The sequence below is a fragment of the Phalacrocorax carbo genome, chromosome 12 (assembly GCF_963921805.1).
Source record: "Phalacrocorax carbo chromosome 12, bPhaCar2.1, whole genome shotgun sequence".
NCBI lineage: Eukaryota > Metazoa > Chordata > Aves > Suliformes > Phalacrocoracidae > Phalacrocorax > Phalacrocorax carbo.
The window spans coordinates 4,219,281-4,356,199 of record NC_087524.1 but is presented as its reverse complement, the minus strand read 5'-3'; the positions used below and the strand labels follow the sequence as shown (position 1 = coordinate 4,356,199).

At 42.1% G+C, this 136,919-nt stretch overlaps 3 protein-coding genes and 1 long non-coding RNA gene across 4 annotated transcripts; 2 read left to right on the top strand and 2 right to left on the bottom strand.

Annotated features, from left to right (window-relative positions):
- The first annotated feature begins 22,376 nt into the window (after window positions 1–22,376).
- ANKRD1 (ankyrin repeat domain 1) lies at window positions 22,377–31,124 on the top strand. Its single transcript, XM_064463780.1, has 9 exons — window positions 22,377–22,547; window positions 24,125–24,304; window positions 26,126–26,263; window positions 26,356–26,463; window positions 27,125–27,223; window positions 28,359–28,457; window positions 28,602–28,700; window positions 28,857–28,955; window positions 30,228–31,124. The coding sequence occupies exons 1-9, from the start codon at window positions 22,521–22,523 to the stop codon at window positions 30,336–30,338; spliced, it is 960 nt and encodes a 319-aa protein (XP_064319850.1). The 5' UTR covers window positions 22,377–22,520; the 3' UTR covers window positions 30,339–31,124.
- Window positions 31,125–32,531: 1,407 nt separating this feature from the next.
- Window positions 32,532–52,354, bottom strand: RPP30 (ribonuclease P/MRP subunit p30). The gene is made up of 11 exons (XM_064463782.1): window positions 52,256–52,354; window positions 51,245–51,300; window positions 50,868–50,924; window positions 49,625–49,699; window positions 49,018–49,089; window positions 43,244–43,333; window positions 41,043–41,159; window positions 37,454–37,483; window positions 37,014–37,051; window positions 35,822–35,901; window positions 32,532–34,012 (listed from the first exon to the last, which is right to left on the bottom strand). The coding sequence occupies exons 1-11, from the start codon at window positions 52,335–52,337 to the stop codon at window positions 33,903–33,905; spliced, it is 807 nt and encodes a 268-aa protein (XP_064319852.1). The 5' UTR covers window positions 52,338–52,354; the 3' UTR covers window positions 32,532–33,902.
- Window positions 52,355–59,211: 6,857 nt separating this feature from the next.
- On the top strand, window positions 59,212–86,897 carry HTR7 (5-hydroxytryptamine receptor 7). Its single transcript, XM_064463779.1, has 2 exons — window positions 59,212–60,137; window positions 85,754–86,897. Exons 1-2 carry the CDS (start codon window positions 59,608–59,610, stop codon window positions 86,502–86,504), a joined length of 1,281 nt encoding a protein of 426 aa, XP_064319849.1. The 5' UTR covers window positions 59,212–59,607; the 3' UTR covers window positions 86,505–86,897.
- Window positions 70,012–79,882, bottom strand: LOC135315473 (uncharacterized). The gene is made up of 3 exons (XR_010374944.1): window positions 79,779–79,882; window positions 75,540–75,600; window positions 70,012–70,160 (listed from the first exon to the last, which is right to left on the bottom strand). It is a non-coding gene; the product is annotated as an uncharacterized LOC135315473 (long non-coding RNA).
- Window positions 86,898–136,919: the final 50,022 nt, after the last annotated feature.

Genomic DNA, 136,919 nt, shown 5'->3' with positions numbered 1-136,919 from the left:
CTTGGCAGGGAAAGCACACTGCTGCAGAGATTTGTTACCTCTACATTATTCACAAGGATCCTGGCCTAAACCAGTTACATTATTATTTCTGCAGCTTGTCACATTCATTTCTCCCTCCCACCGCACTCTCAGGGGACACACACCCTCACCATCATGGAAACACAGGACTCTCTTGCCTATCTCATAAGTGCTTCCAGTTCAACCTGCTGCTCATATTTTGCTCCAACTACTCCAGTGCCCTGTAAATGGCTTCTTGCCTGCTTGTTTTAGGTAAGCACCTCCCTAGATCATTCTTATGGGATTCTACAGATACACAGTGTTTGGAGAAGGTGATAGAGCAGTAGCTGAATGAAAATGGAATGGGTGGGGGTGTGTGTGTGTGCATCTATTTCCTGACTTCGTTTATTGTAACAGAGTTCAACATCCCACTCTGCTACTGAGCTTTTCATTGCAAGACCTCAAATCAGTGATTTTGACTTAGAAGCAAGTGAGAGGTGAACACTTAGTTAAGTAAGAGCGCCTCATCTTCCCCTTTCTGCCACAGCCTCACCCTTCAGCCCCTGCTGAAGCTCTGACCTTCTTGTTTGCTTGTTCAGCTCCGCTTTACACATGCTTCCCCAGGAACATGCCAGAGAGAGGTAGTGGTAGCAGCAGAGGAGGATTTCTTTTCACAGTGCACATTTAGCATGAGCCTTGGAGCAGTAAAGGCAGATCTTCCTCCTCACACTTATTTCAGGAGCCAATACATGATCCGTCCAAGGCTGTATTTACTGTGTGTTTTTCCTTTAGCAAAAAAACTCTAAAGCTATCTACCACTTGTTACCAGTGCTGCCAAGCTGAGTCACTTTTATTACAATCTTAAAGGGTAGGTGGAAGATCATGTGGAACTTTACTGCTTCAATAAAAGGAATTTTATTACAAACTGCTGTTGCCTTTTTGTTCTCTGTTCAGATGGCATTGCCACATATGCTGACATATTCACAATTTATTAATTTCTGGAAAAGAGGTATTCTATAGCCTTGACACAGATACATTGCATTTCCATGAAGAAAACGGATGTGTGGGATAAAACAAAACAGCTTCCAGCACTGGTCTTCTGAAGTCATTGATTTTAATTGGAACTTGCTTCTGCAGAGCTGCCTTCAGAGGCACCAGTGAGAGGAGATATCCATCCCTGCAACTGCACACACTCTTCCTCCAGTGTTTGCTGAGCGGGCACTGAAATGTGGGTCCACATCCCCATATCTCAGGCCTGCCAGGAGAGCTGGCATGTGAGCAAAGCAGGTGCAACTGGTGGGACATCAGGGTAAATGAAAAGTTGTACTTTGCAGAGAAAGAGGCATGAGGAGAAAGCACTAGCATCTCACTTCATGAGACCCCCTTCTCCCAGCATGAAGCTTGCTCTTACACCAGTCTAGCCCTGGCTGTCATCCCACCCTGGTTCAAACTCTCAACCTCCTTTGCTCTGCAGCAGATCAGCCTGGAATAAGCAGCCCTCCAGGCAAAGACACCCTCAGATGGTCACGCTGTGTTAGACGTTACATGTCTGCATATGACAGAGTCATATACAGAAGAAAGACAGAAAATGGCAGAAGAAGGGAAAGACTCCTGCAGAGGGAGATGGCATTGAACTCCTAATGGTTCCCGCCCAATTCTCTTCAAAGTAATGCATCCCTCAGTACAACGCTTGCATCGGTGCGCACAGTATTCCAGCTCATCTTTTGCCTTTTTTAATTCAAGTTAACAGGTAAATACATGCTTACAGGACAATAACCCGATCCCAGACTAAGGCAGCCTGTGTTAGGGCTGGATTCAGCCACACCACACTTGCCAAGGTCTCCTCAGAGCCATGCTCCTCACATGCCAGCATCAAGGGGGCGAGGATGCCTGGGGCAGACAGTGAGTCGAGACTCTCCTGCCCTGGGGTATGCACAACCCTGCCAAGGCCATGCTGAGACTGCTTAATCCTATTAAAGAATAAACTGGGATTATGTGATACTCGTTAGAAGAAAACAGCTTGCTTTGTTCCCGAGATCTAAACCCCACAGCAGCAGATGCTGCGGGATAACCCACCATTATTGATCTCTGCAGGCAGGGCTTGCCATCCCATTTACTGCCTGGAGAAATCCCACAGCGCAGCTCTTTGCTCCCATCCGACACCACAGGTCTAGGATCCCTGTGCGGTACAAGTGCCAGAGCACATGTATTTCCAGAGGGGATTTGCAAATATAAGGGCCCAGCTACTCCTCCGGCTGCTGCTTTACAGGCAGGCCTCTGCACACAGAGCCCGCAGCTAGTTGTCACTGTCCCCACACTGGCCTCCTCACTACTGAGGTACCAAACAGACAAAAACGGGCATATCGTCTTATACTCCTCCCTGCTGGATGTTTCCAAATCTCTCACTCTTGCTGCTAGCTTGCATGCACACTTGGAAGTCACAGAATGCAACCTTCAGGCTGGGGTGTGGAGGAAGAAAAAGAAATTGGCTGTTGTGCAAGTCAACAAATAAATCTGGTCAGGAACAGTGATATTTTAGCAAAAGGTGGGGAAAAGGTCTAGGAAGATGGGCTGTGTGAACTCAGACTTAATTATGTGTGGAAGGTGCAAGAATTCCATAGCACATGAAGAGATCTCTTTTGCAGCATCCAGCTCAAATATGGGATTCAAGATTTCCAATGGTTTTAGCTGTCCTGAACGTGAATAAATTTAACAGATTAAATCAAATGTCTGAAACATCAAGTTTTCCCCTTCAAAAACTGCTTTTTTTAAAGATACTTGTGCTGCACTGCAGCACACAGGGTTGATTAGATATCACCTTACTAAGGAAGTGAAGCAATCAGCATTGTTACTTTTAGTCATTCCACCTATAATGAGTTGAAGCAATTCCTCCCACTCTCATGCCATTCAGAAAGACGCAGCCATGTGTATCCAGGTAACCACTGCTGGCACCGCAGAGCTCGCTGCGGATGTGTGCCCAGGGACGCATATCCCAGGAGCTCAGGAGAGGACCAAGAAGGAAGGGGCCAACCCTCCCACTTCAGGAAGCGGTAACGCACCTGAGCCTACAGAAGCCAACGCGCTTGCTTGCCCATCTCACCCAGAGAGGTCTGGCGAGCATGCCCTGATACTGGACTGTTTTGTGTCTATGTGGAGCTATGTAAAGCAGAACACCCCAACAGAACAGAAGGAGAAACAGGAGGACAACAGCAAAGGGAAGAGAGACATATGCATGCAACCAAGAATTAATGTTTTTCATTTCTTCGTGCTTATTTCCTGTCTTGTTTCTCTGCATCCCCAAGTACTAGAGCATTGCCTCCCCATCTTCTGATGGCCAAAAGCCTGCCCCCCAGTAATAACCATAAAACCTGTTATTTAAAGAAACTATCAGCTGATCCTGCTTCTCTCCCCCACCCCAATCACCTGAGCTGCCATCCTCCCCTCCCCCTTGATGCTTGCCTTTAGATCTTCTAAGAGTATTAATTCACAGTGCTGCTGAAGAATCACCACAGAACTTTCCATGCTCTCTGCATTCACTAACAGTTTACATAAAGCAGAAGTCCTCTATTCTCTACACCCAGGAATTTATTAAAGAACCGGTCTTGTCTACAACAAAACATGAATATTATATTTTTTGCCTCAAAACCAAACATTACGTAACACTTTCTCTGTATAGTGAATTGTGAGCATTGTTTCAGAGCCTGTGTAAGTCAGTTATTTCTTAAGAAGGTGCTTTATATGCTCTCTGAGGCAGTATTCATACTATCCCACATATCCTTGCTGTTGCTATGGAAATCATTCCTCCATAAGCCGATGTGCAAATGCAGGTCTTATTGCCAAGTACAGAGGCTAAAGGTGTGCATGAGTCAAATTATTTGCTGTGCATTATTCCCCTGCAGCCTCACTGCTGCTGGGGGACGGGGGAGGGACAATTAGCGTCTGCAAGAAGAGCACCTGTAACAGGGAGCTGTGGAGGGAGGTAGCAGCGATACTGGGTAGTCGCAGGGAGGCTCGGGCTGAGAACTGCAGCCAAGCATGATTTAGTCACCCAGCTCACCTGCTCCAGGTGCCACAGAAGGGGCAGGATTCAGGCATAGGAGGTACAAAACATCATTCACAGCATTTTTTAAGTATTTGAGAGGTAAGTAAATCACAAGGGCCCGAGAGGGATACAGAGCGGACAGTACCCTGCTCTGTCTGTAGACCTGTAGCCATTCAGAAAGGTCGATGATGAAATTAGGCTTTTGACAAGGACCTGCTGCTGGCTACAGAGAGCAGGAGACTACAAAGCTGCCTGGAGAGCCATCCAACAAGGGCAAAAGGAAAATACACCTACAAAAAAAATATCAAGCTTCTTTCCATCTGCTGTGTTTGGCAACTCTTCTAAACACGGTGTTTTCACCCTCCTTGAGACCTACAGGTAAGTACTAAGGTGGATATTGGAACATTCTCGGTCAAAACACAGCTTGATGTCAAGGAGGGACTTTCCAGTAGCAACAGAGGAACCTGCTGCCTCCAGGACTCAACAACCCTTTACCATCTGTGGAGATGAAGGCCTCCGAGGAGAGGCCACGTGCTGCAGGGCTCCTCCACGCCCACCCCAGCCGGACGCGAGCACCTCTCCGTGAGCAGGAGTCTGTAGGAACGTTTCAGCTTCTACAGCAGACAAGAACACCCCACGCACATTTCTTTCACCCTGTCCTGGAGTACTTTTCATAGAGGTACTGCAGTAAGTAGTATGTCCCAGGGTAGCTCCCAGGCGTTGGCCCTTTCCTAGTTCAGTGTCCTATACCCCTCCTGCAGCCAAGGTGGGGGAACGGAGCTGGGATCAGGGAAGGAACTAGGGGTATAAGGCACTCAGATTTATAGTAGGTTTAAGAGGAGTGAGAGTTTTTTTGACAAATAAGTGGCCATCTGAGGGTTGGTTGATTTTTTTTTTTTTTTTGGTTGGGTTTTTTTAAGTGAGGAACTAGAAGGTTGTAGCAGAGAAAGGCAGGTTTCACTAGAAAAGCAAACACAGGATTAATTTTTTCCTCCACCCTACTGAAAGAACTGCTGCAAAAGATCAGCGAGCGGTCCATCACACAAACCAAAGGTTTCTATTAGCATCTTATCCCCTTTCTTGCAGCTCTACAAGAAACATTAGTGTCACACCCTTCCTCTCTTCTTAATTATCTTCTATCCTTGACATCAGGGAACTCTTAAAAGCATAGCAAGTGGCTTAGAGTTACAGACTCACAGAAGTTAGTGAAGTTTTTACCTGACTTTTTTTTGGTTAGTCACCTTAGGGGAAGGCAGTTAGTTGAAGAACAGAACCAAACACCCAAACAAAACCTGAACATCCCCCCAATAGCTGAGATCACACAGACAGCAATCGCAAAGCACAACTCCTTCAAGGCACCGTTATATATGACAGTTAAACACAAACACAGTAAACAGGCTACAGCATATTACTGTAAACAAAGCAAGCAGATCTCCCTCAACCATAGGCCAAAATAAAAGGACCACTTACTTCAGGTCAGGGCTAGAAAGGAGACTGCTACCCACCACGCCTTCCCACATGGGGCTAGCCTGAACTCCTCTCCTCCCTTATTATACCTGCCAGGAGGCCAGCTCGCCAGTGGTCCTTAGTAGAAACACCTGCTAGCTCAGCACAGCTTGTTATTGGAGTGCAGGGGTGGCTGGGATTTAAAACAAAAGAATACAGTTAATGATTCTGTATAAGGTTTGTTGTAATTCTAGCTCTCCATGAGCTGTAATGGGCGTTTTAATGTTATCTTTCTGGTTAAAAACAGCTGCATTCAGACTTCACCCATACCATGCTAGTATTCTAATAAACTGTTACACCGTTTTATGAAAATACAGTAATATGGAAAGAGCAGTGTTTCTAATTGCTTTAAGAAGGTATGGTATGAATGTGAATAAATTACATTAAATTGTGCTGTCGTAGAGAAGTACCTTGTGATTTATAAGTACATCTCTTATGTAAATTAATACCACACAATTCTGCAGCCCTGTGGATAGATGTCTTTTGTGTCGTGGTATGAACACACATACTATGCCTCAAAATCTTCCAGATAGGTGGGTGGGAGCTGGAGAATACAAATGACATAAGAAACTAAAGGGTTTTATTTCAGGAACATTTTAGTATGGTAGAATATGGTATCAGAGATTAGAGGTTATGGATTAGAGATTCGCTTTCACTGTCTTTTAGAAAGGGTGTAAAAGAAACAGCAGAGGAATAGCAGCGAGCAATGTATATGTTTGCTTTTATTATCATTAATTACTATTCCTTTTATTTTGAGTATAATGGTATTCGTGATGAATCATGTTGGGAGTGTAAATTTAAGGAATGTAACTGTGAATGGATTTCGTACGATCTGTTTGTGACATTTATAAATGCAGACACGATGCCACCGTCAGAGGGACGAGGAAGGATTCTTCTCATGTACACAAAGGCCAAAACCTCGGATGCTCTATAAATTTAAACTCTGAACAAGTTCCTGAATTTGCTACGCCATAGGGGCTATTTCTTCCTTCCCAGATGCATCGTTTCATGTAAACAGCTTGTTTGTTGGCATCCAATTCAGAGGGTCAGTCTGAGCTAAAACACACCATAAAAATATTTAATACTCTTCTGTAAAAGGTATAAGGGAATTTAGAAATAGAGATTGATTAGGTTATAGATTGGCTTCAGTAGTTTTCTTAGATCATATCTTCAACAACAGAAACCCAAACCAAAACCCAAGTCAAATGCGGAGACAAAATTCTTGCAAATGTTAAGAAACCTTACCCTTTGCATTTATTGCTTCTTTATGAAATGAAAGATTAAATCAGAACACGAGGCGAGAATGCACATCTAAGAAGAGCATCGGAGACAGGGGAAGAGGTGTTACTGACTCAAAGTTGTGCTAACTTTTAGTTTTCCCTTGGGACAGACACTATGTCTCTGCTTTGCATCAGAAAAAGCTCATGGCAAAATTACTCAAAAAGGACTTTTACCTCTCACCTGTCAATAACAACTGCACCTTAATTCATGTGTGTGACGACGGGGGGACACAAAGTACACTTGTCAGTGCCGGATTCTAGAATTCAGCTGCAAGGAAGGAGGAGGGTTTGTCAGCATTGGAGAAGCAGGATCCTGTACACGACCCTCCATGTGGGGTGCACCCTAAGGTACCAAAAGCTCTCAGGTCCGATTAGCTCCCACAGGAGTCTGGTGGCTCAGCACCAGGCAAGTCATCTCCGTGCATTTCAGGACAAGGCCATTTCCCTACTTGATAAAACACATTGCAGTGCCTCTTTATACTGTTTCTATACACATAAATACACGCAGTAATCTCATCATCAACACATCGGACCAAAATCGGTGCTCTCGTGGCTGAGCATTATGCAACTTGGCTTCACTAGACCAGCAACACACCCTGAGATAGATATAGGAAGGATATTTTCACCCGACTAGACTGTTAGTGAAACCAAATGCTGTTCAGCTTTCCCTGCCGCTCCCCTTTGTTGCTGGATTTATTTTGTGAGAATGTTTGTCCTGTAAACAAAAAGGAAATCATGTGGTTGTTCTTGTCATTTAAAAAATAATCCCAGAAAGTTATAAAGGTTTATAGCTTATAATGCAACACGTCCTGTCCTTTCACAGGAGCAGAACTGGGGTCTAGTATTTTTTTCTGTTACAAAGCAGAGAAAGCAAGTGGTGTTTCCCTCTCTTCAGTACGAGCCTGTGGCCCTGAGTTCAAAACTCGACTGTCAAATCTATATATAGGGCTGGGGAAAGCCAGACAACCATATACGATTATCAGATGCACCAATTCTACTGATTTTGGATGGCGATATGCAGCCTACCACTTCAAGTGGAAACCTCCCAATTATTTGGCTGCTGAACATCAGGAAATCCCAGCCAAGTTGTTGCTGTGCACATAACATAGTTGTTCCAAATATTTTCACTAAGTCCAGCATATCCAGGATGCATCTGAACACGAAACATGATCAGGTCAACTGTGCCACCCACTCGTGTTTGGACTGAAGTGACCTGGTGCAGCGTGTGTCCCTAAGAGGTCTGATGCGTGGGACACCTTGCACTTTCTGGTCACTGGTGTGCACTGGCATCCCTACACATGGTAGTAGTTTCTCTGTGTGCTTTACAGCTCATCAGGCTGTTTGTGGCATCTAGCTGTATCTTAACAAAACTATTTCTAACAAAAATCAGATTTTTGTAAGATTTCCAAATTCTGGGATTTGGAAAATTGGTCGGTTCCTGGAAATACTTTTCAGATCAGTTCTAGGGTGTCAATCAGTAGAAAGGCATGTCTTTCCCAGAAGACCGATTCAGGATTACTTGAAGAAAGACATTTCAGAGCAATATGGCAGAAATTTCACTTTGGTCAGCAGCACCTCAGCTCCCTTCATTCACTGACAGACTAAATCCTCCTCGTGTTTTCTCTGGAGGATCCCAAACATCAGCACAAAAGGCATGCTGCCTTAGGAAGCAGGGACTTGCAGGGCCTCTGGAACAGGACATGCCTGTCCTTTGTCCTGCTGTAACCTGGAATCAAACCCAGTTTAAATGCAAGTCGTAGGCTGGGCTATTACAGTTACACTCCCTCTCTCGCAGTGAGACACCTGTGGCAGCTCCCTAGTTCTGGTATATCTACAACATTAGAAAACAGTAGCTTGGTAGAGAGCAGGCACCGGCAGGGTCAGAACTTACTGCTCGGTAACAGCAGCCGCTGGTCTAGGAGTACAGCTCCAGATGATGCTAGGACGAGAGCTCAGTATCCCACCGCAGTGGGGAATACACAGTTGTCCCCATGTGACATGAAAGACGACGCTGTCCACAACACACAATTTTAGCCCTTAGCCGTTTGTTATGAATACTTAGCAGCTGCGGCTGGGAATAGCTTCTAGTGTGAAGGGCTTGCATTCCCTGTATAGAGTAGAAGGGAGAGTCAGCAGGTGCCGAGGTTATTAGTCCTCAGCCAAAACTCTGCAAGCTCTTGACCCCACATGTTTTCCCTGGACTTAGAGGCTCCATGAACACGCAGCTGCAGAGGCTGCAGAGGCGGTGTTGCCCCGGCTCTGACAGGGAAGTGTGTTCAGCTCCTTGCAGTAGCTGAGTTTGTCCACTTCTGACTGATGCTTCTAACAGTTACTTCGCTCCTCTTTCTCACTTGGGACTGTTGCGACTAATAAATACCTCGTGTCATTTTTTTAGAAGATGCTATTAGCAGCTCTTCCCTTTCATCCCTCATGCTCAAGCTATCTTAATGAGGTAGGAGGTATGCTAAGCTCGGAGAGTTCACTACACTAGCTCAGCCTAGTGATAATCTCGCAGATAGCTGTCCCTGCAAGCTGGGAAAAGATGATTGTGGAAACTCATCCATGCTTAGAACGAGCAGCACTTGATGAATTTTTCAGAGCAGCTGTTTCCATTTCTCCCCTGTGAGCAGAACTGGTATTAATAACTTGTTCCTGTCAGCTGGGAAGTCTTGTGGTTCAGATTTTGTGTTTAGTTGACTTTGGACAAATATTGTCCTGAAAGAGAGGTGAACAGCCTTGACACAGAGGCAAGCTGTGCACTGCAACGTGGTGATGTTTGTGCTCATTTTACTGCATCTAGCAACGCCTTCCATAGGGATGCGCTGATTCGTGTGACAGCTCTTCGTGAGCCATCTCGCTGGCTGATAACACAGAGCCAGCAGGAAATAAGTGAGATCAATTTGCTGTGTGCCGGTCAAAGAGAGGGTAAAACGGTTGTTTGTCATCTTTGAGTGAACTGGGGCATCCAAGGTCAAGGCCAGTGTAACTATGGCACAACCTTCTGTGAGGATGCTGAAGGTAGCACCTACTTTGTGGTTAGCGGGTTTTCAAAAGGCACTGTAGACTAATTTATGATTTTGGGATTTCTGCTTTTAACTGATGGTGCTCTTAAGTAGCAATGGAACAGCTCAAGGGCTTCTTCTGTTAGCATCATCTCTGTTTTGGACATATTAGCTTCAGCCAGCTGTTTTTTAGCCCGTTTGAGGTAAGAGCTGATTACAGGGGAAGTTTCAAACTCGTCTATGGCATCTTAGGAGACTATGGCTTTTTAGGCCATAGCCTTCAGCTCATATAAATTATGAACTGAAAAGCTTACTACCTGGAAAGAGAAATAAAGGGAATATCCTGAAATACAGAAAATCCATGGGTAGAACATACTAGCTCATTCCAAAAACTTTGAATTATTTGCTTGAATGAAATGCTGGAAGTACAACCATTTAAAATGAGTTGAAAAGTCCAGTCAAATGTGTTTGTAAATTCTGGGTTTGAAGTAACTTTTAAACAATATGTTTTTTGACTACTCTGACAAGTACAGAATTATAACTCCTTCGAATAGGTCTAAAGCCATTAGACATTCAGTATCTATCGCATAATAATGCAAAATAAAACACAGGTTATGCCTGAGATAACAGTTCTCTCAGCAGTGAATAGTTCATTAGGTCTTGTTATGTTTCAATAACCTATATCCCATTAATTCACTTACATTTTATAGACTCCGTACCTAGATTGAATTTATGTAATTGGTGCCGTGGTTATTTCTGTCAAGACGAAATTGGCAGCTCCTTATGCTGTGATTAGCGTTCTGTATTTCAAATGTCTGTCAGCAGGCGGTCAAAACCATCAGCCCATAAAGGAACCGGTCTGGCTCTTACACAAGGACGGACTTGTGATTTGCAACACAAAACTCATGATAACCATAGAAACAAAGCAATTTCTATGTGCAGTGGGGGTTTTCCCCTACCTACGTCTCTCAGCTAGCGGCAAGAGCATATATCCTCCCTTACATGGTCTTGAGCCTCTCTGGGTACGGACACACTGCCCACTGGGGCAGCAAGCACAGGGAAGAGCTGGGGTACAGCTTGCTGCAACGTGTTATGGCTCCGGGGCTGTATGACCACGTCACGCCGTTATCGGTAATGAGGCTCCCTGACTTAATCTCACAGCGTGTGTGGCTAGTGGGGTGACTGCTGGAGGACCCTGCGCCCACAGGGGCAGTGAGCCTGTCTCCAGGGCACCCCGGGGCGTGACTGGGCTCTGATCCCACCAAGGGAGGGACTGCAGAACTCCGCGCGTAGGTGCAGGGGAAATTTGCCAAAAAGAACCCCTCCGGCACAATAAATAACGCATGTAAATAAACCCTAAGAGGGCGGTATGTCTGAAAGCGTGCTTGCAAAGGAAGACTACAAAAGAATTAGGAACTGGCATCTGACAGAACAACAAACCCACAGCAGGAATTGTTAAAAAACCAAGCATCTCTCAAAACAGATGTTATTCCTTAGCAATATTCTGAAGAAAATGAGTCCAGATTTGAGTTCAGCCTGGAAGTAAACATGTGATTATTTGATGGTGAATAGTGCATGTTTTCACGCGATGATCTTAAGGGTCTTTTCCAACCTTAGTGATTCTATGATTCCAAGCTTGTGTTAGTCCCCAGTCTGGTGTCAAGAAATGCTGTGATCACTGAAGTAAGCGCTTTAAAGAAAATGCATGCCTAAGAGAAAGTAGTCATTAAGCTATTCATTGGTTTTGTTGGTTTTTTTTGTGTTTGTTTGGGGTTTTTTTTCAAGAAAATATTAATTTTGCTGAGGTCAGATCTTATATCCACTACCTCAACCTATTTTCTTGTCAGGCATGTCCCGTATTGCCTCCTTTCATACATATGGAAAAGTCAACTGGTCATGATCTCTTCCTCAGAGAAGTGCCTGTGCTGAAACAAAGGATGAGGTTGATAATCCAGAATATGTGGAGCGGCACTTGGCCTTTAAACCCGAAAAGGCAGTCTGCAACACAAAGCAAAGAAGCACCACCGTTCCTGTGGCTCTTAAACTGCCAACGTGGTCGGAAGCCACATGTAAGTGCCTTCTATGGAGGAGGCACCTGAGTGAAAAGCAGGCGAATAAGGTGATCACCTGTTGTCACATATCCCAGTCTAGACTAAGCCTCCTCTCTAGCACTAATAAGAAACAGGAACAAACGTGTGAGATAAAAGTGCCAAATATTAAACAGAAGTCTGAATGCTACTTTTTTACAACATCTGGACACCACCGCCTATTTTTTGAAGTTTTTATCAATTCACTTGCAATGATGCGATAACAGTTTTAAACAACTTCTGAAGGGTAAACACTGACTTGTCGCTAGGGTAGCGAGGAGACTTCACTGGATTTCAAAACCTACTGTGTGTACTTTGTTGGTCACCTGTATGTTGTATCTCTGGAAAGAATCTATGTTACCATAGAGAGGGTGAAATAAGGAAAACTGCAAAGCAATGCTGCTTTAAGCGAAGCCGACGTGCACATCTTTGTATGGTGATTCACGGTGGGGACCTGGGAAGTAAGGAGGGGGTCACAGTCCAAAACAACACATCGGTCTGCCTAATGCCAGTGTCCTAGGGATAGCTATGCCTGTCGTGACTAGATTAACATGGCGCAGTAATTTAGCCCACTCATAAAATTGCTTGAATATTCATCTATTCGGTTCTATATCTGCAGGTTTACGCTTTTAAAAAAAAATCTGTAGACACCACACGGCCTGACCCCACCCAAATGTAACTTTGTTATGAACACGGAGGTGCGCTCAGGGCAAGAACCTGCAAGTGACCTGATTCTGTTTCCAAGCTGACACCTAAGTCCCTCATGGTTTCTGATTGCATTGGCATTCACAGGTGGCAGAGGTTACGTCATTTTCCAGCTCTTAGTCTGAGGCTCAGAACTTCCCCTTTTAATCTTTTTTCTTCTTTTTTAATGAAAGTGTTATATAGATGTCAATGAAATACTACCACTTTGTGAAAGCTGCTACCACAGGCCCCTGCCATTCTTCTTAGGCAAGCGCTAAAATGTTTATCTTTTCCCCACATTCTGAAGGCTCCATTAATATAAACAACTGAGATCTTCCTCGGTGGCAAATAATCCTATTAATTAATGAATATGTGAAACAAAATAGAAAGAAAGTGTACACTTGAAGGGACTATTCATGTGTATGTGAACGCCTGTAACTACAACAGACAAATGGGAGATGTACACACAAACAAAAGGGAGAATACATTCACCACACTGGGTGGAAAAAGGCCAGCCTGGAACAAAGTGGAATGCATAGAGGGATTTAAAGCAGGATTTCAGATGCCTGTGGCAACTGCTTTCAATCAAAAATAGTTAGATCAAAGAAAAATAGAATGCTTTGATAAGAGATTAACAAGTGCCATTCTCAAATGTACAGCTGTAATTAAAAAAACCCCACAACCTACATTTTAATCCCTTCCTCAAGGTATTATGGTTTCTTTCTAGTTTTATTTACGAATAACTTCTGACACCCAGGGATAAAGACGTCTTTTTCAATGTCTTCATTCTGTTGCAACCAGCCACCAAATAAATATGTGCTCATTATTTTTATGCACGAACCAAGAGTTCTGATATGGGACATGGGCTTGGTGGTGGGAAGGTGGTGTCAATGTTAGAAAGACTAGGTGACACGCTGCAGCAAAATGGCAACGAGATAATCAGGCAGCAAGGCTCGGCTTTCCTTGACTTGCTAGTTACCAACTTGTAATAAAGAAGAGAAAAGCAATATTGGGTTTACTTTCATCTATTTTCTAGAACCATTTCTTTGCCCTAGAACATAACGAACACATGCACGCCACCGCTTATGCAGCTCGGTAAAGTAGTTCTTTTAAAGGTCATTGGAAAATTAGGCAGTAAAGTCATAAGTTGCTACAAATGTGAATATCCTTCCATCATCTTATACGAAATGTGAAGGTTGCTTCTTTTTTTTGTTAACTTACAGCTAGCGTGGGAAGATGCATTCTGACTGTTCCCTTTCCGCATCGGAAAAGCGGGCAACCTAACACATGTTCTTCAGTGGCTCTGGGACTGCAGAAGGATTTGTAGGTGCTTGATGCTGTTTCAGAGCAGAAAGGATAGCACTTCTCCAAATCTGAGCATTTTAATGCTGCAGTTCTCTAGAGAATCTTTCTTTGGAAAAAAATCACCTTCACATGACTATTCCTCATGTCTGAAAAAAATTGTTCAGACAGTAAAAGTCAAATCTGGCACTATGGCGTTACGATTTCATACCTGGGAACTGCCTCATCAATACATTTTTTCACCTGAAGGTAAAAACCTACCATTTTCTCCCTCTAGTTCCTGGCTGTGCAAACCATAAGTAGAAAGCCCTCTGCACCTGCAAGGTGCATGTGGTAGTTGGCTTGACTTTCTCAGTCAAGTGGCACTGACAATTCTAATGTTTTCCTTGGAATTAACTCATGTGGTTCAAGAGGCTGGAGGTCTGCTTCATAGCTACATGTGTTCCTGCGAACGATATTGTAAAGCCTTGAGAGCTCATTCTACCAAATACTCATTTCCGATGAGAAGATGCTTTCATCCTCTCATCAACAATTTATGGTTGGTATAGAATGTGCTGCTCTTCCTCCCTTAAAAATCCCTAGCGAAAGAGTGAAAGCACCATCATTTCCAACCTCATCAGCACTAACTTACACAATTTTCCATGAAATCTGAGGCATTAAGCTGAGGGAAGCATGGATGCATACTCTTGGGCTTAATTTCTTCAAATTTTACTAGAGGCGGTATCACAAATTCAGTGTTTGAAGTCCCTGTGTTTGTGCTTCTGGGGTAGATGCTGCACATGGCAGTAGCCCTCAAAAAATAAATTATCATTGCAGGCCATAGAATACACCAACAGTGTTCTTACTGCTGGGTAGATGTTCAAAGCACGTGGCAGCGCTTTATTTTGGCTCTTTTCAGCATATATTTTTACTCTTGTTGCCGATTGATTGATTGACTGACTTTTGATCAAAGCAACAATTCTTGTATCTTCCATCTGTGCAGATCTCTAGGTTACGTAGCAGGGATTTCTGATAGGAGGTGACAAACATCATCTAACTTTCAAGTGAATCTTTTTTTTCCACTCAAAAGAGGGGGAAAAAAAAATATCTTGATTTCTATGATCAAACACTAAAAGAGGAAACCCCAATGGGAAATTTCAAGGATAACCACAAATTCGCCCGTACCTGGCTACAAACTCAGCAGTCTGGCATGCCGAGCAAGCATGTGCAAATGTAGAAGTTTGACTGTGACTGTGAGTTTGACCTCTGACAAACAAGGCTCAAGAACATTGAAAAGGAAAGGAAAAAACAAGTTATTCTAAACCTATTTGGGCTGGAAATCAGACAAAGTTGTTGTCGGTCTGAGATGTCCTATACCTCCTCGCTTCAGGAAAGCCAGGAGCCCAGTGGAATTTAGATGGACATGCAATGTTTCAATATTTCTCTTCCAATTTCTCCCAAAACTAAGAATTGCAGAGAGACTTTATGAAGAAAACCAAATAACTGGCTGAAGGTGTGCTATGTTTCACAAGCCGCAGTTTCTTGGCAAAAATCTGGGTGGTTTGTTATTTCCCCCAGACCAGTTCTCCCACTCGTGATGCTAAGCAGGAAAGCAAAGCCCCTTCCCCTCCTCATCATGCAACGTGATAGAAAAATATAGGGTTACTCAACGGAATTGAATGACCACTCACTTGAAATAAAGACAACACAGTGGTCTGAATCCGTGCCAGAGAAGGCAGTGGCCTCCCCTTTCCATTCAGACGGGAACGTTACCGAATGTATTCACTTCTGCGGTCACCTGATGGAACCCTTGGCCATCTGAAGAGTTGGGCACCTATAAATGAGAATGCCCTTCAGTGCTCTCACTTTCTTAATTTTTTTCTTGTATCCACCAGAAAAAGGAAAGCTCATAGAAAACTCCTTCCAGGGTATGGGAGTTAGATATGGGCAGACTATGGGCTTAGTACAGCCGCAGCGAGAACTGGCTGGTCACAGCCCAGTGACCTGAATTTGGATAACAACAGATTTTGGGGGGAAAAGGCCTACCCCAAGGTCTCCTCATCCAACTGGCTCTGGTGTGAAGATGCCTTTGCTGAGAGAAAATAGCTAGGGGGGGAATTTTGGTATTTTCTCTTGTGAAATAACAACTTACTAAAAATAGTGCCTGCAGATGAATACATTGCAGTTTGCAGGCCCAGAGAAACCAATTTAGATCATTCACTCCTCTTTCCTCCTTTTTCATGCATTCCCTACATTTTCTCTTGAAATAAAACAGAATACAGAAATCTCATGCCAAAGTGCTGTAACAAACTCCTGTAAAACTCCTGTGTGTTACAGAAGAGCACAAGCTTTTGCCCAAGTTCATAATCTGACATAAATTTACTTCTAATTATGATACTTTAGAGAAAAAGGTGGGTTTGGGTTTTTTTTACTTGGTTGGTTGGTTGGGGTTTTTTCTGTTTTAATTACTCTCTTCTCTAAAATTCAACTCAAAATGCATTTTTAGTATATGCCCTATACCTGTAACAAATTGATAAAAAAAGATAAAATTGTTTTTTCCATCTGTGTTTGCAGTCATGGAAATACTTACCCTCTAGCCCCGAGAGGGTGACCAACCTAATATGATGTAATGTAATTCCAAAGTTGCATCAATGCTTTCCCACCCTCACTGGCATTACGGCAATCAAAGGAGATATTTGCTAAAAATAGCTTGGATACAAATCCAATAGTATCTCAGTGCCAACGAAACCTCCTCTCATGAAAGGAGGGGGGGGAAAAGCTTTTCAGCAAATTTAATGTGAAGCAGATTTATGTATTTACAATTTAATTGCAATATTTTAAAAGGAGAAAAACATACTAAAACAAACCCAACCATAAAAGGTTGTTTTTTGCAAGTAATAGCGTATTTCAAAATATCCTCAACCTGTTTCTAACATTACAGAGGATATGGTTTCAATAAATGAGAAAGAGAGAGGCTGCTATGCCTGAGTGCATGTATTATGCTAGCATTGTGACATACTATTGTTTTGCTAAGAGATTACAAAATCAATGTTCTCAAAAAAATTCTCATATTTTTTAAGCAAAATCCATCCGATTCTTTCTCACCTTGATTCCCTGAGCTCCCTTTTATTCACAAGATGCAGGAACCTCCCTGAGGTAGAGCATCCACTTGGGTTCCCTCCAAAGATCTCACACACCAGCCTCGGTGCCAGTAAAGCAGAGAAGCTCCTTTTTATTTTTCCTTAGCTCCCAAGATAGTTCAACTGGCTGAAAATGATGAAAGAGAACAACAGGCAGGCTGACCCGACTCGGTTCTGGGAAAACAGGGGGAAGGGTTAACTGAAGCTTTATCGAGAAAGAATCAGACCCCTCACATGCAGTGAATGCCAATCCATGGGGCTGGATGAAAAGCAGATCTTTTTAAACAAGTCTTTTTCCACAGGATGAAAGGTCGGCTTGAGAGGAGCATTCATGTTAATGCAGTTTACTTGGGTCTTGCCAAAGCATTTCATTTCATGGCATATGTTGGTATGATTAAAAAGCATGCATTATATGGAATTAAAAGGATGCACTTTGGAAGAAATAAAGCTGGCTCCCTGACAGATCGCAAAGTGGTGAGAGTAATGAGTGGAACTATTTCCAGCAGATTCCCACAAGGATCAGTTCCTGGTACAACATCGCTCAGTATTTTCATCACGTGTCCAAACAATGATGTAAAATCCGTCCCAAGATGGCCGGGGGCTGGAGCACTTACCCTGTAAGAGACGGCTGGGTGAACTGGACTTGTTCAGCCTGGAGAAGACAAGGTTTCAGAGAAACTAAGAGCAGCCTATACAACGGTTAAAGAAAAGGCAGAGCCAGGCTCTTTACAGAGGTTTATGGGGGAATGAGAAACCATGATCATATATTGAAGTGGGAAATTTCAACTGTATATAAAGAAAAAAAATCACTATGAAGATACTCGGGCATTGGCTGAGGATGACCAGGGAGGTCATGAAGGCTTTGTCCTTGATGGTTTTCAAGATCTCACTGATGAAGCCCTGAGCAACCTTATATGAATTCAGTTTTGACTGTCTAAGCAGAAGTTTGGACTAGATGACGTCCCAGGGTCCTCCCTGTTACAGCATGTTATGACTGTAATTTGGTCGGTTCTGCCTGGAGGTCTGAGAGTCCCGTCAGGTAACGACTTCAACGTGTGCTGTAATGTAACGCTACAGGGAAAAGCAACGGTTGGATGTTATTTGGCCAAAAGCACTGGCTATTCTTGACTGCAGAGCAGCTGGCGAGCAGAGGTACCTGTTGGATCATGACTCAAATGACCGGGATTTGCGGGCACGCTCTCACTGGAAGGGCTCGTTCTCCAATTCCCTAGTTTAAGCACTTTTCCTTTCCTGGTTGACTCGGAGTTGTTCTGGAGTGTACATGAATGGCAGGAAGCTTTTAGACAGCGCCACGTTGATACAGAAAAGCCTTTTTGCAACAGCTGAGGAAATATTGTACTTCCTTGACCACACAAAAACGTAGTCAAAGGTAATGTGAACAGAGCATCAGCACAGGTGTGCTGGAGCAGCAAGACCTTGACTGCACCGCTGACTGTGAAGGCCAAGTAGCCAGTAGATAAACCCATTTGACCACATACAACAACCCTTCTGGTGTGTTTTGCTGCACTTACTTGGTAACTGAGACCCAGTAAGGTGAATTGGCCAGATTCATGTGTCTTACAAATGCCAGCATGATAAAGCTGAAGGCCTCAGCTAAATTCAGATCGCTTGATTTTAAATAGAAAACACTGTTTTTTCTTTTTTTTTTTTTTCTATTATGTGAAATCCCCAACCCTAATGACACTTGAGGAGGGTTTTTTTTAAGCCCTACTGTAAGTGATGCAACTATTGACTCATTGTTGGTTTGGGTTTTGACACCAGAGGACTGTGCTGGCCAGACTAGCAACCTGCTGGACTATAACTACTTTGTTTCTTTGGTAACAACTGATCTGAACAAATGGAGTTTATAGCTGCATCCTTCTGTTAATCTAATAATTTCCATATTCGGATTTTGTACTTAGAACTAACTCTATATTCCTAGATGAAATAGGTTTTGGGGTGTTTTGTTTGTTTGTTTGTTTGGTTGTTTTTTTTCCCTAAGTAGTTTTATACACAAAAATATAAATTGATGAGAAGTCTCTGAGTTGTTTTAAACAGATGATGTAGTAATGCCCTGGTCACTTTAGAAACAGCAGACAGACGTATATGTCACTATGTTGAAAAGTAAGAGCATGAGTGGTATAATTTGCATGTTACAGTTAACTCATACCCAAACTGCTTTTTGACAATAAGTACCCAAGAGTGTATGTTTGACAAATCAAAAGTGTTTCCTGCCTTTTATGGAAAACAAACAGTTAAAAAAGAGGAGGAAACAAATACGGTTCCTGCAATATACCGTTGTTTACTGCTCTGTTGTGCGTGGATATGTGTAAGGCATGCTGGATGCTCAGATCACCGACAGATCACTAATCCAGGAGGAGTAAGCGATGGGTTACTGCCGCTTACATGTACCGTGGGTATGAATTTATCCTTGACTGCACGCACATGGGACATAGTTTGCTGGATTAATACCCTCTTAGGTGCAAGCCACTCCCCAGCAATTGTTTTTTTCATACCTTTACCTATTCAGCAGCAGGAGACAGCCAGAGACAGCCAGGCACAACAGCATTCCAAAGGGCAACATCTTCAGCTGCAAGGACAGAGCCAAGGGCAGAGTGCTGGAAACTGCAAGATAGCCGAGTACAGCAGTGACAGCATTAAGAACTTGATGGTAATACACTTGACAGGAGGTTGCAATATCATCTGTATCGCACATAATGCTTTCACTCAACCATTAACCTCTCTAAAAAATTAATTACAAAAATTCTTTGCACTATTCAGACAACTTCTCTGTTGATAGCAGGGAACAGGGTGTGCCATACAGCTTTCCCTCTGCCGTGCTGAGCCTACCGCCCGTTCGTGTTTTCCTCTGTTGACAATAGCCGCCTGCCTTACACCTTGCAGCTCGTTGCTCTGCCCTTGCCCTTCAGCAGAGTGGCGAAGGGTCCCATTACGCATCTCCCACTGACCATTTGCTATTGCCACCTTAATGAGAAGTCACTTGTTGAAAGGTGATTAAGTGGTTGCAGTCCAGCACAAGGTTGCAAGCTCATTATACTGCTTCCCCCTCCAGTATCGAGCAATAGCTATAAGCATCCGGCCAGAGTCTTAGCTGATATGAATCAGTGCATTTCTACTATTTCAGTCGGGTTGCCTTGGTTTACATGACATTTAGCTTAAAAGCATTTACCATTAGGTTAATTTAGATTCCGACCTTTAGGTAAAGTGTGTTTCTGTGTGCCACCCTTTCACATGGAAACTCAGGATAATCAAGGAAGATGCTTTTCTATTCTTTATTTTTTTTTAGTCAGTCATCAGGGACAGGATGTTTTAAAGATAATTATTGAATGCAGCTGGGGTTTTTTGGTAGCACTCATGATGTGAGAAGTGGGTTTGTGTTTCCCCTCGGAGCACTGAGGTTTACTGTAAAGCGACTCTGGGCTCTGGATTTATGTACCATTTGCAGAAAGAGATCTATCTACTTATACTTTCCAGTTTAGGTTTTGCTGAGTCAGTTTTATATATCGGGCTGTTAAAAAAAAAAAAGCAAGAAAAAAGAAAAGTAAGCTTCAAATACACTTGGGCTGGAGGTAGTTCACAGCTTCTTAAACAGTCTTTGTTCCTAAAGCAAACCTCTACACTTCTCTCATCGGGTATCCGCTGTGATCTGTTTCCACTAAAGCAGAAGTGGTCTTTGCAGCTGTCCTTTTACGGCTGTGGATTTCAAGACAATCTCGCAAATAAGCGTCACAGAACAAAACTGACCGAGATAAGCTGTTACAGCACATTTGTAAACAAGAAAAAGCCAAACCGAGCTGCCTCTTATCACAGAGACATGCAGCAGGAGTGCAAAACTCCTGTGAAAAAAAAGCCCAGCAGTGTGATTCAGGACATACCACTCTGGGGGAATGATAGCCTGGCTGTACTTAGGTTTGGAAAAAAATGTTCTGAAAGGTTCTCTTGCTGCCACATACTCTATTTTAGTTCTGGGGCTCATCCTCTAATGTCATATATATTCTAAGTAGTAAAGGAACCACCTGATGTCCAGCTTCATTTCAGGGAAAGGGAGGGCATAGGTATGATGGGCACTAGAAGACAAGTTTGGATGTACTCAGATTACTGGGAGATAGTTCAGAGGAGAGACACCTTGAAAGGTCAGTGTCAGGAGCGCGGCGTGCTAATGATGCTAATGATATAAACAACACCCAAGATAGATAGTTCTTGACTTGGTGAAGCACTTATGTACACGTTGTACTTGAAGTACCTGAGCAGTTGTATTCATTTCAGCCAGGTGACCTGGACGCACACAGCCAGGCTTACAGCTCACCTGCCAGGAGCTCCACGTGTCGCAGAATGACAGAACTGATTTCTCTTGGCATTCATTCACGCTCTTTAAATGCAAAGATTAGTGCACCTTCCTTTTATAAAACTGCCTTCTGCTGGTGTTCATCCTCCCACTTCCAGGCTACTCTGATTCACGGAACAAGAAAAGCTTGCCCCTTTATTTGTTCCAAAGGACTTAACTCCTTTTCCCCAAAACACGCACATCATCTGGATGTCTCTCTCTCTAGCCCATCCTCTCTCCAAAAAAGAACAAATCACTTCTGTGCCCCTATTCGCACATATCCAAAAGGAAAATATTGCCTGGGAAACAGTATTTGCTTTATTTTTTTTTTTAGGATAGTAGGATATAATTTATTTTTCTGCTTATGATCCCTGACAAAGTCCCAGAAAAATGCAAAGCTTGCTGTTTTGAGATCTTACACTGATTGTAACTTACCATGTCATAGGCCCTTTTAGCACCAGAGACATCATTCTGGCTTAGTAATCCCTTCAGAGAATTCCTTCCAACAAATATAGAAGACTGCCATCATGATGAGAAAAATCCTTTCCCCTAAAACTGTTTATCATCCAAGAATAAATAGCAATGAAAAGAACGGCTTTCCGAGACTCAAGGGGTCATAATCCATTTATCAGGGACATATTACTGCGAGTATTGCACATAAGCCACTTACTTACCCTTTCCAGTGTCTCACCATCATCTGAATGTCAGTTTGAAAAAAAAAATTTAAAAAAGAAGATGAAGTTATAATGCTATATCAACAGACAGCTGTCCTAGTGGGCACTGGGAACACAGAATGACTCGCATTGCCGAGCCGTGCAGTCATCGCCAAAGGAACGATGAGCTCACATTTCATTCCGATTCACATACTTGGTGTGATTAGACTGTGAGGCTCACCCTTCCTCGCCCAACTGACGCCCCCCTCCCTGCCTTGACACCAGATCTGGCTCGTTAACATGTCTGGAATGAGCGCGAGCCTACCTCTCAGCTGGCAAGACCAAGGGGCACACTTGGATTCCCAGGTTGGAAGATTATCTCATTCGAGCACAGTTCTCCCAAAGATATATAAGCAAAGCTAGCGTGGTGGTCCCTGCAGAGCCGGCTTGAGCACTTGAGAGTTTCAGCCATACGGGAGTACAACCTTCAAACGCTGGCAAATATGATGATGATGAAAGTAGAAGAGCTGGTAGGTACAACCTTCTTTCATTTATTCATAATTCCTTTACTTTGTAGACTGTCCTTATACCAGGCGGAGAGAGGCAACCTTTGTGGCTCGCTGAGGTGATGTGGCAGGTTACCAGCCCTGCTGTGCTCTAGGTGCAAAACCGGTATAACTGTACGTTACCCTGTTATAGTCTCACTTTAACTTTCCCTTGCGAAGGGGGCTCACCACTGAGACAACTACACAGCTGCTTGGATTTTGCATCGGAACAGAGTTCACCAGGAGGAAGAGACTGACCAAAAGTTAGCCGTGTGTTTTCCTTTGACCTTGATTTCTATTTTTGATTTTTTAGAAGCTACTGAGTTTATGATCACACTGAGTAATTCCAATCCAGTAAGGTACTGGGAGGAGGTATCAATGCACGGAAACCAAAGTATTTTCTAATACTAAACTTAACAGTTTAGTAATAGTATTATTTTCTAATACTAAACTAACAGGTCTTACACTGCTGTTCAGGGCATAACATGCCTTTGAAAAGTAATGCCTAAACCAGACTTCAAGTAATGGGACATTCCACTGCAGGGTTCAGACTAATAATACCTGATTGGATCAATAAACTGGGAAAACAGCAATGATCCAGTAAACCACTGGAACATTATATAAAAACCGCTTTTCCCCTAGATGGCTACGTTAAGATGCAACTGCCATACAGTGTAACTAGTTAATGCTGTCTTGAATTCTTTGGCAAGGCCCTGAGTTTTTCTAGTGTTAAACTCTAACATAGTTTTACAAAGTGATTGACTGGAAAGGCAGTCTAGGACACAGGAGTTTCTGAGCCATGCTCAGACTACCCAACAGCCTCTACTAAGTTTAACCAGTTGTCTCTTTGTACACACTTAATGGAGCATCAGAAATATTTCCAAAAGCTACTGAAAGCTGTGCTGCTGCACAGCATGACAGCTTCTGCGCAGGAACTACCTTCTGCTGACTCCTGTAAACGGGGACTTTAGTACTGACAGCAATGGGTAAAACCGGCCTTGAAATTACTCAGCGACCCCGTTTAAGTGCATTGGATGTGTTTCAACTGTAAGGTCCCAAGGGAGAAAGCCTCTCCTCCCACTCTACCTGCTCAGTTCCCCTGCTCAACACTCGCAGGGTGCTGGCGGCTGGTCGGGGTGGCTCTTTTTACTGCAGCCTTTTACAGCCTTCTGAAGACTCTGACACACGCTGGCGAGTGAACAAGCAAGAAAACCCTGAACAAAAAGGATGCTCTTCCCAACCCCCTGGCTTTTGTCAGCCCCAGCCAAGCAGGGAGTTAGGCCGTGAGCTGGCCTCACGGGTCCTGACCCAAGCCCTGAAGGTGCCAAGGGGGAGCTGCTGTGTGGATGCGCGAGACCCGACTGCAAGCGAGATTGCTCTAGCTATTCGCGTACACTGTTAATCCAGGCGCAGGCTGAACGAGGTCTGCGCTCTGTCCGTCACACGCTCCTAGAGCAGGGCAGGAATGACATGTAATTAGCCCTAGGTAATCCATGTTCCCAGGGGGTGGCTACTGCAGTCATGAAACTGCTGCTTATGTTATACCACGTTTGCTTTTACAGGTGACTGGGAAGAAAGCTGACGATAAAGAGACTGGCAGCTTCCTCCCCGAGGACTTCAAAAATGGAGAGTACGAAGCTGCCGTAAGATTAGAGAAGCAGGAGGACCTAAAGACAGTCTCTGAGCACTCGCTGACCCGAGGTGATCTGGCTTATGAGAAGGAGAAAAAACTAGAAGCAGAGGTAGGCTCTTGGGTTTTGTGCTCGACTTTTTATCATCTTGTGTGCACTTTCTGCTGCAGCCCTTGAAGTTTTGCCTTTCTCTAAGTTAGAAATACATGCATGGTGAGCTAGATAAACCCTTGGGACATCACTACCAAAGGAGGCTGGGCTAAAGTCCATTGAAGGCTGACTCCTGTAGCCTAAGGATACAGGCAGGAACACTGTGAAGCAGAACCCAAAACTCCCCCCACAACGTCTGACTGAAACCCTGGGGGCCCAGGGTCCCACCAGTCACCAGCTGCAAGCTGTCCATAAGGGGGGACAAACGTAGCCAGTAAGACACCTTCAGCTTGGAGGCCTAATGACAGCCACCAAAAATAACTATCCAAGAAAGATGTAAGAGTGCACTTCTGAAGCCAGAAGCCTTATCTGCCATGAAAATATTCATTTATGAAAACAGTGCATTAGGCTTCCTAGCACATTTGGGAAAAAAAATTACAAATGAAAGTGATACTAGTCTAAAGAAAAGTACCATTTTATATTCCTGGAGCATGACAATTCTCCGTATATCCCTAAGAATGGATGCTTTTTTCCCCCCAAAAAATACAGTAGCTGTAACATATTAAATTTTTTGGTGAATAAGCAACCAACTGGCCTAAAATACTTGAGGGAATGAAAAAATCGAACTAGCAGAGGGCATAAGACTGTTCTGAAAAAAGAAGGGTGGGAAAGTGAGACTCAGAAATATTAAAAGAAACGCTATTGACCTTCACCTTCAACAGGGAGATTGCTACTTCCTACGGAGGTTTTTGAGTTCCTCTATCCAAAACAACCAGAGGGTCTTAAGAACCTTTTGGATTTCCAATTCATCCACAGCCCACTTGGCCAACATAATTATATTCCATTAAGTCAATGATCTACAGATCAAACCCTAAATGCAGAGAACAATAAAAAGAAGAGGTAGAAGTAACCTGAATAAGAATTCAGCTGAAAAACTGTATGCCATATGTCAGGGTCTCTTAAAGGTATTTACCTTTAAGGATGCCATGGGACAGAGTCCGTCACCTGGACCCTGAGTTACCCCTTGCTTGTGAATCCCCCTTCTGAAGTCAAGGACACCTCCTGGTACCCAGGGTCTCGGCCCTCAGTTCAGACAACACATTTGCCCTTGATGCTAGCAGTGCCCCTTACTGACTTCATGCAGGGGTGCTTTGTCCAAGCGAGCTCCAAGAAGTCTTAAGCGTTTATTGAACTGCCCCTCCAAGGGTACTGAGGACATTCTTTGTAGTTTACCGAAACATAACAGTTACCAACTGAAATGCTGATGTTGGTACAAACCTTGCTTTTCACTTAAGGGTACAGTCTTCATTAAAGATGATAAAGTTACAACAAATCAGGGGCTGCATCGCAGAAGTGGTTGAAGGCAAAACTCTTGGTGGAAGTCAGTTAAAACTCCAGGGGTTTCCCAGCCCTCATAAGCTGCACATGAGGTTTCTCAGGTGGTTGTTGGGCCAGAAGGAAATACAGCGCTGCTCTGACTCTGGCCTAACACAGACCAAAAATTTATGCTATCTATCCCACAACGTATGGCCGAAGCAGCATTTAGGAAAAGGTCCAATGGTGTATGAAAACTATAGATGATGTAGAATATCTCACACACTTAGCAATTTATTCTAATGGTCAATTAGCCCTGGCTGTAAAAAACAAACATGACAACTTAGTTCAAAGTTCATCCCGTCTGAACTGAATTCAGCTGAACAGTAGCACATGCTGTCCTGCCGCTCTGAGAAGGAGAGGTGGTCACCCTCAGCTCCACTTACGGGCTTCCCTGACCTGTTTCAGCTGAAGAAGAAGAAATTAGAGGAGAGGTCAAAACTTGAAAACTTGGAGGATCTTGAAAAAATTATTCAGCTGAAGAAGAAGAAAAAATGCAGGAAAGTGAAAGCTCCCGTTTTAAAGGAACCTGAACCAGAAGTTATTGTAAGTTATTTCAAAGTACCTTCTTCTGGGAAAACACTGAATGGGTTTTGTGCCACATGCATTTACACCCTGTATATTTTTTTTTCCATCAGACAGGACCAGTGGATATACCCACATTCTTCAGAGCTGCGTTGGGGAATAAGTTGCCAGTAATTGAAAAATACCTGTCAGACAAAGGGGATCCAAATGTGTGTGACGAGGTACAATCTTCCTTCTTACTGCAAAGCCTGCTACAGAGGAGAGGTTATCGCAGAGCAAAAGTAACTTTTACCGCTAGGTTTTGTAGCTTCCACGCTTTTGAGGGGAGAAAAGGGTGGGGGGAAATAAGTAAATGCTGGCAGTTTGGTACATCACGTTTTCTAGTGATAACGGGGCCGTTGGGACCCTTCAAAAGTTATATTACCTCAAAAGAATCTTTATACTTAAAAGAAGCGTTGGTGCCAAGGAGACTCTGATTTTCTGTAGCATGTGGTCTTCCAACGCCACAGATGAACAGGCAAGAAATTTGTCTGCAGAACCACAAAGTGATGCTGCCTGCCCTCCTACTCCATAATGCATAAACTGCATTTGCAAAACGCAGCGTAGCACGTTGGATGGGGGAACTCAACTGGCATCATTTCAAATTTGAATGCCATACTGCAGATATTTCTCACACCCTTTAAAATGCTGGGTCGGCAGCTTTCAGCTCTCAGGATGCTATTAAAATTTAGCAGATTTCAGGTCTCGAAAGTATTAGCTCTTGAAAATGAATCAGCATAAAGTATGTATTTGCCATCATCCTAGGGAGGCAGGGAGAAGAGATTTGAAGATATCTCTTTGTGCCATATTTAATATCTGACCTTGCGCTGTTTTAATTGCCAGTACAAACGCACCGCGTTGCACAGGGCATGCTCTGAAGGACATCTAGAGGTGGTGAAGAAGTTGGTGGAAGCTGGAGCCCAGCTTGAACAGAAAGACATGGTACGCACATCAACTTACACTTCTTCCAAAAAACGGCTCGTTGTTTCGCAAGTGCGAAGAGAAGCACTTACAGAAGTGCTTCTTATAGACGAGAGGCATTAAAAGGCCTTACAGCATCTTGTAAGCTTATCCTTAAAATAACACTGTTGCGGAGAGGTTTCAGGAGGGGATGTCTGGCCCCCTTTGCCAGAGCGGTTGCTGGAGAACACAGAAAGCGGCGGGACGCGTTGGCCAGCAGCCCGCCGCAGGCAGCAAAGCCTAACGTAGGGTAAGGCAGCCGAGGTCAGGCTACCGCCTCGGCCTGCTCGCAGGTGGCGGGGATGCCGCTGTCCCGCGCAGGGGTCGGGGCTCAGGGCAGTGCGTGCATTCTCCACCGGGATTTCAAGGCTGTGCTCGGGAGAGGCCCCGGCTCCTCTGGAACGCTGGCCGCGAGGGTGGCCGAGTATCAACTGCTCCTGCAGTGGTTTTTATTGCTTCTCTGCTCCCAGCTCTTTGTCCCTTTGCTAAGCAATGAGAAGCAGCCAGCCTTGCTCCCCCTCACTGAACCCAGCGGTGCCTGTGGAGAGCGTAAGAAACAGGAGGAACAACAGGCAGAGCGAGACCTTCCAGGGACGCTCCACCCCTCCTGGCAGAGCTGAGCGCAGAGAAACGGCCTCTTGTACGGGAGGAGGGTTCTAATTCGCTTTGTGGACCTGCACAAGTTTGGGTTTGGTGTTTTTTAAGGGAACTATTCTTTCCCTTGAGCTTCATTTTCTATGCATTTTAGAACCCAAAAGGCATCAAATAAAAAAATACTAACTAGCACATACCAGCCAGAAAAATCGTACCTGGCTGTCTAAAGATGACTTCCAAGTTCACAGAATGGACAAAACGTATCCTATCTCACTCAGCGTTGCCAAGATCTCCGTCTTTAAGAGTAATATGTAGCAAGTGTGAAGAATGAGAAACTAAAGAAATTAGGGCAAAATAAGAAAAGCTGTTGTTAGAAACAACTCAGCGATCACAGTGAAGTGATTTACGTTAAATTGCATGAAAATGATTTTGGATCAATTTAGAAATTTGATCAAAATGGTTTAATTTTTTTAAAAATATAACGAGGAATTAAATTACTTTCCATTTGTTTTCCCTGCTGTAGCTTGAATCTACAGCCCTGCACTGGGCATGCCGGGGGGGGAACCTGGATGTTCTGAAATTCTTACTGGACAAAGGGATAAACAGAAACGCAAGAGACAAGGTATGTGCTTCTGGGACTTGGCAGCTTTTTGAATTGGAGATGAAAAGCCGACCCTTATTCCAAGGAGATCACTTTTGGTGGCCATTCTTGAAGCAGTCTTTACTTGTTCCATGCCACTGACTGCTTCCTCCTCCCACCTCTCAGCTGCTCAGCACCCCTCTGCACGTGGCTGTGAGAACGGGTCAGTACGACTGCGGGGAACACCTCATCGCCTGCGAAGCAGACCTCAATGCCAGAGACAGAGTGAGTACCAACAGCTTCTCACCTGCCAGCCACCAGGTAGCATCCAGCTGCTGCCTGCCTCGACACTTCCACGTGCCGGTGAAAACCCCCGGCTACGCAGCCGGGGCTGGACCGCGGGGCGGGACTGATGCTGTGGTCCGTGTCTCTTCCCTCTAGGAAGGAGACACACCGATGCACGATGCTGTGAGGCTGAACCGCTACAAAATGATCAGGCTTCTGATTCTGTATGGAGCAGATCTAACTATAAAGAACTCTGTAAGTAATAGCAGAAAAATGCAGTAATTCAAAACAGTTTAGAGTAAGTTTGCCTTCAGAGCAGTTTCACGGGTTTCAAGGACGGGAGAGTATATTGTGAACAGACTTAATTAGATCGCTGCAGAGTTAATTAAAGCAGAGCTGACACAGGGAAAGCATAACCTGGGGGAGGTCAGGGAGAAGAGGAAAAACCCGTACTTCTAAAACCAGAACCCATCAGCTGCAACCTAAAACAACATCACATCCTTCTGTGATTTATTTTCATTACACATATCGTATATTGAAAAGATACAACGTACAGGCACTTGTTCTCTGCACAAGTCCTGGGCTTCAACCACCACTGAGACTAAGATTTTAGCTTGGCAGGGAAACCTCCCTTCTGCGAAGCCCACAGCCGATGGCGACCCTAAGGACTACATCTGGATGACTGGCTGTTAACCTGACCATTGGGAAACAAATCCCCGTAGCTCAGCGGAGCTTCAGTTCAAGAAGCCCCACGCCTGCCTCTCTGCTCACAGCCACCGCAGCAGCAGCAGATGCGTTGCGGGAGCTCTGTGACCGCTTGTTAAAACACAGCACGTCACAGCCGCCTCCCCCCCAAAGCCAACTGAGCAGCAGCAGGATGGACAGGGAGTTTTACCAACGCCAGTCAATGTTTTTGATTGGCAATTAATCAAAGCTTCCAGGGGCAAGGACAAACCCAGAAAGCACTGCAGCACTTTGCACCCTCTGCCCATGCTCTCCAAAGCTCTCCAAAGCCAATCCTGGCATTATCCCTCATCACAGTATGAAAATGATGAAAGGTACAGCCCCAAAGGCCAAAGGCTTGCTCTCTCAGCCTTTGTCTGCACACTAAAGTTGCTCCTGCTTAATTTAGATGTGGTTAATAATCTAATTAAACCAGTATAAACTCTTATCTGAATCCTCCATTAAATAGAAGAGGGGCTATTGAGGTTTCATCTAATATATTTCTAATCAGTTTAAACTAGATCAAAAGAAACACCTGCATGCTCTGCTAGGCCTGGTATTTGCTAATAAGGCTTAGACCCTCTGGAACACAGGGAGATTTCATTCTGAGTCTGATCGGGGCTGGGACTAGACCTGTAGAGGAAAAGGGCTCCGACCTCAGGGAGGCGAGAGTTAGTCTGACCGTGTGTGTGCAGAAGGGTCTCGCATCAGGCAGACGCACTGTATAAATATCTAGGGAAGAAGGAAGGACTCAGTAATCACTGGCTGAAATTAAATCTTGCTTCCTCTGCTTTTTTAAACCAGCAAGGGAAAACCCCTATGGATCTTGTTCTTCAGTGGCAGAATGGCACCAAAGAGATATTCAACAGCCTGAAAGACAATTCCTATAAGAGTGTCCATCCCGGCAAGCTCTGAAAGAGAGAAACCAGACTGCTCTCTTTTTGCTGCTTTTAAACACCTCATATGAACTCAGAGGAAAATAGCCCTGAAGTAGTATTTTTATGGAAAATATTCACGGTACTGGATTATTTGAGGTACCTTCACTGAAAACTGCAAAACAAACGTGCAAAGAAATGATTTTAAAAGGCAGGTTGAGTGTTAAAATTCCACTGGTTCTAAAATGGCTTTATTTATTACTATTTATTATTTATTTATTTAAAAAGTAATTTTTAATGATTCTTAATATTATTGTAGCTTTTTTAAAATAGAGCTTTACATCCTAATGCAATCTTTCCTGCCAACATAAACCCTTTTGTCTTATATGGTAGTATTTCCGACTGCATTAGCAACTTCCCTCAAGCCTTCCAATAGCTCCAAATAGCGAATACCTGCAACAACTGCCTGGTCTCTGCCAAATTCTGTTAAAATAATGTTCAATGAGTAGTGGTGTGTGGAAGAGCAATGGAGGAAGGTGTTCCGAGGTGCCAAGTGGATTTAAAGAAGCAGTTGAGTAATAGGGTTTGGCAATCGTGGTCGATGAAGAGCTCAAGGACAGAGCTCCAACCACCACGTAGCTGTCTGGACTGTGGGATTCAGATGCAATGTGATGAAGGTGAGAGGAAACAGTATCAGGAATGTGAATTTTTTTTAACCTGGACTACTATGAAGTCTGATGATTGAAGAATGCAAAACCAGATTATGTATATTTGTAAATTTGTACTGCTTTTTCTGTACATTTTGTACTGATCTATTGCAGATTAAATAAACAGAGTGGTTCTTTTTATTTGCTGGAGTGGATTATGGCATGGTGAGCATGCACAGGGTAAGTCCGTCCCTCTTTAAAGAAACTGCACATCTTGGCTCTGTAAAATTCTTAAAAACTGAAAAAAAAGTCCCAGCTGCCTAGGGCAGCTAGCCCTTGAGCTGCCACCCTGCCACTGTTAGGTAAATGCCAACTTTCGTTAAATAGAAACACATATACAAAAGCAGAAAGACGGTACTTGAGTAGCCAGTAAAACAAAGTTACAGTTTTATTACTGAGTTTGATTTAAAAATCTGTTTCTCAGCAAGTCAGTACTTACTGCATGGAGCACGTGAGACAGCTTCAGTCGTCCAAGGCAAGGAAGACACTGCGCCCTGCTAGGGAAGGCAGGCACCTCTCCCTTTGCTTTAGCGGAGGCAGAGCAATCTTACCAGTGCCACCAGCAGGGGCATTCGTGTCCAGTTTCACTGGGACATCACACGCCGCGTTTGGTTAAAATCCTAACGCTCCGCAGTGTGGCCTCCTAGCCAAACACGCCACAGGCTCCCACACCCCCTCACCGACCCGTGCCAGCTGGGTTCTAGCCAGCAGGCTTTACAGTCTGGCCAAAACAATGTCCTGGGCAGTGAGGTGGGGTCGGGAGTGGGCAGCGATGAAGAGCTGTGACTGGAGCACCAGTTTTGGAGACTAAGTCAATTTACAGAAACCCCACAGAGAAGAAAGCAGAAGGAACATCTATTGTGTCTGCAGCCAGCTATCCTAGACTGAGGCCAACAACTTCAGACAGATGAGGCTTTTCTCACACAAGCACCATAACTTGCGAGTGTCACCTTGCCAGCCGTAGGCTTTATTTGTGAACACACCCTTCTCCATAAAAATTATAGCACACCTCCGCTCGCTGCCCTCCTCTGCAAGCCACTACTGTGCTACTTCTTTCTGCACAATTACCCGGACACTGGGAGCATGCCCTGCAGAAAACAGAAGTTACGTTAGTGCAGGCTAACGCAGTTTGTTTATCATCCTAACCGAGAAGCGGTTCAGTTGTTCAGGCACCACCACGCCTAGAACAACGCGCTTCAGGAAACTGGGGGAGAAGAAACTTGCCAATCAGTTCCTGAAGCACTGTATCTACCTAAATGCCAAAGATGGAGACTGTGAATTTTTTTTTTAAATCAAGTCAAACAAGTAACAAGTAACAATCTCTAGCATTCAGAAGCCTCCACATGCTTGCCATACGCTAGTTACCACACAACTTCTCTCATGCCCAAGGTAGGTTATTCTCTGCCCAAAGCAAGATAATGTGTCACTCAGAAAATCCCATCAAACACGTTTCTGCTGCTTCTCTGGTTAGAACATCATTCTGGAGGTAAGTCCATAAATGACAAGCTACTGTGTGTATATGTATATACGCACACAACATATATTTTACATCCCAATACCTATAATAAAGCAGACTCAAATCACAAAGTCAACAAGTAAAAAAATAGCAGAAAGGAAAAATATTTCATTATTTACTGAATTAAGCAAAAGCTGTGTGACTTAGACCAGCATAACATAGAATTGTTGGTCTACGGAGACCTTCATCCATTCTGTTTGGTCCAGTCACTAAGAGCTCAGAGATGACCCCCGCAAGATTTCTGCGATATTTTAACATGCTATAACTTCCACTTCCCAACTTCTTGTTAGTTGAAAATAGAGAACTGGAATATCCACAGTAAAGCTGGCTCAAGAGTATCTTGAGTACAGTAGCTTACATAATTTTTATATTTGTTTAATCAAAAGAAAAACTTCAGTCAACACTTGGAAGAGCTCTAAAAAACGCTCTGCTGATCATAAATCTGTTATGATGGCTTTTTTGGCAGCCAGATTAGGTTTACTGAGGCATTAGCAGGAAGGAAAATGGAAAGGCAGGAGGCAGCAAAATGAACACACTCACAGACGACACTGCCAGACCAGGACATAAAGAAGGAAATGATGCAGTAAAAATGATGTGACGTGGAGACCGCTCAGGCCAAGGTGAGACAGCTGTTACACTGCGACTGCAACACAAGCACACTGAGCACACATTCAGTGTAACCTTGGGCTCTTCCTTCCCATCTGTGGAAGCCACCTCATGTTACTGTTTGGTTTTAAGAGCTGCAGGCCAGGGGTGGCCTTTGGGACGCGTGTCTGGCAGGTGAGGTCAGTCAGTCTACTGTAACACAAATCCGAGATATCTCCTAGCAAGTGACAGATGGTGGGATCTCCTTTATAGACATTGATCATGACACTGAATGGGAAGCAGGTTTTTTTTTTTACTGCACTATTATTATTCTTCACAGGCCACTGAAGGTAAACTTCATCTACTGGCTTGTGGTTGAAGGGTTTAGTACAGAGATGTGTTTACAACTTGAGAAACCGTAAGAGCTAGATTTTGAAAGCATGTGTCCTTAGAAACATTTTTCACAAAAAAGGAATGCACTTGTACAACTGAAAATTTCCATATGTGTTGAAACATTGTGTTGAGTTTGCACTAACTCCAGAAGACCTAAGACAGGGTGGAAAAACAGTCTCCTGACCTTGGCCAGAAGCCCAGCATGACCTTTCAGAAGTGGTGAACTCCATTCAGCAGTCTCATTCCCACAGCTAGCTTTCCTCACTTGAACACCAGAAGAATAATTCTTCTCCAGACTAAATAAAGTAGTAAGAAGGAGGAACTGGGCTGGCTGGGGGGTGGGGGAAGACTCAGCACTGGGTAAAGATGGGATGGAGGTTCCTGTTGACAATTGGTTCAGTCCTCAAGCTTGAGTCTTAGCTTTTTTGCAGGCTGGCAGTGTTGTTTCTTCTTCCTCAACCTTGCGAGGCTTCTTCACCGTGTACACTACTCCACAGGCACTCTTCCGAGTTTCTGGAATACACAACCAGAAGCTGTAGTACCTCAGATAAAATGACATGCATTTAATGCACACTCATTACAGGTGCCCACACCCCAAAGCACAGTTCAACATGTTTAACAGCCAGCAAGTCGGCACACACAGCAGATAAGCAACCTTCATGGGCAGGAGCTGGAGATACGCTGCCTTATGGAGTGGGGAAACTAAAGGGGGAAATCCGATGGTGGGTGTAGAATTACAGCAAACCTAAGGGAAAACCAAGCTCTGCAGGCATTGAGGCGCTGCAGACACACAAAACCATAGGAAACCAGGCTTAATCAGTTCAATAGTCACAGAAGGACACATTCTTGAAGCACTGTCACAAGCATTTCTGCATTTCTGAGCGAAACATACTATTCTTAAAAAAACAAAGTATTCACATACCCCAGGATTCTTAAACAGACTATGCTGCACAGCTATACTGGCAGAGGCTCCCCTGTACATACCAAGTAAGTGGCTTTACGGTATGCAAAAATATTTTATTTACAGAACCCTCAGCATTACCATAAAATACTACTGTGTGATGTTATCAAACTCCTCATATATTTGCCAAACAACGTAGTGAGCCCAGTCCAATTTCAGAACTACTGGTGGGAAGCTTCTCCACAAAATTTGAATTAGAAGAGATTCCCTACAAATACTGTAGCAAAGAGGCTCTGCAAGAACCTTGCCAAGATGTATTGATTTGTTCTGGGCTAGTATTCGTTGGCGGTCAGGGAAATGACATCTACTATTTAATTTTACAGATAAGATAGATTATGGCCTTCAGAAATTCCACATAAACTTGACAAAAATTCTTCCAACACACTGTCTTCATGTAGATGAGTAGCAGTCTGAAGGACAACCCTGTTCACAGAAATAAGAGCTAGATGCTACTGCTCAGTCACAAAGTTAAACTGCCATCAGAAAAATCAAGAAACACTAAGCACCAATAAATAAGCATGTGAAAGGGAGAGTAGAGATGGAGAAATTGGTGCTGGAGTGGAAAGCAAGGGTCTAAATTGCTGGAGACAAACTGTGTCATCTCTTTGCTGCACTGACACCAGGACATGAAATATTACTGGAAGCCTTTCGATTTCCAGTGCAGAGGGCCACAAGCTAAATTTCCACTTTCTTAATATTTAAAAACGGGCAAGTAGAAGAGAGCTACTGTGAGCTGCCTCTGCTGAGAGCAGAAGGAAGTAAGTTTTGTTTCACCAACACACTTCAAAGCGTCGTACACTATACGAAACACTTTTTCCTAAACAGCAAGCACTCAGGGTACTGATTTTGCATCAAGTTTTAAATGGTCCACACTGAAAAGCAAGTCAGAGACCACATAATGAAAGGGACATGGCAAAGCTTTCTTCTGCACTCATTCTGCAAAAGGGGAAAACACAGAACACATGCATGCTGATTTTCTTGAAGTCAATGACATAGCTTCTGCTGGTGTCACCGAGAACAGCATTCGACGCTTTCTGAAACAAGGGACAGTTTCACGACAAAGCACAACAGACAGAGCTGTGTTTCGGCTAAACAGTTTATGACTCGTTAACGTGGTTAAGCGAGTACTCCAGTACAGACGGCACCGTCAGTTCAGCCACTGGCTTGTTAACATGGCAACAAGGGAAAATAACACACCCTTGCTGCACAAGCTCCTCTTCACGCATTGGACAAGGGAGCTAAAACTTCAAGCTGACTGACTCTAAAAGGCCTTGGACCTTTTGGAAAATATGCATCAACATGAACTTAGTTTAACACAGGCAGATGTTACTTCAATGAGTTTGCACGTGCTTTTCACTTACCTCCATGAAGCATGGTGGCTCTGCAGTTGGTAGACACGGCTGCCTTGGCTTCGCTTTCTGACAGGCCAAACAGCAAACCTCTGTCGCCTTTGTTCAGGATCAAAATGCACAGAAAGGAACAAACGGAATAGGGAAGCCTGGCTACATGATAGATTTGCTTACTTTACAAATAACTGGGAATGGCAAAGCTGTGCATAAGGTTACCCAGAGGCAGGGAACTGAGGCACCCAACTCTCCTGGCTGCAGTTCCCCAGCAGCCCTCCTGGAAAGCTCCTGGCAACATTGGTTTTTTCCAGACAAGAAGCTGTACTTTTGAAAATAGAAGTCTGTCAATACAGGAATACTTTAAAATGCATAATCAAATTAAAAAAAAAAAAAAGGACCCCATTGAAAATTTCAATAGTGGGAAAAGGCCACTGCCTGATACAAAAGCATTAAGCTGAAAAGTTCCCAGCCACCTTGAGCAGGGATGACACCAGATGAGGTATGTTAATTTGGGTTGAGCCTGACTGCTCTTTTTAAGAGGGAAGGAAATGTTGCACATAAAATCCTTCCAGGCCACACGGCCTCCCACACGGTTCTCATGACTCAGAGCATGCTCCTCCCTTCAAGGGAGAGTCCAGATACGTGCTGGGGGGTGGGGGTGGAGGTAGTAAAAATGCATCTGAATTCCTAAAAGATGGGGAGAAGAGACACTGTCCTTGGTTTCTAGAACACAACCACTTATTTAACAGCACATACATAACTAAGTACTGGAAAATTCAGAACAGAAGTAACCAGCACTCAGATAGGAACTTTTTATTTCTTAATATAAATATGATTGTATAACTTCTTCTACCAAAGATGTGGCACCTTGGAGACCATAAGTAATCATTTCTGCTTTGGTTCACAGTGTCCATAGGTTTTTATGGTTTTCATTCATTTCTCCACTTACACCCACACACTATCAATGCATATCAGAAAAAAAACATACCTGTAGCTGAACAGACGTTACTGTTTACAGTGACTGCTCGTGCCACCCCATGACCAAGAGCTGTTGCTCCTTGCACACCCACTCAGAGCCCTGATTCATTGGTCACCAACAAGCATCACTGTGTAAAGTTCAAGGAGTGTAAAGGATGGAAGTATTTCAAAACGACTCTGAACTTTCACATTACTATTAACTGATGTCTTCGAGTTAGAAAAAGGATACAGATTAGCCACGTCGTAAGGACCTCGTAGTTCTAGGGGCTAAAACAAAACAAAGAAGGTTGGATATGTGCATGCACTCTCTAGCAGAGGGCTATCAGGAAGGCAAAATCAAATGCTACGTAATAGCAAGCTGCTGAAGATGCACTAGGAAATTGAGCAAATACTATTATTTTGGAGAACAGAGCCCCCATCTGGGAGAAAACTGTCATGGAAAATACCACAGCAGCAAAAAAAAAAAAAACCACCCCACCCAACCAAAATAAAACCCATATCCCACAATACAATTATTTGGTAAAACAGATACATTTAAAAAAACCCCACAAGATGGCAATAATATTTTAAATGACAATTTTTATATGTTAAATATATAATTAAAGCTATATTTTCAGCCACAGATAAATCCTCAAATTATTCTGACTTCAGCAAAAACCTGGGACTTACCCTTTCGGCTGCACTAGATATAACAATGTTCTGGAAAACAAAAGAGAGCAAACATTCATCTGTCAGACAGCATCAAGAAATGAAAAAAATCAGCAAGCAACAAAGACTTTATAAGCATTAGCTAAGCTCAGGCTCAAAGTCCAATTAACCATCAGAGTATGTGATGCCCTTAGATGAACTGAACTCTAGCAGGGTGTGGATCTCAATTTTGGGACATGAATAAACCCAGGTTATCTCCATCCTCCACAGAGAGAGGGGTGCAAGGACAAGCCCTCGCAGTTACAAACCTCTCACAGGCAGATGGGAGCTGAGTAAGTGCCGCACCTTTCAGAGGGGGATAGGGTAAGCAGTATAAATGTCAGAGTGATGGCATTAAGTACCTATCAACCTGTATCTCTCGTAGTGGTCTTTAAAGGGACTTTAAAGGTAAAGAAGAAACGCAGAGTTGCACACACTGTGTTAAGAAGCGCCTCCTTTAGTTACACTAGCTGAAAGAGGCCCCACAAAAACAACAACTCAGCCTGAGCTGTAACAGAAATGGACTTAGGGGTCCAGGATCCCCCAGAAGTAGCTTACACATAGTGCCTTTAGACAGTTTGGTACGCCCAAATTTTCAGCCTACTCTGTGTTGCAGTCCAACTCGATCCTAACCTCAGCATTCACATTGGCCTTAAACTCTCACTAGTTGAGGAAAGCTGTCTGCAGCTAGGCAGTGGCTGCCAATTCATGCCGTACGCTCACTTCCCTCAGCACCGGCACCACCATGAAAATCACCAGGCAGAGACACATCCTTCTTTCTCCCTTCTCTCCCAGGGGGTTTCTAGAGAACAGATACATGACTGCTCAGGGGCTGGCAGACACCACAGCTTGGCTGCCAGCTCTCTTCTGACGTTAAACCTTCGAGGATGCGCACCCAGGGGGAGACTGTTTTGCACAGGTGGAAACTGCAGCAGCAGCAAAAAAATCCCTTGCACCTTTTATTATACTGAGTAAAAGGCTTTGGGAATTCCTGCTTGAGTGGGTGGGAATGAGAATTGTACTGAAGCAGCGAAAGCCTTTCCCTCTCTGACGGCAGTACCACCAACACATCACACCACCTCCGGTTACAAGGTGGGGCTTTTGATCCCTTCCCCACACTGCTTTGCTTGTCCTGCCACCTCCCCAGCACAAAGAGCAGGGCAGACACTGGAAGAAAATGCTCTGTGCGCAGCTGGAACGCAACCCATAAAAAGCTATTTGCATGGAAATGACTGCATGTTCACACTGTGCCCAAGGTTTTCTCGCACGCTGAGGAGGAAAGGATGGGACAGACAACTCCGCCTTAGCATAAGGAAAGCAAGAAGCAGGAGCAACACATACATCAAAGTGACTTAACAGCACACATCATGATGAAGCCTATGACATTCCTTTCTGCATAGTTCACCTTTAAAATGACTGCACTATGGATCCCAAGGGTGCTTTTTCAGCTTGGCACTGACTGCAAGAGTTTGCTGCGAAAATTCAGTCTCCTGCTCTGAGCTGTAGCGACTATTGCCTGTCTCGCAGGCTCAGAGAAGCTCCCAGAGCCGCTGCACAAGCCATCTTGAACCAGCATGGGATCATGGGTCGCTGCTGTGTATTGCAGAAGTGGTCTGCCTGGTTCAAAGGCAACTGACTTCCAGTTAGGGGATAGGTAACACGGTAGGAGGAGGCAAGAGCAGACAAGAAAAGCAATGCTAGCGAGCAAAGGAGAGGCGGGCAAAGGCAAATCCAAGGGAAGGGCTTAAGGGAAGAACTCACAGGCAAAACATCATCTCCCCAGGTAAAGAGACAGCAGCTGTTCGGTACGCTGCTCGAGGCACACTACCCACGCTCAGTTACCAAAACACAGGAGGCGAGGGACTGTGGCTATGCACACCTTGTGTCTGGCAAGGCAGGCGAGTCCCTCCCTCATTCCCTGCACATTTTAACATGTTTTACAGACTCTGCCCAACACCAGCTCCGAGGACACCAGGAAATTTCTGTAAGTTTCTCTGCCCTGCTACAACAGAGGAGGAACAAAAGAATCCAAAAGCTGCCACAAGTTCAGCAGCTATAGGTTACAGAAGGCAAAAGCAGCACAGCAGGTGCCAATGCAAGCAGCCTACGGGCCAGCCATCCCATGTCCTGTTAGAAAAAGGCCTTTACGTATCTGATGGAGACAAATTGCCAGTGAGGGCTAATGAGAAACTCTGCTGGCCCACCAGGTACTGAGCCTGGAGGCAAATAATAAAGAGAAGCTAGCAGTCCTCTCCCAGTTCTTCCAGTGCCTAACAACAACTTGCCGTGCCCAGCTCCAGCTGATTTACCTTCCGGGCACAGATGATGCACTAGACTGACAGACACAGAAAGAAAGGGCACTGTTCACACACCAAGCACCTGAACATCTCACTGGCTATGTTTGTGATGCCAACTCAGCTGATGCTCTCCAAATCTACAACTGAATGAGAAGCACACCTTTAACTGCACAGAGGAAAGAGGAGCACTGGCAAAAGGAATCCCAAAGGAGAGGGGGTTTGTGTGTGTGTGCACCTCATCTCCAAGTCTGGTTTTTGTGCAATTAACTCCCAGAGCTGCGCTTCTCAGGAAAGGCTGTGAAAATAATCACTCTCTTCTGCAGTGCTAAGGGAATTAATCTGTTTGACACAACCTGCTGTCCTATAAAATAGGCTGCTGTGCCTGAGGGGAACTGAGGTGACAACAGATCTGCTTTTAATTGGCCTTCCAAGCTGTATATCCCACTTCAGACTAATGCTGCAGGGTAATGCCAACTTTGGCTTCTCTGGACTAGCTAAGTGCAGCAAGGCCATTTCCAATAAAGGTGGTGGGAGCTACAATCTCTTTTAACTTGGATATGTATTATGATATGCTTCCCTGTTAAAAAAAAAAGAAAAAAAAAAAGCCACGGCCTGAGAGGACCCAGCATGACAGGCAGCTTCGCCTGGTAGCCTGGGAGGAGGTAAGGTATGAAAGCAATGGATTACAGGCATCTCAGCTGCAAGCGTTACTTCTTCCTTGGGTTTCAGTAGCAGGGAAGAATGCAGTTGATCTGACTGCAGCAGAGCTCTGGCTCATAGCCAGCTAGCTGTTGGGTCTGTTCTGTACACTGGGAGTTTACTAACCGTTTAACAAAACAAGATTTCTACTTTTTTCTTATTATTTTCTAACCTCCATATCCAAGGTATGTTACGAAAAAAGAGCTTTTGGTCAATCACAACTATGAAATGGGGGATTTGAGAGAGAGGCATGGATTTCAGTTCTTGTGCAAGCCTTAGATCTCTGGTACCGTTTCCCACCCCCCCACGCTTTTGCTTTGGATATTGTATACAATAACAACAGATACGTTCTGACAAAAGAATCTAAGAGCTTGACAACTTAAGAGGAAAACATGCAGTGGTGCATGGCTGGAAGTATCTGGACCTAGAATAACTATATCCTTGCATTGATAGGCAAAGATTCAGTCACATCTTCAGAAACCCCAGCATCAAACTCATTTGGAATGGCTCAGTCTATACAACTCCAGAGGAATTTGAACTGATTTAATTAGCTTTCTTTCACTTTGAGAGCTTACCTTTCCTTTGCAGATCTGCATCAGGCTGATCGCATTTGAAATTGTGTATCTTCTCATTGTGGAGTCTTTGATGGCAGGCGTGTAAAGAAGTTCAAAGTAAATGCCTCGATCTATTGCCTTCACATGAAAGAGAGTGATCAAAAATCAAAAGGAGAGAAGCATAACAATCTAACAACTGCTGTCTATTATTGATGCAGCTTATTCTCAGTTTAACTGTGTTATATGTGAAAAAAATTAAGGTGAAATTGTTCCAGCAAGAGCGCAGCATAGCATGGGGTGGGGAACATTTCACTGTACACCAGATATGTGCACTTGAATCTTGGGATGACAGATAAATGAGGTTTAACAAAGAAATACCAGTCACTTCGTAGTTGCAATTGGCTTTCCTCTATCAGAGTTGAGGAGACAGGTAACCACTGCTGGTCAGAAACAAGTCTAAGTTTTGAGGACCCTCCTCCTCTAGCCCCACAGCCTGCTGTAAGGAAGCCCACCACTTCCCACAGTACCCACGTCTTGCAGATGAGGAATTTGTCCTTGCATAAAAGCAGCAATGAGGTCCCTTCACTCCTGTCTCACAGCATACTCTGGTTATTTGTGACAATGTTAAATAATAGTGAGTCACAGGAGAATTTCCAAATAGTAATACTCAATATATTTTCAGCTGCTTTAAGATTCCTTTGCCATCTCTCAAAGTACTTCATCAAAAGCCTAGTATTCTTGTTTTTGCAAACACACAGAGGAAAGTTAAGCAACTTCCTAGAGTACACAGTGAGTTAGCGATAAAGACAATTCAAACCTGGGACTTCTCTGGCCTATACTACATTTGCCTGAAATGTTACTCTATACTCTATACTCATACTATTTAAAAAATGCTGCAATGTTAATACTGTAAGACAGTGCAGTAACTGAATACAGGTGGAATTAATCCAGCTCCCAACCACGCATGACCTCTGAATGTGAGCACAACAGAAGCTATGTACACATCAAATGTTTTACACTGAGCTCGTCCGACATCTGGAAACAAGAGAAGCCTGAATTTATCAAAACCAAAACAGGTGATGGCAACCCACCAACTTCCCAGCCACGCAGATTTTTAACCTCATCCCCACCACTTCAGCTGCCTGCCAGTCAGTCTGGCATCACAACAACCAAAACTGACTGCCTGAGGATGCACAAAACCAGTTTGACAGACCAGTCTGAAGCTGGGAGCGTGGAAGCTGAGAAGTAGCTTGGAAGGAAAATGTCTCTGAACACAGGGCTCAAAGAGCCACCCAGCTCCTCACCTGGGTCAGCTGCTGGAGTTTTAGGCAGCTAGGATACTTTCAAACAACATTTCATACAAAACTGTTATTCCAAGTGGAATGCTGACACTCCCAGTCTATAGTAAATTCCAAAGTATCACTTTTGTTCTGTTTCAGGATTAATTATAGTTTTTGTTTTATTTTAGGTCAAACTTTCTGTAGAAGAGGAAGTAGGATTTCTAGCCAATTCCCGATTTAAATTTTTGAGCACTAAGGACTATGTCAGCCAAGAATGCCCATGTGGAATGAACCTTGATATATACTCAGAGGAGAAAATTAGTTCACCTAGAGCATGTTCAGATTAAGCTTTCTGGCAAACCACCAACGGTAGGCAGAATTGTATTAACAAAATATTTGATCCGTGCTGATAGTCATCTTATGTCCCACAGCAGATGTTTAGCAATTCCACATTTGGTTCATTTGCCAAGACATTCCTTTGTATAGATTCAATACAGTTGTCCTCCAAATAACTGGAATTACATCATTCTCCCAAATTAACACTGTCATTCACATTCTCCTGACTTTTAAATCACAGGGTGTTTATCTATTGACACAGCTGTACCACTTCTGGTTTGGGAAGCAGCTTAGTCAGCAATCACACCACATCTCACTGCTTAGCACAGTAGTGGCCTTAAGGCTGTGCTTCCATTCCTTGGGAACACCACTTCTGCCTTCTTAAGTGGGGGACAGGAGAGAGAAAAAGAAAGAAAATACATCACTGCCTATTAAATGCTGCAGCGGAGGCCTTGAAGAGAAGGACATCTGAAACTATAGATTATGCAAGAACGTAAAAGAACCACGTGGAAGGGAATGGTAGGAGAGAAATGGTATGCAATTCAACTCAGACTGACATTAAATATGGAACTTAATAGCAAGAAAACCATTTAGATGTAAATTTACCATATTCACAGGGGGCCTTCGGAAGTAGAATGGCAGCTTTTCTGTTACATTTATGCATACTAGATCCACATCTAGAGTTGTGCAAGCGATCTACAGCAAAGAAATAGGAACAGGTTATTAGATATGCCAAAAAATGCATGACCAACTTTAGGTGCACTGATATCCTCCTTCATATCTTAATGCAACAAATGTCTCTCCAGGATTAGTTCAGTTTTAAAATGAAGAGGGACTATGCCTTGCGTGTATGCCGATAAAACAGCAGGGCTACGGGTGTACAGCTTGAGCATTTTGAGCTTAAAATCTTCTCTCACTTACAAAGCTACTTTTCCAATAAAATAATGACCAACCCAAAGGCAAGGCTTACTGCTTTGTTTTTACCTGACATATCACATGGAGAAGCAATGCTGGCTTTTGGCAAAAGAACTCACAGCTACTGAAGGACAACACCTGTTTACGAAGGGAACAGCCCAGGAACCGGCCCTTACCCCATCACTCTTTAATTCCAGCGTAGCAACTGTTTGTTTTCAGCATTAATTATTTTTACCAGAAGCAACTGAGAAAAGACTGAAGGAAAAGCAGAAATTTAGACAGTGACTCGTGGTGCTTTGTGCCCAGTACTGGAGGCCAATCCACAGGGCCTCACTTTCCTGGGTGGGCGGGAAATGTGCAGCCCTTCCTGAAAGCCATGTCTCTGGAGGAGTCTGAAGATGGCACTGAAGGTTATAGTTTAAAAGCTTAGCTTTGAACTCACATCACAATTTACAGCCTGTATTAAAAGATGGAAGGAACGAATAAAGGGCAGAGAATCTCCACACTGACATATAGAGAAAATCAAGTGCACATAAAAGGGAGCCCTTGATTTACATATAATCTCACACACACAAGACATGTAGGAATTACATATGCCTAGCCCATAAAGATGATTATACAGAGCCAGATTAATGTCTGTAAGCAGCATTGTAACAAAGAAGATAAAATGGGCTGAAGATGTTGAAAAGGAATTTTCTATGCATAAGGGAACTGTCTGCTTTCAGAAACCTGCCGGCAGCTGCTCCAAATACACCTGAGCCAGGCGCCAACCATTCATCCCTCCTTGCACCGGCACGAACGCGGTGGGGTCTGCGGGGAGTCCCGGGGCTGGGCCCCGGGGCAGTGGCACTCCGCGGGGCAGTCACATTCTGCTCTAACGCAGGGTAGGCTCCACTTTGCAAACTACTCTTCCACCAGTTTGCTCACGTGAAATCTGGATGGAGGCGAGAGCAGAGGCCCAGCTTTAGGAATGTTTCTTAGCTGTTAGCACTCCCTCCTAGACAAGACAATCACAGCACACATGCAGGCATTTCAAAGATCCAGCAAACCACACGGTTTTTGGTGTTAAAACGTCTCTACCAGGCCATCCAGACCAAACTTTATCTTCGTGCCCTACCTGGATCAGCTCTGCTAGGCAAGGCACTGTTGGAATCTACTGCATCAAATTAGACCTGCACATGTAAGTTTACCCCTACTACAGCCAGTTTTGATCCTTTTCTTATTTGGAGTACAAACTACCATCTAGACCGAGGTGACTTATGGGAACATGCACAGCGCAAACAGCTTTGAATCGTGTCCTGGGAAAGATGTCAGTCAGGCCATAAGAAATTCAGGAAGAGAGAAAGCTGAAACTGAAGAAAAGTAAGAATACACATCAGAAGCATGGAAGCTGCCCTATGTGTTGAGAAAACAAGCCTTCCTAATCAGCTCCAGAAACACTGGAAAACTCTTTCCCATTTTGCAAATTAAGCACAGTGGGAAAGGGAATGACCCAAATGCCAGGATATCTACAAGATTCCAGTGACGAGAACATTTCAGAAAGCACCACCAAGGAAAAACAAATTTAAGAGCCATACTTCCCCATAAGGAGGAATTCTTGCACTGTACGGAAAGTTGGAAGGGAGATTTCTCCAAACACTCCAATGTTCAGCCTAGCTTTGGCTCCTGGACAAGTCACACACGCAGGCGAGTTAAGGTTACCCTGCCCGAATGATCTGAAATGCAAAAACTTCATACAGAAAATGATATGCAGCAGTTGCACAGCCGGGTGCTTGCCTGGCCACACTGCAGGCAAGAGCCCCATCTGCTGGGAAACTCCAGACAGCCATAAATAAATAAATTCACCACTGCTTGGATGGCCTGAAGAAAGCTTTGGCAAACATTTTAGGAATAAACATTGAAATTTGGCTTTGCAGTACATCCTCAGACTTATATAAGCAAGTTTTTTTTTTAGATACTGGTGATCTGCTAATTGCTTTTAATCCTATTAGTTCTGCCTGCTGTTTATAACAGTCAGAATTCTTAAAAAGCAGAATTTTTGAAAAGCAACAGGCACAGACCTTATTTATGGCAGGGAGTGGGCATTCTTGTTGCAGCCCAAAACAATCCTCTTGGGAGGCTTAAAGAAGGAGCATGTTCTACAATTCTCTTGGCAAACACAGCTTTCTCATATCCCTGAGGATATAAATTATTTGGAGAATTTGAGCACATCTTTCAGTCCATACCACTGCCACATTCAGTCACAGAAAAGCTTCCCTGGCTCACGACAAGGCGGCACAGACTGGATTTGGGCCATGCTAAAATTAGAGGACATCTCCAATGGTCATGTATTTATTTTACAAAAATATGAAAAATCCTGTTCTATGGAAAATAATCCAAGTGCCAAATTGTTGGTGAGAAGGATGATGCTCTCAAAGAAACGTCAAGTTACCAACAGCCAATTTTAAAATATAAAGTTAATTTGTGGTGCAACACCCTCCCTAGAAGGCTTTATCCGTAACAGCGAAAGATCCATGAGTTGCAAGACCTAGAGGTATATGCTGAAACTCCATGCGTAACCATCACTTGCACCACACTCCCTGTTGATACCCCTACAAAACTGACACAGCTCTCCACAGAGAGTTAGAAAACCTAACATCTTTAAACAAAGAGACAAACATGCAAATCCATCCTTACGTGTTCATAATCAGGGTGAAGTCTCACTGCATGAAGTTCACAAGAAACACTGGGTTCCCTCCCCAGCTCAAAGTGCTGCCAGCATGGAAGCAGTGAAAATGGTCTCATCGACAATCCTGCTTCCCCCCAACACACTGTCCATCACCTGCGAGAGTGTCAGCTTTTACAGCTGCTGTCTGCATTGGCCTGCCCAGAGCACAGCCATCCTCTGTGTGCCGGCACAACTACCTGCGTGACTGAATACTGAACCAGAGCGGGAAGGTGGATCTGCCCGCAAAACTACTTGGCACAAACTCTGGTTACTTTTCAGCCAAAAACGTGTTCCTCAAACTGCCAAGCAGCTAAGCCAGCAGCTTCACCAGCAGAGCAGACGGCGACCTGCAGAAGTGAGTGGCTGTTTATGCCAGCTCACACACTGCCACACTGAACGTCCGACTGCAGCACAACTCACGATATAACTGAAAATAAAAAATACCCACTCTTAAATGAGAGCGCCCTTTCCACCCAAAACAATACAGCACACCCCTCCTGATGACCTGGCTTCAGCTGCTTGTTTAAACACATGATAAATTGAGCTCAAGAAGTGAGATTTTTACATTGTTGGCAGAGACCAAAACAAAGAGGTGGAGAGTGGCCCTCGAAAGTATTTTACACCTATTTGCCTATCTCACACCCCCCAAGACTCCTAAAATCTTGCAAGGGAAATGAAAGCAGTCAGAAATTGGTTTCATTAAGCTGTAACTGTTACAATAAATGCTTGAATTCTTCTGCTGAAAGATTCTTCACCATCTTCTACAGCCTCTTGCTTTGTACTTTAATTGGGTAAGTTTTCAAAAAGGAGGGGAAATAATTTAGAAAAACAAAAACCAGGAGAATACAATTTTAATGTGTCAAAACAGGTACTCAGGAGTACTAGAAAGCAGCTTTAACTTATTAAAATAAATACATAAATAAAACAAAAAAAAAAGAAAAAAACAGAAAAAAAAACAGACTCAGTTTTATAGTCTTTGAAAGTTAATTCTGGCACTCCTCCAGAGAGATTCACATTTGCATTTGGTGTCCCTGTGCCTTCGCACTGCTTTAAACTGCATGCCTGCTGCCTGCCAAGGCTAACAGAGACCGGACACTTCCACCTACTCTTCCAGTTCAGAGTTAATGTTATTATTTATGAGCATGCAACAGGTCAGATGTCACAATTTTGGGTCGGTAAGAATAACGTTCTGACAAGATTACTTGCTTCCAGATGCTCCACTTGGTAACAGCTGATGTGAGTGGTCTGATCAAGTACTTGAGAACCATTCAATTAAAAATGAGAGAGATGGAGATGATATAAACACCTATCACGCAACAAGCCAAGCTGAGATCATTCTGTTTTGGACTGTGTTTTAAAACTCGGAATTTTTCAGGGAGGCAGGGTCTCTTCAAGATAAAGCAGCTATGGATAAAAGCTGGAACACTGTATGATGCTTGGTGCCGTTAGTAACGGCTGAAGAATTACTGCACATCACTGTATTTAGGTATCACCTCTAAATAGTAAATGTTGTCTTCATTCAAACACCAGAAATGGACCAAACCAGTTCATGGTCAAACAGACTTGCAACATCTTGTTTTATTAAAAGCATAGAAGTGACAGAATATTGGCATTTTTGTTCAACATACTTACATTTCTATTAACATAAACCAATGCAAGAAACACTAGCATTGGGCTAAGGTCACAAATTAGCCCCACCTAAGGTTTTGAAAATGATTCACACCCACTATTTTCTCTCACTAGCACACTTGGAGCGCTACCACTGCTACAAACACCAGCATCTGCTCAGTAACACTGATATCACAACACCTTCAAAGACTCACAGATTTTGTGGAGGCAGCTTTCAGCTGCAAGTTTAAGTGAGATAATGACCGTCTGGCCCCCAAGTATTTCCCCTGAGGCTGCTCTACTTCCGTACAGGCTCAATGATCTTCTCGGCAGGCAAAGTAACAAACATATCATGGAGTCACAGAAGTGAAGCTTCTCTCACTCACCTTCAGCATCCAAAACCAAACCAAACCAAACCAGAAATCTCAGTCCGCCAATGAAGCAAGGGTCGTTACGTTTAATCAGGCATGCTTACTTTCGGATATTTTATCTGCTCATAAGCTGCTATGACAACCAGAACTAGCTCTGTCTCATAACTTCTTGCTCCTCTTTTGACTTAAAATAAAGAAATAAAAGTAAAAAATAAAGAAAAAGAGATCAGCTATTCATTTGGACAAACTTCCAAGACAAGGCCTAAGACTAAAAGGAAGGTAACTCTCAGAACCACGTTAGTTCAGCTTTAAAATCCTCCCACTTTCCCTGGCATTTCAGACTAGGAACAATCAGTGCTAACAGAAGATAACAAATGTGTTTTAGGGAAGCTGTCGTTCAAGTTCAAGACAAAAGTTTTCTACGTGATGGTAGTGTATATATATATATATGAAAAAAAGAAGGGTGTTTTCTCTCCTTACTAGAGAGGAGTACTCGGTAGGGTACAAGACACACAAAGGAAGCCACAGCGCGGGGGCATACAACTCCATTTATCAGGTAGATGTTTCAGACTTTAACCAGTCACCTCAAGGCCTTGCAGCTTCCTGCAATCCCTCCCAACCTTCTCAGTCTACCAATTGACCTATGTTGCTTAATTAGTTCCATGACATGCAGGCCTGTATAAAATGGGAAATACAATCAAAACAAAGCACGCACTCAAACTAGCCCAGGGTACTAGAAGTTACTGAATGAGCATTACTGATCAGATGATTGTACTTACATGAAACAGTTTCTCAGTCTTTGGAAATACAGCTATGATGTCATATAACCTTATATTTGCAGACGTTGATCTCTACAAAAGGAGGAAAGAATTACTATCTTGAATTCTGGCAGATGCCAAAGCTATGCACAATGATCATGACTAAAATAATGAGAAGAAAATCCCTTTTTCACTTTCAAGTACTAAGACAAAGCCAATAATCATCCCATTACATAGTAGGTCTCTGCTGTGAGCCATACTGTGAAGTCATTCGTTCTCATTTTGAGGCTTGTCCAACCCACCTCGTAAGGCACTTCTGCTTCGATCGCGTAGCACTAAAACATCAACAGGCACAGGGCGTGCTCATGATCTTCTACTTTATGAACAAAGAAAAGAACCAAGGAACAGAACTGTTGTCCCATATTGACAAATGATCAACAGAAGCCACAGCGAGTCTTGTAAGTCTGCATCCCTTCATGATCACGTTATTTGCTAAAGATGTGATCTGAGAAATCACTGAGTGTCCTATAAGATCCATGGAGGTTTCTCCACACAATTTCCAAAGTTTCACTCATTCATGGAGAAAAGGAAATAAAAATTGGAAAATGAATATACTAAATATACTTACCAAGAGATTACAGTGGGAAGGATCAGAAACAACAAGTGTTAGCCGGGTTAAGACTTTAATTCTTTTAGATGTCCCCTAAAGAAAAGAAATAATAAAAAAGACTTTAAAAGCTCCAAAGCAAAAATTTGTGGTGACTTTCACCCTGTCCACTATAAAAAGAAAATGGTGCTTTGCTCATATTCTTGCCAACACTAACTTTCTAAAGTCTGTAGTTACACTTACCTACTTTACATTGATCTGTTTCACGTTATACCTGCCCTTTACAAAGAATGACTTACTGTGTTTCTCTGAGGAAGGGTCAATGGCAAGGAGGCAAGGAGGCAAGGAGGCAAGGAGGCAAGGAGGCAAGGAGGCAAGGAGGCAAGGAGGCAAGGAGGCAAGGAGGCAAGGAGGCAAGGAGGCAAGGAGGCAAGGAGGCAAGGAGGCAAGGAGGCAAGGAGGCAAGGAGGCAAGGAGGCAAGGAGGCAAGGAGGCAAGGAGGCAAGGAGGCAAGGAGGCAAGGAGGCAAGGAGGCAAGGAGGCAAGGAGGCAAGGAGGCAAGGAGGCAAGGAGGCAAGGAGGCAAGGAGGCAAGGAGGCAAGGAGGCAAGGAGGCAAGGAGGCAAGGAGGCAAGGAGGCAAGGAGGCAAGGAGGCAAGGAGGCAAGGAGGCAAGGAGGCAAGGAGGCAAGGAGGCAAGGAGGCAAAAAGTAAAATCATGCAGAAAAACTGAGTATGTTTTAGTACTACTATGGTTCCCCAGGCAGTTCACAACTGCAAGCGAAAGCAGTTCCTGAATTAACATATGAAATACAGACTTGGTTCACTATATCCAAATCTTATTCCATCAAAACCAGGAAGTTATTTCCAAAACTCAAATATCAAGAATTATACTGCTGAATTTCAAGAATTCAACTACAAGAAGGTTCAAAATTCACATGATGCAATTTCTTCATTAATTTCTAAAATAATAATTATTATTTTAGTAATAATCATTATAAAAGTTAATAACTCTAATTATGTTAATATAATTATTATATTATAATTTATAATATAATAAATTATAACCTAGAATAAATGCTAAAATTATTAATAAAGCCTACTCTAAGGCAAGTATATCGTTCTTCCAGTGCTGGGAGTTTTAACAATCAAGCAATGGACAAATGTCTCTTTTTTGATTAACACAAAATCACATACACAAACACACCCAAGTAAAAAAATGTAACTCAGAGTAATAATACATAGGTAGACTGTAACTAGACATACTTGTACAATAGGCAGAGATGGAAACAACTCTGAAGGAGATACTGGCTTGATGATTTCCTTAAAAGAGAACACAACAAAATTATTCAAGATGTCATGGGTTAAGTTTACAATGTCAGCAAAAGCTGTGTTCTTATCCTAAAAAGACATTTGCTGTGCTAACAAAACTACTTCCCAGGGACAATACACAGACCATACTAAAAGTTAACTCCAGGGCAATTATACTGAATTATAAAATGGGAGTTCTGTCACAAATGTGGACATTTGTATTTGTGTCTAGATGTGCATTCTGCGGATGAAGCTATTCGGGGACATGCAATAGGGCATGCAGGTTTACAAGAGAAGACACACTAAGAACAAATAACTCCAGCAAAAATTACCTGTTTCTTCTCTTTAAAATCGATGACATGATTAAGAGCAACTGCAGAGTATCCCACTGAAAAGTAAACGCATAGTATGAATATTTTGCCCAGTTAACTAAAGGAAACAAATCCAAACAGAAACCTGCCAAACACTCAGCACTTAAATGTCTCAAAATTAACAATCATATCCATATTTACCTTCCATATTAACTTTTCCTTAAGATTAATTCACCCAAAATTTGTTTTAAATTAAAAAAAAATTTCTATTTGCCTTTTAATACACCCCAGCCCTGACAACACATACTCGAAGCCAGAGCTTTGTGAATATGAATACGCGGGGTTGGGCTCCCCAAAGATTCTACCCTAGTTTGGGCCTGTTGTTGACTTTCTTCAGGGAAAATGGTTAAGGACATTCAGGACAGTTGTAAAACTGCAGATGACGCAGAGCTGGGGCAGATGTAGCTGCAGGAGAAGGCACGGCGAGCGTTCAAAGTGATGCTGACCAAACCGGCGAGGCCCTCTGGTCCGGCGGGGCCCAGAGGAGGGCGGCCCGCTGGCCAAAGCAAATCACCCCCAAGGCTGGGCAGGCAGCTCCTGGCTGCACAACGGGGCTGCAGGAAAAGGGTCTGGGCCATAAGAAACTGGAGAAACGTGTCTGGGAAGAAAGAAGCGTTACGCTGGGGTAAACAGGCGGAGCGGGAGCCTGCGAGGCACAAGGCGAGCTCTCCCCGCTACCCAGCGCGGCGAGCACCTCAGCCCTGGACCCTTCGCTCGCAGAAAAACCCCAGCGGACGAGGGAGCGCGGACAGGAGCGAGGGGGAAGGCGGCCCGCCGGGCAAGCAGGTGGCCAGGCTCAGCCTACAAGGAGGGAAAGCTCAGCCTGGAGCCTGACGCCGTGCTCACATCGGCCTGGCGGAGCCGCCGCCCGCCCGGGCCCAGCGCTCCCCAGCCCGTGCCCGGCCGGCTCCGCACCGCGGCCCCGGCCCCGCTGCCCTCCCCGCTCCCGCCGTGCCCGGGGCACCAACTCACGGTGCGCCGCGGCCTCCACCAAGCTCTGCAGGGACTTCTTGTCCGGCCCCTGCGGGAGGTTCAGGTCGGCGAAGCCGGCCATGCTGTGCGCGGCGGCGGGGCGGGCCAAAGGCGGGCGGGCAGGACCGCCCGCCACCGGCACCGCCCCCCGGGCCCGCGGCAGCCTGGGGCTGGTAGTCACCGCGGGTCCCGGCCGGGGCGGCTGGCAGCCCGGCTGGGCCCGCCGCTGCCTTTGCAAAACCGCGGCTGCAGAAGGAGAGGGGGTCTCCTCGTCCGGAGGAGCTCCAGAGGAGGGCTGCGGTGACCTAGGGAGAGCCTGGGCCCTGCATTTCTCAGGCTGGGCTCTGAAAGGCGACCAAGCCCGGCTCTGAAAGGCGACCAAGCCCGGCTCTGAAAGGCGACCAAGCCCGGCTCTACCGCTCAGGCCGGGCGAAGCGGAGCAGGCCGAGGCACACCACTCTCTTCAGGGCCCTCCCTTGCTCCCAGCAGGTGGAGCAGTAACCGCGCTCGACTGAGGTATGACCAGTTAAACTAGTCGAGCTCCATTTGAATACTATCAATTAAAAAAAATGGAATCTTTTCTAGTTACGGAAAGGTGTCCTCCTATGCTAGCTAAAAAAACCCAAATGACATACAGCCCCAAGCTGCCATGTCAAGAGCTATCCCCTGACATGCAAAAGGACTGAGGAATTGTAATAGGCCAGTAATCAAACACACGTTCACTATGTCGCACTGTGACAAAAAGCACGAATATCGTTCTACCATTGATAAATAGCACAGGATGTGTAAAATACAAGTAGTAATTACCACTAGGTTGTTTGGTTTGTTTTTTTCTTTTTGTGTGGGGACTTCGTGCAGCTGCTGAGGCCAGCACATCTCCAGTTCCTGCCCAACTTCAGGTGGCACTCCAGGCCCTTGCCCGGGCCAAGAGTTCTTGGCTCTCTCTTCAAACTGGGTTAAATGTTCACAAAGGGAAGGCTGTGGGGTACCCGGAGCTGTGAACTCTTAACAAGGCAAAAATGCTTCTAACCGAGGCCAAGGCATTGATGCTGTCAACACCTGCTGTGTCCCTGCTTACAGGGTCTGTCCTTGGTGCAGCTTGTGCTGGCTGTGCCTGGGACTTGTGGCTCATTTCTACTGAAGAAATCACACAGTTTACAATGGATAACCAAGAACCAACAGTGCCTGCTTGGCACGTTTCTGGCCTTGCTGTCTGATGAACTACAAAGACCAGGATTGGTGGTTGCGGAGAAGCTACTGGTGGGCTGCAGAGACTGGACTAGGAGCTCAGGGCAGCTTTGGGGGTCGGTAGAAAACAGCCTGTCACATCTCTGTGACGGGGAAAAGACACATGTCCCTGAAAGGGGAAAAAAAAAAGCCGGTAAACCATTTCTGTTCCTGCCACATCTATGGCAGCATTTTGTTCTTGACAATATTGGGTCAAGATATTTCAGTAAAGGAGCTCTGTTTTGGCCTATCTGCGTCCATCAGGTGTTTGCCTGTTAGATCAGGCAGTCCCGCTTCTCTGCCAGCTGTTTGAACAAGCAGCATAGCCTGAATGGTGTTCTCAGGCTTCTCTTTGATGTATGTGAAAATGGAAGAGCTCGAGGTTTTAGTTGACTGAGTGTATGATGGAACTTGATTTAATTTGTCTTAATGAATGTAAGAAGCAATCCATAAACATGTATCAATTATTTTTGAATGGCCCTACTGCAGTAGCGTTAAGAGACACCAAACAGGATTAAGCAGCTTTTGTGTCTGGCAATATACAGCAAAACAAACCTTTCCTCAAGGCATTTACAATGGAGAACATTTAAACAGATCTTTGTGCAGAACATCTGCAGAACCCTATTTGGTGTAATGCTGTAAGAATCTGAGTATGAAGCACTTTCAGCATGAGGACTCATGAATCATAGAATCATTAAGGTTTGAAAAGACCTCCAGGATCATCAAGCCCAACCATCAGCCCAACACCCCCAGGCCTCCTAAACCATGTCCCCAAGTGCCACGTCTATATGTTTTTTGAACACTTCCAGGGATGGTGACTCTACCACCCCTCTGGCCAGCCTGTTCCAATGCCTGACCACTCTTTCAGTAAAGACATTTTTCCTAAGATCCAATCTAAACCTCCCCTGATGCAGCTTGAGGCCGTTTCCTCTCGTCCTGTCACTTGTTACTTGGGAGAAGAGACCAACACTTCCTTTCAGGTAGTTGTAGGGAGCGATAAGGTCTCCTCTCAGCCTCCTCCAGACTAAACAACCCCAGCTCCCTCAGCTGCTCCTCATCAGACCTGCTCTCCAGACCCTTCCCCAGCTCCGCTGCCCTTCTCTGGACATGCTCCATGTACTCAGACCAGTGTATAACCTTATTTCCTACATCAATTACTCAGATCTTACTACTTTTCTTTAGGCCAGCTCCAGTGATCTACTTAAAACATCTTTGTGGTCCTCACTGCAAAGCCACAAGCTTCTAACATGCTTTGTTTCACCAGTGTCCTGAAGTCCTCCAAGAGGAGCCAGATCTCCCTCCCCGTGTGGTCTTTCTCAATACACTTAGACCTCAGGGCAGTCCTTTCAGTACATTTTTATGCAGAAACCCTAACAATTCTTCTAGTATTTTTTCAATGGCCAGCCCATGGTACCACGTGTTAGATTTTTTTGCTTTAGTTCTGCATTTAGCACTTTTAGGGAGCTAATATATTATTTGGTACTATCTATCTCAGCAACATGAATATCATGATCACTTTTATCATAACCTCATAACGTCAGTAATCTCCCTTGTAAAGGTGCAGACTGAATTTTCATGAATGGGAGCTCTGTTTTCCTGAGTGTCACAGAATTTTTATCATAAATTTCTCTTTAATTGTTTGTTTTCTTTTCAGGTGACAGCTTGCTGTTGTTAGTATTTGCTCATTCCAGAAAGGGAAGACATCATTTCACATTTAAGTTGCACAGATGTGAGTATTTCTTTTGACAATGATAAGAAATGCCAAACATGAGAACGGCTACCTCTCTGTTTTATTGCCACGGAGTGGTGATGATTTATTTTCACAAGGACGAGAAAAGGCAGAAAAGAAAACTGCAGCTGCGACATCTTTACCAGAAGTTGGATGAGAGTGTTATTTGCTAAAAAGTACATGCTGGGAATAAAAATCAAGATTTCAGTAATATTCGTCCATGGAATTCTAACCAGTCTCTGATAAAAATACTCTAAACGTCTTGACAACATATTGCTCCCCCAAGGCAGAAGAAACATATACCTGTACTTTATTTATTGTTCCCAACCAACAGCAAGTCCTCACCAGACTTATATTGGTTTCCAAGAAAAGAATATCAAACCAAAGGAAAAAAAAAATTAGAACAGACAAATTAAAACAACAGTTTATGAAGATAGACTGGCTCAGGCACAGAGGGACAAAAAAGGGGATGATAAAGGAAAAAGAGCAAGAAAAATTTCTTCTTTGTTTATTTATAACATCGCATACTCATGTTGTGTTACCTTCCTGCCCTGCATCCAAAACAGAAATGTTTAAGAAGGGGAATGTAGCAGTGCCTTTACTTAGCTTTTATGGTAAGATGAGCACGGCTGTTGTTTTCTAGAGGTGGCTGTGTGGGGGAAAGGGTTACCACACCGGGCTGTCAGCGCTTTCTCCTCGCCCAGTGAAGTTCTTGTGCTGCACTCCTTGACCCGTTTCAGTCAGGGTGCTCCGAGTTAGCAAAGCCCCGCTGTGTCAAGAGACTCTGCAAGCATTAAGTCCTCCAGAGAGGGATGAAGGATCCAGGATTTAGTGCGAGTTCCTTCAGCACGAACACTTTGATAGATACAGTCTGGACTCACTAAATCAACATGTGCCGGGGAAATTGTATTTCCTTAGCTAGCCCTCTGGTATCTCTTACTGCACTAACACGGGGGCAAAGAACTGATACCAATACTCACTGTTATATTATACACTTAGTATGAATCACAAATGCAGAAGATATGTGATTAGCAGTATTTCTGGAGGAGGGGAAAAAAATAAAAAAGTAGTTTATTTTTGGAGAGGAAAAAAAGTCAAGGAACAAGGTTCCCTTGCCTTTTTTTTGTTTGTTTGTTTGCTTGTTTAAATCTGGAACATTTCTATGTAACAAAAAATGAAATATCAAAGATGAGATTTGCAAATAAAGCACATTATCAGGTGTGAACAAAACAATTTAACTTCAATAAGTGCACGAAAAATGAGGGACAGGGGCCCTAGCACAGAGTTGGAGGTATACTGAAATGTGAGGAGGCTATTGTACAGAGAGAGCCTAAATTACTCAAAGAACAGGATGTTACTAAGCTCGGCCATAAACCTGATTTGGTGATATTTATTGATGCTTAATGGCAGGTGAAAAGGTAATGTCTTGGGGGGAGAACAAATGTCAACTTGTTGTTCTTGACAGCCAACCAGCCATTTGTTTAATTGCTGTACGCTGTCTGGAACAGCATGTTAGAATTTGCAAATAGGGTCGCTGAGGACAAAAGCAGGACGTACACTTGGGAGGATCAACTCCTACCTTCGTGTGTTGTTATTTTAAACACATAGAATAGATGCAGTCCCGTGGAGTGATGGATGCTCTCCGCTCTCCCAGACACTGGGGATGTGAAAGCCTCTAAAGCCCTCATCAGATTCAGCCCAGCCCTGGACACTGGACTGTTACTCTAGGTGTGTCCCAGTGAAAAGCTTTCAAGGAAAAGCTTTGAGAGAGGTATCAGCTGCTTCGTCTTGCCAAGGTTTCACGTTTTCTCTGCAATAGTACTGTAACCCCCTTTCTAGAATGGTATGGAAATTGACTTAAATTGGTTCATCTCTTCAAAGATAAAATTATGAGAGTAAATACAAAGACAACCAACAGCTTTTGAGAAGGAAAGAAATCAGGTGATTAACTTCTAATGAACTGTATTGGAATTTAAGTCACAGAACAAATGACGAGGCTAAAAATCCTCCTTTCAGTTTGGAATGGGTGAGAGTAACACACAAATGATCCTGCGTATAATCCGCTGAGTACACTTAGAGAGTCACGTTCCAGAAATTTTTCAGTATTGAAAAGCTGTCAGGAAGAATGATTTAATGAACTGTGTCAACACATTTGTAGGAAGCACCAGATTATCATTTGCTCTGCCTTAGTGACATTTTAAGCAACTGAAAAATTGCTTTTACAGTGAGTATTAAACTGTACAATGTTATCAGCTTTTATGATATGAATCTATTTTGAACAAAATTTACCCAGCTCCTCTCTGTTTAGTGCTATTTCAGACACTATTTTTAAAAAATGCATTCACACAACACGGAAATATTCTCCTTTCTCCATGTTTTAACTTATTTTGATGTACCCTTGCCATTTCTGAAAATCTTTTCCAGCCTAATATTTGCTCTAGCTGGGGAGGGGGGACACAGGACTTGCTTTATCACCCCGGAGGAGTATGTCACCTCATGCTCAAGGCTCATGAACACATTCCAGGTAGTTAAACAGGGAAAGCTTTCATTGTGAGCGGACACAGTGAAGCAACTAACAAAGCCTAGGAAAATACGTGACTTAATAGGAAAATGCTTTCAGTTTGATCATGGTCAATGAGCTGCCCAACTAGATCTCGGCCTTACCCTGTGAAACTTGGTTATTTTATTATCAGTCGAATCCAGATGTGGGGTGGAAGGGAAAGCAAGCAACTGGATTCCCAAACCCTGCTCACTGCCTGCTGCATTTCTGACCACGGGAGACTCTGCCTGACTCAGATCGTGCTGGGCACATCTGACCCCAGCCCCTTAGACCCACGCACGCTCACGGGGGTGCTGGGCCGATGCAGAGTCTGGTATGATGGAAAGCCTGGTTTCAAGAGCTGGTGATGCTAACAGAATGGAAGATTTCATTAAAAACCAAGAAATTCTGTGAACAAAATATGGAAGCCTCAATTGCTGTGGCCTTGTGTTTCAGTAGTGCCTGTGAGTGTCAGATAAGGTTTTTTTCTGGTAGCCAGGTACTTGTTAGGTCTTTCTTCAAAGCAGATTTTGATGTTTTTATAATGTGAGCTCCCACTGCAGTCTTACTGCTGGGTCACACACACAGTTCTTCCCTCTGCCTGGCGCATACTGAAATAAAACTCACTCCATTGTTGCTACCTGCAAGACCTCCCCTCATTCAGGTATCACTGATGTTGGTCAGTGGTTACTGACCCGTCCGGGGTCAAGAGTCCTGCTTTCGTTTCCTCCTTTTCTCTCGTTCATCTGGCTTCTATCTCTAGTTGGAAACGTACGGGGACACCCAGGAGCAGGTGTTTCCTGTTTTTAATCCTTGCTGTCTTAAGAGGTGTCATCTTCTGCTGGCATCCCACAGGTTACCGACAATCCAGACAGTTTGTTTTCACCCCACTTCAGGGCAAGAAGATGACTTAAAGAATGGAGAAAGCCAGTGAGTCCCAGAAATGGGCTAGTAGCCAAGAGTTCAAGGAATCTCTGCAGGAAAAGCAGGTGCTTGAAACCAGTGGTGTTCTGTTGTTGTTGGCAGTGGCATTTTTAACTTTACTGAAAGGGTTACACATGGAACGGTGAATAAATTGAGAGTAATGCTATATAAATGTTAATAAAAGAAAAGATAGTAGTGGGATTCGCACGAATTTAGTAGGAAGGAAGAAATCTTAATACTGAGAATTTGTGAGCTTGAAGATGCAATGAAATACTTCGGAGATGACCGTGTTGTCGGGGGTAGATCTTACAAGGGCGGCCACTGTTCACTCTCCCTCCGAGCAGCAGCTGGGGTCCCGCCGGGCCCGAGTCTGTCAGCAGGCGCGTTTCGATGGGGGGAGAGGGGCCGCTGTGGGTGCAGGGCTGCCCGGAGCAAGCTGCCGAGGCGCGCCCACCCGCCCGCAGCCCCGCGGGCGCGACCCGTATGGATGTATGTCTGCATACATCTATACGTGGGGGGGGGTCCCGGCGGGGAAGCGGGCGGCCGCGGCGCAGACGGGCTGCGGCGAAGGGGCGCTCCCGCCACTCGGAGCGGGCGGAGGGAGCGTGGGGGCGGAGCGGTTCCCCCCCCCGCCCCCCCCGTTCCCCGCCGCCCTCGGAGGAGCAGCCGCGGGTGGGCGGGGAGCTCCCCCTCCCCCGGGGCCACGCGTCGTGCCCACCCCCCCGGGTGCCCGGGGAGCGCCGTGGGCGAGCCCGGGGGCACCGGGGGAAGTTGAAGGCTGCCTCCCCCCCCCCCCCCCCGCCCCCGGGAGGGCTCCGCTCCGCCGGCTGCGAGGGGGCGGGCGTCGCCGGGTGCCCGAGGAGGAGCCCCAGCATCCCGGGCGGCGGGGAGAGCCGGTAGAGCGGAGGGGCTTCATGGGCGGCTCCGGCCAACATGGTCCTCGCCCTCAACGGCAGTCACCTCTACGGTAACCTCCGGCCCTCGGCCCTGGCGGACCCGCGGGCGCTGGGCGGCGGCAGGATGATCGCCGGCTCCTGGCCCCCGCGCAGCCTGGCCAGGCTCGGCCCGTCGCCCCCCGCCCCGTCGGCGCTGCCCACGGCGAGCCCCCTCCCCGCCAACGACTCGCAGTGCGGGGAGCAGATCCTCAGCTACGGCAACGTGGAGAAAGTTGTCATCGGGGCCGTCCTCTCCCTCATCACCCTGCTGACCATCGCCGGCAACTGCCTGGTGGTCATCTCCGTCTGCTTCGTGAAGAAGCTGCGGCAGCCCTCCAACTATCTCATCGTCTCGCTGGCCCTGGCCGACCTCTCGGTGGCCCTGGCCGTCATGCCCTTCGTCAGCGTGACCGACCTCATCGGCGGCGAGTGGATCTTCGGGCGCCTTTTCTGCAACGTCTTCATCGCCATGGACGTCATGTGCTGCACGGCCTCCATCATGACTCTCTGCGTGATCAGTATCGACAGGTGAGGCACCCGGCGGCCCCCTGCCCGCCCCGGCCCCCTCCGCGGGGCTCCTCCGCCGCCCCCGGGCCGCTTGGCAGCGGGCTGGAGGCGAGCTGAAAGCGCGGAGGGCGGCGAGAGCCAGCCTTGCAGCCCCTTCCAGCCTCTGCTGTTCGAAGGAGCCCGCCGGAGCGGTGCGTGCTGCCTCCCGCTGCCCCAGCCCGGGTGCCCGGGCAGCCCTCGGGCCGCCTTCCCTGCTACCCTTGCAGAGCCAAGGCGCCGCGGCACAAGGGAGCTAAACCCCTATATACCTGTACAGTGGCTCTTTACAAATGACGGGGCATTTGCAGCTGCTTTAAAATTTGCCATGTAGGTCTTTAAACTGCTTTATACCACGGCTAGATTTGAGCTGATTCTTCCAAGCTGGTGACAGGGGAGCCTCACCGAGTTCAGTCGAGTTTTGCCAGGTCAGAGAAGGCTCAGGCATTATAGGTGATTAGGGCTGGATCATTATTCTAGTACAATCCCAGAATAGCTCCATTTCAACTGACGGAACCATTTTTGACAAATAACCTTTTGTTTGAAGGAAAAAATGCTTTCAAATATTTTTTTTTTTTAGATTTCTTCTGCCTTCTTAAAAACTAAGCTATGCTCACTGACACATAGCTTCCTTCAAAAGGTACAGGCACTGGGGTGATAAGGAGATGTGTACAGGCAGTTGGACTTGATGATCTTAGAGGTCTTTTCCAACCTTAATGATTCTGTGATTCTATAACTGCAGAACTGGATCTTAGACATTCATTTCTGATGTTAAGATCTCACATTTGGCCATGTCTAAACTCCTCTGCAGAGGGAGGCTAACAGATGCCTTTATTCCATGCAGGTCCCATTCTAAAATAAGTTGCAGCCTGTAACTTCCCTCTTCCACAGCCTAAATCCTTTGCTGAGAATTTTAGCATCTGGAGGGAGACTCTTTTCATTACAATGCAACACAATTAGCAGAAATTGAAGAACTTCCTAATTAGACTGTAGAATTAGTTTATCAAGTCAGATATCCAACAGCAGCCAGGACTGTCTACTTCAGAAAAGTTTTGGGAAAGAACTCTACACTAGGTTTCTGCAAAGAAACAGTCTTTCAAGAGTGTTTCCCACAAAAACCAAAGGTTGTTGCATGCCAAGGAGCATCACAGTTTATATTAATTTCAAAACTTTAATTCCTGTATAAGCATCCCCTGCTCCAGCACTCTCTATTTTGTGACTTCTGTAATGGCTAGCAGTTACCTGAATGCTGTAAAGCATCCTGTAGCAATGAAATCCACATACAGGCTTTGACTGAGTATCAAAGGGTGGGGTTGTTTTGCTGTTGTTGCCTTGAAATTTGCTGTCTTCTAACTTAATTCCAGTAGTGTAAAAGTATATGAATAGACTTATCTACCTTCGCAACCTGATTTTCTGTTTTTCTATCGTACCTGTTTTTAAGATAGGTGATTTCATTTCTCCATTCTCTCCACATAAAGTACTTCCATTCTTTGATTGTTCTTGATGTCCATCTCAGCTCTCCACCTCCATTTCTAATAACCTTTTAAAGACAGCTTGACATAATTAAACTTCCTTACCCAAGTGAGGATGTGTGACTGATTAGCACTGGAGAAAATTAGTTTTACTTTTTCATTTCTTACCTTAACATCTGAGGTCACTTCTGTATGTATGAGCAGGGGCTTTGATTGAACTGGTCACTGTGGTGATCAAGTCTCTCGCTGTCTTCTTTCCATCCTCCCTCCACTCCCTGCTCTCCCCAAAATACCAACAAGAAATATAGCTATGTATTTAGAGCAGAATATAACCTATTATGACTGCTTTTCTTTAAGTGCTGGTTTAAACCAGAGTTAGTCTCCTCTCTTGTCTTTGCATTCCAGTTTCTATCACTGAATGTTTATTGAACGTGACCTCAATAATTCATTATCCTGTTGTGTACTCCCTACTTGAAATCAAAATTCTGTGAATCATGATGCTTTAACCTTTGTCACTGAAATCCATTTTATGGTTAAGATAAGTGATATCATCAATAAAAGGAGAAAAGCCAGCAATTCATAAGCAAAATATCTCTACCACTTGGCAATAAAGCATTAAACCTCCATGATTTGTAATCCTATTTCAAAATAAATAATCCTTTACTGTCATATACTTCTCAGTCAGGCCAAAGATTAGCTCGGGGTGTTAACTAATCTTTGAATAGTGAACATGTACAAAATATGCAAACCAGGGAGAAATGATGAAAATTAAATGTGAATGATGAAATGTTGCCAGTGTAGCCTTGATTTTAATGGTGCTGTCTTACGTGCAGTTGTTCTTACACATACGTAGTTAGGAAAGCCTTGAATGATCAGTGAGGGAGATGTAGCTCTGAAGATATGAGTACCTCCAGATAAAGTACTGTATGTGGTACAGGAGCTTGCAAATCGCACCGTACCTAGTGCAGTAGAGGGTCAGGCCATTTTCACAAGGACCATTTTTCCATGGGTTTGATGGAAACACTTGCATGTTTTATGTTATTTAGGAGGAGAGGATCTCTGGTGATACAGCCCTTATTGTCTCAGTGCAAAGTGTATAAATACGAGATGAACGAGGAAACCCAGAAGCAGGGGAGGAGTGCACGAAATTCACTGTCTTTCAACTTGTCCCCTATCCTCGGTACCACTTAGATCCAGTTAAACCTTGTAGCACAACTAAGTGGTCCTGGGGTCGCGTGGGAGACATTTGTTTAGGCAGAAGGATTAAGATAGGGCAAAAGGAACATTTTTGAAGCATAGTTACGAATTGCATTGCCACCTGGCTCTTTAGGACAGTTTAGGAAGCCTTTGTTGTGGTCCAGTAAAGTCCCTCTTGAAGGGAGAGATGAAGCTGTTGCAGGCAGTGCAGGGACAGCAAATAAGATGGATATTTTAAAATTTTCATTATTAAACCTCTAGGTTCTTCCTGAAGCAGATGTGAGAATCAGTTGAAGGTAAATAGCTGAAAGACTGTTCCTATTGAATTAATCTTTAAAAAAAAAACGACGAGTTTGTTACAAACTGTTAGGCAAAGTTAGTAGGGAGAGGTAATATATTTTATTAGACAAACAAATATAGCTGGTAAAAAAGAGGCCCTGAGGCCCTTCGAAACAGGATAAAATGAGTAAATTGAAGAGGCTTTTTGATTTCTTTCCCTTGCACAAATATGTGCTACTCAGCTCATGCCACTGAGAGTCCTGAAATGCCAGCAGCTGGCAGGCCTGTTGCACACAGATATTTTGCTGCACAGCTCTCAGTGGCAGATGCATTTCTGAGCTGAATTTATCAGTTGGAAAGCTCTGAAAGATGCAGATTAGCATGGAGGCTACAAATGGACTGGCTTCATTCTGTTGAAAAAAAACCCCATCCTTTTTACCTAGTCAGACACATCAAGTACCGTTTGTACTTTTAAAGTTGCTTCTACTTGAAGTTGTATAAATGCTACGACTGCACAGTGTATGTTGGTGTGCTATTTCGGGGATCTCTAACTTTGTACAGGGTGCACAAGAAAGAAGCTAGTCTGAAAAGGTCCTTTTATTATCCACAGGGAACTAAATTCATGGAGCTCATGAGATAAGGTCCCTAATGATACTGAGATGTGGACTATTATGCATTTCTGCAGATCTTATCTTTCCTTTTATTGCACAACATAAAAATGTCCACAGATCTTTATCAGGGTGACCTGAGATAAGCATGTTATTTCTGAGGTATCTCTCTATCTTACTTAAGCCCCCGCTTTGGAAGAAGGCTATCTGCTTACAGGCAGGTCTGTCAGAACTAAAGCATGTGTGATGGAGAGACACGAATATTTCTCCCTTTTCAAATTTCATAAGGATTAAACAGGCAAAGCGACTTGATACCCGGACAACCAGTACTACCTTTGCTGTACTCTCCATCCGAGATATGAGGGGTAGCTCTGGAGAAAGAGTTACAGAGACTTTGGCAGGATAATTGTGCCTCAGTGAATAGTATCCTCCTTTAAACATTTCTTACCAGTGTTTTTGTTTGTTCGGTTGTTTGTTGTTTTGTGTTTTGCTTTTTTTCCCCCCCTCTCAAGGCTCCACTTTTCTGGCTCTGAATTAAATAATTATACCACATTTGGATTCCTTTGCGTTTAAGAGTGAACGAACATCAGAAGTGAATTACAAGGGAAGGATGCAAACCCCATCTTAGTGGGTAAATGAACATAAAAGGGAATTAATAAAATTTAAACTGACGGTGTTTGCCTGCTGATTCATCATGTTCTTCTGACCCAAGATAGCTACAGAAATCCTGTTTTGGAGAGTATCCCCTGGATAACTGCATAAGTAGCAATTTTTAATTCAATTTAAAAATAGCTCTTTGGCTTAGAAAGTGATAAAGTAACGTAACTACTCAGATACCGTTGACGAATTATAACACTTTCCCCACACCCACACAAGTAATGAAACACTTTTTGGAGAACTTTTCCAGTCTGTATCTTAGCCAACAATTCATACGTATTCCAGACTTCCATTAAATTGATGAAGATTTAGAATTTGTATGCAAATGAAACCAAAGTGGTCCCTTTTGTTGATCCTGAGATCTTTATACACAAGGATCAGTTTTCTATCCCTCCTTCTTTGATATCTTTTGCCATACTTCAAGTAAGTGTAAGTACTTATGCTTCACCTTAGAATATGTCAATCCCTGAAAGCTCACCTATTTCCAGCGTCCTTGGTGCATGCCTGGGAACTGAGGAGCCCAGTGCATCAAAGGAAGAACTTGAGACTAAATTTAAATAAAGACTTAAATGCTTTAAATAGAATCCAGGTGTCTAAAATCTGACAACATCCAAAACTGATACTGTGACCTGAAAACCTTGTCAGCCATTTCCTAAGCCTAACGGCACCCAAAAGCCCTGCGTGGCTTCCCGTTTGGTGTGAAACTCTTCTTTTGCCTTCAGGCCATGGGTGGAAAAGGCTGTGGTCTGTTCTGCCAGCCAGCTCGTTCCTCCAGAAAATGCATGTAGAATACATATGTAGAGATAGATATGAAAAAAAATCCTGTATGTAATATATTTTGGATCTAGAAAAAGATACAGGCACCCACCAGCACTGCCCTCCATGAGATCTTGTTCAGTATATAAGTTTACACAGAAGTAACCGAGGAATCAGGGCAAAACCTTAAAGGAACTACCAGAAAATTGTTTGATGGAGTTACTGCAATTAAGGTCTATATTGCAGAAGAAAGTTTTGGGATCAACATGGCAGCTAATTCCTAACCATCACCATCACCACCGGAGTAATTTTTTCCATTGTTCAGCCTGATACACAACTGTACTCTTCCTGAGTCTGTAAATAACTTGTCTAGCCTACAAAAGAGGCAGACAGCATCAATACACTAAAGTGGAAAAAACCAGATTTGTTTTTATTCCTTTCCATGTAGTTTTTCTAATTTGGTCCACTTAAAGAATGTTCCTCAAGTTGTACTTTCTTTTTGCAGAGAATTTCTTGCTGAAAACTTCTGCAATCTCCGTTTTAATTTTTACATTGGAAAGAGGTACAACATAAATTTTTGCTCCCAAATTCTGAGGCAAGGAAGTTGAACTGGAGGTTGGATGCATCAAGTAGCGTAAGGCAGCGCAATGTGTGTCTCTCACCGAGAGCCATCTCTAGGAGAGTAAATGAAACTGGGGTGTTTTGCTGTACTAACGTGATGGCACTTCTTTAGATCCCTTTCTGTGGCATCCTTGGGTATCTTTTCCCACGACATGTAGGCAGCCTGCAAGAGATGCAGTTACTTACACCATAACCTGTTCTAGGCTGTAGCAATTGTTTTGTTACATCTTTGCAGAGACTTTATGCTTCATGACTACACTGCCAGGTGCACAATAAGTAAGAGGGAGGTAGCAAATAAAAGCTATTTTTGTCAAACAGAGGGAGTATTTGTGAAGACCGAACAACTCAGGAGTAAAGGAGGTTCTTTTACCCCCAAAATGTGTGGAAGTTTTGTCCTTCTGCAGTGGGAACAGGCATAAGATCTGAAGTTTGGTAGGTGTGTCTTGTGGCTGCACAGTAGAGGCTGACAAAGTCTGGGAAGCTAAAAGCTGTTACAGAAAAAAAAAAAACCCCGTGGATTGATTATTCTGTTGCTGTTATATACAGGTCGCGTTCAAGTAGCTTTGCTGGAAGGGAGTCAGGAAGCGTGGAGGTGCAAGATGATCTAGACGTGGCGGTGCAAAGGTGGCTGCAATTGGGAATGTTCCAATGCAGGAATGGGGGATTATAGTTCAGTCAGTACCAGGAAATTTGCAATTACACCACATATAGATGAATGCCTTTTCTTGAAACTGGATGTTGCATTTTTCCCCCACGTTTGAAACTATCTTCTGTTTGCTCCTACCAGGGTTTAACACTGGATGAGTTTTCAGAAGTGATTTTGGGCTCTCTAATTCTTGGGGGTTCACCTAGACATTTCAAAGGAGCCTGATAGTCAGAGGTAAGGGAACATTAATCCGCATTTTTGCCAAGCAGGGCATTATGGAGATGATTAAAAAGTGATTTTTTTTTTCCTGTCAAGGTCACAAAAATAGTTTCCATAGAGAGGTTGTATTTGCTTCAAGATTCACAGGAAAAATACAATTCTAGAAACAGTCCTTAGTTTTTTGAAGGGAGCTTTCAGAAATACCTTGTAATGTAGATCACAAAAATGCAAATACATATCATACTGCCATAATGGTGTAGTGTAACCTTTAAAAGAAATCCAGTATTATTTTAAATATTGTTGTTGAGTTTGAAACATTTTATCAGAAACATTTGTGGCAACTTTTGGAACAGACCATCCCATTTCATCTGCAGTTGATAATGCACATATGGCACTGTCTTTCAGCTACAAGCACCGCCTTTTCTCTCTCAGTACATCACACAAATGTCTCATCCTTCCTCTGTGGACTAGGAAATCTGAAGAAAGAGCTGGCCACTGTAGGTCTTGCATGAAAATAAAAGCGCTTGAGCAACAGTTGAGTCTGCCAAGGTGCAGCTGTCATACAAGAAAGCCTGGGGAGCAAAATTACAAATTCTGATATCTGAGTATACAAAGCATGATGTCATTAAGCAATGCTTGCTGCAGGTTCGTCCTAAGGGTCACTACTATTTGTAAGGTGAGGATGATTTCTTTTGGCTGGAAAGCTTGCACGTTTTAGTTTTTCATGTTGTACCAGGTAGCCAGTTATTTCTAAAGGACTGATTCACAGTATCTCTATTCCTGTGCATACTGAAGATAGAGAGAACAGTTTAATCTTTTTGAGCAAACTCTTACTACAAAGGTTAAGTTTTCCTTTCCAAAAGGCTCCAGTAATTAAATATATCATAGGGAAAATTTGTTTCTATTCTGTTTGAACTAACGTAACAAAATTCAAGAGTGTAGCAGCTTTGATTTTCTTCTTGTACCTTGCTGTTTACTCAGGAGGCTTTATATAGAACATCTAGACTACCTGACACATACGGGTGGTTCTGGACATATCAGCACGTATGCAAATCGGGTAGTGATTCATATCTAACAGTAAACAAGTTTTCTGGGTAATGTACAGACAAGAATGAAATTTCTAATAGTGCCAGCTGCTCTAATAACATGCAGAACTGAGATGTGCAGGGAAATCAAGTCAGTACTGAGTATATTCCTTCTGTCTTTATCCTGGCCTCTACTGTCAAATTGTGAGCTAGCACAGGAGACCTCTGAGCGGGGTTAATATCATCATGGACAGCTATTTCACTGAAAAATGGTCACGTTTGTTTTTTTAAAAAAAAAAAAACAACACAAAACCAATGAGGAACAATACAAAAATGCCTTTTTTTAAAGTAAGGAGAAACCAGGGTGAAGTCTATTCTTAGAGGTACATTGTGTCTTGATGAAAAAGCTGGCAGCAAAGCTTTTTCCTGAGATGTATCAAGGAAATGGGTGGTTTTATGGTACTGTCAAAAACTCGAAACCAAGTGTTTTAGCTGTGGAAGTGTAAGTTAAAAATATAACCACAAGGAAAGTTCATTATCTGCCTTTGTTTACAGTTTTTTATGTTCCTTTAAGGAGACTGTGGGATGTGGAGGTAGAGCCATGTGAAAGGTAACGCTTTTCTCACACCGGGAGCCGTTTGTCCTGCAGGGTGTAGCAGGCTGAGGAGCAAGCAGCAGCTTGCCATGTACTAACAGTGGTGGAAAAACTGCTCAGGGACCGAGGGAGCCAGGGCAGAGTATCTCAGACACTCACTGAGTTGGGTAAAACCAGAACTGGAAGCAAAGGCTTGCCTGCAAGGGCACCATTTTTGTCAGAAAATTGTGCACAAACCTTTTTATTTCTAACTCACCATGGAATGAGTTTTCTGTATTTAAACAGAGCAAAATTCTAGTTTTCATTTAAATAAACCTGGACTATTTTGAGTTGAAAACTCTCCAGTCTTTTGGGGAGAGCTTGTTATTGGAGATCTAGGCAGACACATCATGAGGTCTCCTCCCAGTAACCTGGCATTCAGCTGTGCCACCTTCACTCGTGCTGAAGAATTCTGATCAGTAACCTTGCTGGCATTAGAAACATCACTTCTCATCAGCTATACAAGTACCTGCAATCAGAGAGATGGCCTATCGCTGCTGCAGGTTAAATCATACAGAGCTTTCGTTAAGTACATTATTTATAAACTGTTTGCTTTTCATGAGAGATGTGTTAGAGACTAGGGACAATGTATTTCAGCATATGGTTTGCAGATCCCAGAGAGGGACGCAAAGGTAAGTGCAAAAACCCCAGGTCTGTTGTCAGTAGTGTGTGTTTACTAGTTAGAGGACTGTTTCCATACTAGATAATGTAGGGATTTTTGAATCAAAGTATAGTGACCTAGAAGATTTACTCTGGTAACAGGTGTTTAGAAATCGGCAATAGGCATAAAATCTAGAAGGTAGGAATGGAAGGCATGAGCACACGTAACAGAAGTATATGCTATTATCTAAACTTGTAGAATTTACAGCATAACTGTCATCATGAATACAAACCATGGAAACATGTTGTGATTGTCATGAAGTATTTCAGATACACAGTACTGTTTGCCAGAGTAATTTTCTGTAAATGATTCTCCATGTGGGTTGTTAAATTTTGTTTATTTGCTGTAGAAGTTGACATTTAACAAATAGTCGAAATACAAAATCCCTGAACAAAGTCAGTGTGTGTTGTCTGGCCACAAATTACTTGGAAATATTTACACCCATGACCCAAAGCAGCTGCTGACAAGATGCAAAGCTTTTCTTTAATAGTCTAATAAGATGTTTTGATGCTAAAAATAATACAGCTTTGGCTCTAAAGACTTAATTTTTGCATTATTATGCACTGCAGTTTCCCTTTTACCTTAAGAGTCTACATTCAGAGACCCACTTCTTAGCACAAGCAGTTTTAGCGACAATACCAATTGTAGTCTCTCAAGAGTCTATTATCCCATATTAAAAAGCTATTTTTGCTAAATGAGTTTGGTCATTAGCAGAACACAAGCTTCAGTTTTTAAAAAATAACTGAAATTAAAATAGCATAGGCAACTGTTTGCCTGTGAATTAAACAGCCCAAGAAGGAGCTTAGCATTTCCAAAGCCTCTTACTCAACACGAAGCTTCTACATTACTGCCTAAGTGTTAAAATGACGGGAGCATCTTATCAACCATCCCAAACACCTGCAGTTTGCAGTGAGCTCCCCGAGATGTCCGTAGGCTAGCTGGAGTGATTCATCCCACACTGATGCCGAAGGCCGGCTCCTAAACTCAAATGCATGTTTGAAGCTATTAGCCTGGCAATGAGAACTGGTGTTATTGGAAGTGATAGGCACAACAGTAAACCTTAGGTATTTTAGTCTTTATCCACACAAAGTTGATGCTGCCACATCTCAGAAGAACCTTAGTTGCTGACTTGCTGCTGAGGAAAGCAAAGGAAAGACATACTCACTGAGAGGTGAGGAGGACTTCCTTCTGCTCATCCCACTTATTTTACTGCTTTCATGTGTGGTGTAGCATCTGTAAAATGAACAGAGAAGGGAGGTCTAAGATCCTCGATAATCTCCAAATCCTGCTATCTTCAAAGGCTTCGGAGGAGGAGATAGTCTGTCACCAGCTGTGTCTACTTCTGTTTTAGCATAAAGGTATAACTCTCAATTCTGGGGAACACGAAAAGGCATTGTGAAAGAATTGTGCCCCCCCCCCCCCACTGACCTGGGCAAATGGTCATTTGTGGCTAACCAGGAGTTGAATCTGGCCTCAAATTTTGTCATTCTGTACAGAAAGCCCAGGGGAGGAGGGCCAGAAACTCCTTTCTTGACAGAAGAAAAGCAGAAGGTTTATTCTGTAGATTGAATGTACTGTGATTTCATGCCTGTGAAGTTGATGGTAGCAGTTTGTGTTGTGTTGAAATTTGTTCTATATTTTAAATATATTTAGTGTTGCAGATGTCGCATGATTTTAAAAAAAGAGAAAAATTATGAGAGATGTTGCTGAAGGAAAAGGATATACTGTAGTGAAAGCCTGTTGTGGGCAGACCCGTGTTCAATAAGACAAAGAGAACATATCCTAGCTAAGGTCCTTTTTTCAGGTTTCCTGTCCAGAGATTTCTAAGCATAATTGGAGCCGCCTTTGCAAAAGTAGACCTGGTGATGTCTGAAATGGGGAGTATGAACTTCTGGAGTTGGATTAATTTTTACTGACGCAGCAAGCTGGAGAAAGCTAGCTACAAGGAACTACAGCCTGACAGGTCTGAGCAAGACCCAGGAGGTTCAGAGTTCATCGGAGTGGAGGACTGGTCAGCTAGAGAGAAGTAGCGTCCATGTGCCATTACGTTCTTTGATGTGAAACCTGCTGGTAAAAGTGATTACATCATACAATGAATGAACTGTTAAATAGTGTGGTTGTCAAGGGTTGAACATACAGTTTTACCCACTGCAGTTTGGGTTTTGCTGCCGTTCTTTTTCATCACTAGATGTTTCTCCCCTTCAACCCTCTCCTTCTGTTACAGGGCACACGTGGCTGTGTATTTAAGGCTTCTTAGTGACTGCAAGGGGAAGAAATATTTGTAAAGTAATATTAAATTCCTACAAATTTTCTATTTCCAGTTTATAGAGGAGAGCTTGATCTGACCAATTTATTTATTGAAATTACATTCCAAAATATCACCAAATGAAACATTTTCTGAGGGAAAATGACAGCAGGCAGGAGGATTACATTCGAAGGGAGAACTTGGGATGTGGCATATAAGCATACTGTAAATAAATATGTTAGTTAAAGTGAGTGCTAAGGAAATAAATGACATGTGGTTGAGAGATGTGGTAGCTACAGTCGACCTCATATTCACTGACATGAAAGATGATGAGACACGATAACCTCGTTCTGTACCACATGCTGAGCAGACAATATACTGCTAAAATATAAAGAAACGGCAAATAAACAGTTGTTTGTGTAAGTTACAGGGAAGGAATCGCCTTATCTTTTCATAAGTCCCCATTCCAGAAGTTTCTGTTGGAAAGGACTGTGAATAGCAATTTTCTAAAAGGTTCTAGAACTGCAGACACACAATTCGAACTAATCCCCTGCCTTCCTTCCCTGACACCTTCCCCTCATGCTGTGCTCCCTCCAACCTACTGCCTCCCCTTCCCAAACAGGTTATAACTTCTTCCTGTGATAGGACCTATTCGTATTAGGAAGCAAGACATGCTTTTACTACTGTAAAGGACGAGCAACTCCAGAATCTGCATCTTTAAAAAACTACTGGTATTATAGGGGATCAGAAAGGAATGTTTTGTATCAAAATATTTTATGAAATTAAGATGATTTTGCTAGAATTTATTTTTTAAAATTAACACAGAGTTATTTTCTGGTGATATCCTCTTGATATTTCAGAACAAGCTGGTTCAGTTCGTTTGCTTGCATGTGAAAAGCGGGGTTCAGTGTGCACCATTGTGTTTCTAACCAGTCAATTCAAGGTAAAAAACTTTGGATTTTTCCTTCATAAATTTCAGAGCGAAGGCCAATTTTAAAGCTTTCCTGAAATGCAGCATAGCTTTTTTTCATTCTTCACACAGCACTTCTAGATACCTTTAAGTATGTGACTTTGAGCAGAGACAGTTTATTCTTCTAGTGCTTTGACTAGAGTTGTCCTTAGTTGCTCGTACTCCAGAAATTTATCACAAACTCCCCACCTCATGTTTTGGGTAGGTTGGTTGTTTGGTTGTTTTTTTTTTAAAGAGACTGAGCTTTAAAAAAATTCTTTGCTTTGTTTCCTGCTATTATCCAGTAAAGCATCACTGACGTAAGTTAGTCAGCCAGAATATATTGGTGTTTGAGATGCAGTGTCCCTTTTTCATCTCAGCCTTCGTTATGGGACAGAATTACTTAGGTGCTGTGTCTCCTTCAGTACCTTGGTTACAATCCCAAAGTTGCCATTTCTCACTTTTATTCTGCTATTGGGTTTTTGTCTTGCTTTCAGACCTGTTTGCATTGAGAGTTCCTTTGTGAGAAGATTACATTAACGAGAAGTGTATTTTATGCTGAACTACAATGACAATATTTGAAAAATATTTTTCAGGAAAGCAGTGAAATTAAAACCCAGAGTGCCCACTTTCTAGGAACAGTAGGTACCTCTGGCTGACATATCACAGGTAATATTATAGACCCAGACTCTATATAAGATGCTCTGCACATCCCAGAGTTTTAGAAATAAGACTTCTAATTATGCCTGCTTTAGAAGCAGCTTTTCCTGTATCTAACAAAGTTTATTTTTTTTCCTGCTGAGCTTGGGTAAAAAAGTTAAACTTGAGGCAAACATTTACAATTTTACATGCCTGACCCCACAGAACATAGCAGAATCTTGGTGTGATTTTTGACAAATTCAGATCTGCCTTCAGGCCAGTGCAGCTGCGGACAAAGCCAAAAACGTTCAAGTAGTTTAGTTCTGTATTGAGACTCACCCGTAATCTTTGTATAGGTGTTTGTTAGGGCTTTTGCAAAATTACTGTCATGGAGAAGCAAAGAGGAGAATTTGGACTGGGTCCTCCCAGTATTTTTCCTTTCTCTTCAGAAAGAGGAAGAGAAAGAAGGGGGAGGAGGGAAGAAGTATTCTAGAGGGGGTTGTTCCTTAAGTGCTTTGTCTGGAGATGTTTAAATTGTTTGTATTCAAGGAAGGAAGAGAGGGGACATAAATATCAGCACATTTAAATAGCTATTCCCTGAAGATACTTTATTTTAATATAGTGGTATTACCAGTTCAATGGGCTGTGATTTTTCATTTCATTCATCACTTATGCTGTGGAAATTTCTGAAATGCTTCATTTAATTGTACTAAAGACATCAGTCATGATTTTCTAGTTAAAGTTGTAGGAGGCTTTCATTTTGAAACACCATTATAACTTTCAAAATAATTCCTTTTAAGCTGATGTTTAGTGTCAATCCAAGCGTGACTCATGTAGTGAAGTTGGAGAAAATCACCTTAGCCATTTCTACTTTATGGGAGTCTGACAAGGGTTTTCTTTTTAAAAAAGACAGTTTTTCATAGCTCTGAAATCAAGCCCCCGCACATTTTAGTTGAAGGTATCTGTTAGCTTACCTCAAGCAACACAGAAAAACCTGGTTATGCAACTAAAGCACCAGCCTTGGCTTGTGATGACCCAGTGATCAGGGTCCATAGGCTTATTGTGCGGTTCTGGGCAGGCCACTTGAGCTCCATCTAAACTAACAGCCTGGTATGCTCAGGGCTAACCCTGATACTCAGTTTTCTGATCACCTGGAGCAGAGCTCTCTGCAGCTCCCTGTGTGTTTAGACTTTCTCCTGTGGAAAGTAAAGGGCACAGGAGGCCTGGGTCTTATGCTGGTATGGGGCTGGGGAACAGCCAGAGTGCTCAGCTGGGCGCTCAGTGGGGAGTTCTCCGTTGTTGTGTCGTTCACCTGGACATCCCTACACTGCTTTGGCAACCTCCTCCTCCTGAGAACTATCTAAAGGCCTGGTGTCCCATCCCCAATCTGAGTCTCTGCCGCTCATCCCGAGAAACTCTCCAGGCTGTATCCACACAGGCACCCTCCCGCGTGCGTCTGCAGGCACTCCAGGACCCGCTCTGATGGCCCTCCTGGAGTTTGCTCTGGTTTCAGCTTGTGTGCCGCCCATAGGTACCTTGCTGCCAGATACAAGGGGTCACCTGGTGTGTGCGTGTATGCGCCTGCACACACATAGGAGGAGAAGATGGTAGGCTGACACATTGGCCAAAACATAGACACCGATCCTGCGGGCTATCAGCCTGCCTCATTGCTCGCCTAAGGGATGTTTGTGCTGGTGTCTGGCAGAGTACAGAACTGAGAGAAAACATTGCAATTTTTATTACAGCCTACTTGAATGCTTGCGCAGAACAGGATGGTCCCAAGACTGAGGCATGTCTGGTGGTTGTCTCCTGGCACATCTCCTCTGGCCTGGCTGAAGCCAGCAGGCTGGCCTGGAATCACGAGTGCTCATCTCTGCCACAGGACACCACCAGACAGGATATGGCAGGGCGAGAGATCTGAGCTGTATTAATAAGTTGTGAGTTTGAGAACTAAAACCCTTTCTGAAGGCAATAAAGAGGAAAAAAAGTAATATGTTAGAAGTACCACAGACACTAGCAAAACCCTGAAATCTTTTTTGGCTTTGACAATATCCCTGGGTGTGAGGGACGAAAGAGGTAACGTGGGGGGGACCCAAAAGAGGAAGATGAAGATTTTCCAGTTCCTAATCTGCAAAATGTATTCTTCTCCATTCCATTGCTCAGGAACTGCCTCTGTTTAACAGAGTAAGGATTTCATCTAAGCTGGTACTTCAAGACAACACATCTTGTCTTAAAGTTACTGTCCCCCACAGGAGAGGCAAAGCAGCAAATAAACCTTTTCCTATCAGCAAATATCAACTGTATGGAGTGCTTCTGCCTATCAGCTGGGCAACTTGGGTTATCCTGGTGACATCTAACTCATACTGGTTAGCCCATAGGATTAACCATTGGGTTATCCTGGTGACATCTAACTCACACTGGTTAGCCCATAAGATCAAATTAAGTTCAGGGACTTGAACCTTATCTTCAGTTGTCTGGGTGACTCAGGCCAATCAGCAAATGAATCACCTAAGGCTTTAGATCCTCTAAACATGTAGGCATTCAGCAAAAGATTATGGTTAATGCCTGTCTTCTGACAGGCTGTAATTGCCAGAAGGACAGAGAGGTTTATTGTGCAGGAGACAGAAATACTTGGGAGTAAGGACCAGAATGTGAGATTAACTCCTCAGAAACTAAAGCCGTCATAAAGATGACTTCCACTGCTAAAACATTCCTCCCTGATTTCTTTATTATAAAGAAGGAAGAGTAGAGCTATGTTATTTCTTCTCGAGTTCCTTACCAGCATCCAGTGGCCCAGTCCTTCATTCAATTCATTCACTTGCTGTTTCAGATTCTCTAGACTGATAAAAGGAAAACAAACATAAGTAACTCCCAGTACACCTCTGTCTCATTTTCTCTTGAGTCTCGTGTAACATCATTAAGCTATATTTCTAGCCAAGCCTCATCCCTTCTCAGTGGCTTTTGAACTATATACAGTCATGCTCAAGGTCTCCTCTGCTGCTCCTGAAGCTCGCTGCCAGTGCCACCTCCCTCCAGTCACGGCAAATCATTTACTTGTCATCCTCAGATTAATTTTCCCTTTTCAGGTTTAACCAGTTCTCCTCTACCATACAAAAGGGCATTTGAGATAAAACCTCTTCCCTCCCTTTCTTCCAACCTGAGCTTCTTTTTTACTGCACACCTATCTGAAGTGAACTTTGCAACACAACCAGACAGAAGTAAATGAGAATGTGATTTCTCTTTAGTTCTTGTCTAGAACAAAGCTTTTCTTATCTTACTCTTCTTAGATGGTACCAGAAAGCTAAAATATCTTTTTGCCACCTCAAAAAGGGGCCAGGCATCTTGTAATAACTTAATAAAATGAGATACTGTATCATACACGTAAATATGAATAAAATAGTCACATAAAAGACATCAGTCTACATGCAATTAGATGCTCAAACAGGTACAACAATTGACATGAGATGCAAATCACTGCATTTGTTTCTACAAGTCTAAAATATTTTGGACTAATAAAAAGGGACTTAATGTGGAATAAACTGAAATATGAATCTTAAAATAGTGTTTTCTGATATAGATCGCCTTACTGAATATAGCAACAAACAGCCATTTTTGAAGATGTTTTGCTTTTCATTTTTCTCCTTGATTGATAAAATGACATAACAACTAGAGTAAATTATACCATAGGGTATGAAGCTGTAAGAGTGTACGAGGCCCTGGCCTTCTGGGCTTGTCAAGCAGTTACTGTGTATACCACGATGAAGTCCATGAAGAATTTTTTAGTGAAGTGAGGCATTGCTTAACAAGCCTGAGAAGCACTTCTCTAGGGAACATTCCTGAAACGTTAGTAATACCTATTGTAAATGTGCTTTATCCTATATTTTGATTAATACTACTTTTTACTTCTGAAAAGAAAGAAAAATTTAGGAAGAGCCTTTTGACTCTCTTCTCACTTCTTCCACAAAAAAATTAGAGCAATGATAAATAAAGGGAAGTTGCAGATCTATGGAGGGGGATGTGTGTGTGTGAAACAACAAACATGGGTAGTGTCCCCGATACAGTTATACATTTTCTTCTAAAAAATAATGACTTTTTTATTTCCTTCAACCTTGCACATTGTTGAACACTGTGAAAAAAAAAAAAAAAAAGGATTCTTCCTATGTGTGACTTGCCCAGATTTAGAGAGCTTTTGAAGTGTTACAGATTGTCTGTCAAGAAGTGGGGTGAGAAGCACTTTTGAGCTCTGTGTGTAATTAATCCTATTGCACTCTGTAAGCAAATCACGCTTATAAACAGGAAATTGGAGATGGTGAAACCCACAAAGTTGGAGCTCAGACATTTTGAAAACATTTGAAAATAGGAAGTCTTCCACTACAGTGTGTGACCTAATTCTAAATATTTTGTTGCCAAAACCTTTTCAGTTTTCAAATGCATCTAGATTCTAGGAGGCTGGTGAAGGATGTAATGGGCTGAAATGGGCCGGGTCCTGCCCTTGGGTCACACCAACCCCAGGCAGCGCCCCAGGCCTGGGGCAGAGGGGCTGGGAAGTGCCCGGCGGAGAAGGCCCTGGGGGTGCTGGCTGACAGCCGGCTGGGCATGAGCCAGCAGTGCCCAGGTGGCCAAGGAGGCCACCAGCCCCCGGGCTTGTGTCAGCCCTGGTGTGGCCAGCAGGAGCCGGGCAGGGATGGGGCCCCTGTGCTCGGCCCTGGGGAGGCCCCACCTCGAATGCTGGGCTCAGGTTTGGGTCCCTCGGGACAAGAAGGGCCTGGAGGGGCTGGAGCGTGTCCAGAGAAGGGCAGCGGGGCTGGGGCAGGGTCTGGAGCACAAGTGTGCTGGGGGGCGGCTGAGGGGGCTGGGGGGGTTTAGCCTGGAGAAGAGGGGGCTGAGGGGAGCCCTTCTCACTCTCTACAACTACCTGAAAGGAGGTTGTAGCGAGGTGGGTGTTGGTCTCTTCTCCCAGGTCACTAGCGATAGAACAAGAGGAAATGGCCTCAGGCTGCATCAGGGGAGGGTTAGATTCAGTATTTAAAGGTATTTAAAGGATGTGTAGACATGGCAATTCAGGGCATGGTTTAGGAGCCCTGGGGGTGTTGGGTTGACGGTTGGACTTGATGATCCTGGAGGACTTTTCCAACCTCAATGATTCTATGATTCTATGAAATCCATTCCCCTTCTTACATCTCCTACCTTTATGTTATTGGTGAAGACAGAAGAAAGGAAAATACACGTGTACTGTTTTCTTGAAAGAGGGTTAATGGAGTGTTTAGTCTATGATACACAATATTTATTTGGGTAGTTGCAAAATATTGGCTAGGAAATACATATTAGCTAACAGTTAGGCAGTGTTACAAGATAAACATCAGTAACTATGTGTTGGGACCTTTTCTTCCAAACAGTGTATCATTTGCAGTGGAAAACCAAAGGCTACCAAGATGTTTTGTGAAGAAGCTAAGAACAAGGCGCTGCCTGATGACACGTACTTTGACATTCATGCAGGGGGAAAATGAAAGGCAAAGGGTGAGGGCAAGTGAAAGAAATTTGTCAAGGTCTGAAAGGAAAGAGGAATATGGTTTCAGAAATTACGACTAAGATAATGGAAGTTGAACGGAAAGACATTGCACATCTGTGTCTGGCAATACAGTTGTTATATATTTCTTAGAAGGAGAACAGAATACATCCCCCATCTATGGGATAGATGTCTTAGATCAGTAGGCAAAAATGAAGAGGGAAAAATACGGGCAGGGCAAGAAAGTGAGGTAAAAATAGAACGAGTGAAATAAAAGAATGAAAAATGAGCTAAAATAACTGAGAAAAGTACGGAGCTTTAAAGTTATGCAATATGAGAGGAAGAAAGTCCATCAAAGTACAGAGAAACTGAAATAAATTTAAGAGGGGAGAACATAATCTTCTACTATGCAAATTGCATTCCTTTAGAATGAACAGATACTTAATTTTGATTGACTTGATCCTCCCCCACTGCCAGGAGAGCCTACACTTCTTGACTTCCATCAAAAATAACCCCCTACAAAGATTTTTGAGAAAAAGAAAAAGCAAGTCAGAACATTTACTATGTACAATAAGAGTATAGTACTGTATTCAATATGAACCCACTCTAACAGTGGGAATGAATGTCTTCCTTTTGTAAAAATTTAAGGAAATACATTTAATTGAGAGCAAGAAGGGGAATAATGGGAAGTGTTAATCTTTCTGAAAGGAAAACAAATATTTCATTCTCATTCTTCCAAGTCTCAAAATCAAAGTGACAGTGTTTCAATAAGAAGAATAACATTGAAATTGTGTGAAATGTGAAGCATAAGCATCTAAAACAATACATACCAAAACATACTTTTAAGATCTTTCCCATTACCACATTGAACAGTGACTGAGAAGGATGAAGCATAGCTTTAACCATTTCTAGTGATAGAGTTAGCAAATGCAATTAAGAAGTGGAAGCTGGCCACTGTGCTAAAATTTTTTATAAACTACGTATTAATTTGCTACAAAGAACAGATGCAACATTTAATTAGATAGACCACAGGACTAGTTGAACAAAGCCTTTTTTTCTCCAGTGAGTAATGGTTTGATTTTGTTAGTTCTGCTGTCTAACATTGCACAATATTTAATGCTTAGATGTTAAAGTAATCATATTAAATTTAAAATTAAATTTAAAAATGATTTAAAATTATTATTCTGAAAGCTGTCATGTATGCAATGAGATCAGTAACTTTGTTCACTTCTGGGAAGGAGAACAGTATTTTACTGCCTCTGAAACATCCTCCTCTTCCCAGACGATCAGCTGCCGTTATCATGATGTGATAAATCCATATAGCAGAAAGGCAGGTAGCAATACTGTCACACAATAATTAACACGGTTACTTTTCACATTATAACACCGTAGTTGTGCACTGTAGTGCTCATGTCTCGGCACTTCAGTCTTTTTATGTTTCTATCCCTTTACTTCCATCTCAATTACTTAAATATGTGATGGGAATAGTATTTCCCTGATCGGTTTTTATACCTTATTCTGTGTAAAAGCAGGTCTGTGGGTCAGAGGATCTCTTGCTTAGTGTAAACGCAGTATCTTTGTGAAGAAGAGAACAATTTCTGTTAGGTGGTTTGTCGTAGCTGTAAAAGAAATAATAGATTTGATCATTGTTTCAACTTGTTATATTTATGTTTAATTTGCTGTTTAATGTATCAAAGTATACGACAAAATCTAGATTGATCACTGTACTAGGGAGAATATTTCTGGACACTGGATAGCTTTTAGGAATGGCATCGTGCGCCCGTTCTCGTGAACTGTCTCTTAATGTCGCACTGAATTGAACAGAGACCATGAAAGATCATAGGAGAATCACAGCCACCAAAAGGTCAGTAGATCAGCATTGTCCTTCAGAATAAGTTATTATTGCAGGTGAATTATTAGACAGGATTCTCTGGCTGTGGTTTGGCAAAGAAACTGATACAAGGAGACACGTATTGAAGCTGAAAGCTGCTGTACTAGAAAAAGAGCACAAAAGCAAAGTAGTAAGCATTTTTGTGCCTTTCAAATAAAACAGCTTTCTGACTGTCTTAAAATACAGAAATAGAACTGTAAAAAACTCAGCTTAAGGACAACTCCTAGTGAAATGGTAGGTGATACGGAACAATATGTCGAGATTCCTGGTAGAAATAGCTAATACACATCTATATAATTTCCAGTATAATGTTTCTAGTTCTATCCCATTGTAATCTCATCTGCTTCATAAAAGCAAAGTCAGACAGTGTAAGATGCAAAGCTGGTCCTGGAATAAGTGCCTTTTAGATCAGGTCAGTGAATTCTGAAAAACGAATGTGAACTAATTAAAGTGGAATTCTATCTACCCATAAACTACACGGGGCAGAGGCAAAGGGATTATGTGTGTGCTTCAAAAGTGGCATAAGTGATCCTGATGTCACTGTGCATTCAATTTGTTATTGGGTTGGGCAGGAGGCTTCAAAACAGTTTGAATGCTTTTAGCTGTTAGGTTTTCTATTACTCTGTGCCTTTGCCCACAGTAGGAAGCAAGTCTTTTTACTTTTTTTTCTTTATCTTTTAGCCATATAACAGAGATAATAAAGAAGGATTTTGGACACAGGATCCCAAATTGGACCATCTTATTACTATTTTCTTTCTATTGTTGAAGTTGATGTAGCTGTTGAGTCTCAGTTTGCTGCTGGATATTTCAAAAGGTGCGAGGACTAGAGTTTATCTTAAAGTTTCAGATGTAGCTATGAACAATTCATATTTTTTTACAGTTTAAATATTACAGCTTTATTTAGCGTTCTCAGGAACAAACACAAAGAAAAGGAAATTAACTTTTAACTGAAAAAAAAATCAGGTTCGCACCACCAAAAAAACCAAAAAGTCATGCCTGGTTAACCTGAAATGCCACCGTGCCTGGCACTCCTGCTTTTTTTTCTTCTTGGAGGAAGCATTGGCGTCTTTTTCTACATCTATAGAATCACTAATCAATTCAGCCACAAATGGAGAATTATTCGCATGAAGGTGATGAGGAGGATCTTCCTGAAAAGTTCTAGAGGATGACAAGCAGATGCCTACATGAACTCACTTCATGGCAGCGCAGATAAAGCCAACTACTTTTCACAATTTCCTAGATTAGAGAATGAAATAAATAAATATATTTAGAGGATAAGAAATTGTGTCAAACCTTTATATTTTTTAACATAATAACATCTAGTGGGACACAGTGGCAGTCCAGTTTGACAATCACTGTGCAGACAGTAATGTATGACAGACATCCCATCAAGCAAATAGCTAAGACAAACATAAATGGGAAGAGGGAATGCAGAGAGTGACAGAAAGATAAGATAATGTGCCAGAAACGGGCTCCAGGGTCAGTGGATGCCTGTTCCTCACCACGTACCGTCTGCTTTCCATATACATTGCATCCTAACACTGTAACATTTAATGTATTGAGCACACTGTAATAAGAAATGCCTGTGTGATCTGCAGTTCAAACGACAATGGAGACTTTAAGCCCTGTAGGATAAAAACTAATCTGTGTGGTCACTGTAGTGCATCAGTATCAAAAAAGCCCGAATAAAAAAACGTGCAAACCGACTGCTCTCAGGAGCAGTCCTATACAGTTACAATGGTTTTACATTAAATTGTCTATAACAATTGCCTGCCATTAAACTGCAACAATTTAGAGGTACTGGGAAAGAATACTGGATCACAGGGAGCCAGATTATTATTAAGCAAAAGGAAAGAAAAGATTTGTTCTCACAAATCTTTTCCATTGTTGGTGTTTTGTGGGTGAATGTGGCAAAAGGCGATCTTTCACAATAGCTGACGATAGCACCCCACAAAGGAAGAAGCTCTTTATCCCCCACCTACATTTGAACAGAGCTCAAGAAAGAGGATGGCAGGGGATAATTTCTCCTCCCTAGAGCTGGGCATCCTGCATGTGCCTCACACCTGAATGGGGCCGCGGCACAGGCATCCGTTTCCGATCCTCCAACGGGGGAGAGGAGACGCTGAATAATAAGAAACCAACCCAGAATAGGAATGTGCCGATATGTTCACACACATTCATTTAAGACAAAATTCACTGTCCCTCAGCGCGTGTCTCCTGTTCGGTCTGTGTTGTCTGCTCTTATTCCGAGCTCTTCAAGCAAGGGGCTGTTTTCCAGATTTCAGCAACATGGTACAAACAAAGTTCCCATCATCCAGTTTTTATTATTTTATCCCCTAGATACTAGTGCCAGCTTCTCCCCTCTCATTTTTCTCCACTCACCCAGCAGCCTTTCTTCTTGGAATGGCAGCAGGACCATGACTGCAGTCTGTCTCCTGCTTCTGGTCGAGTTGCCCAATGGTTGTTTGCTGTAGCACCCTGCACTTTGGCGTTCTGCAATACAGCATCGGGCAACGCTGGGTGAGGAATGCCGTGACCAGAGGCCGTGCGTCTGCAATACTGTGCTTGTGGGGAGCAACCGAGATATAGCCCTCATTGTCCTGGGTGTAATGTGGATAGATACCCTGTCTGGCAGACCCTTGTATTCGAGAAACTCAGAGGAGGAAGAATAGGAAATAGCATTGCCCTTATTTAACAAGTGAGAGCTGAGACACAGTTTCTTCCCCACCAAAATCAAAATGAACATCTGTGGTGTGTAAAAGAACAAATCTCACAATAACAAGCCTGAGACACTTCTTTCTTGTGGGGGGTAGCCGAGATATGGGCCGAAATGGGCTTTTTAGGGAATTTGACGTCATTCTTTCCCAGCAGTAAGGCCTCACGGTGTTACGTATTTTTGGAATGATACGTTAAGTTCAGCTGATTTACCTTTAGTCATTTTTTTGGAAGGTAGTAATTAAAGGTTAAGCATTACAAGCATATTATTGCAGTGAATTTGACACAATACTTTTGAAGTTTATGAATCTATTAAGTCTTGGACACTCTCTAGCGTATTAGACGACAGTAGTGATTTACACTATTTTGAAGTTGCAAGTAAGTTCTCAAGGGTGATGGATTTCATACGTAGAGATAAAAAGATAAAGTTTCTTCATTTATGCCTTTTTCCCTATCATATTACATTTAGCAAAATGGATAAGGAAGAAAGGATGCTGGTGTATTTTTATGTTAATTAATACATTTTAATTTCAAATCGCATTTTTGAAGCTCAGATAGCTTCCAAAAAAGCAGTGCCAGGGCAAAACTAATGAATTTTAATTATTTTCAGGATACTTATGCTTTCATAAATTCTTTTTGTTATATTCTGGTCCATGAGAATGCATCAGTAGGCATTCAGAGCGTGCAGACCACAGCTCTGATTTTTACAGAAATCCAGTTTAACTTTTTAAGCTACATAATAAAGGTCACCTCATAAGCATGTTATTTTTAATGACCAGTTGGGTAACAGCTAGAAGAACGCAAACTTCAGGAAGGTGGACCAACTTTTAAAAGAATTTTTTAAAAAGAGCACATTTAAGTGATAAGTAATCTTTCTGCACAAAAGATGTGTTTAACTCTTTTGTATCTAAAGCCTGCGATTCTTGGACAAATTTTAAGGGTGTGCCACTCTCGTCCCAGAAGGGCTGCAGCTAGTAACTTACTCTTGCTGCAGGTACAGTACTTAGAGCAGAATGATGTATCCCTTAAACTCTGGAACCTCACCGCATTAGCCCTGCTCTTCTACACCTTGGAGTGCCTCAGGGACCTCAGCTCCTTGGGAGCGCAGTTTTGGCCATGATGCTGCGAAACAGAAACCTCCGTGGACTCTACAGTATGCCCACGGCCCCGGGAGCTGGTGTGGTGGCTGTATTCTAATGCTGATGTTGAGGTCCACGAGAAACAACCTTTTTTAATAGCGCACTCCGTGTATCACACTGCTCTAATCCCAGCCAATTTTATTAACTGCTCTTAGCTCACAGCCCCACCAGGCACAGCTTCACTGGCACAATACTGGCCTGCTCTAATTTACTTGTGCATGCTGTCAAGAACAGGGCAAAATAAACCAATTCTGTCCTTTGGATAACACTTGCCGTATTGAGTAATATAAAATCAATGATGTTGTTGAGAGGGATCGTTGTTACTCATCGGAACAGATCATGAAACGATGCTTCTTTATCCTTCCAAAACTGGAGCATACCTGAATGCTTGTATAAAGCAGCAGCACTGGCCATAAATTACTGCATTGCAGTAAAATCAACAATGCAGCATTCCACAGAGCCAGGCAAATGCTCATGTTTGATTTGCTAGGTGAACAGAAAGAGAAAAAATGCTTAGAAAAAATATTCTTAATCACGTTGCTGTATTTCTTGTTTGTGACCCTCCAAAACCTTCACTGTGTATCTAAACAATGGTATCTTCTGAAACCAAAACGTTGTTCTGAAACCTGATTTGAAACTTTTGCAAGTAACAAGGTGAATGACACTGATTTTTCTCTAAATTCTTTCTTTTGGATAGAGGAAAAAAAGAACAATTTGAGAAGTTAATGGTAGTTCATAGGTAAGTTCCAGCTGAGCAGAAACCAAATGTCAAAGTTAAAATGTTAGGTGTAAAAAAATAAAAAGCATCCAATTCCATCTAAGAGGAACTTGCCGTAGCTAGAGAGGAAATAAAGAAATTTTCTGTAGTTGAGAGTAAACGCAAACTTACGACATTGCTTCCCAGCTATATAGGGCCATAGTGATATTTTTAATCAGAAAAAAACCCCATAGTTTAAGCTATCACAGCTTAGGAAATATCAACAGACTTTTTTTTTCTTTTCTATGAAAACTTGACACACTGCAAACATTTTTCTTGTTTGTTTACAATTTACCACCCTAAACTTAGCTTCTGGTAAAACTATGTTTTTTCTACAGATCTTCTTGCACTGACATTATGATAAATCGTTATTTTGTTCAGTAAAAGTTTGAGCATTGAATAAATATAATTTCTAACTAAATGATGATAAAAAGACTTATTGTAGTATTGAAATAACGTACTGTTGGCATAAGTTTGCAGTTTGTTGTTCCCGTCTGAAACATGAAGATGAAAGACAACTCATCATCTAAGTTTAACGGCGAGCACGAATGCGTGCTGGTTTTAACGTAACCATGCACTCAATACCAAAAGTGGAAGGCTTTGCAGAGTGAGCGTTCATCCATACTCCAAGATTTCAGAAGTTAGCCAAATAAAATGTAGCCTCAGAATTTCCTTAAAAGCCAAAAAAAAAAAAAAGAGTGATCTGCATGAAGACTGTACAAATTCAGTCATTAAAATCACAGTCCATTATGGCCAACGGGAGGCTTACTTCTAGAATAAACCACCTTTTATACAGAACATCAGCACTATAAATTTTCACGTGAAAGACTTATGAATTTACAGGTTTGAAATACGTGCAAAGAGAGGACTGAAAGATGTAAAATAGAAACTTTGCCAAAGATGTTTTGGTCCAGGGCAGACTACGTGAAATGACTTTTATTGGCGAACCGCTGCACTATATAGTAATTGTACGTTATCATTCTAGGTACCTGGGAATAACGAGACCTCTTACGTACCCTGTGAGGCAGAACGGGAAGTGTATGGCCAAAATGATCCTCTGCGTGTGGCTCTTATCTGCCTCTATCACTATACCCCCGCTTTTTGGTTGGGCCCAAAACGTAAACGATGAAAAGGTTTGTTTGATCAGTCAAGACTTCGGCTACACCATTTACTCCACGGCAGTCGCATTTTATATTCCGATGTCAGTGATGCTTTTCATGTACTACCAGATTTACAAAGCTGCGAAGAGGAGTGCTGCTAAACACAAGTTTGCTGGTTTTCCCCAGCCAGAAGAAACAGAAGGGATTTCTATGAATGGAATTGTAAAACTGCACAAGGAATCTGAAGAATGTACTAATTTTTCACGACTCCTAAAGCATGACAAGAAAAACATTTCCATCTTTAAAAGGGAACAGAAAGCTGCCACTACGCTTGGGATTATTGTTGGGGCTTTCACTGTCTGCTGGCTGCCCTTCTTCCTCCTCTCGACCGCCAGGCCCTTCATCTGCGGTACAGCATGCAGCTGTATCCCGCTGTGGGTTGAGAGAACATTTCTATGGTTGGGGTACGCAAACTCTCTCATTAACCCTTTTATATATGCCTTCTTCAATCGGGACCTGAGGACAACTTACCGCAACCTACTGCAGTGCAAATATAGGAATATCAATCGGAAACTATCAGCTGCAGGGATGCATGAGGCTCTGAAGCTTGCAGAAAAGCCAGAATTTGTTCTGTAAGGTCATTCATCCTTTACTACAATAATTTATTGATTTATCACATTAGCTTCTTCCCCACAGCTTTGAAAGAAGAGTTATGGGAAGATCCAGGCTCCTTGAGCACTGTTATTGAAGTCACCAAGAAACTGGAAGGTAGCGGGGCTAATTCCTGCACAGCCCACGAGTGCTAGCGAGCCTGGAGAAGCAAGATGACCATCTAAAGAACTTAGGAAGGGGGAGGGTAAAAGGCGGTGCAGGACGTTTGAGTTGCTAGTGAGGAAAGAGCAAAGTTGGCCTAACCCATTTGTTTGGCCCTTGGCCCCAGACGACTTTTAGTAGGTCTGAATGTTGGATGCGTCTTGTATCCTAGAGTTTTTTTTCTGTAATAAAGGCCTGAGAATGGTGAAAAGTTCAGTATAATTCATTTATTTCCACTTTTTTATTATAAAAATTAAACCATTTAAGATGAAGCTGGATCAAAGAACTTATATTGCTTAGAAATACTCTTTATTATAAAGAAAATATATGTCCATTACATGTTATTTTCCTAGATACCTGGAAATAAACTTCTTTGTGAAATTGAACTTTGCCTTTGCACAGCAACTATGGCACTGAAAGAATATGTTACAATTCCAATATGAATATAAGAGTTTGAGTAAAGTCACATGGACCAACATCTACTGCTGCATACGGTCGTGCAGCACAGTTAGCTACAGTGCTGCTCTGCCGGTTACACCAGGTAAAGGTCTTATCCTGTACTGCTAACACAACAAATACGTCTGCTTACAGTTTATTTCAGGAGCTATCTGGTCTTTACCCACCTTTTCTTTCTTTAATTCTCTTGGCTTTATCAGTTGAGCCCTTCTCTAATCTAGATGAAGACTCTGCCTATGCTCAAGTTTTAGTTGCTGTTGATGTACGGCTAGTGCTTGTTCCACTTCAGTAGTTAATTCATTGTCTATCTGAAAGCTTTTCTAGCTTCTTGGGATTTCTTACCTTTCTGAAGTCAGTAAGGAAAAAATAAACTGAGGACTCGATGACATTCAGAGACATCTGGACTTTATGCTTACAAACTGATTTTGGTCATCGCTTCTGCTTAAAATGATATAAAGCCTTGCCTTGTGTAAGAATCAAGATCATTTACTGTTTCTGGTTCTAGTTGTTTCCCTCCACCACTGTGGCTCACCCAAGTACAAGATTCTACTTCTCCTGGCTTTGGTAGCAAAGCTCTTCCCTCAGTGGAGCAGGGTCAAGTATTATAATAATATCTTTCTTTATCACTTAATGCATACATTAATGATATTAATAAATTAGTAGTAACCAATAATATAAAATACATTACTATAATGACAAAACCCAATAAACTTACAACAACCCATAAGAACAAGATGCTTTCTCTGGACGGAGTTTGCACTGCACGCCACGTTTCAGATGAAACACGGGGTACTGGGTGAACTAAGAGCGTTTCAGAGCTCGATCTGCTTTTCAGACAACGGGGCACTGCTGAGGAGACCATGTGTTTACTACTAAATTGCCTCAGTGGCAAATCACGCTTTAGGCTAGCTTCTCTCCCCACTTTCTCAAGGATGAAGCCAAAAATTACTTAATTCAGTGATGTTAATTTGGACTAAGTGGTGAGAAGCTTGTGCCAGATCCCTTGTTCAGAGCATACAAACATCACTGCAAACACTTGAGCTTCTAAGTGGCAGATCCACGAGTCCTGGTTCGATGTGCTGAGCTATGTGTACTGCAACAAGCTTAAGCCATTTTAGATGGATTTATACACGGCGATACATACAGTAGGGAGAACATTTTAGCCTCATTTTTAGAGAAGGATCGTAGTCTTGTAATAGTAAGAGATAGGCTGTATCCCATCCTCAAAAGAGGTTTCTAAAGACGTTTCGAATTGATTTGGAACCGTCCCATTTCTTTTAAGTATTCCAAAAGCGTTATGTGTAGAAGGACAAGACAGGATTTTGGCCCAGAATATCCACAAGCTCTATAGTATGGAGTAGTTAATGTTAATTCAAGCGTATTTTCCATATTTGACGTGAAATTAATGATGTTTTTGACCATTACCTATCAGAGTAGGATTTTTTGAGTTCCTAGCAAAAGTAAGGAGTTTCCACAGGCCTTCTATAATTTTTTTCCCTGTGTGAGGATACGTATGAGAATATACAAATCCATGTATCTGTGAAGATTCCAAGTGGGATTATAAAACTCTGAAGTTGATTTCAGAATTCTGGCTGAAGTTTCAGCCATTTTTATTCTTCAAGAAAGTGCGAGAAATTGTGTTTCCTCCAAAAAAGAATTAGTATATTTTAAAAATCAAATATAGAAGTGTCTTGTGAGTCAGAAATTGACATTTGCCCAACTGTCACTAAAGGCAATTGCTTTCCTCAGGGAAAGCATCCTGCAGGACTCCACTTCTCCTCTGCCATCTGTTTCAGGTAATGAAAGCCCAGGAAAGAGCAAGAGTTGTTACAGGCTGTGTGTGTCGATCCTTGAAGATTTTAAACAGCCACCTTTCATTTCTGGATATGTTTGGAAAGAAAAGAAAAGCAAAAGCAAAGAAAAAACCCCGACTTTCTTCATACAGCCAAACCAAAACACAGCTATGTGGCGAATGGAAGCTGTTGTTGGATGGAGCTGTATTTGAGGGGAAAAAGTAAAGAAGCTGAGATTAGAAGAATGTCCCGTTATCCAGATACGTGGGTAACAATGGTGTTGAGAAGAGGAGAAAGCTTTCAGACAGAATTCTGACTGAAAGAGGCTTCAATAAGAAGCATAAGGAAATAATTGCTTGCGTTTAAGAACAGGACTTTTTACTGCTTACTTTCAAAAGATAAATAAATAGAACTGCATCAAAATACGTACCTGCAGCAGAGTTTTGCTTGTTTGCTTTTTTTTTTATTTTTTAAAATAAATAATCACTACTTATCTGACAAAGAGGAAACATATCAATGGGTAAATGAGACCTCTACATCGCCATGTGTGCTGGTACCAAACCCTAAAAGAGATTCTGGGAGAAGGTGAGGGAGGTGAATCAGGTAGATGGGTTTGTGAAGAAAATGGTAATATAAAACACCCAGAACAAGCCGGAGCATACGGAGGGCAGCGTAACGCCAACTGAATGAACTCGGATAAAGAGAAAGGCAAGAAACGGGAAGCAAGACACAAGCAGTTCTACGTTTCAGACTTGTGACCGGATGGTTACTTTTAGGAAAACATGGAAAATTGTAGAGGAAACAAGGGTGCCTATCCAAGATTTTGAGGGTAAAGACAGAAACCTTTCTAAAATACGCTTGTACAATCCTGGTGAAAAGACTGCTGCTACCTCATTGCTTGAAGGGAGCTGGGCTCTGCAGGTCAGCGCTGCTCTGGATTTAGCAAAACTATTTTTAGAAAAAAAACTTTTTTCATAGCAGCATGAAATGAATCTTGACTTTAGGTAAGACCTGTTGAGATGTAAAAGCAACGAAATCTAGGCCAATCTTTCTTTTTAAGAAATAGTGCACATTGTCTAAATCCACGAACTGAAGGCACAGAAGGATGTGGATGATGTGACGGCAAACTCTGTAATCCCAACTCCTGGGAAGTTTGGAAAGTTTCAGCTATTTCATCCTTAAGGTGTGAGAAGTCCCACATTAACTAGAGTGTGAAGTACCTGAAACATTGGACAATCTCAGGTTTTCTGTTAAGGTAGCTGTCACTTTGTGTAACGTTCAAGTGTTTGGCTGGAAAGGTTGGAGTGAGTCCTAAGGTGCACAGGGCAGCAGAGTCTGGAAAGCAAGAAAACCTGGAAAAAGCAGGTTTGCCCATTAACTATAGCGCAGAACTGGCCTTACCCCAGCTGGGCTTTTTTTGTCTGAGGAAACTCAACACAGCATTTGTTGTCCGCGACAGGACGCACGTGCGGCATTTCCCATTGGAAAGCTTAACCTTATCACTACACGTCCTAGACCGTCTTTCCACCAGCCGGTATTTCTCAGATTGGTTTCTAGCCACTATGTGATTTCTGGATGGTGATGACGGCAGGAAAATGGGACTAAGTTTTCCTTCTGTTTCCTAGACTGACAGTTTTTTTTTAAAAACAGTTGTGCTTAGTTCACACGTTGTACTTGTTGTGTTTGCTTTCCAGGATCTCACAAGGCTGCTCAGCCCTTTTTTCTTCCTCTGTATCTCTCAAGTGGGAATTTACCTCTTCTTATTCAGGGATGGAAGGAGTCACCAATGCATTTTTAGGCTAGGGCTTTTTTTGCTTTTCTGGTTGGTGTTTCTGGGGAAATGGAGCCAGCTATACTGGCTCAGGGGATGATCACCCCAGCTGTACCATGCCTAAACACTGGTGATACTGGGACAAACAAGGAGACACTGGGGAATGCTCAGGCAGTGATTTCAGAGTGATTACCACAGCCTGTGCTAGATGCTGAGGAAATCAGAAAGCAGCTGTGCAGCTGCCAACAGCATCTAGACGGCCTCATCACCCAGCACAAGCAGCCACTCAGCCTGCAGCTGCAGCCTGAGATCTTCAATTGCTGCCAGAATTATCTAGACATCAACAGAGGGAGATGCCAGTCAGACCTTCTTTACTTAATATGTCTCTTTTCACCTCTGAAGTGTTTGTAAAGATCCTTGAGAGCAGCCATTGAGTGAGTCAGTTTCCTAAAAGGAGTTTTAGTCGCAGCTGTGGCAGAGATCCCTCCCTGACCCCACCTTTCAGGATCACGGACACATTTTACCCAAGATGAACATCACCTGTGGCCAAAATAAAAGCCAAAGAGCAAAGCTCTGAAAGGGGCATAAAAAACCCCCAAACCTTTACACAGCTATTATATGGTATTTCCGATACACTATAATTTATCCATAAAGGTAACAGTTGCTGTCAATGGATCCCAGGTGAGGGGGTCCTGGATGAGACTCCTTTATTTGAAACAGCCTCTCCATAGCATGCCTCATGCCAGTAATACAGCAGCCGATGTTCAGGTGTTACTTTACCGGGAACAACCTTGCATCCTTCTAGTCTCGTCCTGCTCAGATGCCCCATTCTTATGTCATTTTTCCTCAATAAACAGGGCACAGAGCAGCTTCCAGTAAGGGCTTTGGGTGAATAGGTGTAGACTGAAAACTTCTCAGTGTAAGCAATGCCCTTGGAGCAGAATTTGAGGTAACGGGTTTGTGAAGAATTTTGTTTGGCTGGTTTTGCAGCCCACCCTGCCCATCCCGCACCCTCCCATCTGTTTCTTTCTGTTGAGTTCATTACCTGGTGTCAAATCAGTAACTGTTGCTAGAGGTTCTCAAGTGTCACGTATGACGATATTTCTTCATTGCCATTCCTGCTGACAGCTGCCTTTGTCAGTGCACTTCTAGCCTACTGTAACCCACTCTCCCATTTCTTGGTCGTGGTTAAACTGCAGTAGAACCAGGCAGTAACACACACAGAATTCCCCATGGTATTTTTCCTCCTCGTTCAAATAAAACTCAAGGTTTTGTTGCAGTATCAATACATTGTGAAAACTGTAGTCCCCTTGCTCACTTGGTACTGCTTTTATGAGGGAGACTGACTGTGGCAGAAACCTCATTCCTAACCTTTTCTCCCAGCTCCCGCAGCCTCCCAGTCTGGAGGTTTAACACTGTAGCACGGTATCGGCATTTACCAAACGTCTCTGTTAAACAGAGAGTCTTACTGTGTAATAATAGAAACAGCAGAGTAGTAAAACGTGAATTTATGATAATATATCATTATTATATGTCTATTGCTTTGCACTTCAGTTTCAGGAACAGAAAAGCAATGTTTTTCATGCTCTATTCAGATGATTTACTAGCTAGCACCACCTGCAGAAAGATAGTCAAACAGTGGGAAATAAATCTACTAAAATGACATAGCGAAGGGAATTATTTATCAAATTAGTGCTATAAATAATGCAGGCAGGGACCATTCACTCCCTTCCCCCACCCCGCTTTGTGGCAGGAAGATGAATTTCCAGGCAGCCCCTGCTCCAAACGCTGGGGTCAGCGCAACATCATTAGAAGAGCGTTATTGAGGTAAGTTTTGGGATCACTGACCAAGATGCTGTAGGTACAGGACTGGGAGGTGTTTTGAAGCAACGCCGTTTGCTCTGGTGCTCTCCTCTAGCTATCAACTTAGCTTTCCACGTTATTTTTCTTATCTTTCAGGAAAAACTATTCAAAGTAGAATATTCTCAGAAAATGTGCAAGATCAAGGTATCATCAAATCCTGTTCACGGTTTGCTTAAGAATCGGCTCTCATCTTCTAAAACAATCTTTCTCAGGAAGATGTGGGGTGAGAGAAGGGAGAAAATTCTGAGACATGGGCAATAGTCTTAATGTTTTAATAAGTTAATGTATTCCTATCCAGAAATAGAAGATACTCCTTATTTCGAAGTGTGAGGAGGCAGGAATGGTGAGGACTGGATTTTTTTAAGAGGAAGGCTCAAGCAAATTAAAGAAAAAAAGAAGTCTAAGAAACTGCATTAGAAGAGCAATCTTTGCAATGTGCAAGAAATACAAACTTATATCCATCCACGCCGATTTTAAGCTCTGTAGTAGTTACTGCCACTGAAGAGTGGGTTCAGCATGAATTTGAAGTCAATGAATACTGTTTTCCAAGGCTGCTTTTTAAACCCTTTGCCAAACAGGCCTGTCATTGCCCACACTCTATTCTGGCGCCCCTTTGAGCTGCCCGGCTGCTTTGCCAAACCCCGTCTCGTACAGCAATATTTCCAATAGGGCACAATGGCTTTTACTCACCAAAAACTGAAAGATGCTTCTCATTCCCAGAATAAGTTTTCTCTGCTGCAAGCAAAAATCTATTGATGACTGAGATACTGTGTTTTCTTAAAGGCATTCATATACAATTACTGTAGGGGATAATATTTTGATGATTTGTAACTTTGTGATTTTACTGATGGAAATTATTTCTGACTTTTGTGATGTTTCACACTGAACTAGTCAAGTCACTTGAGCAAAAGAACGCAGAGATGTATCAATATTTCCAGAAGAGACCAATGCAATTTTATAAACAACATTCCAGACTGAATAAATATTTTACTTTTAGTTTTCTATCTACTCGGTCAAAAACAACAATATTTAATTAATTCAGCAGTTGTGCGGTCTTTGCTAGTTCCAGAAAACTGTGTTTAGGGTTTGCTTACTTTTACTTTCTGTGAGAGAAGAGAAAGCAAGCCACTGAATATACTTGTTCAGCCCTTCTGGAGAATCTGTGTTTTAAAGCATGGGAGAATATAGCAGAATGCATCTGGATAAACTCTTAATGTCTCAGAAAACTTTACATCTTTGGATTCTGCCAGGATTTCTGCAGGTCTCTGATAAAACAGCAGAGATTCATCAGTCAAATCTACTATCCTGAAAATGGATGCAAGGAAAAGATAAAATTAGGCAAATGAGATGAAAATTTACTCCACAACAATAGTTGCAAAAGAAAAATAACCCCACCCAATAAGAAAAAAACCAATCATGACATTTTAGTGATCTCGGCCCTTTAAACAACACAATGACAAAATATTACAGCTGCTTCATAGAAACACAAAAATCAATGTCTTCGTGGTATGTGACTCCAAACTGAGTAAGAGCTACTTACCCAAAATTTTAGAAACTGTTTTCCTTGCATATTTAATTAATGGAGATTTTCACTAAGGAATGTTGGAACAAGTTGCTGTGGTTTTGCAGTCTAATAAAAAGTAATATGGGGGCCAAGCAAGCACAGAGAACTTGAAACCTTTTGGATATTTAATAGCGGATATGCAGAGAACCTTATCTGTTCCTTACAAAATACTTATAATTTTTCATAGCTTGTGGACAGCAAGTATTTTTGACAAACCCATAAATTATATTTCTCCAAACAAGGCAGTAAATACAGCAAGTGCTGCGAAACTCGTGCTAAGGACCTTTAACTTACAATTATTTAAAAAAATAAAAATCAGACAGAGTTAATGCTGTAAAATAACCATTTTTTAAAAAAATTATTCTCTTTCCAAAATAATCCCAGAAAACAACAAAGATCAGCAGCAGCAAAACGGTTTGTAATTACGAAGTTGTTCCTCCGATGAATGCAATACATGAAGAGAAAATAACATTTCCTAAGGCAAATTATATAAAATCCAGAATTTTATTCTGGCTTTAAAAAACACCTACTAATAGCTAAAATTTAACATTTAAAACAATCTTTGCTTTCCTTTATATCTAGTTTTGAACTTGGATATAATTACCTAGTCAGTTCTCAGAAGTTTCTACCTACCTGCCTCCCTTTAATTTGGATCCATTTTTGCCAAGAGGTATTTTTTGTTTAATTAAATAGTTGAACTGAGTGAGATGCAGGTTTATCTGTAAAAATGCCTGCTCCTGATACATTTTCTGATGGGAATAATTCGATGATTTCAATAGGGAGGCTATAACAAAACGAAGGGGTACCTCCCCGCATGCTACAGCCAGGCAGAACTGGGGTTGGGATGTCCTGAAAACCTGTCTTGTAATCTCACAGACGTCTCTGTACAACATTTCAGCCCGGTCACTGTAGAGGATTGTTCCTTCCCTTCACCAGACTTGAGAAGAGAGGCAGGAATTTGCCCTCATGATGGGTGATGGTGTTATAGGTAGGATAAAATGCAACATAATTGCAGCTAAGATGTATATTCCATGCAAAGCTTCTGCAGTAACTATTTTTCTATAGATGATTTTACGAAATGAAATTGAGGGAGAAGTCTTTGTTATTGCTCTGGCTCCTTTCCCTCTCTCCTGCACGCACAAGGTCTCCACGCGCAGCGACGCGTGTAGGCGTGTGCTGCCACCGGAGGCTGGGAGGCTGGGCCAGATGTGGGGCTCTCAGTAAAACCAGCTACATTTTCTAAAGTCATTTTGGGTTTCTGCCACTGAATTGTGTAAAATGAACTGGGAACTTCCTCAGTTCTCACAGCAACTCAAAATGCTATGAGTACAAAGGACTCGAAACCCACCAGAATCTTCCACTCTCCCCAGGCTTCCTCCTTCATATGGGACCTCTGAGAATTATCTCATTAGATAGGATCTAATTGCCTCTTAAGAAATGTTTCCATTTATTTCAGTGGTATCTGGATCAGGACTTTTAGTTGCTCCGGGACATTTCTCTTCTAATTCATCCACTTTTTTAAAAACAGGAGAAGTTCTGATTTCTCCAGAGAAAAAGAGTCATGACCAAATGTGCATCAAAGCAGCCAGAAAAAGCCGAGCCAGAACTGGAAGGAGAAAAATGAAGAGTTGGCTTCTGAAGAACTGGATAGATTTATGACACGTACTTCATCTTCTTTTGGTAGGAATGTACTAAAAATACTCAATGAGCTCAATACATTACGTTAAATACTTTTCTATTGGAAGCAGTCACATCTTGTTTGTTATGGAGGAAAGTACTGCTGTATACAAATGAAAATAGTTTTCTGCCTGAGAAAGCCAAATCATTTCAGCAATAAGAGTTCGCCACACGGGGTGGGGAAAAAAATGCAACTAAAACTCAGAGATTTCCACCATATAGATTTCCACCACATTAAGCAATGTAGAAGAGCGTTCGTTTATGTTTACCGTGCTTGTGGATCGTGACATCGGTATGAATATTCAGGGACCGTCAGTGATGCTGAATGTGTTTTGTTGTGCTACAAAAAGAGCTTTCCAAGCAGAGGCAGCTCTGCGGGCGCTTTCAGGACTTGTGTTAAAGAGATGCTGTGCACCTGGAATGGGACCGAGAAAGGCTACCATCAAAGACCGAGTTCTGTAAAAGCATTCTGTCGTACTAAGTAAATGTCTCTTTCCCTGTTAACATATACATGCTTTGCTCTCCCTAAGCTTTTAAAAAAGCCGCCTTTGGTTACGCTCTGAGAAAAGTTAAGGGGCAGAATTAGAATGCACACATATTATGCTACCGTTAATTTACAGATATGATTGCTTTGCTTTAATGTAACATTCATGATCTGCCAGTTTGTAAAAACCGATTTTCTCTCATTTTCACTCAACTCTGAAAAGCTAGGGAATTTCCATTACTTTTTGTCTTACTGGCCTGCCAGACTAGATTGAGAATTAGAACATTATTTTTTTTTTAAATGTCTTTAAGAAGTGTTATTTCTGCCAATGTTTGGTTATAATTAAAATAAACCCCTTTGACTTGACAAAAATTAAATAGGCAAGTGTTAACGATAATTTGTCCCAGGGAAAACTGATTCAAGGGATCACTTTTTATATATGCCTTTCAACATTTTTTTTTAAGCTTCTCATATTAATTTCCCCTCAGAGTTTCTAAACTCTGCATGATTATACAACCCACTGTACAGTGGGATACACCATTTCCAAAGGATATCTTCTTTAAAGGTACACCTCGATGAGCACTTGCCTTATTTCCACAGCTGTATAATTCGTGATAACTTAGTGTCCTGCTTGCAGTTTAAACAAAACGCTGCTGGTAAATCATCCCGTGACTACGCATGCCAGTACAGCTTTGATTTCCTTTGTTTAAATTAATATACAAGTTCACAACAGTTATCTACAGAAGCCAGGCGTATCAGCACAGGCCAATTCGTTACTTATCAGCAAGAGATAAATATGGGATGCAAATCAATCCATGTTAAACCTGTGTAAAGCCTAGGACAGACAGCCTGACCCATCTTCTGCTCGCTCTCCCGACGCTCTAAGCTAGCTCCTGCAGTTACACAAGAGAGCACCGGAGGAGCTCACTTTCATTGTACTGGGTCAGCAAGCCTCTTCTCGGTACTTCGCAGATAAAACTAATCACTGTGAACTCTGCGTTTGAAACCAAATGAGTCTTATAATCCGCTTTATTCCCCAAAGGGAGTGACACAGCAATGCTTTTTACTTGGTTAGCCTTAAGTATTTAACAGGAAATGGGACAGTTATTGTCAACGGCCAATGGACCAGTTCTGATTAAATTACGGGAGAGAATACATTTAGAGAAACTCAGCTGAAGTCAAAATCCCACTGACAAATAATGTTATAACCAGACCTAGTGAGAAAGGGAGATGATAGATCCATAAATATAAAAGTTAAAAAGAAAAAAGGCTGTTTCTTCTTTTTAAAAAAACAAACCTTAAAATAAAGGGCAACGGTGATACTCCGGAACTCTTTTGTAAAGCTTTATGGTCTCACTTGCTCGTCCGTTTCACAAAGGCAATGAAACAATTTTACTTAGACGAATTAGACTGTCACTTTCCTTGTTCATGATGTCGTGTCAAAACCTGAACTTCAAGTGAAATGGAAAAAGTATACATCATAAGAATAATATAAATGATTAAAAAAATCCAAAAAACCAAACCCTACCAGTGACACCTTTCTGTGAAAATTAATGAGGTTTTTTTTGAATACTGTTATTTTACACTTAAGTGAAAATTTATATTTTAGGAGAAACGTAACGGAGGACAAGAGAGTCAGAAAAAGGGTTTTGTTCTTAGGGATCTACAATTCTAGACAGATATATGTATACATGTAGATAACACACACATCCATCCATCGTATTTTAGAACGGTACTGCCTCATGAAGAGAAGGCAACAAATATATTATTACCTAATAAACTTTTGTTTCTTTTAATACCTACTAAATTCCCAGAATCTTGCAGATATTATGAGAATATTTTAGAATAAGTTGTGGCACCGTAGACCTGTGAAGTTGCAGTTCTGCCTGATTTTTTCATCCAGGAGTTTTCAGACACGTAAATAACACAAAGAACAGTGGGAACTACACATTACTGATGCTTTGTCATACAAAAGGCAGCTCCGTTTTTTCCAGCTGCACCAGTCAGGTCTATCACCTCTCTCAAACCAACGCACAAACCCAGGCAGCACCCAGAAGGGTCACTCAAGGCTAAGTACGTATTCAAGACTAGGAAATAATTCATACTGTATTTTAGAGGATTAGAGAAAAAGTAGGGCTGATCAAAAGAAGGCAAGAGATTTGATGGCCTACTGGGATAACGAGTTGAGCTTTGGGCAGTTTCTGTAGGCAGAAGTACAAAACCAGCCCGTGGACCTGCCTTACGCTGAGATAATCCAAGTCCCCGGGCTGTAGCTGTAAGTCCAGCAGTGTGAATAATGCCAGCAACAAGGCTCAGACTCACAGTTCTGGATCTATGGAAGGTGCCTTTCTAGCACTGCCACCAAAACCTGTTCAGGGATGTGACAGTGAGCAGTTTGCGTTTCCACAGGGCTGCCTTATGGCAGTTCTCACCGCATTTGTCAATTTTAATAAATTAAATGCAATTCCCAAAAGTCTGGCAAAACCCTTGGCCTTTCGCGGTGCACGTCAGCAAACTCCATATACATTCTTGGGGTCAACAGACAGCTGAGAGACCTGGTGGACCAGCCTACTACACCCTTATTCTATCCCTCCTGTCCTTCCCTCATCTTTTACTTATCCAGGTTGACCTGTTCTTCACAAACTTAAAGTCTTTTCCTAGCTGCCTCCTTGATTCTAGTGAAAAGTTCTTGCTAAATTAGCTAGTTTTATTCATATGACAAAGTGATTAATTTCCTTCAGACCTGAGCAAAGAATAATATTAATATTATATAATAATATATAATCATATAATCATATATTATTATATAATATAATAAATATTAACTACAATTATAAAGGAAAGTTTTTATTATCACAAGATGCACTGTTGAAAAAGTTACGTGAAAGCACGAAAACCCACATCTATCTATAATATGAAAACAGTCAGAAGTTCTTGATCATTTTAACAGATAAAAGTGAATTTTATATATTTATAAGTCAGGCAGGACTTTTAATATGTAAAAGTCACCGGAGGACTGAGCTGGAACTCTATATATTTTAAGTAATATATTTTTCCTTGATGAGATCTAGTAAAATATAGAGAGAGTTAACATAAGAGACTATTTCCCTCAAATATCTTACCAAGAAATACAAATACAAGGAAATTAAGCTCTTCACGTTGTAAGTGGCCTGTGGTGAAAATGTTGAGTGTCTTTGGTTGAAATATGAGTCTTATTTTTTTATAAAAAGAATCGCTGCCACTTGCATTGCAAATGATCCAAATTTATACAGCAGACTAATTTAGTAGAAAAGAAAATAGGGGGTTTCTGTATTAGGTACGGAGTTATATTATGCTTTAAAAATGTATAAACCCAGAGGGATATTAAAATGTTAATGTGAATAGTATTTAAAAGGTAATTACTTTTATACAATAAAATAAGAGGCCTACTGAATGTTAATCCCTGTGTCATGTGCTTCCTTTGAACTACTGCTACAGAAAATAGAGAATCCATTTGTTTAAGTGATTTTAATTTAGATTCATGGAAGACATTATCATCTACAAAAAACGTCTGATTTCTTTCAGCTTAACTCATTTAAAATCCTTACCGGCTCAAAATTAACCTTAAAGAAAGGTACCTACACTTGTTGGGTAGCACTGAACTGAAAGAACAAGAGATGGGAAATTCTAATGCCTCTCCTGGCCAAAGGGTGGTTTGCTCCTTTCAGCACAAGCACTGCTACAAGGAACACCGGCTCAGGCCCCCTGAGCAGGTCGAGACCGATCGCTTCGAGGCAAAAGCTGATTTCATCTATTTGAGCCTTTTAAGGGAAGGGCAAATGCTCAAAAAGTTTAGCTGCATTTCAGTCCAGATGAGATTGCTCAGACTAGAAAGGGTATTTTGTCAAATTTCTTGAATAAAGTAATCTGAATATGGATTTGGATATTCTTCTAGTTCTCTCTGAACTTTAGCATATTGGCTAGGAAATCCTCTGACATTAAACATCCTTGTTCATTAAAAATGGATGACCTAACACTTCTTCTAAAGAAACCCCAAAGACCTTGGCCAAAACCATATTTATTTATAAACAAATAACATTAAATGCCTGTACCTTACTTTCATTCACATCCATTTTATTTGTTTCCTTGCAGGGCTGCATATACAAATACTTTATAGTGTCGTTCTTTTCCTTCGAACATTTTTTCCCATAATTTGCAGAGCACTTTCAGAGATTTTATTGATAGTATTAATTCAAAGGCCACAGGCTAGGACACACTGATCTACAACCTGTCAACGCAAACACGCTTTAGATAAACCAGACCTTTAGAGTCTATACTTGACATCTATATTATGCCTCCGATGGCCTATTCAATGCACAGAGGGGATCCATCTTGGGACATCCACAGAAAACAATATCCAGACATTTTATAAAGGGTTTTGTTTATGCAAGTGTTTTCTTCCTTTCTCCTCTCTTGTATCAATGCTTATTTCATTAGCCAACATCATCTCCTACAGTTGACTACCTATCTGGATTCCTTTGTTGAAAATACCATATATCTAAGTTGGGTATTTACTCAAATGCGCAGAGATGATTTCCAGCTGAATCAAAATAAACCAATAAATGCGGCAGCCACATATAAGCATTTGATTACTTTTTTCAGCCTATCATAAAAGAGATTTTTAGAAGACAGGTCATTTTGAAACTGCTCTCAAAAAATCAGTTTGACGTGTAGCCATTTGAGTTGTTCTGAGCAAACCGCATCCCTTATGGTTTCAATTATCCGATTCAGAAAAAGTGAAAGACACAAACAGCAATACAAACATTGACGGCAAATCACATCAGAGAAAGGCCAGTGAACAAAGTATTCGAGACAGTAAACATGTGTACGGAGATCTCCAGACAAACGGAAACTAAACAAGCAGGTTATACCCGCGTTCTTGGTCTGGGGTTACTTCCAGTGCCCGAAGGCAGGTGTACCTCCGGGGTCTGCACCACAAGACTCGGGAGCGCGCTTCCTCCCCAGCAGCGTTCCCCCTGCTGTGCCCATGGGGAGGGGACGGGGCGCGTGGGGCTGAGAGAGGGGGGGCACACGCCAGCGCGCCTCCTGCTCCGGTCGGCTCTGGGGCGCGCCACAGGGCACACCTGCCCCACAGGGCGCAAACTGCCGAGGAAGGAGAGCTCGGTGAGCCCTACAGACCCACGCCCACAGTCAGGTCGCCAGACTTCTTGCCAGGGCACACCAGGTCACAACTAACCCTCTCTTCTTGGAGACGTGTCCCCTGTGGAAGGTCACAGCCTGAGGAGGTAGGTAGCGGGAACGGAGCAGAGCCAAAAAGCCTCACCTTTCCAGTTCCGATCTTTCTGAGTCTAGCTGTCGTTTCTCGGAATGGAAAGGAATCTTTGTGCTAACCCAGATCTTAATTTATTCTTGACAAGCTGGACATCTATTAACCATTACTTAATTTTTAGCAAGAATGGACACAAGTTGTTCTTGGGGAGATTCTGACTGGACACGAGAGGGAAATTTTTCACAGTGAGGACAGTCACCACTGGAATAATCTCCCCAGAGAAGGGGTTGACTCGGCCACGTTGGACACCTTCAAGAGCCGTCTGGACAGGGTGCTGGGCCATCTTGTCTAGACTGTGCTCTTCCCAGAAAGGTTGGCCTAGATGATCCCTGAGGTCCCTTCCAACCTGGGATTCTGTGAATATGAAGCTCTTCTTAAACAATTTCTGATGAAATTACTGCCAGGGCAGATGAACTGTGTAATTTTATTTCACGTGGTAAAACTTAGGTTGATATATTCTTAAAATAAGAAATGCCTAGAACCTCTCTGCTCTACTAGGCCATTTACATATGCCCACTCTATATTCATTAGTTTGACATTTACTGCTCTTATTCTGTCAGCAGAATGTTGATTTGATTTTCACTCTTGCTATTATAATATCGCAGGTATAATAACACTATGAATAGTGCAGTAGATTTACGGATTGAATAAAATATGATTTCTGAGGGGTAATTACTGGTAGGAAATGAAATTTTAATAGCAACTTACATCTCAATAGCAATTAGCTAAATAAAAATATTTTCCTCGTTACCATGATTTATAGATGAATCATTGGAGAAAAATGCACAACTGCAATCTTATCTCTCATCTAAAATATTATGAAGATTAAGACATGGCGAGTGATCACTTTCTTGAAAAAAGCAGCAAGGACAAGAAGAAATCAAAGAGAAAAACAGTAGAAAAGCTGCTGCCTGTTTCAAATCACTAAGACCCCCCACACTGGAAAAGCTTGCTTTCGAACTTGAGCATGACAGCAAAGTGAAACCAAGCCACACGTATGAACAACAAATAGTAATTTTTTTGAACAGGAATACAGTATATCTAATAAAAAACTTACCCTAAAGGAAAAGTTTTGTGGGACTGGATGGAATATGTCTAGAATTGTGATTCAGAAAAAACCCCACCTTGCTGCCACCGCAGCATGGACGTCTCTAAACAGCCACTTTGTTTGACTGTGCGGTCCTGCAAGGCACGGAGGTCCTGAGCCAGAGGGCCGGGGAGCCAGAGCCAGCCCATATGAACAGGAGATCCTCTGCCCGAGTTGCCAATCCAGCGAGCACAGACCGAGAACGCGGACTTGCGCACCCCCTAGAACCAGAGCGCTGCGTATCACGGATCCGGTCACCTCCTTTTAGAGGTGGCTGTGACAGCAGTAGTGTCTATGTCTCTGATCGAATGGTCAGAGCACTTACTCAGCATGTGGAAAATTTGGCATCAAGGCTCACATCAAATCTACACCCTCCTTACTCCCGAGGCGCTCCAGGCAGCAGGCTGCTCAGAGCGGCAGAAGCATTGTCTGCTCCTTCTGGTGAGGGCCCGTTGCAGAAAGCAATCCAATGTTAATTGGGCCAAAATGGAACTGAAGGGGTATATGACTCCATAACCTAGTACTTCAAAAAATGTTAATTTACATTTAAGGAGTTTTTATCGAGTGGGTGTATTGTAAAAGTACAGTCAAAGTTGTGGATAAAATTCTGGGAGCAGAAACTGGGACTCAAGTTTACTCTTTCCCAGATAAGCTTCATCACCCCATCCTACAGAAGCGAGCCTCTAAAGATTCTGTTTAGCCCACAGATCTCAAATGTTTTTCTCCCATAAAAGAGCATTACTTCAAGAGCAGAAAGGGAAACCATTCCACCACCAAGTCAGAAGACTTTTGTAATTTGGTGCTTTATCAAGAGGCAGCTGAAGATCAGCTCTCTAAGGGTAAGGATCACTGTCCGTAGCAAGTATTAAAAATGCTAGCATTTTTCCATAAAATGCCCATGATATAATTGCCCTTTCAACAAAAACAGAGCTCCACTGAGATCTTTGAAAGAAAAGAAGTGCCCATCTCTAGGAATGAACCCCAGAAATAGTAGGCATATCCCAGTTCCAGAAAGTAGTTTCAAGTATAACACAGAGTATTATACTGGCTAGTTGAAGGAAGCTTCATTGCTCTCAGGTCCCACCCTGAGGCTGTCCCTCCTCAGACACTGCAGAAGAAAGTTATATACCTAACATAGACGTTGGCATTTCATTTTGGGCATCAGGCACTCGAGAAGTTAAGCCCTATATTGGATTTGGTACAATTATTTTCAAAGCGTGCTGGCACAAATGTGTAGATGAAGTCATGGATGTTACATTACCAGCTTTAATTAACTAAAAGAAAACATATACTGTTCTCTCTGAGGATTGACTAAGATATAACAAAAATTACTAAGTCCGTAGAGCCGCTGTGCAGCTAAGCACAGGGATAAAAATGTTATTTTACAGTGAATGATTATACCCATTAATATAGCTTACCAGAGAGTGACTTAAACCTTCATTTGCAACTTTTCATTTTTGTGTATTTGAAGACATGTTTCTATTAGCAACAGTAGTAATTCCTTTGTTATGATGCATTTTGGAGTTGTGGTAAATAAGAAAAATCCCCAGTGTTACTGGTAATTTGCATATAGATAGTGAACGTCTATAAGATGAAAACCAAAATCAACCAATATGTATATTTCAGTCATTTATCTAAAGCCTTTAATTCTATGTTCATCTTGCTGCTTGCATTACTAGTTCATATTTACATTTCAAAGCCTTTAAAGCTGTATGTCCACTAGCTCTTCATATGAAGTACCCACTGAATACAAAAGTTTTGATCCATTATGGATATTTTGATCCATTATTGATTATTCAGTTAATTTATTTTCAATTGTGCTGAGATAATCAGCAGCTATTTGTTGCTGCACACATTACTCTGCATCTCAGAGCATGCCAACAGATGATAATAAATGCCTTTCCTCATATAATTTCTTCCTACGTGGATGCAAATATTCCACTCAGAAAATTGGCTGTCTTAACAGGTTATTTCTTCTCAACGTGTTTTTGCAAGGTTATTTTTTAACTCTATAAAATATTGAGGTTTCTTATGAAAGTCTCCTATTTTTTAGGACTCTCCCGGAAACCTTTTATCTAAATTTATTGCTGTGCTTTACTTATAAGTCCTCCTTGCACCCCCAAGGCCCTCTTTTCCAGACCAACCCAAATACTCAGTGCAACCTCACCGCTGTAAAGCCAGATCCTATAAGCTGGGACATCTTCCCTCACACTGCAGTTCAACGGCTGTGTCTTTGACCTTGATCAGCAGTTGACATTTGCCATGCAAAAGTAACCGCACATTTATTTTAAAGAGGATCTTTCTTAAGATTATTTATTAACTCAAGTTCACCTCGGCAAGACTAGGATCTCTTCATCCCGTATGCTTTATTAAAATGCAGGAGAGCTTACTTCCTGCTAACAAAAGGCCAAGTGGGAAGTGACTTTGGCGTAGCGAGGCCTGCGGGGAGGAAGGCAGGCCAAATAAACCCGAAGAGGGAGCCCAGAGAGGTAGCCCAGTTCAGAGAGGGCTGACACACGATAAGCTTGCTCTGATTATGACGGCATAAGCCTGTGCTCTGATTTACGAATATACTCTCAAAATGCAAAAGTGAAGTTCCCTCATATCTAAGTGACGACTGAAACTTCACAAGACTTTAGTAAGAAAGCACTGATATTTTGCCCGTTAACGACAAGCGAGCAGGTGCTATGAATATGCATTAAGCACATCCTGGAAAAAAAAACAACTTAAAGGAAGGGCTTTGGATCAGAAGCACTTATTCAGCTGTTACATTAATACTGATGTGATATTACTTGCTTCAGTGAGGCCTTATGAAGAACGTTCTGCATCCTAACTCTCAGCATTTGAAAATCATAACAGAAATTGGGCAAGCTCTTATTTGGATTTGTCCTAGCGAATTTATCCCCGATTCCCAGCTATCCACAAAAGTTTACCTGGCAAAAACACTGTCACAGAGCATGACTGAAACTAACAGAGTAACTGCTGCGTATCATATATTAGATTTTTACATAGTGTAAGCTTGGATTTGGCAGGGTAAACCTAGGTAACAGCTCCAAAAATATCAAAATACAATATTGAAAACTTGAGAACTGACAGCAACTTTTACATTGTGCAGGGTCTTATTCTTCTGCTCCAGTATGACTTTTCTGGGTACAAGATCTTCAGACTGTTAAGCATAAAAGCTTGTATATCAAAGAAGTTTTGAAATGTTATTCAAAATTATTCTGTTGCCACAGATAAACACTATAGCCTTTAAAATGCTCCCTTTAGAACTGTCCCAGATAATTGACAGGATGAAAGAACATTGTTTAGTTTGTTAAATTATCACATAGAAGAGGCTATAAATAGATCAAATTTTCTCCATCTCCATGAACTGGCCTACCCAATTAGCTGATTAAACAATGCAGCAGGTTGCAAAGTGCATACCTAGAAGGAAAAGAACCTGAATGAGCTCCAAAGCCATATTTATCTTTTATAGTTCCATAAGCTCTGACTCACACAGATACACCTTTTTTCATTTAGACTTCAAGCTCTTATCTGCCAAAGTTAGTCTGTGGAGCCTAAACCGTGCTTTACTGAACTAAGTAGAAGAAAAGACTGACTAGTTCTGATAAATCACGGAGAAAGATGAAACCTTTATTTGAGAAAATGCTCCTGAGATTACTGGGGATATAAACTCATACGGGCATCTGTGTCCTCCAACTGACAATGCCTCTTTAATTTGTAGTACAGAATTTTACTTGCTGGTTAGCAAAGGCCTTGAAAGAAACTGGAGCACATCAACCCTTTGCGGACCCTAGTGGAAACAAACAACTGTGTCTTTTGCTGGTGCCTTACCAATGGCAGGCTAACTGGAGTGCAAGAGGACCCATGAGCAATCGTGTTCCCGGCATTGTTTTCTAGAAGACGTAGGATTCATTTTCTCCCTCTCAGAGGGAGAGATAACCAGAGGATGCATTATTTTTTTCATTATGGATTTTTTTCAGGGCATAAGCAGCTCGAGATGATGGGCCAGTGACTGATAAAGTATGCGATGGGTTGCACACTTGAGTCTGGGTGCAAACTCTGCATCCATGTGTTCTGTACACCGTGTTAGCGCCCATTAGGTACATTCTAGTTTATGCTGGCTATGAAAGGTCACAAAGGGCCAAACTACAATAAAGTTTCTCCTCCTACACTTCCTTTGATCTCCCATGATGATAATTCAGCACAAAAAAGTTATACTATCAGAAGTTTACCCTTTTAAATATTATTCCAAAAATCGGCAGTTAAACCAACCTTTAGTGATTGTGCAATAATGTTAAACCAAAATTCTTAAATCATTTAAGATTTAAAACAGCAAGCAAAAAGTCTTTGCTTAGAAGATGAGTTTTTATCTGTGCATTTATACTTTCTGCCACCTTTCTAAAGGAGTAATTCCATCTCATGAATTAGACATTATTGACATGTACTGATCTGTGGATGAATATAACCTTTACTTTGAACTTGATACTTTTCTTTGCTGACAAAAAGGATATGATGTAGATCTTCAAGAAGTGATATAGTTTAATGCGCTTGTATTCAGAATCTTAAAATTTGAGTTTTGTAACAGGTAAATAACATTTCTAATTAAAGATTAACATACCTGCGCTACAGATTAAAGCTGTTTTAACTGATCATAGAATCGTTAAGTTTGGAAAAGACCCTTAAGATCATCGGGTCCAACCGCTAACCTGTCGCTGCCAAGTCCACCACTAAACCGTATCCTCAAGCACCACGTCTACCCTTCTTTTAAATCCCTCCAGGGATGGAGACTCCACCACCTCCCTGGGCAGCCTGTGCCAATGCCTGACAACCCCTTTGGTGAAGATGTTTTTCCTAATATCCAACCTAAACTTCCCCTGGCGCAGCTTGAGGCCATTTCCTCTCGTCCTATTGCTTGTTACTAGGGAGAAGAGTCTGACCCCCGCCTCGCTACAGCCTCCTTTCAGGCAGCTGCAGAGAGCGAGAAGGTCTCCCCTCAGCCCCCTCTTCTCCAGGCTAAACCCCCCCAGCCCCCTCAGCCGCCCCCCAGCACACTTGTGCTCCAGACCCTGCCCCAGCCCCGCTGCCCTTCTCTGGACACGCTCCAGCCCCTCAAGGCCCTTCTTGTCCCGAGGGGCCCAAACCTGAGCCCAGCACTCGAGGTGGGGCCTCCCCAGGGCCGAGCACAGGGGCCCCATCCCTGCCCGGCTCCTGTATGTTAAACTGGTTTAGAATGGAAACTTGAATTTAATGAATTTGAAGCGCCCTGTTTTATAATTGACTTACGTGATACAAAGGAGAAAGAATTATACATTTTTTGCACTTCAAGAAGTAACTGATTTATTAACAAATGATAAAAGGATCTGTATTTGATGAGTTGAATTAGTGCTTTCCCGGTCCCTCTGTCCTTCAGTGTTTCAGAATTCACTAGTAACAATTATACACTTTATCCGTGGATTCAAAGAAGAAAATAAACTTTCCTGGTTTTACAGTGAATTAAACTGAGAAAACTGAAAACAGGACATTTCGTCTGAGACATTTCACCAAAAGCTGGCCTGGCATTAAAAACACCGCGGTGTCAGATTTGTAGTTTGAGACTTCAGTTAACTCCATAACTTGACCCTCTGTAATGCGAAGTGGGAGTGCACATATACCATGGGCTGTCACTGATAAAATTGTAATTCTTGAGCTTTAAAGGAATGTTCTTATCTGACACTGTAGGCTTCAGGCGAAGGATTTGCTCCATCATCATTCTTTTGTTTCAAGCATTGTTTAGGGTACGGTAACGGTATCAGAACAAGTTCTTCAGAGCCTGTTGAGGCTGACAGATTACCTTACAGTTTTTTGCCATACAACTACCATAAATGAACCCCTCACTGATATTATCTATTTAACAGAGTGATGTTATATATTGCAAAGAAAGCAGCAGTTTGTGAATGAGGGCTGTTAAATCTAAAGTCATTTGTCTGTGGCAAAAAAACATCCACATTTAATAATAGCAGGGAAAATACTGAATTTGTACATAAATCAATAGAACTCAGAAAATTCAGAGAGAAATCCAAACCTGGCTCAGTACTCTCCACCATTACTGAAAATAAAATACAGAGCCATTTAGACTGATAAGACTATGTTCCTGAGGTTTCTGCACAACTGGAAAAAAAGAAGGGTCCTGTGGCCTTATGCTTAAGCTTTCTAACTTGTGTCAGCAATAAAGCAGGATCTTCAATGGAGGTATGTAATAATAGCATAAGCTAATTTAAGGGCTGGCACCCAATTGAATTTTCTACAAGCTACTTAATTATTCCCTTTAGGAATGAATGGCATCCTGGAAAAAAAACTTTTGAAAGGGTTAGTTTGTTAACACATGCATTTGTTGTTTGCTTCACTCCACTGTGCTTTATATCACATTATGAAGCTATTTTTCAATAAAGGGTAATTATTTGTGATTTGTTATTGAAGATGCAGGAAGTAATATTAATAACTGGTACTTAAATTTCCAGTCAGCATAGATAATTTAGTATCTACAGGTTAATTATCAATCCCCTTGCGTCTCCAAGCATAATTATTAAGTCTTTTCTTCTTCCAGTCATAAAGAGCTCTCTTGCATCAAAACTGTGATCCTATAAAATGTTTTTCTAGCACAGGATCACAAAACAAAATTCTCATTCACCTTCTTTTGTACTGAACTTGTGTCTTTTGGCTCTCGGTACTTCACCTTAGCACGTGTTCTTGGGCTTTTTGTGCTGACGATCCCAGGTTCAAACTTCAGCGTCGGCCCAAGCGCAATGCCTCCTGACTGGCTAGATGTGCAGAAGGGGTCAGAACGGGAAAAGCAGGTCAAGACAGAGGTTGCATACACTAAATATAGCAAGTAGTTTATCAAAAAAGTTTCTTTATAAGGGTCTGGGTAAAATCAAACGAGTTCATTGTGAAGATGCTCACAATGCACAACGCCGAGCAATTAAAACTCAAACATGACATTCCTGCAAGTAGCAAGATAAAGCCGTGCCAGCATGCTCGCCCCCCACAGAAGCAGAGGCCAGTGCTCCCCCCAGACAGCTTCGGCCTCCTCCTCAGCTAGGCTGAGCAGGGCTTCTTTGCCTCTGCTGAGCTACTGCATGTAGCTGCTCGGGGGTTATGTGTGCAGGGAGCCGTGCCCACGGGGACATAATCTGAGCAAAAAGATCTATCGGATCTCTGAATGACTGCTGAAAAACGAGCAACACTGGAGTAAAATGGAAGAAGAGAATGTAGCGTAAGCTGAATATCAAATTCACCTCCTTCAATCAGTTAATAGAATAGACTACTAGGTGTAATAAATCCTTGATTATGAATGCTATAGGGCTCTACAGATGGCTCTATGTATGCTACAGCTTGTACCTTAAGTACCACCTGTGACTGATCAATGGGATAAAGTAAGCAAGGCTTGAAATTAAAGAATGTGCACATAACTCATGACAGAAGCAAGGGAACAAACGCAGGCTGCACTAAAAAGACCACACACTGAAAGATGAACGTGGCTGAAAAAGAAGAGCATACGGTGGAATGAGAATAGCAAAATTAATGATGTAAAAGGAATGAAGATTGATGCAGATTATCAGGAACCTGGAGATTTAGAGGTGAGAGAAGAACTAAAATAAAATTGCAACCCTTCCCAAAATGGAGGCACCATGCTTGTGAGGGAACTCTCCTACGTTGTCCCAGGACTACTGAATACCTGTAGGTACTGGGCATCAAACAAACCTACCTGAAGATGAGATGAGATCTGATTATCGCATCAAACATGCTAAAGTTTGACACCAGTATTATAGTCCCTTGCACCTGCCACAAAATCTAGGCAACAACAGAACTCGCTGTATATTGAATTTTTATCCAATATTGCCGTTAGCCTTGACTGAGAGAGCAAGCCTTATGAAATTGTCCCCTCTAGAGGGTCTGGCACGCAGCACTTTTACATAGTGCAAAGGTCCATGCTGCAAAGGTCTGGTGAGGTAGAACTCAAATACTGAGACAACTTGGCTCTGGAAATTTTTTGAATGGATTTATTGCTCTACTTACTGGCTACTCCTCCAAGTGTTGTGCACGTGTGTGTATATCTATTTATGTATAGACATGAATATATACATACATATATATACAATGTATTTCATATTTAAAAGGCAGGCAAAGAACATTGTTCTTCTTCAATAAACTATGTAAGCGTATGTTTAATTCCCTCATTAGCGAACAGAGCATGTAAGCACATATTTAATCACGTGTTAGTCTCATTGGAATCAACAAGACTAAGTGGAGCTCAAGTGGTCTGATGAAAGAGAGCCCCAGTTAGGCAAAAATGACCAAAGAGAGGACAATTAGTACGGCTGTATCTGAGAAAAATTCTGTTTGATATTTTCTTTGAGGATCTTATTTCAAAGGCATAAATATAAAAATATTTGTGTGAGACCATAGCTCTGAGGTTCTCTCTGCATTAACACAGCAAAAACCAACTTGGCAGCTATTTCTGATCCAAGAAGCACTTCTGGTGTCTCAAGTGTCTCTAACGGGGGTATTGATGGGAGGGGGGGAAAGAGGGGGACCTCCAGTTTAGTGATACACTTTGAGCTTTGATCCTAGACCAATGGATTTTTAGGAAGAAACTTTGAAAAAGAATTTTTATCTCTATTTGTAATTTTAGGGAGTTTATTTTTATAATTTTTAGTAATTCTTTCTTTCTCTGTTACCTTTTTGCATATGTCTGTTAAATCTAGAAAAGCCTCCTTTTGTGGTTTAAACTGTTAAGCTATTTAGGTTTTTCATTCAACCTGTGGTGGAACATTCCTGTACATAGTTTAACTGCCAGTTAAATTATTTTTAAAGTTAACTTAAATAAATACTATATATTAAAAATGTGAAATTGATCATATACATGAATCCTAACAGCATGGTTATAATAAAGGTAAGAGTCTTAAATATTTTGTGAATATTTGAGAAAAATGGTTATACAAATAGGAAGATGAGAAGGAAATAATAAAAACAAAGGGGACTAAATGTCATCTAGCCATTGAGGCAGGAGTGACCATCGAGTGACTGGGAGTGCTAGCTGTCAGGAAGAGATAACCATGACCAGAAAACTGATTTTTGCATTACCCCTAGGAAAGCTTTTCTGTAGAGAAATCATTTCTAACCCAGGTGACCAGGCGATGTGCCACTATCATCACAAACCTGAAAACATTTCAGTCAGATACATCTGAAGTCAGCTTGCATGTGCTGAAATCAAATAGCCTCAGATAAAGCATTTCAGATAAACTACTTTTTGTTTGTTTTTTGTAAAATACAGCTCAGTCTGCTCCTCTCACTGCAGTTTAATGGTATTTCACTGGTAGGTGGTTAGTTCAGTCCAACAACCTTTACATCTTTGAAGCAAATTAATATATGTATGTCACAAGTGCAGATTTAGACAAAATTCTTCTGATAATAAGAGTACATTTCATGAATGATCCACTCTGGGAATTTTGTGACCACCTTTTCAGGGGAGGAAAACATCTCATTATTGTCACAAATTTATTATCATATTAGTCCTGGAATTTCTGAACTGCTCTCCACTTAATTCATAACTTCAGCCACATCTCTGGATCTGCACTTTTAGGCCTTTTCCAGATTTTACTGGTTTTCTTTACGTAGGTATCTTGAAAAACTGCAGCATCTTTTCTGTCATTCCACCCACATCTGCAAGATCTCAACATACTATCCTTAAACTTACTTTTTTTAAACCTTGACTCTAGCAGCTTTTTTTTCTGTCTGTTCAAAACAATGCCGCTGAAACAATTTTTGTAGATCCTCTGCACTCCTTCATTGAATCCCTGTGCTGGTTGTCCTTTTATCCCTGCAAGTCTTCTCATTGCCCATTAAGTTCTTTTATCATTTAATCCATCCAAGTAGCAATTGAGTATCCCATCATGACGCTAGTCTCCAACATTACCATGCCAGCATCCATCATCTTTATTGACCACCCATCAGCCTCACCCCTCGCCCTCTCTCATAGGAGAAACTTTATGATTTTTCTCCTGATATTTTTTTCTGCCTGAGGAAAGCTCCCTTGAAAACATCCTTGACAGTATCTTATACTTATTTCACCTACAGACATAGTAGAGATGAAACCCAGTCATTTACTACTTAACTAGAAGGTGGGGTTGTTATACTGATCACCAATGGGAACTCAAGGAGCAGCTCAGAGCACAGCCATGAAAAATGCTAGGTGAAAACCGTAAGTCATTTTCTTCCCCCCCAGACTCCGCATCCACTTATGAAGAAATAGCTCTGATGTTCCTTTAAAGGTTAGAAGTCTAGTGCTAAAACACTCCTCATGCAGCCCCAATGCAGAGGGTAAACTGGTGGCCTTTAAACTAGAGCAAGTTTAGCTTATGTCCTAAGCAACAATATCAGAGAGTCACAGAACAGCCCAGGCTGCATCCTAGGGAGGAGAGTAGGGCACCAGCAAGGAGGTGGGAAAGCAATTCTGGTGTGACAGAGGAAAATAATTGGAGGAAGAACAAAGCTGTTAATCTTCATTAGCTCACTTTTCATCAATTTGTACTTCTGATTTTCTACCTGAGTGAGTCTAATTATATAAGATATCAGTTTCTATTTTCCATAAGTCAGTCTTCAGCATACTAAGTAGACACTGAGGGCATGCTCTCCTACATAATCAACACTGCTTCTCAAACTGTACTTCTGGCCATAATGTTTTACCCGCTCTAGATTCACCCCATTGATAAAATCTGACATATCCAGGAAACTGTGGGTGTTCCCTAAAATACACTAATATTCCTTATGTGACCAATTGCTAATCAGCATTTGTAGGGAGATAAGCTACAATATATGGGGTTCTTGTTACGGAGAATGCAACCTGTAAAATTATGGCATTTGCAATGTAATATAACAAGTATATTCGATATTATATTTTAAACACACTGTTAATCTTGTAAACATGAGTAATAAGAATTTCTAACCAGACATTTGGCTACTCCCAATATATGTAGGATTGGTACCACACTGTTTACACATCAAAAAATATTCTCATCCTGCATAGCCCGAAATCTGTGGGGTCAGAATTTGCAACCGCCTTACACAAACAGCCCTCGTGCTTAATAAAGCAGCCAGGGAGCACAAGAGCTGCGCTCTGTGCTGAATACAAGCAGTATTGGAGGATCCATTTCGAGGACAGAGGCCTCTACAATTTCCATAGAAGAAAACTGAATTTTCTTTTTAAAAAGATGTATAGAAAGCAAATTATAAATGTGTATTACTATTCCACCTGCCATTTGACATATAACTATCACTTTGATGTCTACTTTGCCCCAAAAAGGCATATAAATGCAACCGTAGATGCTACAGTGTCTGAAGAGATGCATTAGCATTCATTAGTAGGAAACACTGAAGAAAGACTACTTTAATGTTTATCTCTTCTCATTGTTATTCAGCTCAGTGCATAGTTACCTTGCAAAGCAGGCTTTAAGTTTTTACAATGTTTAATTAGAATTTAGATTTGAAATAAGAACTTTAGATACAGAGGAAAAGTAGCACCGATTGAAAACTTTGTCAGGTGTGCTAAAAGGAAACTCTTGCCCGTGATTCTTCTGTGCTACGCTGAAGATGTGTGCTGAAATGCCAATATTAATTGATGGCACCAGAATACTGGCAAGCATAAGTAGAAGAATAAGGTGTGCCTGCAAAGGATGTGATGCTGAATGGACACAAAGGTCTGGAAGAGGACCCCAAAATATTTTAATCTTAGTTATATATAATTATACACAATACATATATTAGCTATTAGAAATAGCTAACTCAATGCAGCAGAAATAAGAGAGATCTATAGTCACAGACTATCAATTAAGGAAAAGGTGTATACGTTATCTCACAAGCCTTTGTGGTTTTTCCCCTTGTTTTCCCACAAGATTCCCTTATTAGGGAAATTTGCATTTCTCAGTACAAAAATGAAGCCAGGTAACAAATTCTCCCTCTTTGTTTGGTCTTTCTACATGTGGACAGCAGCAGTGTCCTTTGAATCAACCACCCTCAAACTCTACACAGGAATTACTTGTCTGAAAGCAATTTTCTCATGTTTCTATTTTAAGAGGCTCAGTGAACGTTAGGAAGAAGTTACAAGAGGTGCCTGAGCTGATCCAAGAGCTCATTACTGCCTGAGTGGGAGTCTTCCCTCCTGCCTCTCTTGGCCGGAGCCCATCCTGCACCATGGCCACGCTCCAGCACTCGCTAGGGCTTGCTGCAAGCGGCAGCAAGAGCCGGCCGAGAGCCAGCCTGGCCCGAAGGGAGAGCTTGCCTCCATGTGTGGCTGCCTGGGGCAAGGTGATGGCTCACAACTGGGTCAGTCATCGAAGCGTCTCGGTGCAGGATGCAGCACAGCCTACAACGCCTTTCTGCCAACAGACTGAGTAGTCAGACCAGCTCACACCACCTCGTGCAACTCTAAAGCAGACATTTCTATGTGGCATTCATTCTCATGTATTTTACTCCGAGTTGCTTTCTCTCTCAACTTTAGAAATTGTTAATTATTGCTGACGAAATGCCTTAAAGACCCTCCTCCCAAAGTGCTGTAGATGCACACCCCCATCACACATAGCCTGTCCTGGCATCAACAGTCAAACACCCATATCCCTCTCCTCCATCAGGAAAAGTCAGTGATATCTTCAGTTGTGGGTCTGCCCTCCATTCCAGTTGTTTTGCTGCAGTTCTGCTGTGGCATACACAGAAAACATCATTTAATCTTTTAGAAACACTAATGTATAGTCCACTGATTAAACAACCACTTTAAATTGCTCATTCTCCTTATAATCAGTAAAGGCTCATTTTAAAAATAAGAATAAATAAGTTTAATTAAGTGCCTCACAAAAAAATCAGTAGTATTTATTTTTCATGGGGACATATTTTACAAGAATGGTGCAGCACTAGAAAAGGTTCCAAGTTTAAAAAGGCTACCTTTTTCCTTGGCTTGATTTATGCAACCTTCTGTGAACACTATCACTCAAGGGTGCTTTTCTTTCTAAAGTAATATTTCAACTTTTTCAATTAAAAGAAAACAAAGTCTTATTTCCCTGTATTAGCTTTATATTCAGTGATGAAGGAATTACTGACTAATGTAAATTGCAGTAGACCCAGCATTACTATTTAAACTACCAGCAACCGTAAAACAGAGGAAATCTACATAGAAAAACTAGGCCACGGTTACCAGAGGATATATTTTTGTCATGTAACCATCAGTCTCTGCTTCTATTATCATTGCAAAAGTCACTAGAAAATATTTGAATGGTAAAGTATAACAAATGAAACTAGATTTGCTATTTGCATCTTAATTAAATTGAGTTCCAGCCTTCAATAATTTCATAAGCTCCCCAAGTGAAGGAAGGGATGTCCAGCACATCCCTAACACCACCGAGCTCCGGACAAAGCATAGCAGCTGACTCAGCCACGACTGATGGAGTCAGTGCCGGTGGCTGCCTCTGCTCTTCCCAGCCACAGGTTACTTTAGAACCACAAATGTCTTTTTTCAATGCACGTATAGTTACTTTTTAGGTTTCAGTACATGGCTTCCTTTCCTGTCCCCAGGGCTAACAGCCCTGTCAGAGCAGGCTTGCATGCTGGACCATGAAATTCCCAAGACAGTTACTTACTGTGGAGCTAATTGTAGCAATGCAAAACCAGGAAAACAAAGTTTTATGCATAATCCACATGCAGCACATCTAAAATTAATCCAGCAACAAAGAGTACAGATGGAAAGAGGCCAACTATTGCTATTTTGATGCTGACACAGCTTCCAGAAGAATATGAGGTTTTATTTAAAAACATCCTAGCTTTTTTGATTGGAAAGCACCTTCAGGCACGATCTGACCCCACTGCAATGTGACTGAAGTGAGTGAACCATGGCAGGATGCAAAGAAGGCAGAGTTCCTGAATGCCTTCTTTGCCTCGGTCTTTACAGCTAAGGCTGGCCCTCAGGCATCTCAGCCCCCAGAGGTGAGAGAGAAAATCAGGAGAAAGGAAGACTTACCATCGGTTGAAAAGGATTGGGTCAGAGATCACCTATGGAAACTGGATCCTCGCAAATCCATGGGCCCCAATGGGAGGCACCCACGAGTGCTGAGGGAGCTGGCAAATGTTCTTGCTGAGCTACTCTCCATCATCTTTGAAAGGTCATGGAGGACAGGAGAGGTGCCCGAGGACTGGCAGAAAGCAAGTATCACTCCAATCTTCAAAAAGGGCAAGAAGGACCTGGGGAACTATAGGCCAGCCAGCCCTACCACCATCCCCAGAAAGGTGACGGAGCAGTTCATCCTGGAGGTCATCTCCAGGCATGTAGAGGACAAGGAGGTTATCAGAAAGAGTCAACATGGATTCACCAAGGGAAGATCATGCTTGACCAGCCTTCTGTGATGGCATGACAGGCTGGGTCGATGAAGGGAGAGCAGTGGATGTCTATCTCAACTTCAGTAAGGCATTCGACACTGTCTCCCATCGCATCCTCACAGCCAAGCTAAGGAAGCGTGGGTTGGATGAGAGGACAGTGAGGTGGACAGAGAACTGGCTCAACAACAGAACTCAGAGGGTCGTGATCAATGGGGCAGAGTCTGGATGGAGGCCTGTCACTCACTCATGGTGTTCCCCAGGGGTCTGTGCTGGGTCCAGTCCTGTTCAATATATCAATCAATGACCTGGATGATGGGACAGAGTGTAACCTCAGCAAGTTCGCTGGTGACACCAAGCTGGGAGGAGCGGCTGATACGCCAGCAGGCTGTGCTGCCATCCAGCGAGGCCTGGCCAGGCTGGAGAGCTGGGCCCAGGGGAACCTCATGGGATTCAGCAAGAGCCAGTGCAAGGTCCTACCCCTGGGGAGGAACAACCCCCCGCACCAGCACAGGCTGGGGGCTGAGCTACTGGAAAGCAGCTCTGTTGAGAAGGACCTGGGAGGGCTGGTGGACAATAAGGTGACCCTGAGCCAACAATGTGCCCTTGTGGCCAAGGCGGCCAACGGTGTCCTGGGCTGCATTAAAAGGAGTGTGGCCAGCAGGGCGAGAGAGGTTCTCCTCCCCCTCTACTCTGCCCTGGTGAGACCACATTTGGGGTGCTGTGTCCAGTTTTGGGCCCCCCAGTTTAAGAAGGACGTGGAACTGCTGGAGCAAGCCCAGTGGAGAGCTACCAAGGTGATCAGGGGACTGGAGCATCTCCCTTTTGAGGAAAGGCTGAGAGACTTGGGTTTATTCAGCCTGGAGAAGAGAAGACCGAGGATGGATCTTATCAGTGCTTATAAATATCTGAAGGGCGGGTGTCAGAAGGATGGGACTGGACTCTTTTAAGTGGTGCCCAACGACAGGACAAGGGGCAACGGGCACAAGCTGGGACACAGGAAGTTCCCCCGAACATGAGGACAAACCCCTTCCCTGTGCGGGTGCCAGAGCAGGGGCACAGGCTGCCCAGAGAGGCTGTGGGGTCCCTTCCCTGGGGACATTCACCCCCCGCCTGGACGCGGCCCTGTGCCCCTGCTCTGGGGGTGCCTGCTCACACAGGGGTGGGACAGGGTGAGCTCCAGAGGTGCCTTCCAACCCCCACCAGTCTGTGATTCTGTGATTTCAGTGCAGAACACGTTGCTGACTTCCATCTGATCAAAGTACACTGTTAAGACTGCAAGTTTGTGGAAGCAGACACAAGATTTTGAAAGTAGAGGAGCACTTCTGTTGCCAACTCATCAATTTTTCCAGTATAGATGAAGTGGGAAATTTGAGACATACCAAACACTAGTTCTGTCCTCCTTTGTTCAGCCAACCTTACTAACCCCTGCTTTGGGAGGTAAAAATTGTAAGCAGTTGGGAAAGTCAGTGACAGGGAATCACGTGGCTGTCCCTTTGTCTTAGATCCATGTAAGATGCAACAAAATCTTGATTATTAGTCAGGTATTGATATCAATATTTGACACAATACTTAGAGCATATAGTTGTTTAATATATTAGAGCTACACTGCAGAACTAGGATGGAACATGCAAAAAAAAAACTGGAAAAAAATGCAGTTGCAAAATCATTGTACTGTTGGAAAAGAAAAGCAAAAATAGAGAGAATGACTTATGGGAGAAAGTTACAAAGGCAAGAGTAGTTAATTTTGAACTTACTGCTTATTCCGTACAAGGAAAAAGTAGAGAATATACATAAAACAAGATTAAAAAAAAGTCACACACCACAACAGTCCACAAATGTGAATATTTTCCCTTTACACCCTTTTCCCGGCAGCTCATTCTGAAACCAGGGCCAATCTTTCCAATGCCCCAAGCGCCTCTCGGCACAGAGAGGACAGGTAGCAAACCACACACGTCTAACCCAGCTCCAGATTAGGTTAGCGCAAAGCAGCAGCCTCTCCATCACCTATCAACCACAGCAGAACAAACAAGCTCTGCTCCATGTATCCCCACAAATCCTTTCCGTAATCTAAATGCAAGGAGAACACATGGTATGTGCTAAGGCTGACAGGAGGGAGTAAGAGCCGTCTTCTGCTCTTCTCCATGATTCCTTAAGATCACGTCTGCTTCTTCAAACATTTGAATTCAGAAATGTTGCTGTGGTACCTCCTGAGTAGCACAGCTAGGTGCCTTCTGCTCTTATCCTGGGGGTGCCAAGTCTTTATGCAGGTTACGTTTCCACCCACATGGTGAGGGAAGCAAGAGGCATCTGGGAACGCCTATCTAAGCGTGTCTGCTACACGGGCCATAAAAACCCCTGAGCTATGAGGAAAGTAAAATACAACTCCTGCAAGGTGTTACCTCAGCACATTTCACTTACAGAATCAGGGGAGCCTTTTGCGTGTACAATAAGAAGCACTTGTTGCGAAAGATAAATACGGTTAAAGGTAGGTTTGACCAGCGCTACACAGAAACAGCTCTCCGCTTATCGGAGGTCTCCGGCATGCTACATAGGAATGCACAGCAAGGGAGCTGCAACTCGTTCCTCCTTTTCCTTCATAGCGCAGAGGAGTACAAAACTGGGCTGTTTAAGGGAGATGCTGAACCTGAGAGAGGCAGAGTCGTTTGGACTTCATCTCTTTCGTATGTGGGAAGTTCAGATGAGTCTACTCACTTAAGCAAGCATAGTCATTCTGAACACATGTCATTCTAAATCTCACCTCTATTTGCATACATATCACTAGACTGAATAATTTGTGAACAATGGCACTCAAAGTTAATATGAAAAGGCTGCAACTGAATAATTAGATTTTTTTTTTTTGTGCTTCTTTATTATGACTAGCACTCATGTACAAAATGTGATCCACTCTATGACCTCTGGGTATTGTACACTCCTACAGTAAGCCATATATCCTTCGAATGTTCTTTTTACATGCAGCAGGCTGCTTATCTTAGAGACCTCTGGTCTTTGCAGAAAGTCTGACTTCAAACGTTGCCTGTAAGTCACTGAACTTCCAAAACAAAGCTCATTTGCAGGATTCACGGTGACCTACAGTATTATATTAGAGACACTCCAGCAGTAAGCAGCCACATTCATTTTTATATGCTCAGCAGAAAATTACTCCAGCAAAATGACTTGTTTTACTATATTTTATTATCTGGGAATTATTCCAAGTGACTAAATGTTGAGGAGCTTCATTAATTTATCATTCTGCAATCAGTATGATTTTGTAAAGATTTCTCAATCATCCCGAGAGTGGTTTGCCCAGGTGATAGTACTTCAACTTTAGCCTCAGGACAAACCAAAATAACACATATTATCGAGATAAAATATTAACGGAATAAAATGAGAGTTAGAAGCTTCAGGAATGTCTGGACAAAAAATATCTTCCCACTTTTGAAGATCATCTTTTTGCCTCCAAACACAGACTATGGAATGCATTCTATCAAAAGATCCTATTCTTAAACGACTAGAAAATATTTTATCAAGCAACCTTCTTTGGTGAAAATGTCTTTGTTTAAGCAAATAATAATAATAAAAAAGAAATACAGATCAGATATTCTGTTCAAAATGTGTGACCATTTCTAAGATCAACATTAAAAAAACTCTACAATTCTTTAGCAGAGAAGCTTTAGCAATTCTACAATTCTAACCTAAAATTACAGTGTCTCAAAATGCCTTTTAAGGCATATTGCCTGTACAGCAAAATAGAAGCAATGTGTATGAACATCAGCCCTCAAAACACACAAATTCCCATACAAAGCTATTTAAGAAGCTTTTTATCTAAACCCTGATCTCTGGAATCCACGAAGCTAACATTGAAAATAACTTGATTTCAAAATAAATGCTTTCATAAGCAATATATAAGCAATCTGCAATAAAATAACTTCCTCGTCTGCAAAAGTGCAAAATTAAGTCATAAGTTAAAAAAACAAAACAAAACAAAACCAAAACAAAAAAGTGTTTGGGTATCAGAAGCACCTTTTTTACTGTTATTGTAATTTATCGTAAGAGTATTTCCAGCTTAAGCCTGTCTCCACAGAAGACAAACATCATAACTATTCTTGAGAAAAATTTAAATTGCCTTAATACAAAACCACATGCAATGTGTAAATAGGGTTTTAACCTGTTCATCTTACTTCATTTAACTGTTTTCCACATATGGAAATGTAGAACTGCTTTGTTGCTCGTCTGTGTGGGACGAGAAAATGACGACAAACATGAGCACGGCTCTGAAGCTCACCAGGTAGGGCACTCCTCTAGACGAGTGCTTGCTTATGGTTTCTGTTCCAGGAATGTTTCATTTAATTTCTAAAGAAGTACTCAAAGAAGGAACTGGAACTACGGACTCTTCTCTCCAAGGTAAATGGCCTAACTCCTGGTCTATAATGTTCTGATCTGACCTGACGAAACAGATGAAGTGGAGAAGGGAGGCGCTCCCACCCTTACTGTGGTATGTGACCTCATACATTAGCGCAGTCTTGTGGCAGGTTAGAAGGAGGGTGTTTAATGCTCTTGGATTTATTTAAGAATTGAACTTCTCTTTCCTACGTCTAAATTATCTAAATACCACATTAATGGATTTTGCAATAAGGAGGCAAGAAGGGAGGAGCTATTGCCATATTATTTTGAGAGAAACCCAATTCTGTCAGTGAACATTAAGGCATCTTGTGGGAATGGCGCGTAGAGAGATTTGCGGTAGCTGGAAACCACTCTGTCCACTTCAAACATTCCAAAAATCAAGTTAAAATGTTAATGGCTTGCAAGGCAATTTGATTTGGGAAGGAGAGGGAGGGAGAGTTACATGGGACATGGCTGGATTTGCTGTTGATGAATCAGAACACCGTGCTAGAAAAGTTTCACTCACAGAGAAGCTCAGAAGCATTAAATTGGCACTCAGATGCACTCACTGACATCTCCGGCTCAGCTTTCCATGAAATGCATGTCCTTTCCAGTATACTGAACTGCCAAATGAGAGCCAAGGTATCGGTTTTCCCTAACATTCAGAACTCCTCTTTCTAAATTATTGAGTAAATAAATGTGATTAAGCTGCATTTGAGAGACAGCACAGAGATACAGGATGCTTTAACAAACAATCCTTGCTAACGTGAGCTCTGCTAAGTGGAAAGCTTTATAGCTCAGAGCTCAAAGATGAGGTATTATTTTTCTCGTTCCATCAGCTGCACTGAGTATTTCTGTCAATCCTGCAGTCCTCAGGAGGGACTGGTGGATCCGGCCCTGACATTTTTCTCATTTCTTTCGTATGGCTTTATTGTTACAAGCTCATCTGCAATCAGGAGTCAAAGACAGTAATCAAGCGAATGAGCTCAGTCAGAGCACAATGCTAGTTGCGATTTTATTCCCACATAGATTGCAGCGAACACCGATAATCAGATGTTCTTGATGGCGGCAGCAAAAGAGGAAACCATAAATTTATGTAAGAAACGCAAAAGTGTTATTTTAAGCTAAGCTTAAAGAGCTATTTACAGGAATAGGCTCAAGCAATCATTCCACGAGGGAGACAACTGCAGAAATGCTAATCTGTAACGATGTTACACATCATCAACACCAAGTCTTTCAAAACAATCCTAAATCACATAATTCCCTCTGTTTTCTGCCATTTTTGTTTGCGTTGCAAATTCACCCAAACTGTTAGAAGTTCTATCAGTTTTCCTACGCTCCCTTTGGCTACTAGCGATCCTCCAGCTAATGCAAGTAAATAGGTGATCTTCCCTATTACACCTGGAGTTGGCAGCGTACACAGTTCAGCATCCATCAGATCACAAAATAGGAATACCTTTATGCCAAAATCGGTCAAGGAAATGATAAGAGCTGTTCCACAAGCAGGCAGCTTAGCCTGTTTCGAATTCCAGGTTCAATGTAAACAGTAGCTCATGAGACCATGTCAACTCAGAAAATGATTTAGAGTTTGTTTGCATCTCTTGATTGCCTATACTTTTGGAGTCACGGGGCAAGATTAGTGGCCTTCAGTCTCAGAAAACACAAGATGTTTTATTGTCTTTATTTATTCTGTGTTGGGGGGGGAAGAAGTTACAAACCCAAGCTTTGCTTCCTGCAGGTTATAGGAATGTTGCACTGAAAGTATTTGTATTACTTCCAAAACTACAAGTTTTATCAATCCCAAGTCCTGAGAGAAACTCATGTAGACAACCTATAAGGAAAAGAGAAAAAAGAAGATATATATCGCTTTTTCAGGCTGGTAACAGACTGAGCATTGAGACTCCCTGGCTCATGGCCACAGTGAATCATCAGGCTGAAATCTTGCTCTCATGAAAGCTGGACCAGAGAAAACCCCTTTAGCCTGATGCAAAGATCAGTATAGAGCAACTTGAGATGAATGAGCAGAATAAAGTCTTACTGTGACCCTGAGACATGCCGCACAGCTGAGCTGGAGATGATACCCGCTTGTTAGGAAGGAACGGGCACTGATTCATATGTGCAAAAAAACAGTTAAACAAATCCAAACTCCCCAAACCCAAAACGCAGCTCTAGCTTTTTCCAGGATACAAACCTTCAAAGGCCTATGAATTGGCACAGCTTTAACACAGCTCTTGAGAATGAGCCAGAACACGTTGAGCAACCTGAACACCTGCCTGGTTGTCAGCCCTACATTCACAGGGACCCCAGGTCTTGGAAAAAAGATTACAAAAAACCCCCATAAACCAGGGGTTACTGAGTGTTCTCCTGGGTATATAATTCTCAGGTCTTTTAATCTTACGTATAAATATACATTGACTAAACAAATCCCACAGCGAGGCAGTGGATACAACAGAACATTTAAAAGTTGTTATGAGAGGATTTTGAAAAATATTGTGCTGAAAAAAACCTTATCCTGACTTAGATTTATGAAAGAGTGTAAGAGTTGTATCATTCTTTTCAAGAACTTGAAGCTTTCAATTGATCAAACATGTAGCGACTATTTTTCCTTCATATTCTTTTATAGAGCGTGCTAGATCTATACCTTAAGTCATTATAAATAAGTGATATCTTTTCAACTCCTATTTGTGAGACCTCTTGTATTCCCACATGAGGTTGCTACCATTCTTTCATATTTTTCCTTCAGCTTAAGATAATAGCATGGGTATAGCTTTTAACAAGATGTTTATGATTCATTTCTTCTAAATGGCTCAACTGATAGTTAGCTTTTTTCTTTTAGAGTATTATGGAGCAGGTTGTATGCTTCATTTTACTGCTTAGCTACGCGGCTAGTCCTGGTGAAAGGCTGGTAGCCAGAGATTTGATTCTCCAGTAACGGCACACAGTAGCAGCAGAAAAATTCTGCTTATTCACAAACTGGTGACTATGTGAAACTTCAGAGGGGGCTGAGAAGGCAGCTCCAGTTTCACAGGTAAGTTAACACTGACCTTTTTCAGGGTAAGAGTAACATCACAAACCCAGAAAACTGGGATTCTTCCGGCCTTTTCTGAATTGAGATGAACACCTGTTGTACATGATTATGCGATGTAAATATCCACAGCTTTAGTTTAGAAATGGAACTACCTAGAAACCCACTGTGCATGCTCCCTAATGACACTAAAAGTCAGGTTCTTTCTCCTGTTGCCAAATGTTCTGCATTTTCTGATCAATGATCATCTGCCTATTTACCCCTGCTTTTTTTGATTATTATTTTAAAAGACCCAACAAAACCCAACACATTTGGGAAAAGAAATTCAAAACCCAAAGCACAGCAAGTAATCTACAGCCCTCTAATGCTTTTATTTAACAATGGCAAATTAAATAGGTGTGCTATGATTTGTGCTAACGCTACTTTAAATGTATACAGCACAGAGTCGCTCAGCAAGCCAGATTTCATACTTTGAAGAAAAAACAAACCCAACACCATACATTCATGTACGGAAAATGGGATTATAGGGGTCTTAGAATGAGCCTTTCCTTCCATAGCCATGATATTAAATATTTAGTGTTTGTGGCTGTCCATATGTTTATGTGCTTCTGTATTTATACCAACGCAGAAGCCTTTTCTGCACTTTCCATGCCCTGTGTCAAATACCATCTCTTTTTCCTTTTTTCAGTCCTGCATGCTTTGGGGCTGAGGATCAAGCTCCAACCTTTCCTAGTCAGCCATACACATCCTTTTAACTCTCCTTACTATTAGGGGCAGCCGTTGCTCATTTAGGCTGGGGATCAAAGAGAAGAGACTTCTAAAATAACAGTAAGCATGACAATACCTGACCCATGCATCTTACAAAGCAAGCGAGTAGGATGGGATCAACACAAAACAAGAAATAGGAAATTAGGCTAAGCATTCCAACAAAAGGTTTCAAAACATTGCTCTCAGATATTCCTGTAATAGAAAACCCCATCTGTTCTGTACAAAACTAGTGAAGTCACTTTGCATAATGTGTCTTTATTGCCCTCCTCATTGCCCAAGAGGTCCTTCTCAACTGATAGAGACACACCTATAATGTAATGTTGACTTCCATTCTTGCCTGAGTTAATAAATTACCTTAATGGATAAATGCTTTTAATTTAAGATCTTAAATATTTCATAAATTTTATTATTTTAAAGATCAACAAAAAAAGGGAAGTTAAAATCGATTTATCATGAGATCCAGGTCATTTTAAAATCAGATACATTAACAAGGATAATAGTTTCTTTTTTAGTCTACATGAAAGCAATTTATTAGCACTAGGAAATTTTGCAGATTGCCTGTGGGTAGAGCTTGGCATCTGTGTAATTATGTGGGATCTCTGAAGGCATTTAAAGGCCAATTGACTGCTTTTAAATCATCTCTTTCAACTGGTGACAACTAGGACATAAAGATTTTGTGGCCAAATGAAAGAACTGCATTTCAGTGTTGCCAATTCCGGCCGAGAAATTCATGAACCTTGAAAGTTCACCCTTGGATATATTTTACAGGATATATATTAAAAATTAATCACAAAATTGATGTTGGAAAAGACTAATTAATTTTAAAAGAAATGAAAACATTCTGGAGCTACTGGAAAAAAAATTGAATCAGTGAATGCTTTAATTATAGGAAGTAACTGACAAAGCTTGCCTGGTTACAGGGATCAGATCCAGGAAAAGCAGGTTTTCTTGGCATGTTCTTTACATATTTCTTCACGTATGCCCGCCAGTATTAGCACTCTGGCCTTCTATCAGAAGGGAATTACTGTGCACGCAACTGTCAATCTGCTCATAATTAGGCTTTCCCCCACCACTAACACATGCTCTGAATCATCCTCAGCATCCGATTTTACTGCCTGTTGTATTTTAAAAGGCAGAAGAAGCCATTTCCTTCCTTCCTCCATGGCGTTCATGCTATACATATATGTGTCACGTGTATACACACATATATATACACACACCCCGCCTCTGTCTGTCGCCGCTTTGGATTACAATAAGGCCCTGTACACTGGTTCAGTTCTTCTCAATTTCTACACAGCAACTGAGCTGTGCATTTCCTTACGGTTGCTAACGATAACTTTGGTTACATACATTCATTAAAGGATATAGTACGACTCAAATAGATTTTCAGTAAAAGCTATTTTGAATGTGTGGTTCAGTGTACTGATAAGTGGAGCTGCTGACTTTCTCGCCAAGAAATACACTGAAGGAGACCGTTTCTGACGGCTCATAGTTCACCGTCTAGCTTTTGCGTGCCAGGAACCACAGCATTCAGTACTGTGTAGCACAAAGGCACCGACGGGCCGAGTTAATTGCCAACAAGCACGTTACACAAACCTTCTGCATCCACTCATGAAATTCTACTGCTTCGAGCACTGGCAGCGGGCAGCCAGGCGCAGCGGGGCAGCTGCTGGCACACAGATCCTCCTGAGCGATCCAGTCTGCTTAAAGTACAGACCCAACGCACCAGCACTGCCATGCAAGTCCCACGATGCTGAAAGGAAGGGCGGAAAAACCCAACCCCACCCTCGGTTCAGGACACGCTCCCGTAAAGGCTGTCATTAGGTGTATACACTGATCCTTGCTACGATTATCTGTGTCGTCTATTATGAGCTGTAGCAACTGATGTCTTTCATGCCATTATAAATCTGATCAGTCCAGAACAATTTCCACCAAAGTGTCAGCAGAACAAACTATTACAAGAAGAGATTTTTCTTCACAGAAAACTGCAAATACCTGTATTATTTTTGATTAAAGCATAAAATTTAAGGCTCAGCATTTGAAGAAATAAGGAACTACAGTACTCTCTGCTGTAAGAATTAAAAAGCCCAAACTCGTTACTAATACTGCTAGAAAAGTATAACTAATTTCACTGTAATTTACAGAAGAAATAGAGATATATTTGTCTTTATGCAAAGCAAAAGCTGCTTTACTTTCATTGAACAACTAGGTTTTTAGCTACTCCTATTAGTCTTTGGATCACAGAACTGCAGGCAGCACCAGGAAATGATTGCACGAATTCTGCTTGCCTTGTTCCTGGCAGGTTTTCGTGTATCTTGTTCTCAAAAGCCTCCAGTGATGAGGATTCTCTGTCTGCCTTAGGCAAGCTATCCTGTGCTTAATTGTCCCCAGAGCCACAGAAACAGCAGGTTATGTTACCACTGTCATTTCTGACGGGTGCCTTTGATCAGCTGTACGACAGAGTGATGATCTCTACGAAGAATCTGATCTGAAAAATTCAGTTAATCGCTTCCCTTCTCTCCTAAGAAACCAAACAGCTCCTGCCTCCAAACTGGTAAGTTTTACTATTACACAAGGTAATTTGGAAAAACAAACCAGCTGGGTTTTATAAACATGTGCAAGTTGCTAATTAGCAGCGTAGTTATCTGCCAGGTATTTACGGAACTCAAGAACATAAATCAAGGAAATGCATAATTAAGTGGAACTCCACAGTGAAAGTATTCACTCGAGCTCAGAAATGTGCATTGATTTTAAAAAACCTCAACAGCTCACTCGGGTTATTCCCTCAGCAGTGATATTAAAACTGCAGATCTTTTCAAGGCACAGAATTGGAGATGATATTTGCACACTGCTGCAGGTACAACTGTATCTGCTCTGTCACCATACTTTTCCAACCGACCTCTATCATGTTCTTAATTCCTATCAGAAATACTTGGCCAAAATATTGGTCAGTTAAAAAATTATATTTAAGTGTTGATGAAAAGAATTTAAGAGAAGGCGTCTAGATTCCAAAACGAAGTTAAGATTTCCCTCCCTGACAACAGAAAGCTTTACTGAGACGTTGCCCTAGATGAAGCAGATATTGAAGAGTTTCATTACTCATCTCCTTGGAATACCGTACAAGTTTTCAAACAAGTAAATATTTCCCCTGCTCCAGTTCAGTTTCAGTAGCTGTGATATGCTCTCCAGCAGTACTGTTTTTACAGTTAAGTGAGATCAAATTCCTGAACTCGTCATAAGCAGTCTTAGGGGGGCACTGAGATCATGAGAAAGAATGAAGAGAGAAAAAATAATGGATAGGAAAAGAATTTGGTCAAGAAAATTGTTATTATTACTTTGGGTTTGCTTGAAATGGAAGCAGAATATCTCTTTCTTTTTTTTAACTTCCCCAAAACATTGTATTTTGAATGATTTAAAAAAGAAAAATGAATCAGCATCTTATTAGCTCAGTATTTGATAACAGCTGCAGTTTGGGATCTTATTCTTTTTGGGGGGCTCAAGTCCTGGGCTTTATCACCTCATAATGCAATGCATATTCCCCTCTAAAACTGCAAGGTGCTTTAGAGAGGCTAGAGGATAACATAGGTACATAGTAGGGCTTGCATTTCTCAATTAAAAAAAAATTGAAATTGAAATGTCAGCATTTTGGTATATTGGAATTTAAAGTGAGATGGAAATCCTATATTCTGCTTTGCTTTGTCATCTTGTTCTTAATATCACCTGCTGCACCTGCACAGAAACCTCAGGTTCAGGCAAAAATCTTACGGGAACTTGAACTACCAGCTTTGAGAATACAGCGAAAATAATTATGCAGAAAAAGGTTTGAATAAAGATAATCAAAGTATTCAAAAATTTAAACCTGAATTCTGGTTTCTGTGGTTATTCAAAAAATATTGTAAGATTCTTAGCTCTGTCATAATAACATTAATTTTATTACAATTAAGTACAAGTGCAGCACAATATTTCTTTATGGACTTTCTGTGTTTCTTTATGGATTTTGTGGCATAAAAAGGGGGTAATTATATTTACTTCCTTTGTAAAGCGATTCGTGGTCTACTGATGAAGCTGTTGTATGAAAAGGTAAGTACATTATTACTAAATCATATGGCTCAGTAGATTGGTAATGCAATTACCTCTTCGTAAGCAAGGAAAAGAGTAAGTGGCTTCTTTGCTCATGAACTGAATTCATAACATGATCTCCACTGCTGCATTTCACCATTTAACAAAACTCGAACTGTCCAAGTCTCTCATCTATGGTATAGTTAAGAATTCAGATATTTTAAGTGTTGCAATATTTAAAAAAATATTATAAGACTAATAAAAAACAAAATTCAAATTTCAAAAGAGCTTTACCCAATTTTTAGATTCCCGCTTCCAGTAAGGCTGCTTGACGACGCCCTGGCACAACTGACCTGAAAGATGCTTTGCGTCAAATACTTAAGCACACGCCAGCTCTTTGGAGTGACCATGTGGGTCTTATGGGTGTGAACCCTGTGGTCACCGTAGCCCCATCATCGGGGTAGAGAAAGCTCTCAGTGTTTTCCCTGTTATCGTCAGGGCAGGAATGCATTCACCCTGGTCAGGCTGTGCTCATCACCTGCTACCTTAAAAACAAGCAGCAACCACAATGCCTTTTGTTCTGCACGGTCCGAGTTCTGCATTGCCACCGACAAAGCCTTGTCTGGATCAAGGTTAGGATCAAGTTGAACTGCACAGCAGCCTTCCCACAGTCATCTCCACTCAAATATGAGCTGGTCTAGGACCGCCTGGCACCACTGGAGGTGCTGGTAGTGTGTCAGTCACAGTCCATATTGCCTTTAGACAAACTCACCTGCACATACTGAGCACCAAGTGGTGCCAGTCCCTGCATTGGGAAACTCACCCTCCAATCTTCAGAGGAGCTACAGTCATTCCCGATCTGATCCAGAGTAACCGAGAGAGGAGTCAGGACCCCATTTGCTCGAAGAACAAATTCAGCATCAACTTATTCCTGATGTTGCTCTTTTAATCATAATAAAAAGTTGTCTCGGCTAACTCAGCCTAGCAAGACCATTAACTTCCCTAAAACCTGTTTCTTTTAAGGGTTTGTTTACTACTACTTGGCAGGTTTAACCTGTGCAATGCCTGCGGTTCTACCCACAATAATTCTTACTTGTATTGCTTGTTTAGGGGGTTTGGAGAGTAAACCATAAATCAAGTAAGACAAGAATAGAAAGCATATTTATTGGTACAGCTTAATTTCATGTTCTAACCTTCACTGTTCCCCGATAGATCTCCTAAACAGTGAAATGACACCTAACCTATCCAATCAATAGCATAAAATTAATTCATACAGATGTCTATGATTTAAACAAGTCAGTAGGCAATGATTTTTTTTTATGGTGGCAGTGGACACAACTAGCTGTAGCCGTTGATGTTTCAGCTTAAGGTCAACTTCAGCATTAACAGCACAAGACTCAAAAGAACAATTTAGTTTGGATTACAGTTTCAAATTATTTAAGAGGTTCTGCTGCCTTTCAAAATGCTGATAGTTATTAAAACGTAATTTACATTCTGCCCCAGAACAGCCAAAGAGGATACCAATAATACAGCAGATTTAATATTATATTTATCAGTTTTCTACAGCAGGGTAAAATAGAAAAGAAATATGGCTAATCGTGACTTACATCCAGTTCTTAATGTTCAGGTATAAAATTTAAAAATGTACTACGGATTAACGGTCTCTTCATATACCTCATGACAATTTCCTGATGCAAGTAGACGACAAATCATTTTGAGGCACAGACATTTCTTTAATGGAAAACTGACAAGGGCAAGTTAATATCTCTAAAGGAACAGGGAGTTTGAAAATTGAATTTTAGCTGCACTGTGGGCAATAAAGTAACCTGTAGATTACAGGTACTGCACACTACAAGCCATGGGACAAGTTAAAGAGGAGTGCTTCTTTGATTCTGCATTAGTCAAAATTATGGTTGCTTAAAAAAAAGGGGGGGGGGATTTAAAATTTAGGTTTTTTTCTCCACTCTATAGTTAGAAATTATACCTGAGGCTTTTTTCTCATTGTATTTAGCAGGTGAAAGACAAATATAATTATTCAGTGACATTTCCTGGTTTTGGTGAAATTGTGGTAAATACTAATACTATCACTAGCATATTTCCTTCACAAAAGCTTTTGGAATTTCTCAGATATTGTTCAGAAAATAACCAAGCCTCACAAATCCCCTCAGAACAGCAGCAAGCAATCCGCTGTCCCTAGGAAATGATACATTCCCTTAGCTTGCAAGGCATCATCCACGATGAAGAACATGTTCTTCCAAATCACCCATGTACTTTGTGGAAAGCGAGCTGAAAGATTTCTTTTTAATTATGCCAACGGGCAAAAGCAGTGCGATGAGTGGATCAGCTGCAAGGCAAAACAAATCCTTCAGAAGAAAGAGGGTGTCTGTGGTTGCTCCGGCATAATTTCTGCCGACGGTAAATCTGAAGACGGTACCTCGCTGAAGTCTGCCTTCTTCACCTTCTGTCTCTGAGGTAGATGGGGGCAAGAAGTGCCAGCAAGTTTCCTAGATCTCCTTTACAAGTCAGTAACTCTTACTCATAAATTCCTTGCTGTCTGTGGCCAATGCTCTCTCCACAGCAGAAGTTCAAAGGGGGCTAGTGCTGGGAAGTGAGAACAGCAGAACGCCTGGGCTTGGAGATCTCAGCCGTCAGCCCATGAAGGCTTTGTACCTCTCCTGGATCCTGACCCTTGGCTACAAGGGTCCTTACATCCAAAGCTCACCGAAAGGTCAGAACCTCAAAGACCATCTGGAAGACTGAATGCATTCCTGCAGTTATTATGCACTGTATGTTATCTGCAGTTAAAGGAAATAAATATGTCCAAAATTCATTCTCACCTTTTATTGTGTGTATTTTTAAAAAGAGCTTTGGAGAATGTCTATTAATATCTTTCTATGAAAAGACCACCAAGATTATATTTTTCTAGCTTTTCCTAGAGAAACCCTCTGCAAAGCTAGCAAATGCAAAGTAATAAAAACAAACAGTGCTTATAAGGATGAATTTCAGACCTCTAAGTTGCCTTTTATCATCGTGAAGTTTTTATCTTGTTTTCTTCCAGATTTACGTGTCCAACATTAAATAAGCAAAGTTTTAAAACGTGTCTTTGAGTAATATATTGAGAAACATTAGTATCTAACTTGGGAAGGTTTCTTGCACATATATCTTTTTTTTTTTGCTAAAAACAGGGAGTTTTAACAAGTGTAACAGAATCAAACAATACTCTAAAATTTCTGATTTTCATGGATTATGACATCTACATAAGCCTTTCTCAGCAGCTGATTTTGAGGCTGTTTTCTCTTTGGTGTTTTTTTTTGTTTTGTTTTGTTTTGAGTTTATTTTTTATTATTATTATACCCATGCAGGTCTAATGTTCTAATCATCCTTGCGACTGCTCACCAGGCACTCACCAGGCTGAAATCCAAACGGCGTTTGCATTGCTCACATACCAACGCCACTGGGTTAAATCCCCACCGCCAAATGAACAGACACGCTGCATTTCTGTGCAATAGTTCTATCGAGTCTAAGCCATAATGATAGAGAGATTCATTTCTACAGATTCACAGTTCTCAGATACCCCATTCCTCTACATCCTCAGAGTCTCAGAGTGCTCTGCATGGTGAAGAGCAGCCCCCAAAACTCCTTCTCCTGAGCTTGCTGGGCAGAAACCGCTACAGGTTTAACATGCTGGGCCCTTCAAATTCACTGAAGCGGGATCCGTACATCTGTACCAAAGGAAACACCTTTGCTCCCAGGTACTATAGGATCTTCTGAAGGAAAGCTGCCACTGTAGGGGCCAGGCTTACATGGGGCTACAGCCACTGCCCAGGCACTAAATCTGCACAGGGAAAAATCCTGCAGGACTGAGAGCAAAGAGCCCAGGTGCCCTGAGTTAAGTGCAGACAAATATTTCAGCGTTAACTGCTGATTGTTTTCCTCTCAGCTCTTACATCTACACATTTTTAACTACACAAGGCCACCATTTACATGATCAAACATATACATCATAGTAGACACCTCATTGTATAAACCAAACATGTTGCACGGGTTACATAGAATTGCATTTCATTGCTTTCATATGCAAGGAGTTTACAAACCACCACGCTAACTGGAAGCAGCAAACATTGTTTTGCTATAAGTAAAAGGAAGCCACTCACTCTTTTCCAATCTGCATTCAATTTCTAATTAAATACTAATTAGAAATCAGTATTCTACTTAATTAAATTGTCACAAGCTTTTCTTCAGAGGCACCTAATGTATTTTAAAGTATTCACAACTGGAGCACAATTCCCAGGAAACCTAGCAGCAACATGAGCATATTGTTGTCTTAATGATATTTTATGAGCTGGCTTAAAGTATTTTAGAATCCATGTTTCCAAGTCACCTTAGGAGAGCATCCAATATTGAAAATATCAAGAAAGTACTAGCTACTTGCTATATGACTGGGTTGCAGTCATTTCTGGGTGCAGAAAACATGATCCTGACGCTGCATGAGCAGCATAGCAAAAATTAAGTACACTAATACCCAAACCGAAATCAACAGAACTGGAAATGAGGCAACCAAAACCAGAACTTAACTGTTCGTGTGTCTGAAACTGGGCAGTCAGAAACTAATTCTCTCAGCGTTATAGGAGATTTCTAAAACATTTACTACTTTCTATCTTAGCAACATGGAGCCTGCTCATGCTCGTGTGCTGTACTTCTGCTCAGTTTTCTTGGTGGCTTTTGTACTGCTTCACCCTGTAATTACCTACCTAAATGGGGTATTACATGGATTTAGATCCCTGTGACCACCACTGGCACTGGAAATTTTTTTTTTTTTTCTAATTATTTCTCATGTTTTATCACCGTGAAGTGTTTCAGTGAAATGTGGATACAGATCACATGCTGTATTACCCTGAAAAACTGTTTAAACACGAACAGAGGTGTGTCATTTTCTCCTGGTATTACCTGGCAGAGAATGACTCCTTTTTGCCGCACAACAGTACAAGAAAATATTCATATTGACAAGCCTGGGTCATACCTGGAGGGCATGAACGATGCCAGTGAATGAACTATTATTATGCTCATTGTTATTACACACGGCAACATTAGGAAATAAGCTCACATGATGACTTTCTGCATGGCACCCACAGCACAGAGAAATTGCAGTCTTAAGCATTATTTAAGTTGTAACAAGCAGTTAAATACATTCTATGGGTCTAAAGACTTGAAAAATCTAGAAGAATGATCACACAGATCTTGTTCAATCTCTCATATAACACAGACCACAGTTTTCCCTGTTCAAAATCCACTGTTAATTTGATTATTTTCTCTAAAGAGCTTGGAGCTAAATCCAATAAAACAGTGACATGCCTGAAGTGGGGCCTTGTGTTTTTGTAGGACACATTCTTGGAAAAGGCAATGGTCTCAGAGGGACTAACGCAGCCTTCTTGTAAGGTCAGAATTCATCTAAGAACTAAAGAACAGCCGAAGAAAATTTTCCTTTTTGTTAATACATTATTTTTGAAGATTGCTGAGAAACAGCTGTACCCTTAACTTTAAGGGGACTGTTTCCACCAAGTTCAGCGTGGAACAGTTTAGCCGCAGATCATCTGATGACTCTCATTCCCATAAGAGAATAGCAGAATAAGCGCTCTTTAGAAAGGCATTATTAAATCAGGAAAGAGAACATTGACCATCATAGCAAGAAACTTCCTCTCAGTGAAACACTCTGACATATGTGCTGCGTAGTATAGTTGTAGTGATATTTCTATATACGAAACAGACTGGCGGTTCTTGTGCTATTAACATACATAATAACGATGTCAGAGATGATGTCAGCAACCACACTAACTAAAAAATGCGGGGGGGTGGTTTTTTTTTTTTCTTTTCAGTTTTACTAGGTGGTCCTTCATCTGTGAACTGAAATGAAAGAAGAGATAATGAACATAACTAGCTTTCAAATACGAAAATACTGCTTTTTCTCACTATATTGTATCTTACAACAACAACAAAAAAGGATAAGACTATATTGATGCAGATATAGTTATATGAAGTACATTGCATAAATTGGGCATGAGTCAAAAAATATCCGAAACTTATCACTCTGGTGGAAAATAAATTTGCATCGGGAAAGTTTTAGTTGAATATCAACAAGAAAATATGCAGCAGAACAGGCCTAGTATCAGTGAGGCACATAAAACTTCAGGAACCGATCCAGCACTTGCAGACATCTGACCTGAATGACCAAGTTCACTTAACTACAGTCTTTTTTCAACAGCTCCCATCGTGCCAATCCTTACAGAGTATACTTGGGAACTGAGCTTTTAGTCACCCAACAAAGGCAACAACTAGATATCATACACATGAGTTTTATTTTAAACATTCCTGGAACTAATATAATTTGCTTACCTATCTAGCAAAAGCGAAATACCTGAAGCCACAAATCCTCCAGAATTCACATTTATAAAGCAGATAACAGCAGGAAATATTTCTACAATCTAAGATGCCGGTTGTCAAAGAAGGTAACATCAAGCATGCAATTTCACCCCTGGAGGCTACAAGTTGCAAGTCAGGTTATTGTACCCTTAAATTCAAAGAGAGGCAACTATTGTAATTTTCACAAGCAGTTGTCTCCCAGTTCTCCATAGAAAAGTCTTGAAATCCCTCAATAACACTTAATTGTTTAAGTGAATAAATAAATCAAGGGAGCAACTAGTTCAATTGGAGATTAAAAAGCCAGCATAGGAGACTGCAAAATGCAGGCAGAGAATTAGCATCCTGTTGTGTGTACAAAGGGAAATAGCTATAGTTTTTGTAAAACAAAGAGGAATTCTGAAAATATGATCATTTAACCAGGAATATCAGCTACAAGGTACATTGAAAGTCACCTAAAACCACAGAAAGGCACAAGAATGTGTATGCTGATGAAATGCTTTAAATTCCACCTTCTCAAGCAGAAGCTAGGATATAACGGCCCAAAAAGTTTTACTATGCAGGAGAGGATTCAAGTCATGCCACTCCAACATTGCAAACCTGAAAATGCCAATTTTATTTCCATTAAAATCAGTAAAGTCTTAAATTTTCAGCACTCTCATTTCCACTTAACGAACACTTCTTTCCTGGGCATGTCTAAAAACACTTCAGCCTTGACAGGGCACAGCAGTTAGACTCAAAACTAACCCCAATTCACTACTTCTGTGAATAAAGTTTTATTTCATATGAAGCAATGAGTGCAAAACATGCCTATGTTTTAGAATATGAACAAAAGTGTTTAATGTTTATTTCATTAAATCAAAGAGGCATTTTATTTCAAAGGGGAACCTGCCATACGAGGATAGGCTGGGAGGGCTGGGTTTGTTCAGCCTTGAGAAAAGGAGGCTCAGAGGGGAGCTCACCCCCATGTACCAGTACTTAAGGGGCAGCTACAAAGAAGATGGAGACTCCCTTTTTACACAGAGTCCCATGGAGAGGACAAGGGGGATGGACACAAGTTGCTCTTGGGGAGATTCCGACTGGACACGAGAGGGAAATTTTTCACAGTGAGGACAGTCACCACTGGAATAATCTCCCCAGGGAAGGGGTTGACTTGGACACGTTG

What these genes read in the sequence shown, in the direction of transcription:
- HTR7 (XM_064463779.1), top strand. Translation starts at nt 59,608, where the DNA reads ATGGTCCTCGCCCTCAACGGCAGTCACCTCTACGGTAACCTCCGGCCC. An exon ending in TGCGTGATCAGTATCGACAG is followed by an intron (nt 60,138 to 85,753) that starts GTGAGGCACCCG and finishes TTATCATTCTAG; the next exon opens with GTACCTGGGAATAACGAGAC.
- RPP30 (XM_064463782.1), bottom strand. Translation starts at nt 52,337, where the DNA reads ATGGCCGGCTTCGCCGACCTGAACCTCCCGCAGGGGCCGGACAAGAAG. An exon ending in CATCTCTGCCTATTGTACAA is followed by an intron (nt 49,700 to 50,867) that starts GTATGTCTAGTT and finishes TCTTTTCTTTAG; the next exon opens with GGGACATCTAAAAGAATTAA. An exon ending in CCTTACGACGTGGCTAATCT is followed by an intron (nt 35,902 to 37,013) that starts GTATCCTTTTTC and finishes CAAAGGCGACAG; the next exon opens with AGGTTTGCTGTTTGGCCTGT.
- ANKRD1 (XM_064463780.1), top strand. Translation starts at nt 22,521, where the DNA reads ATGATGATGATGAAAGTAGAAGAGCTG. An exon ending in TGATGAAAGTAGAAGAGCTG is followed by an intron (nt 22,548 to 24,124) that starts GTAGGTACAACC and finishes TTGCTTTTACAG; the next exon opens with GTGACTGGGAAGAAAGCTGA. An exon ending in AACCTGAACCAGAAGTTATT is followed by an intron (nt 26,264 to 26,355) that starts GTAAGTTATTTC and finishes TTTTTCCATCAG; the next exon opens with ACAGGACCAGTGGATATACC.